The sequence below is a fragment of the Dendrobates tinctorius genome, unplaced genomic scaffold (assembly GCF_039654945.1).
Source record: "Dendrobates tinctorius isolate UK_male_01 unplaced genomic scaffold, ASM3965494v1 ptg000094l, whole genome shotgun sequence".
NCBI classification, from domain to species: domain Eukaryota; kingdom Metazoa; phylum Chordata; class Amphibia; order Anura; family Dendrobatidae; genus Dendrobates; species Dendrobates tinctorius.
The window spans coordinates 5,193,078-5,315,205 of NW_027361762.1; the positions used below are offsets into that span (position 1 = coordinate 5,193,078).

Consider the following 122,128-nt stretch of genomic DNA (forward strand, 5'->3'; position numbering starts at 1 on the left):
CATCGCAAGAACATGAGAGGCGCCGGACCTGTGACACCCATCCGACCGGACCGCCCCCCCCCGGTGAGTATAATGAAACTTATTTTTCTTATCTTGCAGGTCAGAGGGGGGCTTATCTACAGCATTATGGAATGCGGTAGATAAGTCCTGAAAGGCAGTGGCTGCATCTTATAGCAGCCGAAACTGCTGAAAGGTTCCCTTTAAGATCCGACAACCCCTTTAAGGATGGGCCGCTACTCATGGGCCACTGCTGTGTGCTTGCCCCCCAGGCTGGAATTTGCCAGCCAGCCCCTGGGGGAGCCATACATCAACTGCCCACTGCCAGGATTCACCTGAACTGGGGAGTCGGGGATGGCTTTGTTGAGGTCGGCCTCATGGAGGATTTGCCTGCAGACGTCTTGCTGGGAAATGACTTGGGGCCCATGTTGTCTGCATTCTCGGTCGCCCCTCTGGCTGAGACCTATCCTGTGACCACCCGGAGACAAGCTCGAGCTGCGGAGGCGGAATCACACTCAGAGGAGGCCCAGGTAAGACACCCCAGCCCTCCACGTATCCCCATAGCCAGACATATTTCTTGGGCCACCCCAGTTGAGTTTAAAAGGGAGGTACTTGAGGACCCTTCATTACAGGGGTATCGTGGGAGGGGAGAAGAGTACTGGAAGGGGAACAGTTTGTATGGTATCAGGGACTCCTCTACTGGGTTACAGAGCAGTGCCACACAGGGACGAGCCCCACTATAAAATGACAGCTGGTAGTTCCCAAGAAGTAAAGGCAAGAGCTACTGTAAATCTCTCATGATATACCCTTGGCCAGGCACCTCGGTGTCAGTCGCACCAGGCATCGTCTGACACAAAACTTCTTTTGGCCGGGGGTAACCTATGATGTTCGTCAGTACTACCAGACCTTTGACAGTTGCTAGCGCATTGGCAAGAGGGGAGATCACTGCAAGGCCAAACTACACCCCCTCCCCATTGTGGAGGAGCCATTTAGCTGAGTAGCGGTCGATCTGATAGGGCCGTTATCCAAACCCAGTCCATCTGGGAAAAAGTATATATTGACAGTGGTAGATTATGCCACATGGTATCCAGAGGCGGTTGCATTACCTAACATACTGGCAGAGACAGTGGCGGCTGCCCTGCTCCAGGTTTTCTCACGGGCTGGATTTCCCCGGGAGGTTATCTCGGACCAGGGTACCCAGTTTACAGCAGAGGTGACCAAAAAACTGTGGAAGCTGTGCGGCGTAAAGTCCATTAGTACCACCCGCAAACCAATGGGTTGTGTGAATGTTTTAACGGAACATTAAAACAACTCATTGGGATTTTTACCAAGGACCTACAGGGACTGGGAGAAATTCTTGCCACCTCTGTTTGCCTATCGGGAGGTGTCCCAAGAATCCACGGGGTTCTCCCCGTTTTAACTGTTATATGAGAGGCGGGTAAGGGGACCCCTAAACTTAGTGCGAGAACACTGGGAAGGGGAGGGAACCATAGAAGGGGTACCTATTGTGCCCTATGTGCTGGAATTCCGGGACCACATACAGGAGCTGACTCAGGCTGTACGTGGGAACATGCAGGCGGCCCAACGGCGCCAGCGCGTATGGTACGATCGGAGGGCCAGAGAACAGACTTTTGAGGTAGGACAGAAAGTCCTGGTGTTAGAACCAACTAGGCAGAACAAGTTCAAAGCTGCATGGCAGGGGCCCTACCAGGTAGTGGGGAAAATAGCCGACACCACCTACAATGTCGCCGATTGTGACGACCCCAGGGATATCCGCATGTTCCACGTGAATATGCGGAAACTACCGGGAGTGCCCTGAAGAGGTAGTGGCCATCGGTGCACCTGAAGCAGAGGATTTAGCAGGACTCCCCTTGCCTGATGTCTTAGGGGAGAGGACTCAGTCTAAAACATGGGACCAGGTACACTTGGGAGAAAACCTAGGGCCCCGGGAGAGACAGCAGGCGGAGGCGTTGTTGAGGCAGCGACAGAGGATGTTTTCAGAGAGACCGGGGTACACCCGACTGGCACAACACAAGGTTGAGACCCAGGATCAGACCCCCCTGAGACAATCCCCCCTTCCGCGTCCCTGAGTCTGTACGAGAAGGGATGCGACAAGAGATACAAGAGATATTGCATTTAGGGATCATTGAAGAGTCAGTCCCTGGGCATCCCCCGTAGTGTTAGTTCCCAAGAAGGATGGGACTACCCAGTTTTGTGTAGACTATCGCAAGCTAAATGAGAAAACAGTGACAGATGCGTATCCCATGCCGCCTGTGGATGAGTTGTTAGACCGGCTGGCGGGGGCAAGCTATTTGACCACCATCGATCTATGCAAAGGCTATTGGCAGATCCCCCTAAGTCCTGACGCTATTCCCAAGTCTGCATTTGTCACCCCATTCGGCTTATTCCAGTCTCGAGTTATGCCATTCAGGATGAAGAATGCACCTGCGACCTTCCAGAGTCTGGCTGACCGGCTTCTGGATGGTCTCCAGGACTATGATTGTGCCTACCTGGATGACATCGCCATCTACAGCGCGACATGGGATGAGCATCTAAATCACCTAGAGTCAGTATTGGACAGGATCCACAAAGCCGGAATCACCTTGAACCCCAACAAGTGTCACGTGGGCAAAGCAGAGGTTCAGTATTTAGGACATTAGGTGGGAAGTGGGAAACAGCGACCAGAATCAGCCAAGATTGAGGCCATAGCCAAATGACCCACCCCACGCACTAAAACCCAGGTCATGGCGTTTCTAGGGACAGCAGGGTATTATAGGAAATTTGTCCCCCAATTACAGCAGCGTAGCCAAGCCCCTCACTGATCTGGCACATAAGAACCTCCCCCGCCAGGTAACCTGGACCCCCGAGTGTGAGGAAGCCTTCCGCCAGCTAAAGGACGCCCTCACAAATACCCCGGTATTAGCCGCACCCGATCCAACTAAACGTTTGCTTGTTCACACAGACGCTTCTATGTTTGGATTGGGGGCAGTGCTCAGCCAAGTCGGGACGGACAGTCAAGACCACCGGGTAGCTTACCTGAGTCGGAAACTATCGCCCCGCGAAGTAAGTTATGCGGCCATCGAGAAGGAATGCCTGGCAGTAATATGGGCACTCAAGAAGTTACAACCATGTTTGTATGGACGACAGTTTCCCCTCCTAACGGACCATAATCCCCTAGTGTGGCTTAATCGGGTCTCTGGAGACAGCGCCAGATTACTGCAGTGGAGTTTAGCCCTACAACCTCTAGACTTCACTATCCACTACAGACCCGGCAAACAAAATGGTAATGCCGATGGACTAAGTCGACAAACGGAACTTGTACCAACCCCATAGACTTCAGTCATCCCCAAGCCGATCCGTTAAGGATCAGACTGTGTATGCCGATCGCGTCGCTGAAAAGGGGGAGCCGTGTTACAGAACCCCCCCCAGCACACCGAATAGGAGATGTATGCCCTTAATGCAGCAACCGACCCTGGGCAGAGATAAACAAGATATCCCACTTCTGACCTCCCCCCACCTTTGTAAATCCCACGGCTATTGTAATGTACATCTGGCGTCTTAATTGGAGCCTGTTATCTACTGGCATGACACACATTGATTGTCCTGCCATCTGTATGTATATATATTCTGAGACCGATGAGTAAAATGTTGTCACACTGGAAATACATGGAGTAGCAGTGATCTTTTATATGTTCCCATGTTACAAAGCCTTTCAAACCAGCGTCCATTATTCAGAAGTGAGGAAAAGCAGAGTGAACCTCCTGAGAAACGGGGTGGTAATGTAAGAGGTATTACAGCACAGAAGACCCCGTTACAGGTCCATTTCAATAGCAGACGGGGACAAAATGAATCCCAAAAATGAAATCCTCTGTACACCAAAGAGACATTTCGATCCCTTAACCTACAGAGAATTTTCCCTCAAAATCCGGAACACAGTCCGGACATGTTCCACATGAGAATCCCAATCACTGGAAAAGATCAAAATATCATCCAGATAAATGATCAAAAACTTATCCACAAAGTCCCAGAAAATATCGTTCATAAACGATTGGAAGACAGAAGGGGCATTAGTGAGCCCAAAAGACATCACCAGGTACTCAAAATGTCCCTCCGGAGTATTAAACGCCGTCTTCCATTCATCCCCGTGCTTGATGCGAATAAGATTATACGCCCCCCTGAGGTCAAGCTTGGTAACAGGCACTTTTAACTCTGGAAAATAAATCAGAAATCAGGAGTAACAGGTACTGATATTTAACAGTGATTTTGTTAAGGGAACAATAGTCAATACTCAATACATGGCCTTAATGAACCATCTTTCTCGGCCACAAAAAAAAAACAGCACCTAAAGGTGAAGAGGATGGTCTAATATGACCCTTCTCCAACGACTCCTTGATATAAGATAGCATAGCATCATGTTCGGGTACAGATTTACTCTCACTAAATACATCAGAAAAATCAGCCAAATAGTCAGGAATATCATGAGACTGGGGAGAGGTGGAGAAAACAGGAGTGTCACTAAGAACACATTGGCAACCCCAACTCACCACAGACACAGATTTCCAATCCAAAACAGGATTATGAGTCTGCAACCAGGGAAAACCCAGAACAATAGTATCATGCAAATTGTGCAACACCAAAAATTTACAATTTTCTTGGTGGTCCGGGGCGACCCGCATTATCACCTGGGTCCAAAACTGGGGTTTATTCTCTGCCAAAGGAGTAGCATCACTACCCCTCAAAGGCATAGGAGTCTGCAGGGGTATCATGGGAAAATCACAAAGTTTAGCAAAGTCCAAATCCATCATTCAAAGCTGCTCCTGAATCTACAAAAGCCTCAGCAGAAAATGTAGTCAAGGAGCAGATCGGGTTAATTGCCAAAATAAACTTAGGCTGTACACTGCCCACAGCAAATGTGTGAGCAAAACGCTTTTCTCGTTTAGGGCAGACAGAAATAGTATGAGAGGCATCTCCACAGAAAAAACACAACATATTACGCCTTCTAAACTCCTGACGTTGCGCCCTAGACAAAACCCTATCACATTGCATGGGTTCAGACGTTCATTCAAAAGGCGGCAACGCCTCTCGTGTAGTTTTATGTTCACGTAAACGCCAATCAACTTGAATGGCCAATGACATAGAATCGTCTAGACCAGAGGGAACAGGAAATCCCACCATAACATCTTTTACGGTTTCTGCCAAACCCTTCCGAAAGAGAGCTGCTAGGGCATAATCATTCCATTTAGTAAGGACCGCCCACTTTCGGAATTTTTGACAATATAACTCTGCAGAATCCTGACCCTGGTTCAATGCCAATAAGGTTTTCTCAGCTTGATCAATAGCATTAGGTTCATCATACAACAACCCCAAGGCTTGAAAAAATGCGTCCACATTAGTGAGAATAGGATCTCCAGGTGTCAAAGAAAAGGCCCAATCCTGGGGACCGACGCACAGCAGGGAGATGACAATTTAAACCTGCTGCACAGAGCTCCCCGATGAGTTAGGTTTCAAGGCAAGTAATAGTTTACAATTATTCTTAAAATTCAAAAATTTAGACCGATCCCCAGAAAACACATCAGGAGTAGGAATTTTTGGTTCAACAGCAGATGATTGAGCGAGATAGGCAGAAATTCCCTGCACTTCAGCAGCATGCTGCTCCACACGATCAGACAATTGCTTAGTTTCCATTTAGAAAAAGAAAAAAAAATCTCCTCCTGCAGCCCCAGAAAAACAAGAGGGAAAAAATATACAAGAAGAAAAAAATTCTGACTCTTCATTTTTTTTTCCTATTTTTTTTTTTTTAAATTCTTTCCTACTTCCTAGAGTCTACAGTTAGGCTGATAATTCTGTTATTATTGGGTCACTGAGGAGGAGAGCAAGCCCATGGAAGCAACAGAGAACCAGAGAGGTTGGTAACTAAGCGGATTGCAGACCCCTGATCCTATCCACACAGCTTGCAGTAGCCAAGGAGCGTACCTACGATGATCCTAGACGCCTCGGCACAGCCGGAGAGCTAACTAAGCCTAAAGCAAGAAAGGGGAAATCTAAACTGCCCCAGAGCAGACCCCAAAAGAATAGATAGCCCCTAAACATATATTGTCGGTGAGACAAGATGAAAACACAAATGCAGGCAGGAAAATAGACTGAGCAAATGATGGGGCCCACACTGACTAGACAGGACAGGAAAGGAAAGACGCTGTCTGCAATCACGCAAAAAAACTGCAAAAGTCCAACACGTCTGATGCAAAAAACACTGAAGTTGCACGACTTCGCCCACTATATCAGCACTCTGGTATATTCTGAAAGCAGAGCAAAAAGAGGCCAATCTAATAAGGGACAAAAGCAAACTGGCACAAGCAGTAACATATGGACGGTGGTTCAGCACAGCCCCAGCCGGTGCTGGCTGACCAGCACAAAACTGATATAGACAAAACCAGATCAAAATGCAAACAGAATAGCAAATGAACACTTAGCTGAACATGCAGGGACAGAGCTGGAAACATCAGACCTCAGGAGGAAAGAAGAAAATCACCAGCAGGGATAGAGGGAGTCGGCTGTCTTAAATCCCAATCTGAAACCCCAGATCTCCAATCGTCGTCCTCATTATCAGGTGGCAAGCCTCTGTTAATCAGATCAGCTCCATTACCTCCAGAGGGAGCCCAGAAAGAGAACTCGCAAGAGAACTTCACAACAGTGGGGGATAGGAGGCCATGCAGTGATGCTGGCAGGGTTGTTACACACTCACACACTCAAATTCATACACTCACATTCTGTTAGGCGTCGGGTTTCTGCAGCGGCTCAACAGGAATCCAGAGCCTCACGTTCTGCAGTCTCCCATTATCTATCGACCGCAGAGGCGTTTGCTCAGCAGTCCCGGCGTCCCAGATGCTCTGCCCAGACCTGATCTGTGGGTCTGGCTGTTGCTGCCACCTTTGGGTCAGCAATAGCAATGCAGGCAACTCAGCAGCAAATCGCTCCAGAGGCTAAGTCCTTCTGTCGCTCCACTGAGCATGCTCATGAGACGATCTCCTGTTGGAGATCGGGAGTCACATGTCCAGGTCCTTCCGGAAGGTCCTGGCAATAAAAGGATCGCATGGCCGCTCGGCCATGCGCTAGTATAGACTCTAGTTGCTAACTGTGTGAATAATGACGGATGCATGAACCTGCGAATGACTCATTAAGACTCCCCTCCCTCTGATATTACGTGTGTGGTTAGGGACTTAGTCTTAGAGTCAGCGCCAGTCAGTGGCACGCTACAGGCCACAGTGCATATCATCACCTAACTAGCATCCGATAGTGCGCCCCTCCTGGGCACTGTCGTATAGCGGCTGTGTCAGTCGTCACGCTGCAGTCTGCAGCACTTGTGGGAGTCTGCAGTAGCGATGCCGCACGCACGGTAGGTCTAGACGGACTCTGACCCTCTGCCTTGGATCCAGCTCCTGTGACCATATACAGTGCGTGTACTTCTCTCTGAGACCTGTGAGTCCAACAGGCTCAGCATTTATGGTAATGCCTCAGGCATCTCTGTGAAGCTAGCAGAGTACGCCCAGTGCACACTGGGTGACGTTTAACCCGTGTGCGATACACCGCCATATTGTGCGTCTGCCATTATTTAGCAGCAGTTTAACACCTCGGCACGGTGGATCCCGGGCGGCGAATGCACTTTCTATTATTTATATTTAGTGCATTCCGCCATCACTAACACATTCACACAATCACACAGTCACACACACACACACTCAGACTCACACACTCAGACTCACACACATTCTGTTACACTCACACACACTCACATACAGTCACACACTCAGACACACACTAACACACTCATACATTCACACAAGCACACACAGTCACCCACTCAGACTCACTCTCACACTCATACACTCACACTCACCCAGACACACGCACTCACTTTTACACTCATACACTCACACTCATACACTCTCACACACACACACACTCACACTCATGCAGCCGCTTGCGTAGTACCACCAGCGGAACACCGTCGCACTGCGCCTGCGCCAATTCCGCACAGGTGCAGTGAATCATTCGTCTGATCCTGGTGGCAGATGCGCAATGGTGTCTACAGGCAGAGGAAGCCGGTCACATTAAAGGGATTTTCCCACGAACGAAAAGTTCATTTTAAAAATTGTCTGTGTCTGACCGTGTACGGAGCATACCACATCTCCTGGGCAGGAAAGGAAGCAAAAGATAATACTGACATTACAGCAGTGGATCACAGCGATCTCCTGCTGTAATGTCAGTATTGTCTTTTGCTTCCTCCCCTGCCCAGGAGCTGTGGTATGTTCTGTTCACGGTCAGACACAGATGTGAGAGACAGAGCACAGGGAGAGAGACAGCTTAAACAGGACAGCAAATGAGGGGAGAACACAGCACAGGAAGTAGAGAGACAGCAGACAAGGGGGATAGCACATGGGGTAGACAGGTCAAAGAAGAGAGCACAGACGGGAGAAGTCAGCACATGGGGAGAGAGTGGATAGGTGGGTGAGCACATGGGGGGAGAGATTCTCAGTGCTGCAAAGCCTGACCCTATCGTGACATTACCGCCCTCCAGATGCGATAACATCTGGCCTCCATCTAGTTCAGGGGTCCCCAACCCGTAGCTCGCGAGCCACATGTGGCTGACATGTGGCTCTCCAACGGTCACAAAAAAGAAGTCCTCAGGGAGCCACCCCGCTGCCTGTAATACCCTCCCCACCGCCTGTAATACCCACCCCGCCGCCAGCTCCTGACGTGTGGCTCACCGACGGTCACAGGAAAGGGAGCCACCCCGCCGCCTTTAATACCTGCCCCACCGCCTGTAATATGCCGCCCCTCCTGTATGTCAATCAGTGACTGCATTCACTCCTGCGCAGTGGCACGGGTCACTGTGCTCTATTGAAGTCGCACAAAGTCTTGCGAGACTTCACAAATCTCGCAAGACTTTTGTTACTGCGGCTTCTATAGAGCACAGTGACCCACACCACTGCACAGGCGTGAATGCAGTCACTGATTGCCATCGCTGAAACTGAAGGACAGGATAATTGAAGTAAATTACTGGCATCAGTTTATTTAAGTGTCCGCACAAGCATTTTAAAGGGAATATGTCCCCCCCCCCCAGGGCCTATTAAGGTAAAAGAACCACCTTCTGCAACACTAAGGCTGCATTCTGTGAAGGTGGCTCTTATGTTCTTTATCTCTATTACCCCAGAAATATTGACTTTTATAAATTGCTCGCCATACCTGTATTGAGTCAGGGAGGTACATTTTCTCCCGACTCAAGCGCCTCGCATCCATCCATCATGACCCTCTGGACACTGGGCGCCGCTTCCTATATGTCTCCTCACGTCGCCAGCGCTGTGCAATCATTTTTCGGACATGCACCGTGCGCACTGCCTTGGAACTTGCATCCACTGATGTACAGAGATCGCGCCTGCATGTAGCGGAGGCCCCAGATCCCGCTCCGCAGTGTGTTATGATGTATTCACACTGCGGGGCTGGGAATCTGGCGCATGCGCAGCGAGTCTCTCTGCGGCTGTCCCCATCTCCCTTGTTGTGAGTTCATTTTTCCCTTCACCAGTGAGGTCTGATGAACTCCCTCTTCTGGCGAAGGAAAGTAGTGAGGCTGATTACCAAACAGCTGAGCAGGCAGATGATGACTGGGTCACAGGAACTGATGACTGGATATAAGGCAGCCGACGCCCTGCTGCCTCGCTGGTGATTTTCCTGCTGGATTCTTGGAGACCAGTCCGATTTCTGCTTCTCAAAGCGAAGTTTTGCTCTGCTTTTTGTACACTTTAGTTCTGGTTTTGTTTTCCTTGTTTTTTGGAGTTCAGCCATCCCCGGCCGGGGGTGAGCTGAATTCCATTTTTGTCTCTGATCTGTTGATCTCTGGCTCTGTCTTCAGAATATACCGGAGTGCTGATATAGTCTTTTTGAAGCCTAGCGACTTCAGGGCCTGTTTTTCCTATCAGTCTGTTGGTTCATTTTTGGATAGGGTTTTTGCGGATTGCAGACAGCAGCTTTTCTATCCTGTCCTATTTAGTTAGCTTGGGCCCCATCATTTGCTCAACCTATCTTTCTATCTGTGTTAGTGTTTTTCATGTTGCCTCATAGTCATATGTTGGGGGCTGCCTATTGCTTTGGAGTCTGCTCTGGGGCAGTTTAGATTTCCCCTTTCTGTCTTTAGGCTAATTTAGTTCTCCGGCTGTGATCGAGGGGTCTAGGGCACCGTAGGAACCCCCCACGGCTACTGCTAGTTGTGGATAGGTTCAGGGGTCTGCAATCCGATAGCTGCCAACTTCTCTGGTTTTCTGGACTTAGCTATTATTTTTGTTTTTTCCTCCTTCGGTGACTCATCCATAACAGAATCACCAGCCTTACCGCAGATCCTAGGGTACTCAATAGCAGGAAAGAATTGTAAAAAAAAAAAAAAAAAAAAAAAAAAGGTGTCAGAATTTCTTTGTGTATATTTTTTCCTCTATATCTCTGAGGCCGTAGGGGGAATTTTTTCTCTCAATGGAGATGAAGCAATTGTCTGATCGTGTAGAGCAGCTCGCTGCGGAAGTGCGGGGAATTTCCGCCTATCTTACTCATTCACATGCTGCAGAACCAAAGATCCCTACTCCTGATGTGTTGTTTGGGAATCGGTCTAAATTTTTGAATTTCAAGAATAATTGTAAATTATTTTTTGCCTTGAAGCCTAACTCGTCGGGGAGCTCCGCGGAGCGGGTTAAAATTGTCATCTCTTTGCTGCGCGGCGATCAACAGGATTGGGCGTTTTCTTTGAAACCTGATGATCCTATTCTAAATAATGTGGATGCATTTTTTCAAGCCTTGGGGTTGTTGTATGATGAACCTAATGCTATTGATCAGGCTGAAACAGGGCCTGTTTTTCCTATCAGTCTGTTGGTTCATTTTTGGATAGGGTTTTTGCGGATTGCAGACAGCAGCTTTTCTATCCTGTCGTATTTAGTTAGCTTGGGCCCCATCATTTGCTCAACCTATCTTTCTATCTGTGTTAGTGTTTTTCATCTTGCCTCACAGTCATTATATGTTGGGGGCTGCCTATTGCTTTGGGGTCTGCTCTGGGGCAGTTTAGATCTCCCCTTTCTGTCTTTAGGCTAATTTAGTTCTCTGGCTGTGATCGAGGGGTCTAGGGCACCATAGGAACCTCCCCACGGCTACTGCTAGTTGTTGTGGATAGGTTCAGGGGTCTGCAATCCGATAGCTGCCAACTTCTCTGGTTTTCTGGACTTAGCTATTATTTTTGTTTTTTCCTCCTTCGGTGACTCATCCATAACACTCCCTCCTGCGGGGCTGAATCTGTTGCCTTTCTAGTGCGAATCTCTGCAATACGTCGGAAAGAGGTGGAGGGAGATGGGAACAGGCGCAGAGAGACTCGCTGCGCAGGCGCCATATTCCCAGCCCTGCAGTGTGAATACATCATAACGAACTGCGAGGCGGGATCTGGGGCCCCCGCTACATGCAGGCGCGATCTCTGTACATCAGTGGATGTAAGTTTCAGGGCAGCGCGGACGGCGCATGCCAGAATAATGATTGTACAGCACAGGGTCGGTGACGTGAGGAGACACAGAGGAGGCGGTGCCCGGTGGCCAGAGGGCATGATGGATGGATGGATGCGAGGCGCGAGAAAACATACCTCCCTGACTCAATACAGGTATGGCGCGAAATTTATAAGTCATTATTTCTGGGGAAATAGGGATAAAAAAATAACAGCCACCTTCACAGAATGCAGCCTTAGTGCTGCTGAAGGTGGCTCTTTTACCCTAATAGGCTGTGGGGGGGGGGGGTGACAGGTTCCCTTTAAATGAGTGACTAATTATCCTGGGGTATGTGCACACATTGCGGATTTGGCTGCGGATCCGCAGCAGTTTTCCATGCGGTGTACAGTACCATGTAAAGTTGTAAACCTATGGAAAACAAAATCCGCTGTGCACATGCTGCGGAAAATTCCACGCGGAAACACAGCGGTTTATTTTCTACAGCATGTTAATTCTTTGAACGGATTCTGCAACCTTTTCAACTAGTAAATTGGCTTTGACTATGTCTTTATCTGCAATGTGGCTCTCGACCAATTTTCATAGTGGAATGTGGTTTTGAAGGTAAGAAAAGTTGGGGACCCCTGATCTAGTTAATTAGATCAGGTTATCTAAACGTATGTACATATTTTACATGCACAGTATAACGTCGGCTTCTAAAGATGGCCATCGGAGCACTGTTGTCCTGTTATATACTAATTCACAGAATTATTATGTAGTTTCTTTATTAAATACAGTGGGGAAAAAAAGTATTTAGTCAGTCAGCAATAGTGCAAGTTCCACCACTTAAAAAGATGAGAGGCGTCTGTAATTTACATCATAGGTAGACCTCAACTATGGGAGACAAACTGAGAAAAAAAAATCCAGAAAATCACATTGTCTGTTTTTTTTTCATTTTATTTGCATATTATGGTGGAAAATAAGTATTTGGTCAGAAACAAGCAATCAAGATTTCTGGCTCTCACAGACCTGTAACTTCTTCTTTAAGAGTCTCCTCTTTCCTCCACTCATTACCTGGAGTAATGGCACCTGTTTAAACTTGTTATCAGTATAAAAAGACACCTGTGCACACCCTCAAACAGTCTGACTCCAAACTCCACTATGGTGAAGACCAAAGAGCTGTCAAAGGACACCAGAAACAAAATTGTAGCCCTGCACCAGGCTGGGAAGACTGAATCTGCAATAGCCAACCAGCTTGGAGTGAAGAAATCAACTGTGGGAGCAATAATTAGAAAATGGAAGACATACAAGACCACTGATAATCTCCCTCGATCTGGTGCTCCACGCAAAATCCCACCCCGTGGGGTCAGAATGATCACAAGAACGGTGAGCAAAAATCCCAGAACCACGCGGGGGGACCTAGTGAATGAACTGCAGAGAGCTGGGACCAATGTAACAAGGCCTACCATAAGTAACACACTACACCACCATGGACTCAGATCCTGCAGTGCCAGACGTGTCCCACTGCTTAAGCCTGTACATGTCCGGGCCCGTCTGAAGTTTGCTAGAGAGCATTTGGATGATCCAGAGGAGTTTTGGGAGAATGTCCTATGGTCTGATGAAACCAAACTGGAACTGTTTGGTAGAAACACAACTTGTCGTGTTTGGAGGAAAAAGAATACTGAGTTGCATCCATCAAACACCATACCTACTGTAAAGCATGGTGGTGGAAACATCATGCTTTGGGGCTGTTTCTCTGCAAAGGGGCCAGGACGACTGATCCGGGTACATGAAAGAATGAATGGGGCCATGTATCGTGAGATTTTGAGTGCAAACCTCCTTCCATCAGCAAGGGCATTGAAGATGAAACGTGGCTGGGTCTTTCAACATGACAATGATCCAAAGCACACCGCCAGGGCAACGAAGGAGTGGCTTCGTAAGAAGCATTTCAAGGTCCTGGAGTGGCGTAGCCAGTCTCCAGATCTCAACCCTATAGAAAACCTTTGGAGGGAGTTGAAAGTCCGTGTTGCCAAGCGAAAAGCCAAAAACATCACTGCTCTAGAGGAGATCTGCATGGAGGAATGGGCCAACATACCAACAACAGTGTGTGGCAACTTTGTGAAGACTTACAGAAAACTTTTGACCTCTGTCATTGCCAACAAAGGATATATCACAAAGTATTGAGATGAAATTTTGTTTCTGACCAAATACTTATTTTCCACCATAATATGCAAATAAAATGAAAAAAAAACAGACAATGTGATTTTCTGGATTTTTTTTTCTCAGTTTGTCTCCCATAGTTGAGGTCTACCTATGATGTAAATTACAGACGCCTCTCATCTTTTTAAGTGGTGGAACTTGCACTATTGCTGACTGACTAAATACTTTTTTTCCCCACTGTACGTCATAAGAAGAAAATATCTCAGTAACACGTCCTGGTGATTCCTGTACAGAAAAAGCCAGTACTAGTGAGATCCGTGGTCCGTATGTACATGTGTCCCATCCATTTATCTGTTTGCTGTCCGTATTCCATGTGTCCGTGTTTCACATCCGAGTGCAATCCGTGTGACACGTACCGGAGTCTGGGAAGAGCAGTTCAGTTCGCACTGATGCCAGGCGCCAACGGCTGAAGGCAGCACTCGTCATTGCCGCCAGGTCTCCTTGTGATCAGTGTGACCAGGCGACAATAATGGGAGTTGTATTCAGCAGCAGCTGTGTAACTCCTGTGTAAAATAAAGAATTGAATTAAAAAATGATGTGGGCTCCCACACAGTTTTCATAACCAGCAGAGGGAAAGGACATGGCTGGGGATTGATGTTAATAATCTGAAAGAAGGGACAATATCCCCAACAGGTTCCCAAGCTATTAATAACAGCTGACAAGCTGTTTACTTAGCCTTTACTGATGAATTTATGAGGGACCCTATAATTCAAACCAGCAAAGGCTAAACAGAGAGCTGTGGGTTGATATTAATAGCCTGGGAAGGGGTTAGAGATATTGCTCACCCCCAGGCAACTAACAACAGCTCTCAACTGCCCCAGAAATGACACATCCATAAGATGCTCCAAATCTGGCGCTTAGCATTGCTCTTCCCACTTGCCCTGGTGCAGTGGCAAGTGGGGTAATAGAGTTGGGAGGATTGATGCCACCTTTGTATTATCAGGGGTTAGTAATGGGGAAGCGTCTATAAGATGCCCCCATTACTAATCCCATAGTAAGTTTGGAAATAAACACACAGCAAGAATAAAATCTTTTGTTTGAAATAAAAATCCACACCGTTTTACACATTTATTTAAAAACAAAGTTATTCTCAGCTTACACCTATTCCATGGAAGCCCTTGCCCCTTGTAAAAGACAGAAAATAAGAAATAACCAGTATACTCACTTTATGCCTAATCCATTAAAGCCCTTGTAAAAAAAAAAAAAAAAGACAACCCAACCATATCCTATCTGTTTAGCCTTTGCAGGTTTGAATTTATTGGGGGACCCCATAAATTCACCAGGAAAGGCTAAGCCAACAGCTGTGAGCTGTTATTAATAATATGGGAACCTTATGCGGTATTGTCACCCACACTTTTTGTTAAATTTAATTCTTTATTTCACACAGGAATTAAACAGCTGTTGCTGAATACAACTCCCATCATTGTCACCTGGTCGCACTGATCACAGGGAGACCAGGCGACAACGATGATAGCTGCAGCTGACGGGGCCTGGGAACAGCTTGTTCCCAAGCGCGGGTATATGTCACACATGGATGTCATCCGTGTCATCAGTGTGCATGTGTGTTGCACGCATTTTGTCCATTCTGCGAAAAAAACCTGACATGTCTGTGGGTTTTTCCACACACACTGTCCGTGTGAAAAACCTGACATGTGTGCACCACCACTGAATACAATAGATGTACAGATGTCGATGTTTGTGGTCCTTAAAAGATGGACCGCATGCTGGTGCAAAAAAAATGAACATGTGAAGAAGGCCTGATGTGGAGTGTGACTCTCGTCTGAGGCCACCAACAGCAATATGGCTCCCGTCTAAGGCCACAAACCGCAATGGGCCTCCCGTCTGAGGCCACAAGCCGCAATGAAGCTCCCGCTTGAGGCCACCAACCACAATGTGGCTCCTGTCTGAGTCTACCAACCGCAATGTGACTCCTGTCTAAGGCTACGAACCACAATGTGGCTCTCGTCTGAGGCCACCAACTGAAATGTGACTCCCATCTGAGTCTATCAACCACAATGTAGCTCCCGTCTGAGGCCACCAACCACAATGTGGCTCCTGTCTGAGTCTACCAACCGCAATGTGACTCCTGTCTAAGGCTACGAACCACAATGTGGCTCTCGTCTGAGGCCACCAACTGAAATGTGACTCCCATCTGAGTCTATGAACGACAATGTGGCTCCCGTCTGAGGCCACCAACCGCAATGTGGCTACCGTTTAAGGCTACCAACCGCAATGTGACTCCTGTCTAATGCTACGAACGACAATGTGGCTACCGTCTGAAGCTACCAATCGCAATGTAACTCCTGTCTGAGTCCATCAACCGCACTGTGATTCCCATCTGAATCTATCAACCACAATGTGGCTCCCATCTGAGGCCACCAATCACAAGGTGGCTCCCATCTGAGGCTACCAACCGCAATGTGACTCCTGTCTAAGGCTACGATCCACATTGTGGCTCCCGTCTGAGGCCACCAACCACATTGTGGCTCCCGTCTGAGGCTACCAACCGCAATGTGACTCCTACCTGGGGCCACCAACTGCAATGTGACTCCTAAGGCTACGAACCACAATGTAACTCCTGTCTGAGGCCAGCATCCGCACTGTGACTCCCATCTGAGTCTATCAACCACAATGTGGCTCCCGTCTGAGGCCACCAACCACATTGTGGCTCCCGTCTGAGGCCACCAACCACAATGTGACTCCTACCTGGGGCCACCAACTGCAATGTGACTCCTAAGGCTACGAACCACAATGTAACTCCTGTCTGAGGCCAGCATCCGCACTGTGACTCCCATCTGAGTCTATCAACCACAATGTGGCTCCCGTCTGAGGCCACCAACCACAATGTGGCTCCCGTCTGAGGCCACCAACCACAATGTGGCTCCCGTCTGAGGCCACCAACCGCAATGTGGCTCCCATCTAAGGATGGGACTACACACTGAGGCAGCGGGCCCCGAGCTACATGTTGTAGTGCTGACTGGTAATACCGTACTCTTACGAATTCTTGCCGCCATAGGTTAGAGCTACATGGTGACATTTCCAGTGACATTGAGATAACTGTGTTAAAAGATTTCCTCCAACCCCAAATGTGTCCGATCTCCCTTCACGGCTCGCACGCCGCTCGCTCGCCACAGACCTCAGTGCAGCCGCGTGCGACCCGTCTGCGATCTGGGCGATTTGTTTACAGCAAAGTCACAGAAGTGAGATAAATGGATGGCAGGTGACTCGTCACTCACTCCCAGCATAGCTCTGTGCTCATGATCAGTAGCAGCGGTCTGGACTCGGTAATCCACGTGTGCTTGGTGAACAATGCGGATGTAACGCACCCAATGACTGGCAAAGGGGGAAACTAGGCAGCAACTACAGAAACTGACGAGCTGTGGGCCTGAGGCTCGAAACCCCGCACCGTGGAGGAGTAAGCACCGAGGGATTAATGTAAATCCTATCCACTATGCTTGTAATGTAGAACGCTGCAGTTCCTGATAGTGGGCACGCAGCCTAGTGATGTACAGAAAACCGCACCCAATCCGGGAGTGCGCGTCCACAAGCCAGACATGCAAAAAAAACCGGACGAAATACACGGACATTATTATTAGCTGTTCCCTCGTCGACCATAAGGTGGCAGCACAGGCCCATAGTGAGCGGTGTGTGCAAGACAAGGCACCCGGAAGGAAAGCGTTAGTCGACGTATTGGCCAACCACAACATGGAGTTCCTGTGGCGCACAGATACCGGAAGTCAGCTGGCTGTCACCGGGCAATGATGGCGGCGGATGGAGACTTTCTGCTGCGATACAAAGCCGTGTCTAATAAGCTCAAAAAGTGAGAGACGTTATATGTATATGCCTAGCTGTGACCGCGCCCTCTGCACACAGCAGTCCTGTACCGCGGGTGTTCTGTGCTCCTTACAGTCACTGCATGGTGCTGGGGGCATTATATGGGATATTGGGGTGATGTTATCTCAGATGTGTGTGATACGGGGGTGATGTTATATCAGATGTGTGTGATACGGGGGTGATGATACATCAGATGTGTGTGATACAGGGGGTGATGATACATCAGATGTGTGTGATACAGGGAGTGATGATACATCAGATGTGTGTGATACGGGGAGTGATGTTATATAAGATGTGTGTGATACGGGGAGTGATACATCAGATAAGTGTGATACTGGGGTGATACATCAGATGTGTGTAATACAGGGAGTGATGATATATCAGATGTGTGTGATACGGGGAGTGATACATCAGATGTGTGTGATACGGGGGTGATGATACATCAGATGTGTGTGATACGGGGAGTGATACATCAGATGTGTGTGATACGGGGGTGATGATACATCAGATGTGTGTGATACGGGGGTGATGATACATCAGATGTGTGTGATATGGGGGTGATGATACATCAGATGTGTGTGATACAGGGGGTGATGATACATCAGATGTGTGTGATACAGGGAGTGATGATACATCAGATGTGTGTGATACGGGGAGTGATGTTATATAAGATGTGTGTGATACGGGGAGTGATACATCAGATAAGTGTGATACTGGGGTGATACATCAGATGTGTGTAATACAGGGAGTGATGATATATCAGATGTGTGTGATACGGGGAGTGATACATCAGATGTGTGTGATACAGGGAGTGATGATACATCAGATGTGTGTGATACGGGGAGTGATGTTATATAAGATGTGTGTGATACGGGGAGTGATACATCAGATAAGTGTGATACTGGGGTGATACATCAGATGTGTGTAATACAGGGAGTGATGATATATCAGATGTGTGTGATACGGGGAGTGATACATCAGATGTGTGTGATACAGGGAGTGATGATACATCAGATGTGTGTGATACGGGGAGTGATGTTATATAAGATGTGTGTGATACGGGGAGTGATACATCAGATAAGTGTGATACTGGGGTGATACATCAGATGTGTGTGATACAGGGAGTGATGATACATCAGATGTGTGTGATACGGGGGTGATGATACATCAGATGTGTGTGATACGGGGAGTGATGTTATATAAGATGTGTGTGATACATCAGATAAGTGTGATACTGGGGTGATACATCAGATGTGTGTGATACGGGGGTGATGATACATCAGATGTGTGTGATACGGGGGTGATGATATATCAGATGTGTGTGATACGGGGGTGATGATATATCAGATGTGTGTGATACGGGGAGTGATGTTATATCAGATGTAGAATCATAGAATCATAGAATCGTAGAGTTGGAAGGGACCTCCTGGGCCATCTGGTCCAACCCCCTGCTCAAAGCAGGATTCGCTAAATCATCCCAGTCAGATGTCTGTCCAGCCTCTGTTTGAAGACTTCTATTGAAGGAGAACTCACCACTTCTCGTGGCAGCCTGTTCCACTCATTGATAGAATCATAGAATCGTAGAGTTGGAAGGGACCTTGTGTGTGATACTGGGGTGATACATCAGATGTGTGTGATACAGGGAGTGATGATACATCAGATGTGTGTGATACGGGGGTGATGATATATCAGATGTGTGTGATACTGGGGTGATGATATATCAGATGTGTGTGATACGGGGAGTGATATATCAGATGTGTGTGATACGGAGAGTGATGTTATATCAGATGTGTGTGATACGGAGAGTGATGTTATATCAGATGTGTGTGATACGGAGAGTGATGTTATATCAGATGTGTATAATATGGGGAGTGATGATATATCAGAAGTGTGTGATACTGGGGTGATGATATATCAGATACGTGATACGGGGAGTGATATATCAGATGTGTGTGATACGGAGAGTGATGTTATATCAGATGTGTATGATACGGGGAGTGATGATATATCAGATGTGTGTGTGTGAGATATTGGGGGTGATATATCAGATGTGTGTGATACGGGGGATGATGATATATCGGATGTGTGTGATATTGAGGGTAATGATGTGTGTGATACAGGGGTGATGATATATCGGATGGGTGTGACATTGGGGGTGATATATCGGATGTGTATGATACTGGTGGTGATGATATATCGGATGCGTGTGATATTGGGGGTGATGATATATCGGATGCGTGTGATATTGGGGGTGATGATATATCGGATGCGTGTGATACGAGGGTGATGATATATCAGATGTGTGTGATATCGGGTGTGATGATATATTGGATGTGTGTGATATCAGAGGTGATGATATAACAGTACTAGTAGGCAGCCTTTCTCCGCACAGTGACTTAAAGTGAACCTGTCAGCAGGATTTTGATAAGTAAATTACAGACATTGTCAGGTTGCTGCTGTTACACTGATTAAAACGATACCTATCTTTAACATTGGGTATGTCCCAGCATACCCAATGTTAAAGATAGGTATGCAGGACGCATGTGGAAGTAGGAGGAGCTTAAGGGAAGAAGTACACAGACCAGACAAACGCTAATGTGAACCCGGCCTAAGCCAGAGAAACCAAGGAAAGACCTGTCCACAGGCCTCCCTGAAGTACAAAAAGTAGGTCTCTATGATGAGGAACCTGTTTGTGCTTCGGTATAGCCTGTGGGCAGGTCTTTCCTTGGTTTCTCTGGCTTAGAGCAGAAAGATAAGACTCTGTCTACAGTCCCACCCTGGAGCACGGGCATCTCATTAACTGAAAACCTCTAAGGCCATGTGCACACGATGCATTTTTCCTGCGGATCCGCAGCGGATTTTACAGCGCAGAAACGCTGCGGATCCGTAAAGTGATTTGCAGTACAATGTAAATCAATTAAAAAAAATCGCTGTGCAGACGCTGCGTTTTTTTCCGTGTGGTTTTTGTGCGGTACAAAAAATGCAGCATGGCACTTCTTTTGTTCGGTTTTCCACCTGCTCCATTCTCCAAATTTGCAGGGGCAAAACCGCACAAAAACTGCAAGAAAACCGCACAAAAACAGGAAGAAATCCGCAGGAAAAATGCAGGTCATTTGACCTGCGGATTTCTTCAAATCTGCGCGGAAAAATCCGCACGAGGAAAATCCACGTGTGCACTTAGCCTAACACTGATTACACAAGAACCACAAGACGGATTTCTTCATCCCAGGTATCATTTAAATCAGTGTAACATCGGCAACCTGACAGTGTCTGTAGTTTATAGAGCACAATCCTGCAGACACGTTCACTTTAAATAGAAAATGTATCCACCTAAGGCTACTTTCACACTAGCGTCGGCCGACGGACGTCGCACTGCGTCGTGCCGACGTACCGTCGCACGCTGTGAAAGTTTTGCACAACGGGGGCAGCGATGCAGTTTTTCAACGCATCCGCTGCCCCATTGTAATGTTCAGGGAGGAGGGGGCGGAGTTTTGCCGCGCATGCGCGGTCGAAAATGGCGGACACGATGCACAAAAAACCGTTACATGTAACGTTTTTGTGTGCATCGTGGCCGTCAAAACACGACGCATCCGCCGCACGACGGATGCGACGTGTGGCCATACGTCGCAATTCGACGCTAATGCAAGTTCTATGGAGAAAAAACGCATCCTGCGGGCAACTTTGCAGGATGCGTTTTTTTTCGCCAAAACAACGCATTGCGACGTCCGTCGGCCAACGCTGGTGTGAAAGTAGCCTAAATGTGTTGTTTCCTTTCAATCACATTTCTCCCCTGACTGCACTTTGCTAAAAACTAAACAAAACAAACCCACTGTTCTCCTGTTCCCCGGGTCTACCAGTGAGTCTCCACCGCTGGTCCCGGTATTTGGCATTGGCAGTGGTGTTGCTGTCACGTCGACAGGGCAGCCGCCAGTGATTGAGCTCAGCGGCTGTGAACGGGGCACTCTGGCTCCACGGGAATTCCCCGCTAGAGCCGGTAAGCTCACATATTGCCTGTCCCCATGTCCGCACTACAGCCAGTACTAGACACTGGGAGCAGCCGCGGAGACTCCCACGTGGACCCGAGGAAGGGGGGAGTACAGCGTGTGTTTTTTTTTTTCTTAAACAGCAAACTGCAGCCATGGGAGAAATGTAGTTGAAAGGAAAGAACCTCTCTAAGGCCGGGGTCACACTTGCGAGTGCAGTGCGAAAACTCGCCTCAATACCCGGCACTCGGACTGGAGCACTCAGCTGCATAGAAATACATGTAGCCGTACACTCCGTACACACACACAGCTGTAGCAAAAATTAAGAGACCACTGCACAGTTTTATAAAAATCAGCTTCTCTACATGTCTGACGGCCATTCCATTCCAGTGTCAGTTGAATTCCAACCAGAGGACACCTCATTCTCCTTAATGTGCTTCTGATTAGGCGATCACCTGAACCAAATCTTATTTAACAATAAAAAACCCTGCTGTGGTGTTCACAATCCTCTTGCAATAGGACAAGCTGGATGGCAAAACAAGTGCTAGTAATATCCCAAAAGTAATAGGAATGAAAAAATTACTTTTAACCATGCCAAAGGTGGTGAAAAGAAAAGTCGTGAGTGAGGAAAAGAAGGGCTCAATTCTGGCTTTACTAGCAGAGGAATACAGTGAGCTGTGAGAAAACAAGCAGTTCTGTCATGCTCTGGGACAGGGCTAAATATGCAGATCAGAGGGTATAACAGTGCCTCCAGCCCCTGGCCACGACAGGTGTGCACCAAAGCACCCTCATTTGCATATGGATTAAGCTTGTATGTTCCAGCATGTCATCAGTCTCCGGTGAGGAGAGCAGACATTTGTCACTGCTATTTTGGAGGCATGATCTTCTTTTCCTAGTGTGTTGCTGCTTACTCACGATTGATCAATATCAGATAGATGAAGAAGTATACACCCCCAGTGAAATCTCGCTGGTAACGCCCACTCGGACTTTAAAAAGTTAACTGTTTATGTACCAAGTGCTTTGATAGCTAATATCTCCAAAACAGTCAACATAAAAAAACCAAAACATTTTTTCTTCTCTGCAGCACTGATTACATCCTGTGTCCGGTTCAACATGGCACATTTGGTGAAAAGTCCTCTTTAATAGTGTTCTAGCCCTTTTGATAACTAATGAAATAATTAATGAAAAGGCAGCCACAGACAGATGATGTGTGCTGTTTAATGGTTTATTAATACATTTGAAGACAGGAATTTTCTTATTAGTGTATTTTACGTTAAAGGGGTTTTCCGCTACTAGGACAAACCCTTGATCTAAGTGTTCGGCACTGATAAAATTAAAGAGCCTTTTCTCACCTCCTGCGCCATACCAGCAGTATCAGCGCTCGAAGTGCCAGGGCTGTCGTGTGGTTGTGACATGTGACCCTGGTGCCCACTCAGCATCGGCGTCACTGTCTCCTCCTTCGGACAAATTGAACATAACAAGGAAGTGAGAGATCAGCCACAGCCCGGACTACTTCTTGTTCAATTCTCAGTACATGACAACACAATTTCAGTCCTTTCTGATCTTTACATTTCTCTTTGTAGACGATTTCTGCGGAAGCCTAATGTTGCAGAAGCCAGTGAACAGTTTGGTAAGTGCCTTCTGGATGTTGCTTGTGCTCATATCTTGTACTGGTAACCTGTTATTCCACCATGGTATGGAGGGCTGTGTGGCCATTTTCTAGGACATTAAAGGGATTGTCCAGTGAAAACAACTATCTACCGGAAAGGTGATGACTTGTTGATTGGTGGAGGTCTGACCTCACGGACCCACACCGATCAGCAGAACAGGGGAATATTATACCTGTTAAGGGCCTGTCACACTAAGCAATATCGCTAGCAGTATCGCTATAACGTCACTGGCTTTTGTGACGTTATAGCGATATTGCTAGCAATATCGCTATGTCTGATACTTACCTCCGACCGCTCCCCCGCTGGTTATCGCTGATCACACGAGAACGTCCTGGACCGTTTCTCGTCGTCAGCTTCCTGCTGTGATGACGAGCGACGTGTGGACGCGGGCGGGAGGACGTCAGGATCGCCTCATGACAGGTAAGTAGCGACCCCTGCGATGTCGCTTGTGAGATCTGCCTGTGTGGCAGCTCACTAGCGACCACTTAGCGATGTACCAGCGATCCTGACTGCGTCATATCGCTGGTCGGGATCGCTGGTACATCGCTAAGTGTGACAGTACCTTTAGATGTCCCAAACAGATCTAAAGGGGCTTCACCAGAGAAGATAAATTTACCCCAGTCCTCTGCAGTCTCATCACTGTACTTCCTAAAAAGTTATCTTCTCTGATGAAGCCCCATCAGACTTTTTCGGGCATCTGGAAGAATGAATTTTCAGAGAAGCAATGGTGAGGGCTACTCCAAACCCTGCGTCATTCCAATAGTAAAGCATTATCAGAGCATTCATGTGTGGGTTACTTTTCATCCATAGACGGGTCTCACTCACAATTTTGCCTAAGAACACTGCCATGAATAAAGAATAGAATCTAAACCGCCTCCGAGAGCGACTTCTCCCACCCATCTAGGAGCAATTTAGTGATGAACAATGCTTATTCCAGAATGCTGGAGGCCATATCACAAGGCAAAAGTAACTAGCATATTTTTTGGACCATAGGATGCACCCCTAAGTTTAGAGGAGGAACATAAGAAAAAAATAATTTTTAACCTGTCATCAGGATCAGACATGCCAGGGGTCACAGGTGTGTCTTACAGTCTGGATATAGCTTACCGGGGGGCGATGGTGGAGCAGGGTCACAGGAGGCAGGAACAGGGTTACATTTCCGTTATTTGACAGCAGGAGTGGGGTGTGGCAGTGGACCCTGGGCTCGGAGAAGGGGGTATCCTGGAGGTGCAAGGCAGGAGCGGAGTCCCCACTCTGCACATGGATCTTCAGTAAAATGGTCCTGTGACCCTGCTCCAAAGCAGCATCCTTCCCCGGTAAGCTACATATGGACTATAAGACACAACCCCATTTTCCTCTCGAATTTGGGGAAAAAAAGTGCATCTTATAGTCCGAAAAATATGGTAAATGGCTCAGTGAGCAAAACCGAGAAATTTTGAGTCCATGGTCAGAAAACTCCTCAAATCTCAATCCCATTGAGACCTTGTGGTCAATCCTCAAAAAGCAGGCAGGCAAAGAGAAATACAGAAATTGTGATGAATTCCAAGCACTGTTTTGACAATAATGTGTTCCAGTTAGTGGTGAGGGAACATGCTCGGGTGCTAACTGAGTGATTTCAGCGTGCTTGAAAACTATGTTTGAGTTCCTGCACCTGTATGTCTCGTGGCTGTTCGACAGCCGCATCTCATGGAGGGATTACCCAACAAAGAGGAAATCCCTGCAAGTGTTGCGGCTATTGAACAGCTGCGAGACATACAGGTGCGGGAACTCGAACATAGTTTTCAAGCACGTCGAAGTCACTCGGTTTGCACACAAGCATGTCCTGTTGGACATTATTTCTGCAGGGTGACATGGATAATGATGACAGCGACCTATGTGGTATTATAATGCAATTGTCTACAGTCCATAAACAAGGCAGCTGGAAACGTCACGTTTCGCAGGGCGTTGTCACAGTCTGGTATTTTGGTTCATTGTGGTTATTCGTCTCTTAGGTCAACTGGCAAAAGAGCTGAAGCAGCAGGACTGTCTCCAGTATGCCGGGTTCTGTAACCTGGCCATGGCTAGGTAAGTACATCTCTGCCTATAAAACGTACAAGAAGCAAAATGATCATATACCCTGCTGTAACTAAATAAGTAAAAAGCAAAAGTGCATTTAAATAACATCGGGTTCCTAGTAACACTGTTTGATCAAAAATATCATAACAGCCATCCCACCGTCAGCAAGGAGACCCTGATCGGGACGGTCCTACACTGTCTAATATTAAAAACTATACTATAGTAATCCAGGTTGTTGGACTACGTTTCACTTGTGGTTTGTTTTGCAGGTGTGAGCAGACACTGTTCAATGCCCCTGGAGAAGCCATGGCCCTGACTGAGGCCGCCCGCCTCTTTTTGCAGGAGGAGAAGGAGACACAACGATTGAAATGTCCAGGGTTTGAGGAACACTTGCAGGCTGCTATTAACTGCTACAGCTTTGCAATCAAGGTTAGCTATAGGCTACTTTTGGCTGACATGGTGCACAGTAGCGGGCTTACTTGCATATACAGTATAGGGGGGTGAGTTACAGAACCTTGGCGCCAGCTCCTTAGACAGTATGTAGTTTCTGTGTTCCTTGGGTAATCATACCGCTGCCTACATTAACGGGGTTGTCCACTATTAGGACAACCCCTTCTTAAACTAAATGTTTGGTCCCGATAAAATAATAAAGCCTATACTCACCTCCCGCGCCGGCTTCATTTCTGTGGTGTAGGCACTCACGGTCTCGGGGCTGTGATGCAGTGGAAAGACACATGATACCCAGCACCCAATCAGTGATGGCGTCACTGTCTCCGCCTTTGGACAAACTGAACATGAAGAGGAAAGCCAGGGAAGCTGTGGACTGGACTTCATCTTCAGTCAGACAGTGACGCTTGCGCTGATTGGGCGTCAGTCATCACATGTTCCAACACCGCATTAGATCCCTGGGAACATGAGTGCAGACACCGCTGGAATGGAGCCGCCACAGAACAGGTTGTCCTAGTAGTGGACAGGCCCTTTAAGCTGCACAACCTTATCATGTCTGCTCAGATTCACCGGCAGCTCCTACACTGGGAGAGTCACTTTCCAGCCACGAGCTCCACTAACACTCACACTCCTGTAGGATGCCTTTTATTCCATTTTTTATCATGCGTGAGACAGATTTAGAATTTGCAATATTTTTCTTTAAAGGAAACCTGTCAGGCGATTCATGGTGCTCAAACCGTGGGCAGCAAGGATCGCAGCCTGACTGCACGAGTGTAGCCAGGTATAGTATTCTCAGAATGGCTGCGGACAGCAACTGTAAACCTCTAACTCCACCTCTGGCCGGTCCTTCCCAGCACTGCTAGAGGTGATGGACATGTCTCTCTGGTGTGTACATTGGGAGAGACCTATCATTTCCCAAGAGCAGCGAAGGGGATGGAGGCCGACTAGTCTGGTCCCCAGCTATGGTCCCCGGCTGGATCTTCACAGTATGTTTATATGTTCTCTATAAAGCCTTTTCAGAGAATAATACACCTTTCGGCATGTGTGCACCCAGGCTGCCATTCATGTTCCCTGCGGTCTGAGCAGGATGAATCACCAGACAGATTCCCTTTAGAGGGCGATTCCTATCAACAGAGATGGGTATCAATAGATATTGCTTGTTAAAACAAGTGGCTTTCATTGTAAAGTTTATTAAAATGTAACAACGTAGTCCTGATATCACTCATTTTTATCTGTATATAGCTCACCGCTTAGGGTGATGGTGACCGCTGCAGGCTATCGGTGGTGGCCGAACAAGCCGCGCTTAGAAGCTTCATTTGATTGTTTGTAAGCACTTCACTGAAGCTGGCTGGGAATGCTGGAGAGCTCTAATGGCTCCTGATCTCGGCTAACCTCATTTTCTTTTCCATTTTCTTTCTATATTTATTACATAGTCTTCTTTTTCTTTTGGAATGAGCTGATGTGTAGCCTGCAACCTATTCTCAGGGCGTTGCATGTTCTCTACCCTCGCCTGAGTATTCCTTCACATCGCACACAATAGTGATCTTTCTATTAGATCAATGTCACCAGTGATCTACTTTATGGCAAGGATTACTTTGGGACAGTAACTGAACGTGGACGTTCCAATGCTGACCGTGCAGGTTACTTCTATCACAGATACATCTGATCCATCGGCTCCTGTTGCCCCGGAAGTATTGACTGACAACGTGTTTAATGGGCTGTGAGACTCCGGAAATGTGGCTACTTCTGTCACTTCTTCAGGTGTAAGTGTCTGAGCTGTGATACTGAGCACGGCCCCGGGACAACTCTGATGCCTCTTCGTAGTGGCATGCCATGCTGTATACTGCAGAGTCATGTTACATACTCTGTAGTCTGTTGTGGAGAGATAAGCCCCCTCCATAAGCCACGTGGTCACACAATCGCCCCCAGCATGAAGATGTGCCAAGATGGCCCTACTGGAGCGAATTATACCCCCAGTTGTCACGTCTTCATGTCTTGGCACTAGGACGTATTGTGTAAGTTGTGAAGCTGGAGACCACGGCCGCACACATCTCACACAGTTAGTCACCATCGCTCTTCTTCCATTATTAAACATTTGCTCAGCACTTTCCACATTATAGGAAGCTTCTTTTCTCTTGAACCCAACTTGATGTTTATTTAACGTTTTCTTCTTCTGAAATCTCGATTGACCGCCTTTGATTAAGGTACTTTGTAAAGTCACACGAGAGTCCTCGAGTATCTCAATGATGGAAGTGTTTGCACAATCCTAATGTGAGCTGTGAGTAACAGATCTCCGGTATTCATGCTAAGACATCATCCCCCTGCCATAAGAGGGGCACCCGGGAAGACGAAATCTTACTGTGTGTTAGTTCTCTTAGGCCGGACACTCGTGTCTTTGGTAAATTAATCCCTTGATTTCTTCTGTTCCAGGTTTACATTGAGCTGAACCAGCCCGTCATGGCAGCCAGTTTGTGTCTGGAGCTGGGAAATTCTCTTAAGGTATTTTCTAGATTGTTGTAACTTTTTGAACTTTGTCATTCATGAACTTTGTTTCCCTTTTTGTCATCATTTAGGGCTAAATTCTCATCTGTGTTGGGTTTCTGAAGGGTTTGTGTTACTTCTAAGACAGGAATATTACACACAGTTACATAGTTTTGAAGGCTGAAGGAAGACCTTATGTCCTTCTAGTTCAGCCTCTTTTTAGTGCAGCTGTTCTGCATTGTTGATCCTGGGGAAGGCAAAAAACCCACAGAGTAGAAGCCAATTTTCTCCATAGGGAAAAAAGATCCTTCCCCTAAGCTGGGTCAACCATCTACCTATAATATTCTGTTATTCGTAACCTTCTATACTGTTACTCACAAGAAAAGCATCCATTCCTTTCTTAAATTCATTCAGTGAGTTGGCCATCACCACTTCCTCAGGAAGAGAATTCCAGAGTCTCACTGCTCTTACCGTGAAGAACCCTCTTCTATGCTGGTGCAGAAATTGTCTTTCCTCCAAACGAAGAGAATGCCCCCTTGTTCTTGTCACAGTCCTTGGTACAAACAGTTCATTGAAGAGATCTCTGTATTGCCCTCTGATATACTTGTACATATATATTAGGTCTCCCCTAAGTCTTCTCTTTTCTAGAGTAAATAGACCTAGTTTTAATAACCTTTCTGGGTATTGTAGTGAACCAACTCCATTTATCATTTTAGTAGCCCGCCTTTGAACCCTTTCAAGTTCAGTAATGTCTTTCTTGAGCACCGGCGTCCAAAATTGCACACAATACTCCAAGTGTGGTCTGACGAGTAATTTGTACAGAGGGAGAATTATATTTTCATCTCGTGTCCCCAGACCTCTTCTAATGCATCGCATGAACCTATTTGCTTTGGTGGCAGCTGCCTGACACTGGGCACTCCAATTTAGCTTCTTATTGACTAAGATGCCTAAGTCTTTTTCCATGTCTGATTTCCCCAGCAGTTTCCAATTTAGTAAGTAATTGTAGCATCTGCTTCTCCTTCCCATGTGCATAACCTTACACTTATCTGTGTTAAACCTCATTTGCCATTTTTCAGCCCAATTCTCCAATTTACTCAAATCTGTCTGTAGTTGCAAACTGTCCTCCTTTGTGTTAACTACCTGACATAGTTTTGTATCATCTGCAAATACTGATATTTTTTTGTGTAAGCCATCCACTAGATGGAGCTCTGTTTCTTCTGTTAAGATTCCGTAAACCTTAATACAATCTGGTTCGGGTCATAATTGGCACAGATTCGATCCATCCGGTGGATCTGATACAGTGTCGTGGCTTCTATGGTAAATGGTAGCCATGGCTCATTGTAACTATTTTGAAGATAATGTATAATTTCCTAAATTACAATTCCACAATGTGCTTATTGTTGCCTCCGAACCTTCAGGAGATGCTATAGGAAGGGGGCTGGCGAGTTCCCATTGACTTATCTGCCCGCCTGTATATAAGCTGTTGACTGATCTCAACTTTCTGTAGGCTGTTCAGATTATCAGAAACTGAACTGGTGGGATGCATCAGAAAAGGCAGGGGGTCTTTTGTAATGTCACACAAAAGCCAAGAAATCAGTTTGAACACCTCCAGAGTTAAAGGGGTTGTCCAGGCTTGTAACAAAGTCTGCAATCGAAAAAAAGGGGAAAAAGCTTGCTTATTTGGAGACCATCGCATGGATACCAGTAGTGTCACATGGAAATATGTTCAGAAAGAAGGAGCAACCCAGCTAGTGGTCTTCAGTAAAATGTAAACTTTTATTAATAGAAAAGCATAAAATGGATAATCCAAAGTCACAACCCCACCAGGGAGTTATGGGCAAACACGTTTCGGATGGAGATTCACTGCCATTCATTGCTTGCTGTAAGTGCATATACTATGGCATTTTATATCCTATCCTGTTAGGCACATAATCTAGATTCTCCAATCGTATACATATATTTAATTGGATCTAATTACGTATACAATTTGAGAATACAGATCATGTGCCTAACAGGATGTGACATAAAACGCCATAGTACAGTATATGCATTTTCGGCAAGCAATGAATAAGGATCTCTCTCCGAAACACGTGTGCCCATAACTCCCTGGTGCGGTTGTGACTTTGGATTATCCATTTTATGATTTGCTATGAATAAAAGCTTACATTTTACTGAAGACCACTAGGCTGGATTGCTCCTTTCTAAAGTTTGCAGTCACTCTGTGACTGCAGATTAGAGAATGGTAAGCGCCTGCTGTGCACCCGCCTTAATGATTCCCCGGTATCCCAGGTAGACGTGTGACTGCTTGTAGTCATGTGCTGATAAGGCTCCTGCGCATCTCTCAATAGAAGTAAATAGAGAGAACCGGGATGAGACGAGCCGGTGTATGACCAAGTATTCCTATCGTATATGTGCAGTCACATGACCTCTCGCTCGCACCGGAAACACGGGAATGGTGGCCGCATGTACACTGCAGTCACATATACTGACTGCAGACTTTTATCCCAAGCCTGAACAACCCTTTTAAAATGTGTTATTTTAGATCTGTTCCAAGAAGAAAAAGAACGTCCAGCTCCAAGAGTAAAATTCAAACATTTATTTGGTACAATTTAAAATTGTACCAAACATCTGAGTCTAAGAGCAATGTTTGCTCGAAACGCGTTCAGAGGGTTTTGGATCATCCCCATGCAGTAAATTTTTCCGTTTAGCAGCTCCTGATCACTAGCAGCCATGTATTCAATTTTAAATTGTACCAAATACATCTTGGAATTTTACTCTTGGAGCTGGAGGTTCTTTTTCTTCTTGGAATTATACTAAGGACGTTTTGGCAGAGACGTGTCCGTGCTCCGAGACATTGCTAAAGTTCTCATGAACTAATGAAAGGTGAGCTGAATCTCTCTTCTAACCTTACATTTTAGATCTGTTGTCATGTAATTGTTTATACTGGTTGCAAAATTGTCTCCAATCTGTGTACATTTCCACCATGGGGCTCGGTGATTTCTCCAGTGTGGGTATAAACATGGTGGAGTTGTAGGTTTGGCCCTTCACAGAGCCGTATACTGTCTATGGAAAGTGGCCGTGCAGATGTCACCATCACCCTCATTCATACATTTGGGATAGTATTTGTATTTCTACTGTAGCAGATAACATAACCTTGTTTTGTGCTTCCCACGTTCCAGCAGCGTAACCGCCTCGCACATTGGAACTATGGAGATAAAACGCCATCACCGTATTGAGTCCTGACTGTTGTGTTTGTTGGGAATCATTCAGACTTCAGTTTTTTTTCACGTACGAGAAAAAAGGACGGAGTTTCATCAGCATCTTTGGTCCGAGATTCATCATTTTTTCTTAGATGAGAAAAAATAGTGTTTTCCATCTTCTTTCAACCAGTCTATGAGAAACGGGCAGTAAACAGATGACTTCTGAATGCTTTCTGATTTTTTTTTTTTTTTTCATGGACCTGTAGACTTGCATTATTAGGGTGTTTTCACCCTGCGTTCAGGCACCCATTCAGTGGCCCCCTTTGGACATATAGGCCTACTGGATGCAGACACTCAGACGCGGTCTACTATGTCCGGGTGTACACCTCCAGTAGACGTACACACACAAAAATAATGCATGGCTGAGCGCACGTTCGCTCTGTCAACACCAGGGCTGTGAAGTCAGTGTCTCCATTTTGGTGGAGACGGTTTTATGGAAATTGAGGCGTTGGAGTCAGAGGTTTGGCTTACCGACTCCACAGCCCTGGTCAGCACCATTATAGTCTGTGGCCCTGTCGGCACATACGTCCAAATCCTGTTTTTCGGTGAGTTTGGGTATTAGCTCCGACGGGGCCACTGAATGGGTGCTAGAATGCAATGTGATAGCACCCTCAGCGACATTGATCTGACACTCAGATCATTATCAGACATGTCTCTGCGGCATGGTGTTGACCACTTGGACAGATTGGATATGTGAAGAATCCCACAGACTGTCATAGACACGAGTGCGGTCTGAATGATCCCTCACTGTGAGCAGCATTACTCTTCTGATGACTTCTGAATGTCCTTGCCATTATCTTATAGAAATAAAAATGTTTAGAAGGAAAATGTGGAATAACAGAAATGTAGTTGTGCTGAGCCCGAAGCAAGTTGTGTTGTTTTCTCTGATCAGGACATGAACAAGCTCGGGGAGGCTGTGGTTTATTTCCAGCGAGCAGCAGAGTTACAAACACAAGTCCCCATCGAATGCCTTCTGTCTCTTGGATACGTAGCGTCTTGTAAGATCATGACACGTGAGTCACTGCACTGCCCAATTACTACATGTGCGTCATTGCTTACTGTCACCGACCTGTTAAATAGTGAGGGGGAGGAGAAGATGGGGAATCCACCTGCAGGCATAATCCCTAAGGGGTTTAATTTCCAAAATGGGGTCACATGTGGGGAGTTTCTGTTGTTCTGGCTCCTCAGGAACTCTGCACATGGCGCACCTTCTCTCCCAAGCCCTAATGTTTGCCCATGTAGAAGTTCCCAACCTTGTACAGAGTATTGCTGAACATCCGGAGAAGTTGCTTCCCAAATTGTGGGCTCAATTTTCTTCTGTTACTTCTTCTGGGGCTTAAACAACACATGAGTGGTCTAGCCTCCTACATAAGGTCACTTATTGGGAGTTTCTGCTATTTTGTCACCTTAGGGGCTTTCCAAATCCAATATGGCGTCCACAGTCTATTCTGCCAAATTTTCACTTCCAATGTCAAACAGCGCTCCTTCCCCTCTGAGCCCTCTCGTGTGCACAGATGATAGTTTTTGACCACACGTGGGGTATATAGTCTATTATTACCCAATGTGAAAATGAAGCAATATTTTACTGTAAAAATGATTCCGGCACCTTAAAGGGGTATTCCCATCTCAAAGATCCTATTCAAAAATGTAGTAGGTGTAGTAATAAAATTATTATTTATTATTAATAATAACAATATTAGAAAATACCTCCACTTAGAAATGTGGTAGCGTTCTCTTGATAACCTATATCAGGTACACCATGTGCAGGCCATTGCAGTAGCTTAATTATTACAACTACTCATATACTCACAGTTAGTTGCTAGTGGTCATAACCAAGGATACCTAATCTTTGCAATGCCCTGCATGTTTAGTAAGCGTTTAGCTTATCAGGAGAACTATACTACATTTCTTATTAGAAGTATTTCCTAACATTATTACACCTACTACATATTGGGATAGGATTTTAGAGATGAGAATACCCCTGTAAGTCTAACAAACTTCTTTACAGCAGTTTTGAGTATGTTGAGCAGTGCGTTCTTAAAATTTTTTTCAACATAGGACTTATTAATGCATCACATGTCGCCTCCCTGACTTTGATGTGGGCCAGCAAATGATGCCTGTAACATTCAGCCATCATCTGCTTATAACAATCGCACGTAAAGCGGAGCTTCTTCCACAGCTGTTTTAATTGCCGGTCGGTCCTCCTGCAACATGATTGCTGGACACCGATGGGTCACCATGTGTCTGCTGAAGACCCCTGTGCCAGTCATGAGGGTACTTCTGTGACAGCCAGCTTGTGGTTGACCTTCAAATATTACCATGCTCTTTACTATATTGTGGTATTATTGTATAAAGCACCAGCAATCAGATAATCGCAAGTTCAAGTCCGCAAAGAGGACTACAAAACAACTACAAAAGTACAAAAAAAAAAAAAAAAAATCATAAATAAATCTACAAGCAAAACTACATTAACTATTGCTGCCCAACTCTTCACTGACGGAAGCCAGCGCTGGGCGACAAGGAGGCCTCTCATCCAACAGCAGGGACCATAATGATGGAAATGTGAATCTGACCTTCAGCAATGACTTTTCTAAAGCACTATTTGGTGCCATTTAATGCTTACTTTTTTTGCTCTTAACAAGCAGGTTAATAATAATTATTATAATCGTTAATTTGATATATATCGTAATTTATGATTGTATGTTCTGCTCTCTAGTGACTTGTATACTCAGCCGTTCTCTCCATAGATAACTCTGCGTATGTTCCTCCTGAATTCTGCTGTATCCATCTCGTCTTTCGTGCAGGAGATTATGACGGCGCTCTCGCGGTGTTCACAGAGATGCAACTTTTGGCTCAGGAGAAGGGTCTTCATACACCAGGAAACAATGTGCCAGTAGGTAAGAGAGGAGAATGTGGAGACCTGTCAGATCAGGCTGGGAATGGAAGCTTACTCCATTTGTGAAGTGATCTAAACCCTGATGATCATATGATTGGCTTTTATTACCACCACATAAAACCCAAATACTGTGCAGCAATGTATTTTATTTCTCTTCCTGCCTATTTTATTATTAGGAAATTATTACAGATTTGTTAAATAAGTAACAAGTCCTGAAATTCTTATAATTCTCTGAGATGTGCACATTTTTCACTTTCCTCTTCCACATATCATGCAATCTCTGGCCATGGTAATATACCAGCATCTATTCTTCATTCATTCCTAGAAGGTCACTATTGTAGTCATGCAGTCTCTGACCATGGTAATATTCCAGCATCAAGTCTTCATTCATTCCTAGAAGGTCACTATCGCAGACATGCAGTCTCTGGCAATGGTAATATACCAACATCAAGCCTTCATTCATGTCTTGAAGGTCACTATCACAGACATGCAGTCTCTGGCCATGGTAATATACCAACATCAAGTCTTCATTCATGCCTAGAAGGTCACTATCGCAGACATGCAGTCTCTGGCAATGGTAATATACCAACATCAAGCCTTCATTCATGTCTAGAAGGTCACTATCACAGACATGCAGTCTCTGGCCATGGTAATATACCAACATCAAGTCTTCATTCATGCCTAGAAGGTCACTATCGCAGACATGCAGTCTCTGGCAATGGTAATATACCAACATCAAGCCTTCATTCATGCCTAGAAGGTCACTATCACAGACATTCAGTCTCTGGCAATGGTAATATACCAGCATCAAGTCTTCATTCATGCCTAGAAGGTCACTATCACAGACATGCAGTCTCTGGCCATGGTAATATACCAACATCAAGCCTTCATTCATGCCTAGAAGGTCACTATCACAGACATTCAGTCTCTGGCAATGGTAATATACCAGCATCAAGTCTTCATTCATGCCTAGAAGGTCACTATCACAGACATGCAGTCTCTGGCCATGGTAATATACCAACATCAAGCCTTCATTCATGCCTAGAAGGTCACTATCGTAGTTATGCAGTCTATGGTCATGGTAATATACCAACATCAAGCCTTCATTCATGCCTAGAAGGTCACTATTGCAGATATGCAGTCTCTGGCCATGGTAATATACCAACATCAAGCCTTCATTCATGCCTAGAAGGTCACTATCGTAGTTATGCAGTCTCTGGTCATGGTAATATACCAACATCAAGCCTTCATTCATGCCTAGAAGGTCACTATCGCAGACATGCAGTCTCTGGCCATGGTAATATTCAGAAAGTTGTGGGAAACAGGGTGTATTGCAGTCCGCGCTAGCCGAGATTCACAAATCACCTGTATAGACAGGCCTCAATACAAATGCACCACAACTTTCTGAAGGTTTTTTCCACGTGTGAGTGGTTGGTGGAGGTCCTGCAGCAGCTGATTCTGTGATATGCTCTCAAGCCAGTTGTGGGTTACACAACTGGAATAGGTGAGTGGAACTGTATTATACTGCTCATACTTTTAAGTGTCACTAGTGATAGGGCACTATTGCGCCTCTTGTTCCCCCCACCATTTTTTGTCATGGTAATATACCAACATCAAGCCTTCATTCATGCCTAGAAGGTCACTATCGTAGTTATGCAGTCTCTGGTCATGGTAATATATCAACATCAAGGCTTCATTCATGCCTAGAAGGTTACTATCGCAGACATGCAGTCTCTGGCCATGGTAATATACCAGCATCAAGTCTTCATTCATGCCTAGAAGTTCTCTATCGTAGTCATGCAGTCTCTGGCCATGGTAATATTCCAGCATCAAGTCTTCATTCATGCCTGGAAGGTCACTATCGCAGACATGCAGTTTCTGGTCATCTGTTTGGACTGTACTATTATTCCCATATCTGGATACTTGGCATACAGCAGAATAAGGAATGATCCATCACTGATAGTTTCCAATGTGGAATGAGCAGTGACACACACTGGTTTGAAGGCTACTTTCCCTTATCCTGGGTTAATACCATCAAAGTTGCATTGAACAATTGATCAGTGATTACATGATATGTGAAAAAGTAAGGTGAAAAATGCTCTCAATTCAGATCGTATGGAGACTTAATGACTAAGGTAAGTCAGCAATAATGACCTTCCATTAAAGGGGAGACTTCTGTTCTTGTTGCATAAGGGGCTAAGGACTAACAGGCAGGTGGTTGGTAACTATTTGCCTCTTCTGGCAGCTCAGAGCAGGTACTGACTGGTGGTGGTGAGGAGGCAGTAGTGTCATTGCTGACTGTAAGCTTTCCTGAAGAGATGGGTTTTCAAGTTCCGTCTGAACATTCTGAATGTGGCTGATAGTTGGGCATGTTGGGACTCAGAATTCCAGAGGATGGGGATATTCAGGAGAAGTCTTGGAGGCAATTGGATGAGGAACGTATAAACGTGGAGGAGAGAAGAAGGTCCTATGAGGACCAGAGATTACATATGGGAAGGTGTCAAGAGATTTGTTTGGATATATATGGAGGAAACAGGATATGGAACGCTTTGTAGGTCAGGGTTAGCTATTCGAACTGGATACGTTGGGGAATTGGGAGCTGAAGAAGGGAATACTGTGGCGAGAGGTGAATAAGTCAGGTAGCAGAGTTAATGATGAGCTAAAGCGTTGCGAGAGTGTTAGCTGGGAGGCCACAGAGCAGAATATTTCAGTAGCAGAGACAGGAGATAATGGGGGCATGCACTAACATTTTAATAAAGTGAGGGTTGAGGAATGGACGGATTCTGGAAATATTTATGAGTTGGAGGTTGCAGGAGGTGGAGAGCGCTTGGAAGTGCGATGTGAAGGACAGGGCAGAGAATAGGGTAAGGGTCCCGTTTCACTTAGCGAAGCACCAGTGATCTCGACAACGATACAACCTGGTCAGGATCGCTGGTGCGTCGCTAAATGGTCGCTAGTAACCTGGCAAACAGGCAGATCTCTTCAGCACCGCATTAACGATCTGGCGATCCGTATAACGACCTCGGTGGTCGTTGGTACCTTGCCACGCAGCTTTTCTGAAGATTCACGCCTGCGTCCCTGAGTTCTGCGTCGCCAACGAGGTCGCTCATCGGGTCAAACACAGCGATGCGTGCTGGCCAGCGAGACACCGACAATGGAAAAATGGCCCAGGACATTCGAGCACGATCAGTGATATCCAGCGGGGGGGGGCGGTCGCCGCTGCGTGTCACATGTGGCGAGGTCGCTGTTGCGTCACAAAACTGGTGACGCTTCAGCGATCTCGCTATGCGAGACGGGGGGGCCTTACTCTCAGTTAGTGGACTTCTGGTACTGCGGAAAGGGTGGTGCGTTAATTGTGATAGGTGAGATGGAGGAAAGATGATGAGTTCAGATTTATCCACATTGAGCTTTAGGATGTGTGATGAGAAAGAGGATATGGCTGATAGACACTCCAGGATCCTGGGCAGCAGAGAGGTGACATCTGGGCCTGAGAGGTAGATCTGAGGGTCATAAGTGTATAGAGGGGTACTGGAAGCCATGGGACTTTATGAGCTTTCCTAGGCCAAAAGTATATATAAGAGTAAGTGTCACGCTCGCACCTTGGCTGAATGGCGCGAGCCGGGGGGTTGTGGCCCCACTGTGCCACAAACCAGACTACCCTGGAAGGGGCGTAACTACGGCAGCTACCTCGGTCTTCACTGGAGCATCTGATGGTGAGGTCAGGCTTGTGCGGCAGGTAGCTGCCGTGTGCCACTCCAGGGTGGTGTCTGGCTGTGGCTGCTGATCCCACTCGGGAACAGGACACCTGGACAAGTGCGAGTGACAAGCAGGCTGAGACACAGGGCAAGCAGGCACGGCTTGGTACACTGGCAAGCAGGCACTGCTTGGAGACACAGGGCAAGCAGGCACGGCTTGGAGACACAGGGCAAGCAGGCACAGCTTGGAGACACAGGGCAAGCAGGCACGGCTTGGAGACACAGGGCAAGCAGGCACGGCTTGGAGACACAGGGCAAGCAGGCACGGCTTGGAGACACAGGGCAAGCAGGCACGGCTTGGAGACACAGGGCAAGCAGGCACGGCTTGGAGACACAGGGCAAGCAGGCACGGCTTGGAGACACAGGGCAAGCAGGCACGGCTTGGAGACACAGGGCAAGCAGGCACGGCTTGGAGACACAGGGCAAGCAGGCACGGCTTGGAGACACAGGACAGACTGGCGTGGTATGAGAAAGAACAGGTAGGGACCTGTTCACACAGCAGGTGTAGGCAGGAGGGAGTGGTGTATGTTGGAACAGGATTTGGAGCTGAGCCGCAGGAGTGCGGCATAGGCGGAGCCGCAGGAGTGCTGCGTAGGCGGAGCCGCCGGAGTTCTGCGTAGGCGGGGCTGCAAGGGAGGAGAGCAAGCAGAGCGGCAAGGGAGCCGAGCAGGCAGAGCGGCAAGGGAGCCTAGCTGCAAGAGAGCATAGCAGGCAGAGCTGCAAGGGTGCAGAGCCTCAGACAGGGAGGACACAAGGAAAGACACAGCAGAGAAGGAAGCCAAAGACAAGGAGACTGACAGACAGAGGTAAGACTGAGTTCAGACAGAGACACAGGGACAAAGACACAAGGACCAGGATATTCTGCCTCCTGGCAGGCGGAAGGACAAGTAAACACTAGGCTAGGATCAAGACACAGAGACCAGGATATGCAGCCTCCTGGAGGGCAGCCAAAGAACACAAAGCAAGGCTAAGTGTTGTGAACTCATTTTCTGCTCCACCAGTTGAGAGTTCTCCTTCCGTTCTCTGTTGTGAGTTCATTTTCCCCTTCATTACTGAGGCCCGAGGAACTCCCTCTTCTGGTAAAGAAAGGTAGTGAGCCTGATTCTCAAACACCTGAGGCTGATGATTGTGACTGGCTGAGTGGAGTTACAGACTGGATATAATGCTGCCGATGCCCTTCTGCCCTGCGGGTGATTTCTCTGTGGGATCCTTGGAGACCAGTCTGAATTTCTGCTCCTCCAAAGCTAAGTTTGCTGCTCGGTCTTTTGCTTTTGTGCTTTGACTTTGTTTTTGCTTTGTTTTTCTGGATTTCTGCCATTCCCTGCTGGGGTGTGCTGAATTCATTTAGCTCTGTCTTCTGAAAATACCTGAGTGCTGATTCAGTTTTTGAAGCCTAGCTGCTTCAGGGCCTTTTTCATATCAGCTGGTTGGCTTATGTTTTTGATAGGGTTTTGGCAGATTGCAGACAGCAGCCTTCCTGTCCTTTCCTATCTAGGTAGTTTTGGGGCCCCGTCTTTGCTCAGTCTATCTTTCTGTCTGTGTTGGTATTTTCATCTTGCTTCACCGTCATTATATGTTTGGGGCTGCCTATTGCTTTGGGGTCTTCTCTGGGGCAGTTTAGATTTCCCCTTTCTTTCTTTAGGCCTATGTATTTCTCCGGCTGTGATCGAGGGGTCTAGGGCATCGTAGGAACCCCCCACGGCTACTGCTAGTTGTGTTGATAGGTTCAGGGGTCTGCAATCTGATAGTTGCCAACTTCTCTGGTTTTCTGGACTTAGCGTGTATTTTTGCTTTTGCCTCCTACGGTGACTCATTCATAACAGTTCTCCCTCTGGTAGTGACAGGAGGTAGTGAGGTTGGTTTAATTGGTAGTGATCTGCCACCTGATGATGAGGATAACGATTGGATCTCTGGAGTGTCAGACTGGATATAAGACAGCCGACGCCCTATCCTGGTGCTGGTGATTCAGTCTGCTTCTCAGGTCTTGGACTTCAGCTCTGTTCCAGTCTTCTCAAGCTAAGTTTTTTTGCTAATGTTCACACTTGCTTTTGTTGGTCTATTCAGCTTTTTTGTGTGGTCAGCCAGCCCCAGCTGGGGCTGTGCTGAACTTCCACTCTTATTTATCTGTATTTGCCAATTTGCCTTTTTTGTCCTTTATTATATTGGCCTCTTTTTGCTCTGTCTCAGAATATTTCAGAGTGCTGATATAGAGGGAGAAGTCTAGTGACTTCAGGGTTAATTTTGCTATCAGAAGTGTTGGACATTATTTTTGTAGGGTTTTTGGCAGATTGCAGACAGTGTCTTTCCTTTCCTGTCCTTTCTAGTTAGTTTGGCCCCATCGTTTGCTCAGCCTATTTTCCTGCCTGTGTTTGTGTTTTCATCTTGTTTCACCGTCAATACATGTGTGGGGGCTGTCTTTCCTTTGGGGTCTGCTCTGGGGCAGTTAGTTTTCCCCTTTTCTTGTTTTAGGCTTATGTAGTCCTCCGGTTGTGACGAGGCGTCTAGAATCATCGTAGGTACGCTCCACGACTGCTGCTAGTTGTGTGGTTAGGATCAGGGATCTGCAATCTGCATAGTTACCAACCTCTCTGGTTTTCTGAGACTTAGCTTGTGTTGTTTTTTCTCCTCGGTGACCCATTCATAACAGCTAAGAGTATTCCTCCAGAGAAGGAGATACACAGAACAGGGCCTGGCTTCCTCAGCAGCAAGATACTAACTGAGTATAGACATTACACAGGCAATGTTCCAGTGGGTGTGGCGGAACTAAATAGTCAAGGGCTCTAGGTAATTGGTCAGGGACAGATAAGACAGGTGCCCCCTGACTGCATAAGAAACAGAGAGTTCTGGCGCCGCCCCCCCTATACACGCACAGCCAGGAGCCATGCAGGAGAGCAGAGGCACAGAGCACAGGACTGGCAGCAAACAGAATTCACAGCATGACCCGGAGCAGTGAGTAAGTTGATGTGCGGGGGATGGGAGGCCATGCAGTGATGCCAGCAGGGTTGTTACAGTAAGAGTCTCAGGACAGAGCCTTGAGGGACACCAACAGAGAGAGGGTGTGATGAGGAGGTAGTGTGGTAGTGGGAGACACTGATGAATGTCCCTTTAGAGAGGTGGGAAGAGATCTTTTAGAGGGCAAGGTCTTTTCCACCAAGAGAAGAGAGGTTTTGTTATAGGAGGGAGTGGTTGACTGTGTGGAAGGCGGAGGACAGGTCTAGAAGATGTATTGAGAATTGTCAGCAGCTACCTGCCTGATAGTTCTTAGCCCCATGCACACATGTAATAAATGTCCGCTGTAGTAAATGGAGGCTGGAATCCAAGATCAGTATCGCGACAACACAACATCACAGAAATACAGACAAACTGGATGGGAAAACACCTGCTCCAAAGTGTACACACTGCAGGCTCAATGTCCACCACAAGTGGCGGTGTGTAAACTCAAGTACAAAATAAAAATTAACTATTTGCCTGCTTTGGGCAACAAAGCTGTCATAGCAATATGTGCGGTGGGTCTCTATTCTGTATTACTGTGCCTACTCTTGCTTATATGCCTGTTTCCAATGGAATACACTACATTTTTACCAGTGTTATCAGCCTTCTTGGGAGGCTTATATTTCGGTACTCTGTTATTGTCTTATGTTCCTTGGATTTACTTTATTTGCTGCATAACTTTTTTAGTTTTGCATTTGTAGTTATACACTGCCATCTAATGGCTAGACATTGAAATTGTGCGTTGTACATTCTTGTCCTGGTGTTTTCCCATCTTACTCACTTGTATTCTTGTGATTTTGAGTTGTCTGTGTACTAATATCCTCTGTGGATTTAATTTTAAATGTATTAATAAAAATGCTATAGTCTTTCTAACTAATGAGTTCAAAGATAACAAAATCGTCCTTAGAACACTCCAAACATGTAGTCTAGAGTTAAGTATTCCAGGTGTAGGATGTTCCTCAATTCCAAGCGAAATCCAGCCGATATTGTTTTTAACATACAAGTGTGTCCACATTAGTGGCATCATCATGGGAGCGGACAGGTTTGGCCCACATGTACCCTTTAATCACACCTTCATTGTTTAAGAGAGAAATGGGAATGACATAGAATGGAATTATAGGTCTCCTCCTTCTTGTTGGATCCACTTTTTACTGCTGTCCAAAAAATGCATAAAAAACTAACCTTTAAAGATAAAGAGCAGCACTGCCAGCCACTGATATCTACGACTACAGGAAGGAATTCTGGCTCATTGAAAAATGCAAACTTTTAGAGACTTTAAAGTGATTAGTTCCACAAAGTTTTGGAAAACCTTGACATTACTATATCCATGTTTCATAAAGGCCCCGATTCAACCTTTGCTTTTTTATCTTGTGATATTAGTTACGTTTTTTGCCAGATTCCTCAAACGTACGCACACGATTCTTGAATTTGGCTCAAAGTCAAAAATTGTATTTTTTTTCGTCTTAAACTGTTTTTGTGACTTATTGGTACCAAAAGTTGCAAGTTTTGCAAAATGGTGCAAAAATTGTGCCAAAATACTGGCAAGCTCAAAAATTCAGTGGAGGGAGGACTGGAGAGGAGTTCCTCCAAATTTTACGCTTTTGATCAATCAGGCTGAAACATCTGGCATCACTAAACTTCGGCCGCAAAGCAAGCAAAAATAAAAACCGACATGCACATATAAAATAAACTACAAAACAGGCGCAGATAGAAGAATTAATTGGTTCCAAGCAAAATAAGATGGAAAACACACAGACAAAAACCAGACACAAAGGTAATGATGAATCAGGGCCATCATGGAGCAGAGTGAGTATTACTGTCAGCATTAAAAAATACAAAAAATGCTCTTCATCACGTGCAAAACGTTTTCAGAAGACATGTAATGAACGCTGTCTTTCCCATTACAAACTGCGTAGTAGCTGGACCCATGAGGACCACCGGCACAGCTTGCTTTCTCGGGTTTTCTCTGGTATCTCAGATTAGAGACGTGTATGTGATCTCCTGATAGAAGTGGTCTCTGTCTTTGTTCCAGGAGCGTTCCTGGACATTATTGTGAAATGTGAAGTGTCCCGGGTTCTCCTCCTTATGCTGCTGCAGGTAAGCTCCACTACCATCAAATAATAGACCTCTGTCCAAAATAAAGAGCATGATTTTTTTTATTTATTTATTTATTTTTTTTTGGGGGGGGGGGGAGGTTTCTGGGGGCATTTTACTTACCAGTGTTTTCTCTGCAAAATCCTTTATACCTGAGATCTAATAATTCAGAAAATCCTATACTTGTCTGCATGATGATCTCGAACATCACAAGAACAAATCTGGAGACTTTACAAAGGAAATCAATTAGAAGACTCCTCTGAGGGTAGAAAGCAACAAACAAAACAATAAATCAGTTTTTTATTATCATTGTACTTGAAATTTCTTAATGAGTAAATGGCGTATTGCTGCTGCGGGGGATGGGGTCTGAGTGAATTATGATCCTGCCCGTGTGACCGCTTAGATGCTGTATTCAACAGTGAGAAAAAAAGAAGCACAAAACAACTTCAGAAACTGTCTGCTGCCTTTACATCACTGCAGAATAGACTGGGCTGATCAGATTATTTGGTCGTGTGTGCATTGCTAAAATTTTCATGTCTAGGGTATTAGGACATACCGTAATTAAAAAAAAAAAATAGTAATTTGAGTCCTTAGAAGATTGGTAGGTCTTTAAAGTTAGATAAATACAACCTTAGTTGAACAACAACCCAAGACATTAACAAAAACTAGGCCAGTGTGTAGACGCTGTGTGTGAAAAATATAAGTATACCTTTATAGTTTCCAGGAATAAAGAACCGCTAAGTGCTGCTAATCAAGCGCCCTTGATTTAATTGTTCATCCGCAAGTATGACGGCGTCTATAAAAGCAGAAGTTTGTGCAGTGTGCTGGTTTGGAGCATCCACGCGGGTGTTAGCACAGTGTCATAAAGGAAAGAGATAAGCAATGTAATTAGAGAAGAAATTATTTCTGCCCATCAATCTGGGAAGGGTTAGAAGGCCATTTCCAAACACTTTGGAGTCTATCATTCTACAGCTAGAAAGATTATTGACGAGTGGAAATCAAGAAAGTTGACAATCTTCCCATGAGTGTAAAGGCCCCGTCTCACATAGCGAGATCGCTAATGCGTCACCGATTTTGTGACGCAACAGCCATCTTGCCGCAAACTCACTACATGTGACACGCAGCAGCGACCGGCCTCCCTGCTGGATATCGCTGATCGAGCAGGAATGTCCTGGGCCATTTTTTCGTCGTCGGCGTCCCGCTGGCCAGCATGCATCACTGTGTTTGATCCCTGGATCGTTGCTGTGTCGATGAAGAGATCTGCCTGTTTGGCAGCTTACTAGCGATCATTTAGCAAAGCACCAGCGATCCCTACCAGGTCGTATCGTTGTCGGGATCACTGGTGCGTCTCTAAGTGAAACGGGACCCTAAGTCCCATCAAAATCACCCCAAGGTCAGACCGTAAAATGTGCAGGAAATTACAGAATACCGAAGAGCTACAGCTCAGACTCCAAAGGCATTAGCGTGATGTACGGTCATAATCTTGAACATATAATTAGAAGAAGATTGAACAAGTGTTGCTAGTTTGAAGGGTTGCTAGAAGAAAGCTACCTCTTTCTGAAACGAACATGTCAGCACAGCTAAAGTTTGCAAACTAACATCTGGACAAAATTTCTCAACAAAGTCCTTTGGACAGTTGAGACCAAAGTTGAGATGTTTGGCTATAATGCCCTGTGTGAAACACGATATATCAGCACAAACACATCATAACAACTGTCATACACGGTGGTGGAGAGGTGATAATCTGGACTGTTTTGTAGCTTCAGGACCTTGAGTTGACCATGAGTTCCTCCAAAGTATTCTAGAGTCAAATGTAACAAAAAAACTAATTCTTGGCTGAGTCATGCAATGGGGCAATGATCGCAAGCACAACAGGAAATCTACATCAGAATGGTTGAAAAAAAAAAAGAAACTCAATGCCCAAAAATCTCAGTGAACTTAAGATGACTTTTCACTGGATTTTTTACATTTAGACTAAGTACACCCTCCAATTGTCGCTGCGCCACTGATTCACGAACAGTTTTTTTCCTCTGTGCCCCTGTGTTCCAAATTTACGCCCCCCAGTAATAAATATTAAAATTTTCCCTTCACCTGCCGTGTTTTGATTGACCAGCATCAGAGAAGAAAACCGTGACCGCTCACAGACGTTCTGTGGTACAGACCCAGTTGGTTGAAGGGATGATTTGCATCTTTATTTACAGGGAACATAACTTTTAAACAGAGGGGCACAGACAAGGGCACTCCCCCAGGAGTCCCCAGCCAGTGGCATGCCGCTAATAACAGTAGACCTCGCCCCTACCCTGCATCTCACATTCAGCTGTATTGACATACAGGATGCTGATACAGTTGAAAGCAGTGATGGAGGAGGGAAGCTGTCCACTCTCTCACCCATCATCCTCCCTCGGCTTCTGTCGTCTCAGTCATAGACGTCCATGCAAGCACCATGTGATGCACGTTACACAAGTCTGCAGTGGTGGCTCGAAAATAGTTGAAGAAAACTCAACTTTAATATCATCATAAGAGGTATTTAAAGCATAATCAATCATGGAAGGTGCCATAAGAGATAAAGAAGTGAGGTGAAACCAAGTACATTTTTTTTATTAATTACAAAGTTAAAACAATGAATACAAAAAGGAAAAAGAAAGGGCAAAGGAGCCTCCAAACGAAAGGGGGAAGAGGAATGACCAGCAATGAACCAATGATTGTACCAAGCGGTATAAATAAAGTGCACAGTGCGTGGAGAAATAAGCCTCAAAGGTAAATCCGCTACTGTTAAGCTTGTGCACAAGGAGGAGGGTGCTGGTGATGCTTCCGCCCCGCTTAACAGTGCGTGCCTCCATCTCGGCTACAACAACAGGTAATATTCATTTATACCACAAAAATTTCTTTCTTGGACAGATTTATCTATTGAGCACTGATATCTCTTGGCAGCATTTATTTCATATGAGCACAAGTGGTACTTTACCATATTTTACCTCTATTCTTTACCTTGTGTTCTCTGTTATATTGGGCCCTTTTCTGCCTTCAAGTTATAAATAGCCTGCATTTAATGGTGCCTTTTTCACTTTCTCAGCAGAACAAGCAATTATTATTGCATTTGCTGTGTTTCCATTATGCTGACCAATTCTTAAAGGGTTGTTAGGAATTGGGGATTTCAAGAGCGGATTTACCTTTTGAGGCTTATTTCTCCACGCACTGTGCACAATCATTGGTTCATTGCTGATCATTCCTTCCCCCTTTTGTTTGGAGGCCCCTTTTGCCCTGTCTTTTTACTTTTTGTATTCATTGTTTTAACTTGGTAATTAATAAAAAATACTTTTTAATTTACTCGGTTTCACCGCACTTCTTAATCCCTAATGGCATCTTCCATGATTGATTATGCTTTAACTATGTCTATCGAAGTGACTTCAGCCTCTTGAAAATAGGATTATGGGAATAATGATCATAAGAGGTGTTGGTTCCAGTTTGCAAAAAAGTATGATAAGTGAACAGTAGAAGATTGGAAACAAGTGATTTGGAGCGATGAGACGAAAGTCAATTGACTAGGCTCTGAAGGGTGCAAATGGGTGTGGAAGAAACAAGTGACAAAGGGGATAATGGATCGAGAAGTTGAAGGAACTGTCAAGTTCGGTGAAGGAAGCCTGATGATATGGGGTTGTTTCCCAGCCAAAGGCGTTGGATACTTGACCAGGATCAATGGTGGTCTCAATGCTGAGCTATATGTGATTATCCTACAAGATGAGTTACTTTGTACACTCGAGTACTATGGGTATGAAAAGGACGACATAGTGTTCTAGCAGGACAATGGCCCAAAGCATACATCGAGTTTGGGGAAGAAATGGTTCAATGACAATGAAGTAGAGATGCTGGATTGGCCCTCACAGTCCCCAGACCTCAACCTAATCGAACAGTTGTGGGCAGACTTGAAGAAAAAACCTTATACATATTCAAGCGAGTCGAGCAATATGCACCTACCTTGGGAAAGTGTAGTAGAGACCTGAGATCAGATTTCGATCGAAAGCATGCCGAGAAGGATTCAGGCAGTGTTGAAAGCCAAAGGTGGATTTATAAAATACTATCAAAATAATGAAAAATTAAAACTTAGATTTTTTTTTTTTTTTGTTGCAAAACTAGAAATACAGCACTGAGTGGATTAGATACCCACACATTCTCACGATATAGAATAGCAAATCAGCAATAGAGAAAAATCATAAAACATAACCTTTAATAAATGTAATAAAAGCTACCAAAGATAAAGTGCAGATAAAAACACACTGAATCAGATGCCACAGACTATAACAGAGAGTGTCTGTATAAATAAACACAACGGATCACCCCCAGTATATATATGTGTCTATTTCAAGTCCAAAAATTTGAAAAAAGTTTGGACTAAAAGATACTCGGTCTGAAAAATGTGAATTAAGACCAAGTATAAACAGATTCCTTAACAGAGGAATAAACCTGTACCCTGTTCAGATCAAGGAATATGCCTGTTCATGCATATAGAGAAGACATCAAATATAAGAAATCCATATACATTATGTGAAAAGGAAAGATCTCACCACATGCAGATGGAGGATGTCCAAGGTCAGATGTCCCATCTGAGTCATGTCAGGTCAGGAAAAAGGCATTCGCCCTATTCAAGCCCGAAAGGAGCTAATGTTTCTAACACCCATGACTCCCGCCCTAACAAGGGCAGTCCACATCTAACCCTCACAATGCTAGCCCTACACAATCCCTGTGCATCCCAACGCGTTTCGTCACTTGCTGACTCCTCAGGGGACCTAATAGCAGATATTGGGCATCATAACAAGGTATACAGGCTGCCTCCTAGCCACATGTATAAACTGTGTTCCAAATTATTATGCAAAAAGAGTTTAGGAGTGATAAGGTTAGAATTTTTTTGTTTGTCATTTAAACTCCTTGATGGTGATGTGTGTCAGGGCTCTTTATATCACTGAAAGCAATTGCAGATACCTGTGCAAATTAGTTTGGCAGGTGTGTCCAAATAAAGGCAAGACTACTTAAGAAGGCTGTTCCACATTATTAAGCAGCCTACATTTTTTGCCAAAATGGGAAAGAAAAAGGATGTGACAGCTGCTGAGAAGCAACAAATTGTGGAGTATTTAGGTCAAGGCATGACTACAATCAACATTGCCAAGACACTTCATCGTGATTATCGCACAATCAAGAAGTATGTAGCTGATTCCCAGCACACACGTGTGCGTGCTGATAAGGAAAAATTGAGGACTCTTTCCAACAGGCAATTGCGTCAGGTTAAAAGAGCAGCTGCAAAAATGCCTTGTCATAGCAGCAGACATGTTTTTGAAGCTGCTGGTGCCTCCAACGTCCCCCCGAATAACAAGATGCAGGTTTGCAGCTGTGCGTCAGCCATCCTGTCGACCACCTCTATCCACTGCACACAAGCAGAAACGGCTCCAGTGGACCAAACGATACATGAAGACTGACTTCCAAACTTTTGTTCACCGATGAGTGCCGTGCAACGCTCGATGGTCCAGATGGATGGAGTGGAGGATGGCTGGTTGATGAAAACACAGCTAAGGTGCCAACAAGGAGGAGGTGGAGTAATGTTTTGGGCTGGAATCATGGGGAGAGAGATTGTTGTCCCCTTTAGGATCCCTGAAGGGGTAAAGATGAACTCCCTAATCTATGTGGAGTTTCTAAAACAGAGCTTCCTGCCATGGTTCAAGAGGAAGAACCGTGCTTTCCGCAGCAAGATCATTTTCATGCATGATAATGCACCGTTTCATGCTGCAAATAACACATCTGCATCTCTGGCTGCTATGGGCATAAAAGAGGACAAACTTATGGTGTGGCCACCATCTTCCCCTGACCTCAACCCCATTGAGAACCTCTGGAGCATCATCAAAAGGAGTGTCTATGATGGCGGGAGGCAGTTCACATCTAAGCAACAGCTCTGGGAGGGTATTCTGTCCACATGCAAAACAATTGAAGCACAAACCATCCAAAAACTGACAAATTCAATGGGCGAGAGAGTTCAGAAGCTTCTTTCCAACAAGGGGTCCTATGTGCAAATGTAACATCACCTAGAATAAAGTTTTGACTTGAAAACTGTTTGATTTCATTTTGTAATAAGCTGATAATGCTTATAATTTCACAATTGACCATTTTTTTGTTCAAAATAAAAATAAAAAGGTTGAAAACTCTGCTGTGCATAATAATTTGGAACATGCATTCTGAGTGTTTCTTATTTTTAAAAATATACTGTTTTCATAGGCAGTTTGTTCAAAACATTGCAGTTATACTAGAATATTAGATGACTGGAAAATAACAATGACTGCAATTCATATAGGTAATTTAGAGAAAATATGAGGAAATATTTTTTGCATAATAATTTGGAACACAGTGTATACTGGGAGTGATCCGTTGTGTTTATTTATACAGACACTCTGTTATAGTCTGTGGCATCTGATTCAGTGTGTTTTTATCTGCACTTTATCTTTGGTAGCTTTTATTACATTTGTAGCAAAACTGTAAAAATGCAGTGATATGGAAAGAATCTGCATAACTAATCACATGCTAAATAGTTGCAAGTTAAATTTATGGATGAGATAGCCAAGATGATTGTCTGTAAAATGATGTAGTCTCTCGTTGGAAGCAGTAGTGGATGGAGAGATATGGAGCCTGAAAGTTAAAGGGAACCTGTCATGTCCCCCATCCCCTCCAACCCAGGAGCATTCACTTATGTATGAGTGAATTGCCTGCCTAACTATAACTGTATGAAATTTTTTTGTAAAAATGAGGTTTAAAAAAGCTTTTACATTGTCGCAGTTTCGTATGCTAGTGAGGGATTTGACTAGTCAATGGGCCGTTAGTTGCCCAGACTAGTCAACCCTCCTTTTATGTTACCACAGCCGTGCAGACGTGATAATATAGTTTGTAGAAGCTGTCGTAATCGTCAGTTCCTGCTAATCTTGCACAAGCTAGCTGCACATTTCAACCGCGTTACTGCACCTCTGCAGCCGGGTGTACGCACTGCGCTTGACCGGGAGCCATCTTCTGACCTCCTGATCAGGCACACGGTGATTTGAAGCCAGGAACTGTACACCCAGCTTCTGAGGCGCGCTGCACATGACCGGAAGTTCATAAGATGGCTCCCGATCATGCGCAGTGTTCGCCTCTGAAGCTGGGTAGCGCACACCCAGCTGCAGAGGTGCAGTGACTCTGCCGAAATGTGTGCGTGCACGAGGGCATGATGATATGGAAAGAGGGCTGACTAGTCTGGGGAACTAACGCCCCATCGACTAGTCATAACCCTAATTAGCATGTGAAACCAGGGCTGGTTAGGCAGGGAATTTACTCATAAATAAGCGAATACTGCTGGGTTTGAGAGCATGGCGGACGTGACAGGTGCCCTTTAAAAGGTGTTCATAGGGGTAAACATCAGCAATCACCCAAAGAACGAGCAAAATGCTGCCTATTCGTCGGGTGATTGGATTCTTTATGCTGAAACAAAAATCATTGTTCTTAGCAGCACATTGCTCGGTGACAACTGCAGATATGCTGCTGATAACATGATATATGATCTAGATTGATTGATCTATTAGTGATTGTTCTATCCCCCTCATTCTTCCTCAGCTAGTCAAAAGCAACCAGGAAGCAAGCACTGAATGATTTCAGTATGTTGATGTGGACTCCAGCGCTGAGCCCACATCTTTTCCGACACATGACAGCTGATCTGATCAACTGTGATGTCATGTGTTAATAACAGCCACCGGTGAAATCGTGATCCACCCGCGGCTGTCAGCATGTTAAATACCGCTTCAGTCTCCTGACGCCGCCATTTAACATGCTTGGGCCAGAAGCACATCACTAACCCCGCCGATTGGCGCCCCGTCACATGATTACAGGGCGCCGATGGGTTGGCATGACAACCGGGGTTCTGCAGGTGACCCCAGTGGTTGTCATTGCTTGTGGCCGGCGTTCATAGCTGGTGATCAATTCTGCTACTGCTCTGTGTAGCACAAGCAATCAGAAGATCGCAGCTTCAAGTCTCCTATAGAGACTATTGAAGCAAGTGAAAAGTAAAAAAAAAAAGGTTAAAACCTTAAAAAAATGTAAAAAATACTAAGTTCAAATCGCCTCCCTTTTGCCTCATTCAAAATAAAAAAATACACATTTGGTATTGCTGCAATCAGAAACGCCCGATCTATCAAGATTTCAAAAAATTAATCCGATCAGTAAACGGTGCAACAAGAAAAAAGTTAAAAATACCAGAATTACTCCTTTTATAATTACCTCAACATTGCAATAAAGTGCAATAATAGTATCTACCTCAAAATGGTATAAATAAAAAGGTCTGCTTGTCACGCAAAAAGTAAGCCTTCACCCATACCCAGATCTCGAAAAATGGAGACGCTATGTGTCTCGGAAAATGGTGTAATTTTTTTTTTTTTTTAACAAACTTTGGATTTTTTTTTTTTGCCACTTAGAAAAGAATCCTTACATGTTTGATATATGCAAACTCGTAATGACCTGGAGAATCATAATAGAAGGTCAGTTTTAGCATTCAGTGAACATGGTAAAAAAAACCTAATTATGGAATTGCAATTTCCCCACACTTGAAATTTTTTTCCTGTGTTTTTCAGTACATTATATGGTAAAAGGAATGGTGTTGGTCATACACCTTGTCCGAAAACAAACAAACCCTTAAACGACCATATTGAAGGAAAAATAAAAAAGTTGTGACTCTGAAAAGAAAGGGAGCGAAGAAATGGAAAATGGCCCCGGGGGTGAATGGGTTAGCAGACTGAACTCAGCCCATGTAAATGCAACGATGTGATGGTACAATATGTTAGAATTTGGATCCCCACTTTAAACTTTAGCCCTGGGCCCCACTTTGTCTAACACCGGCCCTGGGCACAGGAGAAAAAGAACAGTTCCAGAATCGGTAGATCAGCACCAATTGGAGGAGGTACTAGAGTTTAGATTTAAAAAAATCCAGTGAAGGGTCTAAAATTCCTGCAGAAGATGTGAGAGACGGACAAGGAAAGTTATTGCTTCTAAAGGTAGCTCTATAAGCTATTGATTTATGGGGTGTAATTAATTTTTCAAACATTTGTTTCTGCATTTTTTTAATTTATTTTTGAACTGCTGAAAAGATGGGGATTTTAGTATTTTTTTAAATTTTTATTTATCTGTATTTTTAGTCCCCTTTGGGCACTTGATCATTTGATTGCTTTTCTGTATACTGCAGTACAGCTGTGTAGCCAGTGAAATTGACAATCTCCTATAAAGCCTTACCGTTGGCAGTGATAGCGGTCTTCATGAGACCCAGCCATGTAAATGACACTGCCAGTGATTGACAACAGCATCTAAATGATTAAAGAGCAACTTTAGGAGCTTAGCTATATAGGTTATATAGGTATATAAAAGGAGCTTAGCTATATAGCTGACAAGTTCATAGGCCCCCTACACCCATATATTGTATAATGATGTAATGTGGTCATGAAGGGGTGTTTAGACAAATGTTTGGTTACTCTTACTGCAAGACTCTGTTTAATAGGAATCTGTTGTTAGGTTTTTGCTATGTAATCTGAGGGCAGCATGAAGTAGGGGCAGAGATACAGATTTCAGTGATGTGTCACTTATTAGACTGTTTGCTGGTGTTTAAATACAATGAAGGTTTTGTCACCAGGAGATTATCACTGCCTGGACTAGCATCCCTATGAATTATGTCCCATTTCTGTCCCCAGCACTGCCTAGCAGCTCAATGTCAAGAGACAATGTTTGTGGAGAGCCTGGTCTGGGCGGGGGCAGCTTTCTGAGCTCTGCTACTTGTTAAAACTCATGATTGTGTCATAACTGCTGTACCTAGTGAACTGAGTGATACATCGCTGGAATCAGGGTGTCTTTTCTTACAATGTACTGCACTCAAATGAGGTAGCAAAAACCTGGTGACAGATTCCCTTTAACCCCTTAACTACCTCCAATACGCCTTTTACCAGAGGCAGTTAAGGGTACTTATTCCTCATCGACGCATTTTAACGGCTCTAAGAAATAAGGTTATTGTGCCTCCCAGCGTCGGGAATTCTCCAGGGTCTCGGCTACCGGGGGTAGTTGAGACCCTGGAGAAAATGATTCGGGTCGTTTTTTACCAACCCTAATGTTGCGATCACCGTTATTCAAAGAATAACGGAGACCGCAAAAAAACAGTCAGACTTCCCATTTAATTTCTCTCTCCGCTGATATGATCTAGCATATCAGAGGAGAGAGAAGTAAGGTCTCCCAAGCCCCCCCCAGTACCTCCGTTGTCCCTGGACCCTCCTGCATCCCCCAGTCCTGGCCCCCGGCCGTCGTCGTCATCTTCTGGGATGAAAATGGCGGGCGCATGCGCAGTGCTCCCGCCGAGATCTGCCGGCTGGCACCCGGCAACAATAGGAAATTTTGCCTATTGGATCATTTTGATCACTGTGACAGACTTTTTTGACAGTGATCAAAATAAAAAAAATAGTAAATCAAACTCTCTTTATCACCCCCTTTGCTAGGGAAAAATAATAAAATAAGAAAAAATATTTATTTCCATTTTTCCGTTAGGGTTGGAGTTAGGGTTATGGTTGTGGTTATGATTGGGATTAGGGTTAGGGGTGTGTTATGGTTAAGGTTGTGGTTAGGGTTATGGTCAGGGTTGGGATTAGGGTTAAGGGTGTGTTGGGGTTAGAATTGGGGGGGGGTCCACTGTTTAGGTACATCAGGGGGTCGCCAAACGTGACATGGCACCCGCCATTGATTCCAGCCAATTTTATGTTAAAAAAATCAAACTGTGCTCTCTCCCTTCTGAGCCCTGCCATGCGCTCAAACAGTGGCTTTCCCCCATATACGGGATGTCTGCGTACTCTGTAGAAATTGGACAGCAAATTTTGTGGTCCACTTCTGATACACTTGTGAAAATAAAAAAAATCGGTTCCAAAATAAAAGTTTGAAAATTGCAAAATTGTCAATTTTTGCAATATTTCCTTTTTTTCCATAAATAAATGCAAGTTATATCAAATAAATTTTACCACTAGCATGAATTACTATATGTCACGAAAAAACAGTCTCAGAATCAGTGGGATCCGTTGAAGTGTTAGAGTTATAACCTCATAAAGTGACAGTGGTCAGAATTGTAAAGGTTGGCCTGGTCATTAAGTATTAAATTGGCTCTGTCACTAAAGAGTTAAGCTGTTGACCTAAAACTACAATGGTAATAATCAGATGGCTCAAGAAATCGAAGAAAGGCACTGACTGACGTAACAAGAGCAGAAAATCTCACATCATTAAAAGGGATGAGGAGCTTGGCAAAGCTTTGAGAATAATTTAGCGCACTCCTCTAAACTGCCTCTTGGATAAAGCGATCTACCCGAAGCGCGAGTGAGCGATCACTCATGTGGGGCAGTTGTGTCTACCTTTATTACATAATTATCCAATATGTAATGTTCTGGGTGTTCCCTCAGTATGTTGTGTGCTGATATAACATCCTGTCTCGCCTCAGCCGCCCCCTCAGAAGCTGTTACCTGAACACGCACAGACGCTGGAGAAATACGACTGGGAAGCCTTTGACAGTCACAGCCACGGTATGAACGATTACCTGTCACTAACACCTGCTAATATGATCCTTCGCATATGCGGACCCTCCGAGACCATGAGTCAGAGATATAATGAATTGTAACCCGCCTCACGTGTCTTATTGGAAGGGTCCAGCAACCCATTGTACTGTGAGAGCTGTCCATCCACTCATTAGGGGTCATTGTAATAGGTGTATCTCATCCTAGAGAATAAGCCAAGCTGAGCTCCGGTCATTTACTGCGGGTGACCTGGCCTAGTGTTATCAGCGCTAAGCATGTGTAACCATCAGGTGGAAATGGCGCAGCACTAAGAGGGTAACACCGTAGTGGGGGGCACGCTCACACACCATCAGGTGGAAATGGCGCAGCACTAAGAGGGTCACAGTGTAGTAGGGGGGCCTGCTCACACACCATCAGGTGGAAATGGTGTAGCACTAAGAGGGTCACACTGTAGTAGGGGGTGCCCGCTCACACACCATCAGGTGGAAATGGCGCATCACTAAGAGGGTAACACCGTAGTAGGGGGCACGCTCACACACCATCAGGTGGAAGTGGCGCAGCACTAAGAGGGTAACACCGTAGTAGGGGTCCCGCTCACACACCATCAGGTGGAAATGGCGCAGCACTAAGAGGGTAACACCGTTGTAGGGGGGCACGCTCACACACCATCAGGTGGAAATGGCGCAGCACTAAGAGGATAACACGTAGTAGGGGGGCCCGCTCACACACCATCAGGTGGAAATGGCGCAGCACTAAGAGGGTAACACGTAGTAGGGGGGCCCGCTCACACACCATCAGGTGGAAATGGTGCAGCACTAAGAGGGTAACACCGTAGTAGGGGGGCACGCTCACACACCATCAGGTGGAAATGGCGTAGCACTAAGAGGGTCACAGTGTAGTAGGGGGGCCTGCTCACATACCATCAGGTGGAAATGGCGCAGCACTAAGGGTAACACCGTAGTAGGGGGCACGCTCACACCATCGGGTGGAAATGGCGCAGCACTAAGAGGGTAACACCTTAGTAGGGGGGCACAATCACACACCATCAGGTGGAAATGGTGCAGCACTAAGAGGGTAACACCGTAGTAGGGGGGGCACGCTCACACACCATCAGGTGGAAATGGCGCAGCACTAAGAGGGTTACACCCTTAGTAGGGGACATGCTCACACTTTAAAAAGTTATCTGTCACTCCAAAAACTCTATTTAGACTGCTTATACAGTCCCATAGGAGACTTAGTCCTTACACATATACCTGCAGTATTGATTTTCCTCCTTTAGTTGTACAGAAAATATTTTATTTCATATATAATTAAGTGGTCGTTGTTGCAAAGGATCCAGTGCGTATTCACCATGTTGCTCTTCTCCCCTTAGCTTGATTGACAGCTCTTTTTTACCCAGAGCGAGCCCTGCGTGAATGGAATCACTGAGGACCTGAAGCGGCGCACACACGGTGACAGTGCAGGTGCGCTCTCATCCCTTTCTGCAGCGCCCACTGTAGCCAAACAGCAGGGAGAGATGATTATGCGCCCGCACTGACACTTTTTGTGCCTTTTCGGCTTCTGCAATGTCAGGGCAGATGTGCAGGACCAAGGGTTTAATTCAGGCAACTGTTGCTCTGGGCAAGAAATTGCTGTCAATGACACTATGAAGAGGCGGAACGGTGAGCTAAGCCTGGCCAGGCCAAGAGAGGACTCCTCATTTACATGGACTAAAAAAATGTTTTATTCAATAACTAAAGTAGGGAAATCTATACCGCTGGTGTGATTTGTATAGGTGCTACGTCCCCAATGGGAGTGTATAAGTAGATCTAAGGGTGACAGACCCCCATAATGGTGTCCTTACACGACCCAGCATTCATGCTTATGAGGTTGCTGGGAAAGATAGTTGTTTACCAGACCGACCACTATCTAATGTTTATGGACCTTTTTTAGAGGTCTTTGGTGTAATATTGTGTATCCAGAGACAGGACTAGACCCCAGTAAAGCACTTCAAAATGATCCCTACTCCATTACCATAAATCGCTATGGCATACATTCAGGCTGAGAAAGCACTGTGAACCAGCAGAAATACTCAGAGTTGTATTAAGGATGACCTGTCACTTGGGATAAATATGTCATTTTTTTCCATGGTGTAAATGCTGCTGTTCTAAACTGACATCACTTTTTTAGTCTTCCTATTAAGGCTCGCACTCATCAGTGTAAATAAAATCTGTCCGATGTCGTTCCTGAAAAGTAGGACAAGTGTCATGCGAGTACAATGCGGTTTTTCTCACCTAGCACTCGTATGTAATCCGTATTCAATGCATTTTTAACATCAGCTTAATTAGTGCAGTGTGTGTAGAACTTGCTGAACATATATTTAGCTAATAAGTAAAGGGAACCTGTCACCAGTTTTGGCCAATGTGAAGCAAGGCCACCACCTTTCGGGGCTGATATACTGTACCGCATTCTATAATGCTGTATATCTGCCCCCAATATGACCTGTAATAGAAAAAAAATATAATTACCTGCGGGGCGGTCCGGTCCGAGGGGTGTCGCAGGTCTTGGTCAGGCGCCTCCCAACTTCTTATGATCGTTGTCCTCCTGCTTGCTCTATGTGAATGACGCATCCCTTCATCATCCACACAATCTCCTCGGCATCGCGCTTCTGCACAGGCGTACTTCAGTACTGCAGTGCGCAGGTGTCGGGAAAGGTCAAAGAGCCCCGGCGCACGCGCACTGCACTACCTTGCTCTGCCCTCAACAGGTCAGAGAAGTACACCTGTGCAGGAACGCAATGCCGAGGAGATTGTTTGGATGACGAAGGGACGCGTCATCCACATGAAGCAAGCAGGAGAATGGTGATCAGAAGAAGATGGGAGGCGCCTGACCAAGATCTGAGACACCCTTCTGACCGGACCGCCCCGCAGGTGACTATAATAAAAGTTATTTTTCTTCTCTTCCAGGTTGGGTTGGGGCAGATATACAGCATTATAGAACGCTGTATATCAGCCCTGAAAGGTGGTGGCCATACTTCACATCAGCAAAACTGGTGACAGGTTCCCTTTAAATAACTTCAAGTAAACAATGGTTTGGGGTCCCCCTACCCCTACTTTTTCTTAACCAGCTGAGGGCTGATATTTGTAGTCTGGGAATGGGGTAATAAACATGGCTCTTGCCAGAGTATCAATATGAGCTCACAGCTAAATACATGTGTATTAAAGTACACACACTGCTCCAATTATATATGTCATTGACATCCTTCTATCAATTCTATGTATTTATTCTATCCTATTCTGATGGGTCACGCTGTGAATTTGCTGTACTGGGCTGATGAAATGTTGGGTTTCCTATGAGATAGGTGCGTAAAAATTGGACGGGCACACACATAGTCCATGTGCCGTGCAATTTTTTTTTCTCGCACCTATTGACTTGCAGTGGCAAGTCTTGACCAATGTATGTTGCCACTTCCTGCATGCTGCAGTTTTTTTCCCACTCCGATTTGAGCTGAGATATGGCCCTTGTTCTCGGTGCATAAATCTAGTCTTGTGAATCAATTGGCCATGGTCATCATCTCTTTTCTGTGGGATTGTTGATGACCACGCCCAGTTGTCTAACAAGACTACATTTATATAAAGAAAAGAAAGGTTCATGTCTCAGGAGCAGGAACAAAAGAAAAACATCTCCAGACCACAGAAAACAGTGACATTAACACCAAGTTAAAAATGACCTATTTATGGGAAGTGAGAGGACCTCTTTAAGGCTTCTTTTACACTTACCAGGTTATTTGCGGCCCGTTTTTACAGGCCATATTGCTGTGATTTTTGCGGTCTCCTGCAAAAACGAGCCACAAAAAACCTTCTCGGATCGCCGTTTTCTCTGTTTTAACAAATTGGTGGGAAAAATACGGCGATCCGCAAATACAGTGTAAAGCAAAAACAAGCTACCGTTGTTTTTGCGGTCCCATTGAAATGTATTGCGGCCGTGTCCGTGAGCAAGCTCGATATTTTTTCACGGCCATACGGCGCTCCGATAAATTTTTGCTGGCCGTTTTTGCGGCCCCATAGAAATCTATTGGGGTCGCAAAAATGGCCTGCAAAAACACAGCAAGTGTAAAAGAACCCTAAGCTGCATCTTTTTACCAGGACAGGGTCTTTTCTCCACATCTAAGAAAAATGGTCTGATTATCCTGATCAGGCTTTGATCAGAGATGCATCAGTTTTCCTCGGATGTGGAGAAAAAAGTTTTCATGGACCCCTAGACTTGAATTGCAAATTTTGATTCGACCTTTGGATCAATATCAGACATGTCTCCCAATTTTTTTTTCTGTGGTCCTTTTGATCTAAGGAAAAATTTGGACATGTGGACAGCCTCCTAGAATATTATAGGTAAGACTGCTATCCATGAAAACCACAGATAGCACTCATCTGAGAAAATTGGTCGTGCGTGCGAGCCCTCAGTCTGGGTCTGAATTTACCACTCCCGTTAAAGGTAATCTGTCAGTAGGTTTTTGCTATTTAATCTGAGAACAGCATGGTGTAGAGACAGAGACCCTGATTTCAGTGATGTGTCACTTACTGAGCTGCTTGTTGTAGTTCAATAAAGTCAGGGTTTTATAAGCAGGAGATTATTGCTAAAGGATTAGTTGTCTTATGTCATCTAGTCCTCCTGCTCTATGTAACCCAGCCCCCACCACTGATTGGCATCTTTCTGTCTATGCACAGTACACAGCTTCCAATCAGTGGTGTGGGTGGGGTTATACAGAGCTCAACCTTTAGGCTGTGTGCACACGCTGCGGATTCTGCTGCGGTTCTGCAGCGGATTTGGCCGCTGCGGACCCGCAACAGTTTTAGCTGCGGTGTACAGTACCATTCAAATGAATGGAAAAAAAAAAACGCTGTGTAGACGGTGTGGATTTTTCCGCGCGGTTTTCCTGCGCTTTTGAAACTGCAGAAAGAATTGACATGTCAATTCTTTCTGCGGAATCCGCAGCGGTTTCCTGTCTCCACCATTGTGGAGATGGTGAAACCGCAGGGCAAAGCCGCAGGCTAATCCGCAGATAAACCGCAGGTCTTTTGACCTGCGTATTTTGCAAAATCCTCGCCGATGACTCCGCAGCGGATTCCGCAGCGTGTGCACACAGCCTTAGAGCACTGCTAGATCTGCAGCAGGAAAAGCTGATTGTATCAAAACCTCACCCAGTAAGGGATATATTGCTGTAATCGGGGTCTTTGCCCCTACACAATGCTGCTCTCAACTTACGTAGCCAAAACCTGCAGACACCTTCCCCTTATTGTAGGCGACTTTAGCTAACAATGAGATGACTAGCTCCATGCTGGTGGAAACATTGCTCTTAGATTAGTGGTTCCATTCTTAGCTGGTAATATCCTTGTAATTATGGGGTTGAAACGTCCGGCTTGCTGTGTCATCACTGAGGTATGGAGTGACAGAACAATGAGATACAGACGTTCTTGTGGCTCTTTGGGGTGTAGTTTGCTTTTTAGTTTCTGGATCCATAAACACACGGCAGTTACGGCTGCGAATCCCCAGTAGTCTCATACTGGAGTAATGTCTGACTGACTGCTCGCTGACAGAACACGATCAGCTTTATTTCATTTTTGTTTTGTTTCCCGCAGTGAATTATCTGACGGAGGAGGTGTTCTTATTGTTACAGTCGGTTGTGGTAAATATGACAAATGGCTTCTGAATTATGTGATATAAAGTGTCTGTGATGGTGTTATTGGAAGGGTTAGTCTGGGAATGTATCTGCTACAGAAATGTCTGCCCGATCTCCCCTACTTAACCTGCAGGAGTCCATTCACACTGTGCAGAGAGAAGCCCATTCACATAGATAAAAGAATAGCGCCTCTCCCAGAAATGTCTGCCCTATCTCCCCTGCCTAACCTGCAGGAGTCCATTCGCACTGTGCAGAGAGAAGCCCATTCACATGGATAAAAGGATAGCCTCTCCCAGAAATGTCTGCCCGATCTCCCCTGCTTAACTTGCAAGAGTCCATTCACACTGTGCAGAGAGAAGCCCATTCACATGGATAAAAGGATAGCTCCTCTCCCAGAAATGTCTGCCCTATCTCTCCTGCCTAACCTGCAGGAGTCCATTCACACTGTGCAGAGAGAAGCCCATTCACATGGATAAAAGGATAGCGCCTCTCCCAGAAATGTCTGCCCGATCTCCCCTACCTAACCTGCAGGAGTCCATTCACACTGCAGAGAGAAGCCCATTCACATGGATAAAAGGATAGCCTCTCCCAGAAATGTCTGCCCGATCTCCCCTGCCTAGCCTGCAGGAGTCCATTCACACTGTGCAGAGAGAAGCCAATTCACATGGATAAAAGGATAGCCTCTCCCAGAAATGTCTGCCCTATCTCCCCTGCCTAACCTGCAGGAGTCCATTCACACTGTGCAGAGAGAAGCCCATTCACATAGATAAAAGAATAGCGCCTCTCCCAGAAATGTCTGCCCGATCTCCCCTACCTAACCTGCAGGAGTCCATTCACACTGTGCAGAGAGAAGCCCATTCACATGGATAAAAGGATAGCCTCTCCCAGAAATGTCTGCCCGATCTCCCCTGCCAAGCCTGCAGGAGTCCATTCACACTGTGCAGAGAGAAGCCAATTCACATGGATAAAAGGATAGCCTCTCCCAGAAATGTCTGCCCGATCTCCCCTGCCTAACCTGCAGGAGTCCATTCACACTGTGCAGAGAGAAGCCCATTCACATGGATAAAAGGATAGCGCCTCTTCCAGAAATGTCAGCCCTATCTCCCCTACCTAACCTGCAGGAGTCCATTCACACTGTGCAGAGAGAAGCCCATTCACATGGATAAAAGGATAGCCTCTCCCAGAAATGTCTGCCCGATCTCCCCTGCTTAACTTGCAGGAGTCCATTCACACTGTGCAGAGAGAAGCCCATTCACATGGATAAAAGGATAGCTCCTCTACCAGAAATGTCTGCCCGATCTCTCCAGCCTAACCTGCAGGAGTCCATTCACACTGTGCAGAGAGAAGCCCATTCTCATGGATAAAAGGATAGCGCCTCTCCCAGAAATGTCTGCCCGATCTCCCCTACCTAACCTGCAGGAGTCCATTCACACTGTGTGCAGAGAGAAGCCCATTCACATGGATAAAAGGATAGCGCCTCTCCCAGAAATGTCTGCCTTATCTCCCCTGCCTAACCTGCAGGAGTCCATTCACACTGTGCAGAGAGAAGCCCATTCACATGGATAAAAGGATAGCCTCTCCCAGAAATGTCTGCCCGATCTCCCCTGCTTAACTTGCAGGAGTCCATTCACACTGTGCAGAGAGAAGCCCATTCACATGGATAAAAGGATAGCTCCTCTCCCAGAAATGTCTGCCCGATCTCTCCTGCCTAACCTGCAGGAGTCCATTCACACTGTGCAGAGAGAAGCCCATTCACATGGATAAAAGGATAGCCTCTCCCAGAAATGTCTGCCCGATCTCCCCTGCTTAACTTGCAGGAGTCCATTCACACTGTGCAGAGAGAAGCCCATTCACATGGATAAAAGGATAGCTCCTCTCCCAGAAATGTCTGCCCGATCTCCCCTACCTAACCTGCAGGAGTCCATTCACACTGTGCAGAGAGAAGCCCATTCACATGGATAAAAGGATAGCCTCTCCCAGAAATGTCTGCCCGATCTCCCCTGCTTAACTTGCAGGAGTCCATTCACACTGTGCAGAGAGAAGCCCATCCACATGGATAAAAGGATAGCTCCTCTCCCAGAAATGTCTGCCCGATCTCTCCTGCCTAACCTGCAGGAGTCCATTCACACTGTGCAGAGAGAAGCCCATTCACATGGATAAAAGGATAGCTCCTCTCCCAGAAATGTCTGCCCGATCTCTCCTGCCTAACCTGCAGGAGTCCATTCACACTGTGCAGTGAGAAGCCCATTCACATGGATAAAAGGATAGCGCCTCTCCCAGAAATGTCTGCCTTATCTCCCCTGCCTAACCTGCAGGAGTCCATTCACACTGTGCAGAGAGAAGCCCATTCACATGGATAAAAGGATAGCGCCTCTCCCAGAAATGTCTGCCCTATCTCCCCTGCCTAGCCTGTAGGAGTCCATTCACACTGTGCAGAGAGAAGCCCATTCACATGGATAAAAGGATAGCCTCTCCCAGAAATGTCTGCCCGATCTCCCCTGCCTAGCCTGCAGGAGTCCATTCACACTGTGCAGAGAGAAGCCCATTCACATGGATAAAAGGATAGCGCCTCTTCCAGAAATGTCTGCCCGATCTCTCCTACCTAACCTGCAGGAGTCCATTCACACTGTGCAGAGAGAAGCCCATTCACATGGATAAAAGGATAGCCTCTCCCAGAAATGTCTGCCCGATCTCCCCTGCCTAACCTGCAGGAGTCCATTCACACTGTGCAGAGAGAAGCCCATTCACATGGATAAAAGGATAGCGCCTCTCCCAGAAATGTCTGCCCTATCTCCCCTGCCTAGCCTGTAGGAGTCCATTCACACTGTGCAGAGAGAAGCCCATTCACATGGATAAAAGGATAGCCTCTCCCAGAAATGTCTGCCCGATCTCCCCTGCCTAGCCTGCAGGAGTCCATTCACACTGTGCAGAGAGAAGCCCATTCACATGGATAAAAGGATAGCGCCTCACCCAGAAATGTCTGCCCGATCTCCCCTGCTTAACTTGCAGGAGTCCATTCACACTGTGCAGAGAGAAGCCCATTCACATGGATAAAAGGATAGCTCCTCTCCCAGAAATGTCTGCCCGATCTCTCCTGCCTAACCTGCAGGAGTCCATTCACACTGTGCAGAGAGAAGCCCATTCACATGGATAAAAGGATAGCCTCTCCCAGAAATGTCTGCCCGATCTAACCTGCAGGAGTCCATTCACACTGTGCAGAGAGAAGCCCATTCACATGGATAAAAGGATAGCCTCTCCCAGAAATGTCTGCCCGATCTCCCCTGCCTAACCTGCAGGAGTCCATTCGCACTGTGCAGAGAGAAGCCCATTCACATGGATAAAAGGATAGCTCCTCTCCCAGAAATGTCTGCCCGATCTCTCCTGCCTAACCTGCAGGAGTCCATTCACACTGTGCAGAGAGAAGCCAATTCACATGGATAAAAGGATAGCGCCTCTCCCAGAAATGTCTGCCCGATCTCCCCTACCTAACCTGCAGGAGTCCATTCACACTGTGCAGAGAGAAGCCCATTCACATGGATAAAAGGATAGCGCCTCTCCCAGAAATGTCTGCTCGATCTCCCCTACCTAACCTGCAGGAGTCCATTCACACTGTGCAGAGAGAAGCCCATTCACATGGATAAAAGGATAGCCTCTCCCAGAAATGTCTGCCCTATCTCCCCTGCCTAACCTGCAGGAGTCCATTCGCACTGTGCAGAGAGAAGCCCATTCACATGGATAAAAGGATAGCCTCTCCCAGAAATGTCTGCCCGATCTCCCCTGCTTAACTTGCAGGAGTCCATTCACACTGTGCAGAGAGAAGCCCATTCACATGGATAAAAGGATAGCTCCTCTCCCAGAAATGTCTGCCCGATCTCTCCTGCCTAACCTGCAGGAGTCCATTCACACTGTGCAGAGAGAAGCCAATTCACATGGATAAAAGGATAGCTCCTCTCCCAGAAATGTCTGCCCGATCTCTCCTGCCTAACCTGCAGGAGTCCATTCACACTGTGCAGTGAGAAGCCCATTCACATGGATAAAAGGATAGCGCCTCTCCCAGAAATGTCTGCCTTATCTCCCCTGCCTAACCTGCAGGAGTCCATTCACACTGTGCAGAGAGAAGCCCATTCACATGGATAAAAGGATAGCCTCTCCCAGAAATGTCTGCCCGATCTCCCCTGCCTAGCCTGCAGGGGTCCATTCACACTGTGCAGAGAGAAGCCCATTCAATGGATAAAAGGATAGCGCCTCTCCCAGAAATGTCTGCCCTTTCTCCCCTACCTAACCTGCAGGAGTCCATTCACACTGTGCAGAGAGAAGCCCATTCACATGGATAAAAGGATAGCGCCTCTCCCAGAAATGTCTGCCCTATCTCCCCTGCCTAGCCTGTAGGAGTCCATTCACACTGTGCAGAGAGAAGCCCATTCACATGGATAAAAGGATAGCCTCTCCCAGAAATGTCTGCCCGATCTCCCCTGCCTAGCCTGCAGGAGTCCATTCACACTGTGCAGAGAGAAGCCCATTCACATGGATAAAAGGATAGCGCCTCTTCCAGAAATGTCTGCCCGATCTCCCCTGCTTAACCTGCAGGAGTCCATTCACACTGTGCAGAGAGAAGCCCATTCACATGGATAAAAGGATAGCCTCTCCCAGAAATGTCTGCCCGATCTCCCCTGCCTAGCCTGCAGGAGTCCATTCACACTGTGCAGAGAGAAGCCCATTCACATGGATAAAAGGATAGCCTCTCCCAGAAATGTCTGCCCGATCTCTCCTGCCTAACCTGCAGGAGTCCATTCACACTGTGCAGTGAGAAGCCCATTCACATGGATAAAAGGATAGCGCCTCTCCCAGAAATGTCTGCCTTATCTCCCCTGCCTAACCTGCAGGAGTCCATTCACACTGTGCAGAGAGAAGCCCATTCACATGGATAAAAGGATAGCCTCTCCCAGAAATGTCTGCCCGATCTCCCCTGCCTAGCCTGCAGGGGTCCATTCACACTGTGCAGAGAGAAGCCCATTCAATGGATAAAAGGATAGCGCCTCTCCCAGAAATGTCTGCCCTTTCTCCCCTACCTAACCTGCAGGAGTCCATTCACACTGTGCAGAGAGAAGCCCATTCACATGGATAAAAGGATAGCGCCTCTCCCAGAAATGTCTGCCCTATCTCCCCTGCCTAGCCTGTAGGAGTCCATTCACACTGTGCAGAGAGAAGCCCATTCACATGGATAAAAGGATAGCCTCTCCCAGAAATGTCTGCCCGATCTCCCCTGCCTAGCCTGCAGGAGTCCATTCACACTGTGCAGAGAGAAGCCCATTCACATGGATAAAAGGATAGCGCCTCTTCCAGAAATGTCAGCCCTATCTCCCCTACCTAACCTGCAGGAGTCCATTCACACTGTGCAGAGAGAAGCCCATTCACATGGATAAAAGGATAGCCTCTCCCAGAAATGTCTGCCCGATCTCCCCTGCCTAGCCTGCAGGAGTCCATTCACACTGTGCAGAGAGAAGCCCATTCACATGGATAAAAGGATAGCGCCTCTCCCAGAAATGTTTGCCCTATCTAACCTGCAGGAGTCCATTCACACTGTGCAGAGAGAAGCCCATTCACATATATAAAAGGATAGCCTCCCTCCGAAATGTCTGCAATAGGTCTGGGGCGTGTAAACGCCTGTCACTAATCATCTGCACTTTGGATTCTGTGATTCCAGGCTGCTTTTATTTCAAGGATTGTGCCAGAGTTATTTGCAGCTGCCTTAAGGTACTGTCACACTTAGCGATGCACCAGCGATCCCGACCAGTGATGTGAAGCGGTCAGGATCGCTGGTGCATCGCTAAGTGGTCGCCAGTGAGCTGCCACACAGGCAGATCTCACCAGCGACATCGCAGGGGTCGGCAGTCGCTACTTACCTGTCAGACGCGGCGATCCTGACGTCCTCCCGCCCGCCTCCACGCATCGCTTGTCGGCGCCACAGGAAGCCCAGCAAGAAGTGCGCGACAAGAAACGGTCCAGGACGTTTTCGCGCGATCAGCGACAGACAGCGGGGAAGCCGGTCGGAGGTAAGTATCAGACATAGCGATATCGCTAGCAATATCGCTGCTACGTCACAAAACCAGTGACGTTATAGCGATATTGCTAGTGATATCGCTTAGTGTGACAGGCCCTTTACTTTGGTAGGGGAGAGTTCACACCTCTCAGTCATATCGCGTTTTTTGTTACAGTTTATGTAACGCTGCATACTTTATCTTCACTTCTGTGCAAAGTACATCAAAAAGTGCAAGGAAGCAACAAAAAGATCATGTGTGAATGCACCCTTACTGACGGCCACTTACTGGGTGCGCTGACGACCGCTTACTGGGTGCGCTGACGGCCGCTTACTGGGTGCGCTGACGGCCGCTTACTGGGTGCGCTGACGGCCGCTTACTGGGTGCGCTGACGGCCGCTTACTGGGTGTGCTGACGGCCGCTTACTGGGTGCGCTGACGGCCGCTTTCTGGGGTCTATTGAGGTTTGCTTACGGGGTACATTGGGGTTTGCTTACAAGGCATGTTGGGGTTTGCTTAGGGGGGTACGCTGAGGGTCGCTTACGTGGTACACTGAGGGTCGCTTACGGGGTACGCTGAGGGTTGCCTATGGGACACGCTGGTGGTTGCATTTGCTGGGGTTGCTTTTAGAGTATGCTTTCAGAGTCTCACAGAACTCCTTCCTCAGGAAAAACCACCATGAGGAAGGAGTTCTGTGAGACTGAAACGTGTAGAATAAAGACCACTGTATTAATAATCCGAGTTTTTAGTGATTCGCAGCGCGGATTGTCTGACCACTTTCCTATCCTGAATCTTCTGTGTTGGTCCCTCGTGGATCTGTGGTTCTGCAGCAGCGAATCCTCCATTGCCTGTTACAAAACTCCATTTGGTGAGTGTATTACTTGCAATTGTTATCTGCACACCGGATAATGCACTATTGCGCTATTTCTCTTTTATAGCAATCTTAGTCAATTAAACCTGGCAGAACTTCTATACTGCATGAAATATTTGCCGATACTCCCCTTACCCACTCATCATATAATCGTAGAGTTGGAAGGGACCTCCTGGGCCATCTATTCCAACCCCCTGCTCAAAACAGGATTCGCTAAATCATCCCAGACAGATGTCTGTGCAGCCTCTGTTTGAAGACTTCTATTGAAGGAGAACTCACCACCTCTCGTGGCAGCCTGTTCCACTCATTGATCACTCTAACTGTCAAAAAGTTTTTTCTAATATCTAATCTGTGTCTCCTCCCATTCAGTTTCATCCCATTGCTTCTAGTCTTTCCTTGTGCAAATGAGAATAAAGATGATCCTTCTACAATGTGACAGCCCTTGAGATATTTGTAGACAGCTATTAAGTCTCTTCTCAGTCTTCTCTTTTGCAAGCTAAACATTCCTAAATCCTGCAACCTTTCCTCATAAGACAGGGTTTGCAGACCATTCTGGTCGCTCTTTTCTGAACTTGCTCCAGTTTGTTGATGTCTTTTTTTAAAATGTGGCGCCCAAAACTGGACACAGTATTCCAGATGAGGAGTAGAGGGCAATAATGACTTCACGTGATCTAGACTGTATGCATCTGTTAATACATCCTAGAATTGCATTTGCCTTTTTTGCTGCTGCATCACACTGTTGACTCATTCAGTCTGTGATCTATTAGTATACCCAAGTCTTTTTCACATGAGCTGTTGCTTAGCCCTATTCCTCCCATTCTGTATATGCTTTTTTCATTTTTATTGCCCAGATGTAGTACTTTGCATTTTTCCCTGTTAAAAACCATTCTGTTAGTTGCTGCCCACTGCTCCAATTTATTTATATCTTTTTGAATCCTCTCTCTCTCTTCTCTAGTATTAGCTACCCCTCCTAGCTTTGTGTCATCAGCAAATTTAATCAGTTTACCCTCAATTCCTTCATCTAAATCGTTGATAAAGATGTTGAACAATACAGGGCCCAGGACAGAGCCCTGTGGTTCCCTACTTGAGACATTCTTCCAACTCGATGTGCAGCCATTTACGACCACTCTTTGGGTCTAATCACTAAGCCAGTTATGAATCCACCTAACAGTTGCCTTGTCCATTCCATACTTAGCCATTTTTTCAATACGGATTGTGTGAGATACTTTGTCAAATGCTTTGCTGAAGTCAAGATATACTATACAGCAATTTCCCTGATCCACCCAATCAGTGATTCTGTCATAGAAGGAAATTAAGTTAGTCTGACATGACTTATTAGTTACAAACCCATGCTGACTCTGTTTAATCACTTCATTATTATCCAGGTACTTACATACATGTTGTTTAATAATTTGTTCAAAGATCTTTCCTGGTATAGAAGTCAGACCCACGGGCCTATAGTTGCTTGGGTCCACCTTCTTCCCCTTTTTGAAGATAGGAACAACATTTGCTCTTCTCCAGTCTTCTGGGACTTCTCCTGTTCTCCAAGAATTTTCAAAGATTATGGAGAGGGGTTCAAAAATTTCTGCTGCTATCTCCTTCAGTACTCTGGGGTGTAATTCATCTGGACCTGGAGACTTGAATTCATTTAGTTTAGATAAGTGTTTCCTCACTATCTTTCTGTCTATAGATATCCTGGATTCTTCTATTCCCTTAATAGGACAGTGAAGAACAGTTGATGTTACATTTCTGAGAGAAAACAGATGCAAGATAGGAATTTAAAAGTTCGGCCTTCTTAACATCCTGTCTTACCATTTCATCATTTTCATCCTGTAAAAATCTTATAGCATCTTTGACTTTTCTTTTACTTTTGACATATCCCCAAAATCCTTTATTATTGCTTTTGACGTCTCTTGCAAGCCTCAATTCATTGTCAGCTTTAATAATCTGATTCGTTCCCTGCAGGTTCTGCAGACAGCATTACACTCTTCTTTAGATATGTCTCCCTCTTTCCATTTTATAAACATTTATTTCTTCCTTTTTAGCATGTGCTTAAGTTCTGTGTTCATCCATCCTGGTTTCCTTAAATGCTTCCTATTCTTCCCTCTTTTCGGAATTGTTAACAATTGTGTTTTGAGAAGTTCATTTTTCAAGATTTCCCATTCTTCCTGGACATTTTTGTCTTTAAGGATATCCAGCCATTGGATCCCTCCAATTCTCTTTCTGAATCCCTTAAAATCTGCCTTTCTGAAATCTAACCTTGACGTCTGAGTGTTCACAGGTCCTCCTCCTCTAGTTATCCAAAATTCTAAAATCGCATGGTCGCTACCTCCTAGGGTCCCAGCCACTTTTACCTCCTCAACCATTTCCTCCATGTTTATGAGTATTAGATCCAAGGTAGCAGATCCTCTTGTTTTCTCTCCTACCTTTTGGAAGATAAAGTTGTCAGCAAGAGAGGATAATAACTTCCTTGACCTGATAGTTTTGCCTGAGAGAGATTCCCAACAAATGTCTAGATAGTTGAAGAATATTTAGAATTGAGAGTCCTCAATGGTTGATACCTTTTAATGGCTAACTGAAAAGATGGTAACAAGTTGCAAGCTTTCGAATAGTTGAAGTCTCCCATGACAACTATGTCATATTTTTTGGAGAACTCGGCCATTTGATGCATAAAGAGTTCATCCCTATGTTCAGCTTGCACTGGCGGCCTGTAGTAAATGCCTACAATGGTGTCCTTTCCATTGTTCTGTCCTTGTATTCTTACCCAAACAGTTTCCACAGAACTCCCAGTCTCTGAAGCTTCAATCTCTGTGCAGACATACGCGTTTCTAACATACACTGCGACACCTCCTCCTCGTTTATCAAGTCTGTTTCTAGCAAATAAGTTGTATGCTTCTAGTCTTGTATTCCAATCATGCGTATTGTCCCACCAAGTTTCAGTGATTCCAATGACATCATATTTCTTTTCCTGCGTTAGTAGTTCCAGTTCTCCTTGTTTGTTGCCCATGCTTTGTGCATTAGTATAGAAACATTTTAGTTTGTTATTGGTTTCTCTTTCTCCAATATTTTTATTATTTAGATTGTTTTGTCTTTGTTCTTCCTTTTCACTTCTAATAGCAGAGTTCTCAGTAGTATTTGTCAGGTGTTTGGCTTTTTCAGGCCTTTTGCTTCCCTTCCAACATTGTTCTAGTTTAAAGCTCTCCTGATGAGTGTAGCAAGGAGACTTCCAAATACATGTTTTCCAGTCTTCGTAAGGTGCACCCCATCTCTAGCAAGTAGTCCATCGTATACAGTAGGTAATTCACTCCGTGATCCAGAAATCCAAATCCTTGCTGACGGCACCATCGACGTAGCTAGTTGTTCACCTGCAGAATCTTATTCCACGTCCTTGTTCCATGGCCATCCACTGGGAGGATGGAAGAGAAGACCACCTGCGCTCCCAGTTCTTTCACTTTTTTACCTAAGTTTTCAAAGTCACTGCAGATGGTTTCCAGGTCGTTTCTTGCGGTGTCATTTGTCCCCACATGTATTAGCAGGAATGGGTAGTCATCTGTAGGTCTGAAGAGTCCTGATATCCTGTCAGACACGTCTTTAATTTTTGCACCTGGAAGACAGCACATTTCTCTTGAGGTTATATCCGGTCTGCAGATAGTGACCTCTGTTCCTCTCAACAGAGAATCCCCCACGAACACAACTCTCCGTTTCTTCTTCACACCATTTTTCTTTCTCCATTCAGGAGGATTCTGAAGGTTGCTGTTTGTGGGCAAAGTGTTATCCTGATTTATTTCTTCATCGTTCTCCTGTGTAAGAGCCTGGTACTGGTTCCTGAGCAGTATGGGTGCTGACTGCCTCCTGATCCTCCTGCTTCTCTGGGTCACGTTTCCATTCCTCTGTTTCTTCAGGTGCACTTCAAATTTCTTCTCTTTCTGTAACATGAAGAGATAATTCTGCTCTGTCCAAGAACTCTTCACCTTCCTTAATGATCTTCAATGTAGCTAACCTCTCTTCGAGATTTTGCAACTTTTCCTCCAACAGGGACACAAGCTTGCATTTGTGGCATGTGAAGTTTGGCTTTTCCACTGGTAAGTCTGTGAACATGTAGCAAGAAATGCAGCTCACCAAATGGCTCCTGGCCTCTTCCATATTGTCAAAGAGATTTCAATGCAATGAAAAATGAGCCAAAATTCGGCGCGCAGTTTACCGATGTCCTCTTTTCAGCTGCAACGGCCAAAATCCAGTGCTCGTTGAGCTTGCGGACACTTCACTTATCCCAGAAGGCAATGGGAATATGCAAATGATCTCCTCAGCACTCTTCCCCTGGTTTACATGTGCAGACCACATGTAAAAAAGCTGACCCCGTTAATGAATGCTGCATGTAAAACACGTATTCAGAATATCAGATGCCCCAATGCAGTAAATTACCTGAACCATATATTACAGTTACCATTTCAGAACATTCACTGTATGGATTTGGTGTTGTGTGTAGGAATATGGCAATTTCTCTTTAACCAATCTTTTTACTTACAGATGGCATGCCAGGAAAACGATGTGGAGTCGCTAAAAATTTTGCAGGTTGAACTTTGGTATGTGCATCAGATGAATATTCATTTTAAACTGTTAAGTCTCTGACTCTGTTGCTCCGGTTCAGAACCGGAGAAGACAATAGTACCAAAGCGAGAGACTGAGTACAGAGTGAGGGAACAGGCCGGGTCATACACGGGAAGCAAACAAGCAACGCAGAATACACGCACACCAGGGGTCAGACACACCAGAGCAACAGTATAGCTGACAGAGAACCCTGGTAAAGAGTGAGTATAAATACCCCTCCCAGATCCAGAAAGAGGCCACGAACACTTAACCCTGTGAGTGCAGGGCAAGAACCCTGTTCAAACCATGACAATAAGGCTCTTTTGACATAGAATTGCTACTTCCAGTAGATGGTACTAATTTGCATATTTCACAGATAGAACTCGTACCTGTGATAGTTTATGCGGCTATTCATATATTTTTTTGCAGACTGAGACATGTCTGATCGTGATTCAATTTTCGGATGAAATTTAGCAATCAAGTCTATAGGTCAGTGAAAAAATTGGTCAGCACTCGAATCTTGTCTGTTTTTCACAGCCCATTTGATATGAGAAGATTGAGAACCTTTCATCATTTTTTTTCATCCGAGACAAACTTGAATCTGACCAAATTCTGATGGTAAAAACTGACACTCACCAAACTCTGGGAATTCTGATCAGAAACGATGATGAAACTCAGACTATTTTTTGTATACGAGAGAAACCAGTTGTATGTGAATTAGGTCTTGTGCTCTTTCTCCCTGACACATCGTACCCGGCTCTGCACCAAACTTACCGCACCATACGGCTCCATGATCTGTCTGATTAGTAGATACACACCGCCTATGTGACATTCATTTCATAGGCTCATTTATCTTTTTTTTGCAAAAACTTTCTTGAATATGGCAATTGTCATAATAAATATTCAGTATTCACCCCGAGTGCACAAATCCATTCCAACTGCCCAAATTAGTGCAAGTCCTTACCCATAAGCAGACCCCACTTGGAGCAAGGTGAGCGTGCACGCTGGCACACAGCTGGACGTTTTGGGGGACATCCCTTTATCCAGGCCGCCTTCAGGTGCTCGGAGAAGAGAAGGGGCGAGTCCCTGAAACATCCCATTGTGTGCGAGTGTATGCCCGGGAATTGCTCCATGTGTGGTCTGCTTATAGGTATGGACTTGCGCTAATTTGTGCATTCAGAATGGATTGTCACATTTGAGGTGAATACTTTTTATGACTGTTATGTCAGTTGCCGCGTTGAAGAAATTTTTTGAAAAAAAACCAATGAATTTTTGTAAAGAAGTTATGAAATGATTTCCACAAAGTGTGATTTGTCTGTAGGTGTAGACCCCCGTACACACATTGTGCTTTCCTAGGTGCAATACGTGCGCTTGAGATTACTTTTCAGTAGAGCCATTGGCAATCCATGGGTTACATGTAAAATCCGGCCTGTTATTACCGGTACAGTACGACTGTGTGAATGATGACTTGCACTACTTTCCATAGCAGCAGCTCTGTGAACATTTGACTTCCGTGTTGACAGTCAGTTATGGCACATCCTCTTCCACTGACTGTGTTTTCGGCAGTTTTGCTTGTGTTGGTGGTGCTATGCCACTAAATGCAAGTGTGAGCAATGCTTCAAAGTCGTGTCTATAGACATGAAGCATTTTGTTCCTCTATTATTTGCTGACATGTTTTACACTATGTGTCCTTATTTATTACGTAATAAACAAAGAACTGTTCTTCTAGACAGTGTCTAATCTTGCTTTAATCTCTCATTAATCCTTGAAGGAATCCTAAAGCAGCATGTTTTCCATTATTGATGTTCTGCAATTCCCGGTCTCATCCGCAGCCTGCCGGACATATGTTTCCATTTATGTGTGTAACTGTCACACTGCTGTAATATTTCTTGATGGATCGGGCTATGAACTCCTCATTTACAGATGTCAGCATTTTTTTAGCCTCTTGTGTACAGATAACAGCTGCACCTTATTACAACCTGTAATGAAAGGGGTTGTGCGGCCTTAGGATACAAGTCTGCAGTCACCATACAGTGGGGCAAAAAAGTATTTAGTCAGTCAGCAATAGTGCAAGTTCCACCACTTAAAAAGATGAGAGGCGTCTGTAATTTACATCATAGGTAGACCTCAACTATGGGAGACAAACTGAGAAAAAAAAATCCAGAAAATCACATTGTCTGTTTTTTTTTCATTTTATTTGCATATTATGGTGGAAAATAAGTATTTGGTCAGAAACAAAATTTCATCTCAATACTTTGTGATATATCCTTTGTTGGCAATGACAGAGGTCAAACGTTTTCTGTAAGTCTTCACAAGGTTGCCACACACTGTTGTTGGTATGTTGGCCCATTCCTCCATGCAGATCTCCTCTAGAACAGTGATGTTTTTGGCTTTTCGCTTGGCAACACGGACTTTCAACTCCCTCCAAAGGTTTTCTATAGGGTTGAGATCTGGAGACTGGCTAGGCCACTCCAGGACCTTGAAATGCTTCTTACGAAGCCACTCCTTCGTTGCCCTGGCGGTGTGCTTTGGATCATTGTCATGTTGAAAGACCCAGCCACGTTTCATCTTCAATGCCCTTGCTGATTGAAGGAGGTTTGCACTCAAAATCTCATGATACATGGCCCCATTCATTCTTTCATGTACCCAGATCAGTCGTCCTGGCCCCTTTGCAGAGAAACAGCCCCAAAGCATGATGTTTCCACCACCATGCTTTACAGTAGGTATGGTGTTTGATGGATGCAACTCAGTATTCTTTTTCCTCCAAACACGACAAGTTGTGTTTCTACCAAACAGTTCCAGTTTGGTTTCATCAGACCATAGGACATTCTCCCAAAACTCCTCTGGATCATCCAAATGCTCTCTAGCAAACTTCAGACGGGCCCGGACATGTACAGGCTTAAGCAGTGGGACACGTCTGGCACTGCAGGATCTGAGTCCATGGTGGCGTAGTGTGTTACTTATGGTAGGCCTTGTTACATTGGTCCTAGCTCTCTGCAGTTCATTCACTAGGTCCCCCCGCGTGGTTCTGGGATTTTTGCTCACCGTTCTTGTGATCATTCTGATCCCACGGGGTGGGATTTTGCGTGGAGCACCAGATCGAGGGAGATTATCAGTGGTCTTGTATGTCTTCCATTTTCTAATTATTGCTCCCACAGTTGATTTCTTCACTCCAAGCTGGTTGGCTATTGCAGACTCAGTCTTCCCAGCCTGGTGCAGGGCTACAATTTTGTTTCTGGTGTCCTTTGACAGCTCTTTGGTCTTCACCATAGTGGAGTTTGGAGTCAGACTGTTTGAGGGTGTGCACAGGTGTCTTTTTATACTGATAAGTTTAAACAGGTGCCATTACTACAGGTAATGAGTGGAGGAAAGAGGAGACTCTTAAAGAAGAAGTTACAGGTCTGTGAGAGCCAGAAATCTTGATTGCTTGTTTCTGACCAAATACTTATTTTCCACCATAATATGCAAATAAAATGAAAAAAAAACAGACAATGTGATTTTCTGGATTTTTTTTTCTCAGTTTGTCTCCCATAGTTGAGGTCTACCTATGATGTAAATTACAGACGCCTCTCATCTTTTTAAGTGGTGGAACTTGCACTATTGCTGACTGACTAAATACTTTTTTGCCCCACTGTATCTGACTGCATACTTGTGAATCCTCACATCGCACACACTTTGCATTGTGGAGATTTACCGGGAGCTTCTGACTGCAAGTATGTGATTTGCATACATGCGGTCACATGCAAACTAGATGGGTGCGGCATTGCTTATTACAAGTTTGTTGAGCAAGGCTGAGCACAGTCTAGTTGGATTGTGGCCTGAAGTAGGCAAGTCACATACAGTCATATGTTAAAGTTTGGGCACCCCTATTAATGTTAACCTTTTTTCTTTATAACAATTTTGGTTTTTGCAACAGCTATTTCAGTTTCATATATCTAATAGCTGATGGACTCAGTTATATTTCTGGATTCAAATGAGGTATATTGTACTAACAGAAAATGTGCAATCTGCATTTAAACAAAATTTGACCGGTGCAAAAGTATGGGCACCCTTATCATTTTCTTGATTTGAACACTCCTAACTACTTTTTGCTGACTTCCTGAAGCACTAAATTGGTTTTGTAACCTCATTGAGCTTTGAACTTCATAGCCAGGTGTATCAAATCATGAGAAAAGGTATTTAAGGTGGCCACTTGCAAGTAGTTCTCCTATTTGATTCTCCTATGAAGAGTGGCATCATGGGCTCCTCAAAACAACTCTCAAATGATCTGAAAACAAAGGTTATTCAACATAGCTTTTCAGGGGAAGGATACAAAAAGTTGTCTCAGAGATTTAACCTGTCAGTTTCTACTGTGAGGAACATAGTAAGGAAATGGAAGAACACAGGTACAGTTCTTGTTAAGCCCAGAAGTGGCAGGCCAAGAAAAATATCAGAAAGGCAGAGAAGAAGAATGGTGAGAACACTCAAGGACAATCCACAGACCACCTCCAAAGACCTGTAGCATCATCTTGCTGCAGATGGTGTCACTGTGCATCGGTCAACAATACAGCACACTTTGCACAAGGAGAAGCTGTATGGGAGAGTGATGCGAAAGAAGCCGTTTCTGCAAGCACCCCACAAACAGAGCCGCCTGAGGTATGCAAAAGAACATTTGGACAAGCCAGTTACATTCTGGAAGAAGGTCTTGTGGACTGATGAAACAAAGATTGAGTTGTTTGGTCATACAAAAAGGCGTTATGCATGGAGGCTAAAAAACACAGCATTCCAAGAAAAACACTTGCTACCCACAGTAAAATTTGGTGGAGGTTCCATCATGCTTTGGGGCTGTGTGGCCAATGCCGGCACCTGGAATCTGGTTAAAGTTGAGGGTCGCATGGATTCAACTCAGTATCAGCAGATTCTTGACAATAATGTGCAAGAATCAGTGACGAAGTTGAAATTACGCAGGGGATGGATATTCCAGCAAGACAATGATCCAAAACACCGCTCCAAATCTACTCAGGCATTCATGCAGAGGAACAATTACAATGTTCTGGAATGGCCATCCCAGTCCCCAGACCTGAATATCAGTGAACATCTGTGGGATGATTTGAAGCGGGCTGTCCATGCTCGGCGACCATCAAACTTAACTGAACTGGAATTGTTTTGTAAACAGGAATGGTCACAAATGCCTTCATCCAGGATCCTAGGAACTCATTAATAGCTACAGGAAGCCACTAGAAGCTGTTATTTTTACATAAGGAGGATCTACGAAATATTGATGTCACTTTTATGTTGAGGTGCCCATACTTTTGCACCGGTAAAATTTCGTTTAAATGCAGATTGCACATTTTCTGTTAGTACAAAAACCTCATTTGAATCCAGAAATATAACTGAGTCCATCAGTTATTAGATATATGAAACTGAAATAGCTGTTGCAAAAACCAAAATTGTTATAAAGAAAAAAGGTTAACATTAATAGGGGTGCCCAAACTTTAACATATGACTGTAGTAACGGTCACATGACCACCGTTCCCGGTGAGCCCTCACAGTGTGCAGAGCGCGCAATGTGAGGTTCACAAGTCTGCATCACTCCATGCGGCTGCACAACACTTTTAAGAGTTTTCATGGAGATAAATATTCCATGAACTGTAAAACGTGTTTGTCAAAGATGAATTTTAGACATTTTTGCTTAAATAAACAAATGTAGTGTAGAGTAATGAGAATAAGCTAATCTATGATGTATTTGTCATTATATTAGTACATTTAGTATCCTCTGCACTTTTCCCTTAAAAGTTCAGTATCTTGAGCTTCTGACATGGGAGCATAGATTTTATTTTTCCATATATGACACAGGTTGATGACTTCCACCAACTAACACAGTATTCTTCACATTTCCAGGCCTCTTCTGACAGCAGAGCAGAACCACTTATTACATCTGGTTCTTCAAGAAATGATTTCCCCTTCAGGTCAAGGCATATAGACCATGTCATGCATGAGGCTTATCATAAGCTGTAGAACCATGGTTAGCCAGAAGTCATGTAAAGAAGAATCTGCCATGCTGGTACCTGCAGATGTGTATTTCTCAATGTCTATTGATGCACACTTTTAAAGGAAGCCTGTCACCTGATTCATGCTGTTCAAACCATGGGTATCATAAATCACAGCCCGAGTGCACCATTGCAACCGGGTATATTAGTCTCTGAAATGCTCCTATGTTTTCGAGAAAATGTGCTTTGAAGATATAGCCGGAAATGAGACTATTCGGGCTATTCTCAGCGCTTCTAGAGGTGATTGACAGGTATCTGTCACACAAGGGAGAAACCTTACCTGCAGCGGCGCTGGTAAAATCCGGCCATGGCCAGAGCTGGACTAGTCTCATTTCCAGCTATGGACTAGTGCCAGATCTTCAAAGTACATTATGTCTGAAATGCCGAAGCGATACCTGGCTGCAATTTATACGTCCAGTGGTTTGGGCAGGGCTCCCTTTAATGATTTTATTTTATGTGATTTCTATGATTTGTACGCCATTAATGTGTTGCAAGTCTGAACCAACATTTATAGACCAAGGGCCCAATTCATCAGTTGTATTTTTTCTTTTTGTCTTGCTGGTGTTTTTTGCATTAAATCCTTTACAAATTGCACATATAGTTCCTGACTTTTACAATCAAAAATTCACTCCAGAATGAGACCAAAAAGACATGAACAAACATTTTCTGAAACTTTAAAAAGTCACAATTAATAGATCAGTTAAAACTTCTAGAAATATGAAACCCCACTCACAATTATGGACATAAATAAAAAAAAAAATAGGACAACACAAAAAGGGGCAAATTGAAAGAAGAATGAGACCCGGGTTAAAAAAACAAACAAAAAAAAAACTGGTAAAAATAACAAAAACTAGACTAGAAAAACAAATATAATAATGAATCAGGCCCTCGGTGTTTTCTGGAGGCCTGTCCTGGTGACATGTTCCTTTTAAAATTATCTTTTTACATTTTTTGAATCCTAATTATTTTTGTTTCTCAGAGCTTTCCATAGTTATAACGTCCTATAATGAATTAGTAATTTATTTCTGACAACAGTAGGTGCTAAGACCAAAACAAAATGTCAATGAATTGTTTGTTTTTTCAGTAGTAATTAATTCGTTTGTTAAATAAATTGTGATTTGTCCACATTTCTGCAATGTTCATTTATAAGAAATTCTACAATATTTTATACATTCTTAGTGAAAGACATTTTTCAAATTTTGGTTCTAGACATTACCACAATGAATTTTAAACAAAACAATTCAGATGCAGTTGAAGTTCAGACTTTCAGCTTTCATTTGAGGGTATCCACATTAAAATTGGATGAAGGGTTTACGAGTTTCAGCTCCTTAACATGTGCCACCCTGTTTTTAAAGGGACCAAAAGTAATTGGACAATTGACTCCAAGGTTATTTCATGGATAGGTGTGGGCAGTCCCTTCGTTATGTCATTCTCAAGCAGATAAAAGGCTTGGAGTTGATTTGAGGTGTGGTGCTTGCATTTGGAAGGCTTTGCTGTGAAGGAAACAAGCGGTCAAAGGAGCTCTCCATGCAGGTGAAACAAGCCATCCTTAAGCTGCAAAAACAGAAAAAACCCATCCGAGAAATTGCTACAACATTAGGAATGGTAAAATCTACAGTTTGGTACATCCTGAGAAAGAAAGCAAGCACTGGTGAACTCATCAATGCAAAAAGACCTGGGCGCCCACAGAAGACAACAGTGATGGATGATCGCAGAATAATCTCCAAGGTGAAGAGAAACCCCTTCACAACAGCCAACCAAGTGAACAACACTCTCCAGGGGTAGGCGTATCAATATCCAAATCTACCATAAAGAGAAGACTGCATGAAAGTAAATACAGAGGGTTCACTGCACGGTGCAAGCCACTCATAAGCATCAAGAATCAAAAGGCTAGACTGGACTTTGCTAAAAAAAACATCTAAAAAAGCCAGCACAGTTCTGGAAGAACGTTCTTTGGACAGATGAAACCAAGATCAACCTCTACCAAAATGATGGAAAGAGAAAAGTAAGGCGTGGTACAGCTCATGATCCAAAGCATACCACATCATCTGTAAAACACGGCGGAGGCAGTGTGATGGCTTGGGCATGCATGGCTGCCAGTGGCACTGGGTCACTAGTGTTTATTGATGATGTGACACAGGACAGAAGCAGCCGAATGAATTCTGAGGTATTCAGAGCCATACTGTGTGCTCAGATCCAGCCAAATGCAGTCAAACTGATCGGTCGTCATTTCATACTACTGATGGACAATGACCCAAAACATAAAGCCAAAGCAACCCAGGAGTTTATTAAAGCAAAGAAGTGGAATATTCTTGAATGGCCAAGTCAGTCACCTGATCTCAACCTAATTGAGCATGCATTTCACTTGTTAAAGACTAAACTTCAGACAGAAAGGCCCACAAACAAACAGCAACTGAAAACCACCGTAGTGAAGGCCTGGCAGAGCATCAAAAAGAAGGAAACACAGCGTCTGGTGATGTCCATGAGTTCAAGACTTCAGGCAGTCATTGCCAACAAAGGGTTTTCAACCAGGTACTAGAAATGAACATTTTATTTACAATTATTTAATCTGTCCAATTACTTTTGGTCCCTTTAAAAACAGGGTGGCACATGTTAAGGAGCTGAAACTCCTAAACCCTTCATCCAATTTTAATGTGGATACCCTCAAATGAAAGCTGAAAGTCTGAACTTCAACTGCATCTGAATTGTTATGTTTAAAATTCATTGTGGTAATGTCTAGAACCAAAATAAGAAAAATGTTGTCTCTGTCCAAATATATATGGACCTAACTGTATTAGGCGAATATTTCCTGGTAGAAATCACTATTCAGTAGTGACCTTGTTATCTATCATCAGAGGTAGGATTACAATGAGATACATTTATATATATATATATATATATATATATATATATATTTATATATATATTTATATATACACTAGATGGAGGCCCGATGCTATCGCATCGGGAAGGCGGTAGTGTCACGATGGGGGCAGGCTTTGCAGTGTTGAGAATCTCTCCCCCCATGTGCTCACCCACCTATCCACTCTCTCTTTCCCCATGTGCTGACTTCTCCCGTCTCTGGTCTCTTCTTTGACCTGTCTACCCCATGTGCTAGCCCCCTTGTCTGCTGTCTCTCTCCTTTCTGTGCTGTGTTCTCCCTTCATGTGCTTTCCCGTTTGAGCTGTCTCCCCCCTGTGCTCTGTCTCTCTCACCCCTGTGTCTGACCGTGTACAAAACATACCACAGCTCCTGGACAGGGGTAGAAGCAAAAGACAATACTGACTTTACAGCAGGAGATCGCAGAGGATACATTTTGTGAGGTAAAATATTGTTTAAAAACAGTCCGTGAAATATTTTACCTCACAAAATGAATCCTCTGTGATCCCCTGCTGTAATTTCAGTATTGTCTTTTGCTTCCTCCCCTGCCCAGGAGATATAGTATGCTCCGTACATGGTCAGACACGGACAATTTTTTAAATGAACTTTCGTTCGTGGGAAAACCCCTCTAATGTGACAGGCTTCCTCTGCCTGTAGACACGTCGCGCATTTGACGCTGGGATCAGCCGAATGATTCATTGCGCCTGCGTGGAATTCGCGCAGGCGCAGTACGACGGTGTTCCGCTGGTACCGCACAATAGGTTGGTACCAGCAGCAGTTTCCATATCGAGACACCCATCACTTGGGTGTCCCAATATGGCGGTCGGTGAACTTCCTCCACTTGGAATTCTCGGATACAGTGACATCTGGACAGAACAGGAAATGAAAACATTACAAGGCAATTTTATAACTAGATATATGTATACACACAGTGGTGAGAATAAGTTTTTGATACACTGCCAAATTTGCAAGTTTTCCCACCTACAAAGAATGGAGAGGTCTGTAATTTTTATTGTAGGTACACTTCAACTGTGAGAGACAGAATCTAAACATAAAAAAAAAACAGAAAATCACATTGTATGATTTTTACATAATTAATTTGCATTTTATGGCATGAGACAAGTATTTGATGCAATAGAAAACAGAACTTAATATTTGGTACAGAAACCTTTGTTTGCAATTACAAAGGTAAGACGTTTCATGTAATTTTTGACCAAGTTTGCACACTGCAGGCTGAATTTTGGCCCACTCCTTCATACAGATCTTTCAGGTTTCGGGGCTGTTGCTGGGCAACATTGAGTTTCAGCTCCCTCCAAAGATTTTCTATTGAGTTCAGGTCTGAAAATTCACTAGGTCACTTCCAGGACCTTGAAATGCTTCTTATGGAGCCACTGTAGGGGTTTCGTGAGCCAGTGCTCTATCCAGCTCGAGTTACTGGCCGCGCGATTCCCTACAGAGCGGGCTAAGGTGGGGTTTATCGTCTCCCTCCTGTCAGGCAGGACGTTGGAATGCTCTACGCCACTATGGGAGCGTGATGACCCTGTGGTACTGAGCGCTGCTCAGTTTCTGAAATCACTAACACAGGTCTTTTTGGGGCCCCGGGTCACTCACGACACCTCTCTCCAGTTACTTGCGTTAACACAGGGATCCCTGTCGGTCAGTCTGTACGCCGTCCGTTTCCGGACACTGGCTTCCGAGCTGGAGTGGCCTGATAAAACACTCATCCCTATGTTCTGGAGAGGATTGGCAGAGCATGTCAAAGATGCTTTGTCTACCAGGGAGGTTCCTTTAAGCCTAGAGGAGTTGATTGCGATTTCCACCCGTATTGACCTCCGTTTTACGGAGCGCGGGCTGGAGCGTACTCAATCCAGACAGAAGCTTGGGTTGGCTCCCGACTTCTCTGAATTTCTTAAACCCTCTGATCTGGAAGTTTTACCTCCTGTGCCCAAGGATGTGTCTCGTACCCAGGGCTGTGGAGTCGGTAAGCCACAGTTGCGACTCCGACTCCTGGATTTTATCAGGCTCCGACTCCGGCTCCGACTCCGACTCCTTCATAAATGGCCAATTCATAACAACAAATTTACTGTTGTAAAATATTAAACATTGTGCTTATTCAGTTTCTCACCATCATATAAGTAATCAGACCACTTAGAGCAAAAACTACATTTATTAGAATATAGCAAATAACTTTTATAAACTTTTCTAAACTGTAAGTAAATATGCAATAAACACTTTTATGCAGTTAATAAGAAGAAATCTATAAATTTGTCCTCAGAAAAAGTATTGCCTCTGTCAGATCCTCCTTCATGGATGCCCTCAAATCTGATCTAATTATTTTGAGAGCAGAGAACAACCTCTCTACACTAACTTGTGTTGGTGGCAAAGCAGTAACCACTCGGGCAACATCTCTGACAATGTCAGGATACAGAGGAACCGCTTGTTGCACTATTTTTGATGAACGGTCAAATTTCTCAATTTCTTTTAGTGCACATGAAAAATTCTGCTGAAATCTACTGGCTGTGTTCCTTGATGGGGATGACTCTTCTTCTATGCGGGAACGCTTTGCACGGTCCTTGTGATCCAAATATTTTTCGAAATTAAATTCTTCATCAGTTGATGATGAGGGTGAAGATGTGGCAGGACGACCAAATTCTTCTTGTTCCTCCTGACTGTTCTGCAACCCTTTCATCCTTACTGCTATTTCAAACAGAGCTTCTTTTCCTTTACTTAGCTGTTGATCATCTAGAAGAATCCGATGCATTGGGTCTACATAAACAGCTGCCAAAAGAATGTTATTTTGTAATAGTAGCTCCTCTCTCCGTTTCATTGATGTAGCAATGCCACTTGCAATTAACCCTCCTCTTTGGGACAGGCGAAACATCAGGTTCTTCCACTCCTTTAAGAAAATACCTGGAGTTTAGTCCTCTGCTTGTAAATTTTTAGTCACTGTAAATGGGTGCTCTAGCAATTTTTCCAGCTCAGTCACCTGATTCCACTGACTTTCATTTAGCGTCAGTTGAGGGTTAGCCATGTCTACAAGAAAGGTTTTCAGTTCAACGAAGCGCTGAATCATTAAGTAAGTACTGCCTCATCGTGTGGCTTGATCAATAATTGCCCCTTTTCCAGCACGTCTCTTCAAAATTGAGTCAACTTTAGGGGTTCTGGCAACAGTAGCCAATTTTCTCACCTTGCCAATCAGTGCAGCAGCATGTCCTTCTTGCAGACTGTCTCTTATAGCCAGCTGTAGCGTATGCACAACACAGCGCATGTGATGAATGAAAGAACATATTGACACAGTTTCAACAAGATCATCTAAACTATCATGTTGCTGTTCATCTGAAGCAACTTCAGTTTGCTCCTCAGTTACAATACTGTGTTCCTCTATTTCAAACATTTCTGTGTCTGTGGACCCAGAATGTTCTTCTAGCTGCTGGTCACCATCATTACTCTCATTCATTGAAATAGGCACACTATCCTTTACAACAAGCTCTATGATCTGTTTTTTAAATGTATCTACTGTCATTGTCACAGTAACTTTGTCACTGACAAAATATCTTGCAACTGATGGCTGCAAAGTTCTCTGCTCCTTTGTTTGGCTGGAAGAGCTGGGCACTGGTTCATTGGTTTGGATGCAGTCTTTCTCATCCACTGCTTTCAGTACTTCTGGATGAAAGCGCTGTAAATGTCTCTTTAGATTAGAAGCTCTGGTAGGAGCATTTTTATCTTTGCCTGAATATGCACTCATCTTGGCTTCACAGCATTTGTTTTCGTCTGGATCATTTGTCATACACTGACAGACATAATGTTTTCTATTTTGAGTGATGGTGAAATGTTCAAATACAGCTGATTTAATGTGATGCTTTGACATTCTCAGGTTTTTAATTCTGCATTCACAATCCAAATGACAATTGTTTTTCCTAAAAACAATTGTACAAAATTATTGCCAGGTCGTACAATATAGTGGTCAGTAATACTGTTATTATTCCTCATGTACTCACAGTTAACTGATGCAAAGTTTGTTGAAAGGATAATACTTCTTACAGTCTTCCTCTTCTGAGTACCAGGCAGCTGTGAGATGCTTGGAAGACGCACACCTAGTATGATCTAGTCTAGAGGAGGAGCTTTACTACTAAGAATTTGCAACACATTTTCACTTTCAGTTTCATACATTGTAAGTAGGGGGGTTGGAGCAGCATGAGGTTAACCAAGTATAAGATTAGATAAGGGCAGTGGAGAACAGTGACACACAAGAAGTAAGAAATGTCTCTATCTCCAGCAGAACTGCTTATCACTGTTGTTCATAGTTTGATAGAACATATATATTTGAGTAACATTTATAAAATTCATATGAAAGTTCAATTATGAAATATTAATACATTTTTTTTTTTTAAAGCTGGAGTCGGAGTCGGTACATTTCTACCGACTCCGACCAAAACTAACTTCGACTCCGACTCCACAGCCCTGCTCGTACCGGTCCCAAACCGCGTACGGCACAGGGCTCCACATGCTGTTACCTGTGTCGACAATCTGGCCACCTTGCTAACAGGTGTCCGCAGCGATCGAAAAAATGTTCACCTCCCATAGTAGTAGGTGGGGATCAACCTAATATGAAAACTTTCTCCTCCAAACTGGTATTCCGAGGGACGTTAGACAGTGGAGCTTCCACCTAGGAGGTAGAGGTCACGGTGGACTCTGGGCCAGAAGGAAATTTTGTCTTCGGCCTTCGCCCAAAAGCAAGCTATTCCACTGGTGCCACTTCCTCAACCTGTGACCATCAGGGTGGTCAACGGATCTACCTTACCATCTCAGATTACCCACCAGACAGCACCTCTGGGGTTTTCAATCTCCCCGTCTCATCACGAGATGTTTTCCCTGCTCATTATGCCAAAGGGCATCGACCAGGTGCTTCTCGGACTTCCCTGGCTCCGTTGCCATTCCCCTCATATAGAGTGGTCCTCGGGGAGTATACTGGGCTGGAGCAAGGACTGTGTGAGCACACGTGTCCAGGATGGGTTGTCACATTGGTTACAAGCGGACCACAAAACTCCTGGCAAGGTCTTATTGGTGGCCGCACAGGGCTCGGGACACTAAAAAATACATTCAGGCATGCGCCTCTTGTGCTCGGAGCAGCTCCTCTAAACAGAGGCCGGCTGGGTTACTGTATCCCTTGCCGGTGGCAGATCGGGCAATGGAGGTTCACGACTATTTGGGTCGCACCCCGCATGTCACTCAAGCCTCTAAAGAGTGAATGAAGACGCCCGCCGACACATATCGGCGCCCCGCTCCAACTTTTGCTCCTGGCGACTTTGCCATCCCTGACGCCTTCCACGTGTCCATTCTCAAACCTGTTCACATGTCCTGGTTTTCCGAGTCATCTGCCGGGACATCAGACTTGTCTTCGGACGAGTCTGAGGCCTATGCCTCTATAGAACACAAGGTGGTACGTGGCAAAAATTTTTTTTTGATTGGAAGGCTCATGGGGGAGGGGACCCTAGGAGGGGGGGCAATGTTAGGCGTCGGGTTCCTGCAGTGGCTCAGCAGGAATCCAGAGCCTCACATTCTGCGATCTCTCATTGTCTATCGACCGCAGAGGACATTGCTCAGCAGTCTCAGCATCCCAGACGCTCTGCCCAGACCTGCTCTGTGGGTCTGGCTGTTGCTGCCATCTTTGGGTCAGCAATAGCAATGCAGGCTGCTTTGCAGCAAAACGTTCCAGAGGCTAAGTCCTCTCGTCACGCTACTGGGCATGCTCACGAGACGATCTCCCATTGGAGATCGGGAGTCACATGCTCAGGTCCTTCTCCTGATCTCATTGGTCCATCTCAGAGCTCTGGAGGGTCCCGGAAGCGCATGGCTATAAAAGAATCTAGTGGCTAACTGTGTGAATGATGATGGATGCATGTACCTGCGAATGACTCATTAAGATCCCCTCCCTCTGATATTACGAGTGTGTATAGGGACTTAGGTTTAGAGTCAGCGCCAGCCAGTGGCAAGCTACAGCCACAATAGCATCCTTAACAGTGCTAGCGTCCGACAGTGCGCCTGCTACTGGGCATTGTCGATTAGCAGCAGTGTCTGACACCGCACTGCAGTCTGCAGCTCCTCTTGGCGTCCCCAGTAGCGACGCCGCACGCACGGTAGGTCTAGACGGACGCTGACCCTCTGCCTAGGGCCCAGCTCCTGTGACCATATACCATACGTGCACTTCTCTGAGACCTGTGACGTTAACAGGCTCAGCCTTTTGTGTTTAGCACTTAGACGTCTCTGTGAATAAACAGATCACTCAGCGCACCCGGGTGACGTTCAACCCGCGTGCGTTATACCGCCATATTGTACGTCCGCCATTATCTAGCAGCAGTGTTAACACCTTCTGCACGGTGGACCCCGGGCGACGAACGCACTTTACGTTATTTAATATTTAGTGCGTTCCACCATCCCTAACACCTTAGTTGCCCTGGCTTTGTGTTTCAGGTCATTGTCATGCTGGAAGACCAAGTCACGACCCATATTCAATGCTCTTACTGAACGAAGTAAGTTGTTGGCTAAAATCTTGCGATATATGACCCCATCCATCCTCCTTTCAATACGGTGCCGCCGTCATAGATAAGAATAAGATGTAAGTAGAACAAGGCTACGTATCCAATGGCCCAGACAGAAACAAGCCATGGTCAGGGACAATAGAAGAATTAGAAATACTAGGCAAGATAGCCAAAAAACATAAACATGTTCAGGAATAAATCACCATGATCAATAACTCCATCTATACCTTCGGCTTGGGACAGCTCATAGAATCCCACGGTTTGCAGTATCACCTCTATGCCGATGACATGCAGATCTACCTATCTGGACCCGACCTCGCCACCTTACTGACTGAAATCCCACAATGTCTGGCTGCTATCTCAGCCTTCTTCTCTGCTCGCTTTCTCAAACTGAACATGGACAAAACAGAATTCATCATCTTTCCCCCATCTCATTCTACCCCTCCACCAGACCTATCCATCAATGTCAACGGCTGCTCTCTTTCCCCAGTCCCGTACGCTCGGTGCCTTGGGGTGATCCTCGACTCTGCGCTCTCTTTCAAACCACATATCCAAGCCCTCGCCTCCTGCCGCCTCAAACTCAAAAATATTTCCCGGATCCGCTCATTCCTCAACCATGAAACCACAAAAACACTAGTGCATGCTCTTATCTCCCGCCTCGACTACTGCAACCTCCTACTCTCTGACCTCCCCTCTAGCACTCTGGCTCCACTCCAGTCCATCCTACACTCTGCTGCCCGACTTATCCACCTGTCTCCCCCCTATGCCATGCCCTTCATTGGCTTCCTATCGCCCAGAGGCTCCAATTCAAAACCCTAACCATGACATACAAAGCCATCAACAACCTGTCTCCTCCATACATCTCTGACATGGTCTCTAGGTACCTACCCACACGCAACCTTCGATCATCTCAGGATCTCCTTCTCTACTCCCCCCTTATCTCTTCTTCCCACAACCAAGACTTCTCCCATGCTTCCCCCATACTCTGGAACTCCCTGCCGCAACACATCAGACTCTCACCATCAACGGAAACCTTCAAGAAGAACCTGAAGACCCACCTGTTCTGACAAGCCTACAGCCTGTAATGATCCTCAGTCTACTGAACCACAGCATGACCTGCTCTGCCCTCTCCTACTATATCCTCACCCATCCCTGTAGACTGTGAGCCCTCGTGGGCAGGGTCCCCTCTCCTTATGTACTTGTGTTTCCCTTGTCTTACACATGTTTATTATACTTGTCTATATTTCCCCTTTTCACATGTAAAGCGCCATGGAATAAATGGCGCTATATAAATGCATAATAATAATAATAACTCAAAAAGAGCCGCAAAGGAAATGTCTCGATCACCAGGTAAAAGTTCTGACTTGGTTTGAAATTTAGGCCTGATGGGCTCCGCAGACACCTCAATAGAGCTTTATTTTTAATTATTTTGTTGTAAGCGGTTTTTAAACATTTGCTGTTGTAATAAACCTTAAACCATTGTTCTGCCGAAGCAGCAGAGAATGAAGAGCAAGAGGAACAGATCTACAAAGGAAACGAAGTGTATGAAACGAGCTCTGCTAATGACCGAAACAATTATATGGCATTGTGAGCATCTGTAAAAGTCGTGCGCACTCTTAGGTGTCTAAGGCAGTTATCGCATGGGCGAAACACCTTACAACAGGGTATGCTTTCCGGTTCTCCTAGGGTGTAATTAGCAGATGTATCAGATTGTTCAGGTAGGCAAGTATCTGTGTTCAACATCATAAGATGCGGCCGAATGGTTGGCTCAGGCAGCAAGCAATATTATGACTATCTGCCATATCCTGTGACTCAAATCCTGGAGGGCAGATCTTGCTTCTAAGAAGTCTCTTACAGGTGTGCCTTTTCAGGGTTTTTGTATGTTTGGAACTACATTGTACAAGTTTATTGCCACTGGTGGTAGAAGCACCCTTCTTCCTCAGTCCAGGACTAACATCCATTTTGTAGATGCAGGTCTCTTCAATTCCCTTCTTTTTGTCAGTTTTCATCAGGAATTGGTCCCAACTGTCTCGTCGGACCTAGAGTCCCCCAGGAAAGGAGACCATAATTCAAGCCTACTCCATCAGGGTGTCCACATGGTCCGGGAAGCAATACTGCTACGTTCAGAGGCAACGGAGGGGCCAATTCGTGATGGGTTACCCTCACTCGGAGACTTCTGTGTGGGTGACTGCTGTCTTCCCTTGCATGATGAGGATGATTGGCGACGTCTGGGCCAGACTGGACAGCTCCGATTATGGAATTTACCATGCTCCCACAGGATCGTTTTTTCAGATGCCAGGCCTGTGGCATTAAGATCCAGTTTCAGATGGGCCATATCATCTCTTCAGGCAGTGGTCATTATACTTGTTCCACCTCTACTGCATTTCAGGGGCCCCACAGCCTTGCACTCAGAGTGTGAGCTCCCACCACTCAGTATAATGGCCCACACATCCCCCCCACTCAGTATGATGTCCTCCACAGCCTATCACTCATTATAAGGGCCCCCACTGCCCCTTATACAGTATGAGGGCCACCAGTCTCCTTAACAGAATGAGGACCCACACCACTCAGTATGAGGGCACCCACAATCCTAAACTCATTTTGGGGGCCATCACAGTCCCCCATAGCTCTTCATTCAGTGTAACACCACACTCGGTATGAGAACTCCCAGTTGGTATAGGAGCCCTCAAAGTCCTCCATAGCCCCCATTGAGTATAATGGCCCCAACTCTGTATATTGGCCAACTCAGTATGAGGACTCCCACAAACACCATTATTAAAACAAAAGCCCACTAACCCACATCCCCCTGGCACATTGCTCCGGTCTGTGCATTGTGAGTACTGAGGCTCCACACTGTAGTAACATTGTGCCTGCAGTTCATTGAAATGATCATGTAGTAGAGCACAGCACTCCCAAATACTGGTGCCCAACTAGGATCCCAATCTAGTAAATATAATCTGGAAGAACTTAGCACTTAAATTGTGATTAAAGATTTATTCATTGGTGTAATGAGCTCCAATGGGAAACTGCATCCTGATATTACGTCCGGCTTTTTCTCACCACCATACTCACTTTGGTTTTTCACAATACCAGAACTATGGTTCCCATTTGAGCCCCGTATTTATATTTTTCCTGAGGAAAGTGTGTGAATTGACCGAAACATTGCTTTTCACTGTGAATTGCACTGGGCCCCTCAACTCACAAGTTTAAATCACTTCCCTTTTCCCACTTTTAAAATTATAATAATAAACATCATTGGTTTTGCTGCATCAATAAGTCCTGGTTTTCAAAATATAAAATTTAAAAGATATACGTTGAACACCAAAAAGAAAAAATTCAAAGCGGCACATTTGTGTTTTTCAGTCACCGCAGTTCAGTGATCAGTATGTTGTATATCCCCCAATATGGTATCAATGAAAATGTGAGCTCAGAACAAAGAATAAGACCTCACGCTTCTCTATCAATGGAAAAATCCAAAAGTTACAGCTCTCAGAAAATGGCAACACAAACACTATTTTTATTACAAATTTCCGAATTTTTTCACCACTGAAATGTGAAAAACCCTATACTAGAGAAATATGTAAAAATGATTGTACTGCACAATGGACTCCATAAAAAACCCCTCAACAATGGTAGAATTGCCGGTATTTCAATTTTACCAACTTGGATTTTTTTGTTTGTTTTTTTTTCCGTACATGAAATAGTAAAATGAATGGTGTCATTCAGAATTATAACTCATCCTGCAAAAACAAACCCTCATTTAGCTATGTCAGCTTAAAAATAAATAAAAATGATGGCCTTTGCAAGAATAACCAAAAAGTAAAAAATCATCCATCCCGGAGGGGGTTACTACACTTAAATTACTTAGGTATTTATTTACAAAATGTCTGCAGAAGTAATTGCATGTTATATGGGGACCCAACCCCTTTAAAGCTTTTAAGTCACTCTTTGAGCTGAAGTGTAAGGCCACGTTCACACATTCAGTATCTGGTCAGTATTTTACCTCAGTGTTTGTAAGCCAAAACCAGGTACAATCAGAGGAAAAGTATAATCGAATGCGTGAATTTACCTACTGTACATGTCAGATTTGATCAGGAAATTATTTCCAAGGTGCAGCACAGGAGAGATTTTCATGAGGGAGGATAATATACAGTTACACAGGTTGAAATAAGAAATCAGTTCACTGGTCAACACATGGCGAATAAGCCTCCTTAACTTGACAAGTCAGAGCTGGCATGTCACTCTCCACAAACCTTACCCCTTAGGCCTCAGTCCAGAGCCTCTCACCTTGCCAAATCAGTTCTCATACTTTGCACTGACGAGGGCCAACAGCCCGAAACACTGTGTCTGCAAATTGAGATTCTGATTTGGCTTTTATCCTAAGTCATATTACAAGACTCATTAAAGGGTTGATTGTGACTTGTGGGATCGCTGCTAGCAACAGGTGGCGCTATAGTGGTCAAGTCCTCTTCCTTCTGAAGAGGCATTTTGCATATTATGGGAAGGAGTATTGACAGCGCAGTCAACCAGTGACTGCTTCTCGGAAAGTCACGCGTTATGGGGCAGTAAGATTTGAGTCGGTCAGAAAAGGATGGTGATGGCAGCAAGGACTGGTATGTGAGACTCTGACAGGAGACCGGCCTCTATAGGGATCTGAGCTCTGCCACAGGGAGATAGAAGGGAAGGCAGCGGACAGCCGCCATTGTGAGAGGATTTTCACTGCATTTCTGGGAGGGCAAGTTGCCTCAGAGGGAAGAAAACAGCTCAGCCACTGACGTGCAACTGAGTGAGGGTCTTCACAGAGAGAGAACCTGAAAGTAGCCAGTATCACACTGAGAAACTGCCTGTCTGCAAATATTCATCTATAAGGAATAGGCTGACCTGTTTACCTCACAACTGTATATAGTTATCTGCCAGATTACCTCCAGTAAAATCAGTTCTAAATACAAGCTGCCTCTGTTCTCGCTGGGGAAAAATCTACATATAATCAGTCGGCTCATCACATTTTTTTTAATGGAGAAAAATGCCCGACAGTGTATCAATCATCCGAACAGATTTTGCTATGTGTGTGGTTCTTTTATGCCAAAAGACCAAATACGTTCAATCACTCATGATTTTAAAAAGATGCACTTTAAAGGGAAGGTGCCATCCCAAAAATTTTTTTTCAGCAATTGAAAAAATGTAAAGAATTAATGTTTACATTTTCTTAAAATATTGTCATTTGTTTTTAATTTTGTAAAATATGAAAAATAATTTTAAAAAGTTTGGCATTTCCACTTGTTAACACTAGGGGGAGCAGATACTGAAATTTGGCACAAAAACCTAGTGTACAACTAGCTCACATTACTGTCCTGCAGTAATTATGGGCATACAGTGTCCATGATGTTTGATTTTGATATATGATCATGCCCTAAAATGGACACTGTATGGGCGGAGTCTGCTGACATGGGTGTGATGTCACTCCTCTCCTCCCCTACTGGGTGCTTGCTAAGGGAAAAGAGAGGATGACATCTAGGAACACAATGAGCAGCCATTTTGATGTGGCCTGCAAAGTTATACTGACTGTCTTTTCATGTAAAGTCTGGATCAGAACAGGTCACCAATCAACAGACATGTTTCCTGGATTTCTGTGGAGCAGACAAAGAAGACGGTCCATCCATGTGTATAAAACACAGCGCTCTATGTACAATCCCTGGCACCAAACAGGGTGCCCCCCACAGACCAGCACACTGCTCTCCTGAAATACTCTGTGCTGCTGTCACCCTGCTCCTTCCACCATATATCAGGCCCCTGTCGCCTCGCTTTCACACATCGCCAGGACAGGATCTGAGGAGAGGACTGGGGTCTTCGGTCACCGAGGATGGCAGGCAGCAAGGATTCTGGGAGTAGGGTGACAGCAGCACAGAGTATTTCATGAGAGCAGTGTGCTGGTCTATGGGGGGCACAGAGAGAGATATATTGTGGAGGGAGCAGGGTGACAGCAGCACAGAGTATTTCAGGAGAGCAGTGTGCTGGTCTATGGGGGGCACACAGAGAGATATATGGTGGAGGGAGCAGAGTGACAGCAGCACACAGTATTTCAGGAGAGCAGTGCGCTGGTCTATGGGGGGCACAGAGGGAGATATATGGGGGAGGAGCAGGGAGACAGCAGCACAGAAATCCAGGAAACATTTCTGCTGATTGATGGCCTGTTCTGATCCAGACTTTGCATGCAAAGACCCCATTCCCCTCCTCAGATTCTGTCCTGGCGATGTGTGAAAGCGAGGTGACAGGCGCAGTCCGGGGTGACGCAGGGAAGCAGGCTGGGGGGGAATGGAGCCATACAGTAACGATAAAAATGAGACCCCTCTCTTCAGCTGCCTCCCCAGCCCTCCCCTGACTGCACCTATTACCCCTGACCCGTGTGCCAGGTGCTCAGCCAGAACCACCCTAGAATGGGTCCCCTTTTAGCAGATCACAAATAATACCGCCATATACTTCACACACAATGCCGCCATATAGATCATACACAATACCACCATGTAGATCACACATAAAACCAGCAGGGTGACAGCAGCACAGAGTATTTCAGGAGAGCAGTATCACACGGCAGAGAATTAGATACACGGCTCAGCAGTCAGTATCACACAAGACAGGATTAGATACACGGTTCAGCAGTCAGTATCACACAGGAGAGGATTAGATACACGGCTCAGCAGACTGTATCACACAGGATAGGAATAGATACACGGCTCAGCAGACTGTATCACACAGGATAGGAATAGATACACGGCTCAGCAGACAGTATCACACAGGAGAGGATTAGATACACGGCTCAGCAGACAGTATCACACAGGAGAGGATTAGATACACGGTTCAGCAGTCAGTATCACACAGGAGAGGATTAGATACACGGCTCAGCAGTCAGTATCACACAGGAGAGGATTAGATACACGGCTCAGCAGTCAGTATCACACAGGAGAGGATTAGCTACATGGTTCAGCAGTCAGTATCACACAAGAGAGGATTAGATACACGGTTCAGCAGGCAGTATCACACAGGAGAGGATTAGATATACGGCTCAGCAGGCAGTATCACAGGAGACAGTATTACCGATATGCCCACACTGGTGAAACTTCCAGCCCCCCCCCCCCCCCCAATTATACACTAGACTATGGGCTGTATATGTCACTGTCCTCCTCAGACAGCCATAAAAGCTCTCATAAAAACAAACGTGTCAGATTACCGGAGATCACTGGGGCTGTGTGTGAGTGAGGAGGCGGAGACAGAGCAGGAGGACAGGGGAGCTGGAGCAGGAAGCACAGTGCAGAAGGTGGAGCTCAGCAGATAGCACTGGGCTACAGTAAAATGGCACCCAGCCACACCTACAGCAGTGAATGGTGCAGCCCACAGGGGCGTGCCCAGTTCACTGCTAATGAGGCTGCATGGTGGGGTCGGGAACCGACCGCAGTCTCCTATGTCCTGGGACAGCCATATTTGCAAACTGCAAATCAAGATGGCAGCGCCCAGTGGCTACATTAAAACGTTATTACAAACAAACCATAAATCCTGGTATACTGTAACAGTGTGAATGGCCTCTTTGAAGAACTGAATCGAGAGTATTTTGTTGCATATTGGCGTTGGTTTATTGACTCATCCCAGAGAAGTGTGAAAGCAGTGTTGCTTCACAATGAAAATATGAAACCATCAATCTCTATTGCTCACTCAAGTCATCTAAAGGAAAGTTATGAAAATCTGTCTGTTTTGGATGCTATACAATATAAGCATAATCAGTGGAGTATCTGTGGAGATTTGAAAGTGATTGGTCTGCTAATAGGAAGGCAAGGAGGTTTCGCAAAATATTGTTGCTTCTTGTGTTTATGGGACAGTAGAAATACAGTAGAGCATTATGTTCATCGTGATTGGGGACAGAGAAACATCTATGCTCCAGGTAGAGACAATGTTCAGCATAATTCTTTAGTTGCTCTAGCAAAAATCTTTCTTCCTCCACTTCATATAAAGTTGGGATTGATTGAAAACTTTGTGAAAGCCATGGCAAAGACAAATTCACAAGGGTTCCAGTATATTTCACAGAAATTATCCAGAATTTCACCAGCAAAACAAGGAAGGGGTATTTGTTGGTCCTCAGATCAGAGAGCTTATGAGAGATGATGTGTTTGAAGGAACTCTAAATGATAAGGAATTGAGATCTTGGAAAAGCTTCAAGTGGATCTGTGAAAACTTCTTAGGAAAACAAAAATCTCCAGAATATGTTGAAGGTGTTGAGGAACTTCTAAATGCATACCATGTCTTGGATGTCGCATGTCTCTGAAAATGCACTTTTAGCGTTCACATTTGGATTTCTTCCCTCGAAATCTTGGGGATGTAAGCGATGAACAAGGCGAGCGGTTTCACCAGGACATTAAAGTATTGGAACACCGCTACCAGGGTTTTTGGAATGGCTCAATTATGGCAGATTACCAGGGCTGCCACTAAGAATTACAGGGCTCCATACTGGCAAAATTTTCAGGGCCCCCTTGAGACTCCACCCCTCGAACTGTCCACAGTCTCCCCGCTCTCTCTTGGAAAAACTCCACTTCTCACCAATCACACATTAACAGTTCCCAAAAGACTTTAATCCGCCACCACGACAAGGTAGACTCTTTTGGCCGAGCTCTACTCTAACCTATTAATCATTTGTTAAAATATCCAATACAATTTTGGTATATTTTTTATTTATTTTCAATTTTTCAAATGACCAAAATATCACATACAAGGGACAAATACCACCGCACCATGACCAGACACCATATTACCACCACATAGTGACCAATAATACCACATACAAGGACCAAATACCACCACACCATGTCCAAACCACATGTTACCACCTCATAGTGACCAAATAATAGCATATACAAAGAACAAATACCACCACACCATGACCAGACCACATATTACCACCACATAGTGACCATATAACAGCACATGCATGGAACAAGTACTGCCACACCATGGCCGGACAATATATTACCACCACATAGTGACTGAATACTACAATGCTGATCATTAATAAAAAAAAATACTAATATCACCATAAGTGCCATTATACACAGGAGATCTAAACTCTGTAAATAGTGCCAGTGTACAGGTAATATAGCGATCAACAGTGACATACACACGAGCACTGTATATATTATACAGGTTATACAGTGATCAATGGCATTATACACAGGAGCTCTATATATAGAGTCAGTGTAAAGGTAATGCAGTGATCACTGGTGACATTGTTCACAGGACCGCTATATATACAGTTGTGGCAAAAAGTATTGACACCCCTGCAATTCTGTCAGATAATACTCAGTTTCTTCCTGAAAATGATTGCAAACACAAATTCTTTGGTATTATCTTCATTTAATTTATCTTAAATGAAAAAACACAAAAGAGAATGAAGCAAAAAGCAAAACATTGATCATTTCACACAAAACTCCAAAAATGGGCCAGACAAAAGTATTGGCACCATCAGCCTAATACTTGGTTGCACAACCTTTAGCCAAAATAACTGCGACCAACCGCTTCCGGTAACCATCAATGAGTTTCTTACAATGCTCTGCTGGAATTTTAGACCATTCTTCTTTGGCAAACTGCTCCAGGTCCCTGATATTTGAAGGGTGCCTTCTCCAAACTGCCATTTTTAGATCTCTCCACAGGTGTTCTTTGGGATTCAGGTCTGGACTCATTGCTGGCCACCTTAGAAGTCTCCAGTGCTTTCTCTCAAACCATTTTCTAGTGCTTTTTGAAGTGTGTTTTGGGTCATTGAAGACCCATGACCTCTGAGGTAGACCCAGCTTTCTCACACTGGGCCCTACATTATGCTGTAAAATTTGTTGGTAGTCTTCTGACTTCATAATGCCATGCACACGGTCAAGCAGTTCAGTCCAGTTCCAGAGGCAGCAAAGCAACCCCAAAACATCAGGGAACCTCCGCCATGTTTGACTGTAGGAACCGTGTTCTTTGCTTTGAATGCCTCTTTTTTTTCTCCTGTAAACTCTATGTTGATGCCTTTGCCCAAAAAGCTCTACTTTTGTCTCATCTGACAAGAGAACATTCTTCCAAAATGTTTTAGGCTTTTTCAGGTAAGTTTTGGCAAACTCCAGCCTGGCTTTTTTATGTGTCGGGGTAAGAAGTGCGTCTTCCTGGGTCTCCTACCATACAGTCCCTTTTCATTCAGACGCCGACGGATAGTACGGGTTGACACTGTTGTACCCTCGGACTGCAGGGCAGCTTGAACTTGTTTGGATGTTAGTCGAGGTTCTTTATCCAACATCCGCACAATCTTGCGTTGAAATCTCTCGTCAATTTCCTTTCCATCCACATCTAGGGAGGTTAGCCACAGTGCCATGGGCTTTAAACTTCTTGATGCCACTCCGCACGGTAGAAACAGGAACATTCAGATCTTTGGAGATGGACTTGCAGCCTTGAGATTGCTCATGCTTCCTCACAATTTGGTTTCTCAAGTCCTCAGACAGTTCTTTGGTCTTCTTTCTTTTCTCCATGCTCAATGTGGTACACACAAGGGCATAGGACAGAGGTTGAGTCAACTTTAATCCATGTCAACTGGCTGCAAGTGTGATTTAGTTATTGCCAACACCTGTTAGGTGCCACAGGTAAGTTACAGGTGCTGTTAATTACACAAATTAGAGAAGCATCACATGATTTTTCGAACAGTGCCAATACTTTTGTCCACCCTCTTTTTTATGTTTGGTGTGGAATTATATCCAATTTGGCTTTAGGACAATTCTTTTTGTGTTTTTTCATTTAAGACAAATTAAATGAAGATAATAATACTAAAGAATTTGTGTTTGCAATCATTTTCAGGAAGAAACTATTATCTGACAGAATTGCAGGTGTGTCAATACTTTTGGCCACATCTGTAGTATACAGTGTATAGTGTCAGTGTAAAGGTAACACACTGACTCACCAGTGATGTCTCTAGGTGAAGTCCTTCATCTTTACATTTCATCTTCATCCAGCACAGACCCCACCAACACTTCTTCCAGCCAGGGCTCGTCTCTACAGGAAATAAGTTATCTAGAGCACCCCTTGCAGAACACATTACTTAATTTTTTCCCAACTTCTACACTACACCAGATGAGGAAAAAAAGTGACATAGTGTCGCTCTGCACAGTAACATAACCACCCCCCATTTAAAACAGTATCCTCAAAAATAAAATAAATACATGACTGCTGTAATAATATCCCTTAATTAGCCCCTATGGTAATAATATCCCCCATCCTGGCCCTTGTGTGTCTCATTCCTGGCTCCAGCCATATGTTCTCCCATCCTGGCCCCATATGTTCTCCGATCCTGCCCTCATGAGTGTCCATTCTGCCTTCATGTGATGTCCTGTGATCCTGCCCCATCTGTCCCATGATCCTGCCCCATCTGCCCTGTGATCCTGCTCCATCTGTCTACATTGTATCCATCCTGCCCCATATGTCTCCATACTGCCCCATGATACTGCCCCCTGTGTCTCCATTCTTCCCCCCCATGTTTCCATTCCCCCTGTGTCTCCCATCCTGCCTCCGTGTCACTTTCAATAAAAATAAACAAAACATTTCTCCTTACCTGGCTGCGTTCCTGCGGCAATCTCTCCAAGCATTTTAAGCGCGCACTGACTGACGAATGACAGTGACGTCATGCACCGACGATGTGCGCGCTGATGTCAGCTACCAGCCTCCGATTGGCTGGCGGCTTTTAATTATTGCTGTGCGGGCTTGGGCAATAGAGTTTAACTGAACTTGCATCTCGGAATCCTGCCGCTGGGGCCAATGCGGGCCCCCTCTGGTCATTGGGCCCCATACGCCAGTCAGGGCAGTAATGGCCCTACAGGCATACATTAGCATGCACAGTCGGGTCTGTCCCCTTCCAAGAAATCTTCAAATTGGTATGTGAAACAAAACTTCACTACTTCACTACTCACCATCCTCAGGTCCAGCACTGATACTGGTGCTGCTCCTAGTGTCCTGCACAGGCTGCCGCGCTGATGATACGTGGACAGCCAATGAGCTCAGCAGCTCTGCCATAGTTGGAATGCCCCTGTCAGAGCTCCGAGCTCACTGATTGTATGCCAGGGTTTCAAGTGACGTCATCACTGCTGTCATAGCTCGCTGCTGGAGACCCAGAACAGAGCGAGAGACTCAGTGATGGACCCAGGGATGGAGGGGAAAGAGCAGGCTGCCTGTCACACAGAACTGCAGCCGGGGACAAACACTGAGAAAGAGCAGCCCCTTTATCACACGGCTTATCCAGAGTAAACACGTGCAATATACCACACATAGACATAACATACAGGGTGCTGCCACCAGGGGCCCGCAGGCATGGCATGCTTCATAAAAGCTGTCTTGTGATGTAAATAGTCCCTCCCTTGCTGGCACATGAGTCAGCAACAGCGTACATTCCTCATTATGCAGCCCAGGCACTGGGCCAGAGCAGGCAGTAATGAGGCTGCTGCCGGCACTGAGGCCCAAATCTCTGCTCTACTCACCTACCATGAATATAATGCTACGTCATGAGCATATGATCAGTCGCTGGGAGCCGATCGGCTAGCGGCTTTTAACTATTGCTGTGCGGGCCGGGGCCCGCACGGCAATAGAGCTTCGGTTTCTCCACCGGCAGAATCCTGCTGCTGGGGCCCGATGACAGGAAGAGACGGGGCCCGATGCGGGCCCCCGCTGGTCATCGGGCCCCATACGCCAGTCGGCAGTAATGCCCTGATGGCAGCCCTGCAGATTACTGTTGGATGTTATATAGAGACAAAAATGAAAAATCGTATCAAAGACAGTCTAATGTCAAGCACTTAGAATTTCTAATGGAGATTCAGTGGCGCTTGTGTATGAGTGTAATTCCAGCAGCAAACACTAAGACACCTGTCACAAGGGTGTCAAAGAAATAAGGTAAAATAACTAATATTGGTGTGCGCTTGGAACACTCAAAGAAAAGGGAAATCTAAATTGGGTGGTTATAGGAAAAAAAAAAAAAAAAAAAAAACCTTTTATAAGTGCTCTTTATGTAGCTGGATAATAGCGAGAAAATAGCAATTAGTAATAGTCAATTGTAAGACCTCAGAAGAAGTGCTTAAGGGAAAAAGAATATATACAGTGGGGCAAAAAAGTATTTAGTCAGTCAGCAATAGTGCAGGTTCCACCACTTAAAAAGATGAGAGGCGTCTGTAATTTACATCACAGGAAGACCTCAACTATGGGAGACAAACTGAGAAAAAAAAATCCAGAAAATCACATTGTCTGTTTTTTTTTCATTTTATTTGCATATTATGGTGGAAAATAAGTATTTGGTCAGAAGCAAGTAATCAAGATTTCTGGCTCTCACAGACCTGTAACTTCTTCTTCAAGAGTCTCCTCTTTCCTCCACTCATTACCTGTAGTAATGGCACCTGTTTAAACTTGTTATCAGTATAAAAAGACACCTGTGCACACTCTCAAACAGTCTGACTCCAAACTCCACTATGGTGAAGACCAAAGAGCTGTCAAAGGACACCAGAAACAAAATTGTAGCCCTGCACCAGGCTGGGAAGACTGAATCTGAAATAGCCAACCAGCTTGGAGTGAAGAAATCAACTGTGGGAGCAATAGTTAGAAAATGGAAGACATACAAGACCACTGATAATCTCCCTCGATCTGGTGCTCCACGCAAAATCCCACCCCGTGGGGTCAGAATGATCACAAGAACGGTGAGCAAAAATCCCAGAACCACGCGGGGGGACCTAGTGAATGAACTGCAGAGAGCTGGGACCAATGTAACAAGGCCTACCATAAGTAACACACTACGCCACCATGGACTCAGATCCTGCAGTGCCAGACGTGTCCCACTGCTTAAGCCTGTACATGTCCGGGCCCATCTGAAGTTTGCTAGAGAGCATTTGGATGATCCAGAGGTGTTTTGGGAGAATGTCCTATGGTCTGATGAAACCAAACTGGAACTGTTTGGTAGAAACACAACTTGTCGTGTTTGGAGGAAAAAGCATACTGAGTTGCATCCATCAAACACCATACCTACTGTAAAGCATGGTGGTGGAAACATCATGCTTTGGGGCTGTTTCTCTGCAAAGGGGCCAGGACGACTGATCCGGGTACATGAAAGAATGAATGGGGCCATGTATCGTGAGATTTTGAGTGCAAACCTCCTTCCATCAGCAAGGGCATTGAAGATGAAACGTGACTGGGTCTTTCAACATGACAATGATCCAAAGCACACCGCCAGGGCAACGAAGGAGTGGCTTCGTAAGAAGCATTTCAAGGTCCTGGAGTGGCCTAGCCAGTCTCCAGATCTCAACCCTATAGAAAACTTTTGGAGAGAGTTGAAAGTCCGTGTTGCCAAGCGAAAAGCCAAAAACATCACTGCTCTAGAGGAGATCTGCATGGAGGAATGGGCCAACATACCAACAACAGTGTGTGGCAACCTTGTGAAGACTTACAGAAAACGTTTGACCTCTGTCATTGCCAACAAAGGATATATCACAAAGTATTGAGATTAAATTTTGTTTCTGACCAAATACTTATTTTCCACCATAATATGCAAATAAAATGAAAAAAAAACAGACAATGTGATTTTCTGGATTTTTTTTTCTCAGTTTGTCTCCCATAGTTGAGGTCTACCTATGATGTAAATTACAGACGCCTCTCATCTTTTTAAGTGGTGGAACTTGCACTATTGCTGACTGACTAAATACTTTTTTGCCCCACTGTATATGCTGGATGCTGGTGGCAATCTTAGTTCCAACCTGAACAATCACAAACTAAAAAGGCATGAGTGAGGGTAAAAACCTGAAATCACTGAACAGGTTATATACTGCAGGGTAATTCTCCCTGATAGTGCTAAAAAAAAAAAAAAAAAGTCAAAGTCAAATTGCAGCCTGTGAACGGCTGTGCAGAGTAGCCGCAATAGTAAATGCACAAGTCAGAGAGCGGTACCTGTAAAGATAATGCGATGCGAAGTCCTCACTCCAGTAAGCGGTGCAAGTTAAAATAGCGCTTTTTGCTCCAGCGCTTGGAAAAGGAGGGGGGGGTTTGTACACTGGGGTATAGACGAGTTACAGGGCCTGCCCCGGCCGGTGGCAGCCTCCTGTCAGTGTACCTCCAGCTGTGGAGCAGACGTGAGCGGCCTCTCGTGCTCCCGGCGTCTGTGAGCTGCTCCAGGTATACAGGACCTTCGTGATGTGAGTCAACACATGACCACGTCAGTTTCACTTGCTGGTGGTTGCGACGGGGACCAATGGACTTTCCAACATGTTTCAAAGACTAACTGTCTTCTTCCTCAGGGATGGTCCCCCCCACCACAGGAGGATTATTTAAGCAGTCCCGCCGCTTAGGCAAGTTTAACCCAATTAACTTAATAGAAGCCAAAAAGTTCGATTTCACTATTTAACCCCTTCGGTATTAGGGTGTCCAATGCAAATATCCAGCGGCTCTCAGCGCGCGACATTAGCTTTATATGGTTGCCTTTACGCACTTGTGGCTTAACATGTTCAATTCCTGTGAAGATAAGGTTATTCACAGAGCCTCCATGACATTATGAAAAATGTTTAGAGAGGGGATGACCCAGAAATTTTTTCTTTATATTTCTTATATGTTCCTTAATCCTTATCTGCAGGGATCTTTTCGTGCGTCCTACATATACCTTCTGGCATGGACATTTGATGGTATATATGACACTCTCCGTTTTACAAGTAATAAAATCTGATATTTCCAATTTATTAGAATTATTGCTCCCCATAGCCCATTGTTGTTTAGGGCTCATAGTTTGTTGGCAAGCCCTGCATTTTTTGCAGGGAAAAAAACCTTTCAAATTGCCTATAAAAGATGGAGTAGGTGCATTAATATGGTTATTTAATACAGTGGGGGCAATCATACTACCAATATTACGGGCTTTTCTGTAAACGAACTTTGGACCTGGTGCAATTGAGCATCCTATAATTTTATCCTCTTTCAAAATGTCCCAATGTTTTTTGACAATTCTAGTCAAAATATGACAGTTTGAGTTGTATTCGGTTATAATAGGGATAAAATCATCAAAGGGAGTATTTTTCTCATTAATATTGTTTATCCTTCTCAGAGTAGCACTAGGTTTATTTCTAGCTGATATATTTGCTTCCTCCAGAAGTGAGTTGTTGTAGCCTTTCTCCAGAAATTGATGAGTTAGCGCAGATGCTTCGGAATCATAATCCTGAATTTTAGAGCAATTCCTGCGAATTCTGATGTACTGACTCTTAGGTACATTTAATAGCCAATTAGGTAAATGGCAGCTGTCTATTGGGATGTAGCTGTTTGCATCTGTAGGCTTATGGAAGACACGGGTTTGAATGGAGTTATCCTCAATAAAAATACTTAGATCTAAAAAATTAATACTGCTGGTACTGGTGGTAGAGGTAAAGTTTAAAAAATATTCATTTTTATTAATATCCGCTAAAAACAAATCTAATGATTCTCGGCCACCAGACCAAATAAAAACAACGTCGTCAATGAAACGTTTCCAAAGTACCAGGCCCGCACGTAGCTCCCCAGAAGGGTAAATTGTGTCCTCCTCCCATTTTCCCACATACAAATTGGCATAACTTGGCGCGAACCTGGTACCCATCGCGGTCCCCCATTGCTGGGTGTAGTAGTCCGCCAAATATTTAAAATAGTTGTGGGTAGAGTTGAGTGAAACGGGTCGAAAAATTTCAAAAGTCGCCGACTTTTGGCAAAGTCGGGTTTCATGAAACGAAACCCGACCCTAGGATGAGGTCGGCCACGAGGTCGGCGACTTACGCGCCAAAGTCGCGTTTCAAAAGTTTGTTTAGCGCTCTTTTTCAGCCAATCAGGATCCACGGACACTGTGGGCAACGTGATGACATAGGCAGGGGTCGCCACCATCTTTCAGAAGGGCATGCAAGTGATTGGCTTGCTTTGGTGGGCGTCACAGGGGTTATAAAAGGGCGTGCACGCCGACCGCCATCTTACTTCTGCCGATCTTAGCATAGGGAGAGGTTGCTGATTCTGTAGGGAGAGCGTTAGGCAGGGAAGAAGACAAAAAAACTGCTTCTGCTGCTAGCGATTTTGTCTGTGCAACACACCAGTCACTGTGTGTGCAGTGCAAGGGGAGGCTATATTGTGGTGGATCAGCGGTGTTGGTTGTTAGGCTGCCTTCTAAGGCTTCCTGACAGCTGCATTGCTGTTTCCCCACTGCTCTGCAAACTGCTTTTTTAAAAGCAATCCCAATTTTTTTTTTTGTCCTGCTAAGGTACTGAGCGTGCATTTATTCACACCATACAGCGGTGTACGCTCCTCACACAGTACCGTGTAACGGCTGTTATCACAGCCACAGTGAAGCTATCTGTGTGTCACTGTGGAAGGATAAGTGGAGGACTTGTTCCGTTCATACAGACCTACACTCTAGGGAGATTCCTATTCTGCCCAATTCTACAATTCACTTTTTTCACACCTGTGCCATCGAGCCTGTGACATAGCGCTCTGATATTCAGTGGGCCTCACACAATCCAAAAGTGTCCAGTGTCCACTAGTGTCTGCAGAATTTCAAAATCTCCCTTATCCTGTAGTCACGCCATCGAGCCTGTGACATAGCGCTCTGATATTCAGTGGGCCTCACACAATCCAAAAGTGTCCAGTGTCCACAAGTGTCTGCAGAAATTCAAAATCTCCCTTATCCTGTAGTCACTTTTTTCACACCTGTGCCATCGAGCCTGTGACATAGCGCTCTGATATTCAGTGGGCCTCACACAATCCAAAAGTGTCCAGTGTCCACTAGTGTCTGCAGAAATTCAAAATCTCCCCTGTCCTATAGACACCTTGTACCTTGTTTTACATTACTATATAGTTTGTTGGGTTTTGTCTACATTTCTACAAAAAATGAGGAAGGCTGGTGGAAGAGGCCGTGGAATTGGGCGGGGGTTGGCAGTTGGTAATGATGGTGTTGGTGGTGGATCTGATGGTAGTGGCAAGAGCAAAATAGGACCGAATGCAGGAGGTGTTGAGCCTGCATCATCGTCTGGCTCCATAAGGCTTCGAAGGCTTAGTTTTCTAGGAGTTGGCAAACCGCTTTTAAAGCCAGAGCATCAGGAAAAAGTTTTGTCTTACATTGCTGACTCAGCCTCCAGCTCTATCGCCTCCTCTTCTGAAGTTGTAAAAAGTAAAAGCACTGAGTCGTCATTGGAGGCTCATGTTCATGAACCACACCTTTCCTTGTGTCCTTCACCCCAATCAAGATTGAAGGATGACGCAGGCCATACTACTGATTACTCCATGGAGCTGTTTTCACATACCATGCCTGGATTATCAAGTGAAATGTTGAATTACCCAGGCCAAGATGAATCTGACATGGAGTGCACTGATGCACAGCCGCTGATAGATGATTCTGCTGGTACATTCACTCAGAGCACTACATTGTCCTCGCAGTGTACAGAGCCAGATTCTGACCCTGATGAGACTCAGGTGCCCCTTCCCGCACACTATACCACCATACACGGTGACGCAGAGGAAGGTGCACATGACATTGAAGAGGAGGTGATGGATGACCCAGTTGTTGACCCAGATTGGCATCCATTGGGGGAAGAGGGTGCTGCTTCCAATAGCTCAGATGAGGAGGAGCATCCACAGCAGATATCAACATCGCAACAGCTGTTATCTGGCAGGCCCGGAGCACTCCAAAGACAGGTTCCAAAAATCAAAAGAGTTGCTGGACAGCTTGTCCAGACGGTCAAAAGATCACGGCATGCTAGGCCGCAAAATGTCTGCCAAAGTAGGAAGAGTGCAGTGTGGCACTTTTTTGAGCAAAATCCTCATGATCAGGCCAAGGTTATCTGTAAGAAGTGCGCAAAGACCTTTAGCCGAGGGAAAAATCTGAAAAATTGAATACCAGTTGCATGCTTAGACATTTAACCACCATGCACTTGCAAGCGTGGACACAACACCAAACCTCAAGTGCCACATGTGCAACTGATCATAAAGAAGGTAGTCAACAACGCTGTAAGCCCACCGGTTAGCACAGCAGCAAATGTTGAGGTGTCGTTGCAAGGCCACAGCAGTCAGGGAATCCCACTGTTATATCAACGAAATACTGAATCTAGGCCATCAGAAAGAACACCAACTTCATCACCATCATCAACCCTCTCTCAGTCCGCCCTGTCCACCGCTACTTCCACCATATGCAGCTCTCAAGTCCAGCTCACCCTCCCAGACACTATGAGTAGGTCAAGAAAGTACTCAGTCTCTCATCCGCGTACACTGGGTTTGAACGCCCACATTGCCAAACTAATCTCGTTTGAGATGATGCCCTATCGGTTGGTGGAAAGCGCAGCTTTCCGCGAACTCATGGCCTATGCAGTACCACGCTATGACCTACCCAGTCGCCACTTCTTCTCTCACAAAGCCATCCCAGCCCTCCACCATCATGTAAAAGACCGCATTGTCCATGCACTCAAGCAGTCAGTGAGTGGAAAGGTGCACCTCACAACTGATGCATGGTCCAGTCGGCATGGCCAGGGCCGTTACGTGTCCATCACTGCGCACTGGGTTAATGTGGTGGATGCAGGGTCCACAGGGGACAGCGGTGGTGGGACAGTGCTGCCTAGCCCACGGTATAGGAAACAGTTGGCTGTAGGCGTTCGACCCTCCTCCTCCTCCAGAAGCGAAAGCTCGTCCACAGAGCGCAGTCGTACGAGCACTCCATCTGCAGCTGCAACTGTTGCACACGAGGTGTCCCCCTATCGAGCAGCTAGTGGAAAGCGTCAGCAGGCTGTGTTGCAGATGATGTGTTTGGGCGACAGACACACCGCCGAGGTGCTGGCCGAGTACTTGAAGCGACAAACTGAGTCATGGCTGGGCAGTGTACATCTTGAGGCAGGCAAGGTAGTTAGTGATAACAGCCGTAATTTTGTGGCAGCCATAGCCCTTTCAAAACTCAGCCACATACCTTGCTTGGCTCACACCTTGAACCTGGTGGTGCAGTGCTTCCTCAAAAATTATCCGGAGTTAACAGCCCTGCTCCAGAAGGTGCGAAGACTGTGCGCGCACATCCGCCGGTCGCCTGTACACTCCGTTCGTATGCAGAAGCTGCAGCGATTGCTCCACCTTCCCAACCACCGCCTCATTATCGACATTGCAACAAGGTGGAACTCCACCCTGCACATGGTGAAGTGGCTGTGCGAGCAGAGGCAGGCCATAATGCATTTGTGGGAGGATACACGGCCAGGCACTTTGAGAGCAGACATGGAGTTGACAGGTGTGCAGTGGTCGAAGCTGAAAGACCTCTGTAAAGTCCTTCAGTGTTTTGAGGAATGCACACGGCTGGTAAGCGCAGACGACGCCATCCTAAGCATGAGCATCCCACTTATGCGTCTGCTCATGCAAACTTTGACGCACCTTAAGGAGCAGGCTTCTGCAGCCAATGTTGATGAGGAGGGAATCCTTGATGACATTCAGCCATTGTCTGCTCAGGGACCTCTCCTGGACGAGGTGGAGGAAGAAGAGGAGGAGGATGATGATGGGTATGATTACTTAGGGGAGGAGGATGCATCTCGTGGGGCAAGTGAAAATGTTGGCGTGGCAAGGTCTGGTACAGGGTTTGTGCGTGACTGGAGGGATGTGGATTTGCCAGAAAGTGCTCCTCCACCCAGCACTCGCAGTGCATCATTGACACCGGGAACATTGGCCCACATGTCAGATTATGCCTTGCAGATCCTAAAAAGGGACCCCCGCATTGCCAAAATGATGAACGATGACGACTACTGGTTGGCTAGCATCCTGGATCCACGCAATAAAGGCAAATTACAAAACATCATGCCACAGGAGAACCTTGACCTAATATTGGCTAATAAACAAGCAACTCTGGTAAATCGGTTGCTTGAGGCATTCCCAGCACACAGCAGCGGTGATGGTTCTCACACGAGCCGTACGGGCCGGGGGCAGCTTGGCAGAGGTGTTCATGGTGCACACAGCAGAAGTGGCGTTGGAGACAGGGGTTTCATGACAATGTTGTGGACTGATTTTTCAAGTACCGCTCACACAACTGGTAATACTGCATCGATGGAAAGTGACAGGAGACAGCAGTTGTCAACTATGGTTACAAACTACTTTTCCTCCCATATCGATGTTCTCCCACACAGGTCATTCCCCTTTGACTATTGGGCCGCTAAACTGGACACCTGGCCTGAATTGGCACAATATGCCTTACAGGAGCTCGCTTGCCCAGCTGCAAGTGTGCTATCGGAAAGAGTCATCAGTGCAGCTAGATCAATCCTGACAGAAAAAAGGACCCGTCTGTCAACCCAAAATGTGGATGATCTAACCTTCATTAAAATGAACCATGCATGGGTTTCCAAGGATTTTGTCCCACCTTCCCCTGATGACACATAGGGTGACAGAAAAATGGCTTGCTTTGGTCCACCTCTTCCTGGGACTTGACCTATTTCGCCTTTTGCATCAGCTGAATGTCCAACATCAACATATGCCACTTTCTAAAACTCCCTAACTGTGCTGCCTCCCCCCCCATGGCCGGGGTCACCACCTAGCGCACGACACCGTGCGAGTGCCGTTGCCCTGGACAGGTGGGTAGGCCGACTCTTGGGTGCGGGCACTGGCACAGGGTCCCTCATAGTGCAATCAAGTGTCTCTGATGGTGGTGGTGCACACCCGCCATCAGACACACCGCCGTACTATGAGGGGCCCAGTGCCAGTACCGACGCCCACGAGTGGGCCCCCCTTGCTTGGGCAGGGCCCCAGCATTTGCAATCTTTACCTCTCCCTGCTCCTCCGCTGTGTAGTCTGGGCTGTCAAATCCATACTGTGCCTGACACCGCCTGAGCCTGCCTCCTGATGTATAGACATATATTTTGAATGTGTACGCTATCCATACATGTTATCCGGGGATACGGTACCCTTTCTCACCTTTGTGCAATCACGTGCAAGCCATACTGGGCCTAATACCGTCTGAGCCTGCCTCCTGATGTATAGACATATATTTTGAAAGTGTACGCTGTCCATACATGTTATCCGGGGATACGGTACCCTTTCTCACCTTTGTGCAATCACGTGCAAGCCATACTGGGCCTAACACCGTCTGAGCCTGCCTCCTGATGTATAGACATATATTTTGAATGTGTACGCTATCCATACATGTTATCTGGGGATACGGTACCCTTTCTCACCTTTGTGCAATCACGTGTAATCCATACTGGGCGTGAGAACGGCTGGCGAGCTGTTAAGCAAGCTACAGCACCTGTGGTTTGCACACGTAAGTTTTTCATTTTTTCAGGAATGACGGTTAGGCCTAATTCCGGAACTGCGGTTGACCTGCACTTACTGGGAAATCATCGTTCGCGGGTAATAATTGTAATCAGTGATCCCCATCACTAACGTTGTTCAACGGGTTATCTGCACCTGTAAGCGACAAACGCTGGCCTTTTCAGTGTAGCGCACATGCAGCCACGGACATGTAAGGGCATGACACACCAGTTATTGGCCAATCTCATGTGCCAGAGCCTCACGTGTCCTTCTAGTAAGCCGGACTCGGACCGCGGGGCATGACGGAGTCTCGTTCGTTAACGGAATTAAGCTTGCAATGTGTGCATCTGTTCTGTAGCTGGCATGGTTGAGGTTTCCCAGGTGGAGTCGAATTTAACCGTAGGCTCCACTCCTGGTGGTGCCCTTCTGGACATTCCTTTAAGGTTCAGCTTTGCAACCATACTGCCCACGTAAAACAAACACTTTGCCTTCATGAACACTGTTTGGAGGGTCATGACTCGTGGGAATAACGCCGCCCAATCAGTTAACCTGCTAGAGAGATCCTTCGTTGCTCCCAAGCATGACATCACACTCCCTAGGAGGAAGGTAATGCCACTGTGGCGACCGTACTCCTGGGGGCGACACAAGTGCACTGATGCCCAGCCACTGCTCGATGAATCTGCTGGTACATTGACCCAGACCACTACATTCCCCTCGCACGCTACACGGCCTGAATCTGACACTGATGAAACTCAGGTTACCCTTCCCATATACAGTTCCAACTTACACGGTGACAAAGAGGAAGCTGCAGATGAAAGTGCAGGTTCGGCCCACCCGCCATCAGACACACCACCATACTATCAGGGGCCCTGTGCCAGTGCCGTCGCCAACGAGTGGGCCCCCCCTGCTTGCTCAGGATCACAGCACTTGCAAGGTTGAAATACTGTGCAGTGAGATGGAAGATGGGGACGACGAGGAGTCTAGACTAGTACAGGGATTCCCTAGCGAGGAGACTTATTTGATTGTTTTGAATGTTGGGACAGCAATTTTTGGGGAGCACTATACTCTGGAGAATGATAGATGGGGCCCACCATACACTGGAACATTCCAAAGGTGGACATCAGACACTGGAGCAGCATTTACAGGGCCCATTATACACTAGAGCATTAGAAATGGGGCCCATTATGTTTGGAGCATTATTTGGGCCCATAAGACAGTGGAGCTTCATCCATGGGGACCAACATATACTGTAGCATTATGTGGAGCTCATCATATACTGTTTCAAACATTATATGGGACCAATGATTCTGTATGGAGAAATGGATGGGCCTCGTCATGAGATGTAAAAAGTGAAGTATTTTTCATTGTACTATACCGCTATTTCTCTGCCGTATCGGAGCATGATGAGTTGTGGTATGTGTTAAAGGGGCGCTCTTTCGCCCAGGGCACATGAAAACCTGGAGCCAGCCCTACCCCCCACAACTTTAGCCAAATAACCCCCATTTTTCAGTGCGTAACTTGTATTATGAAGTTAATTAAGGTTGACAAGCTTAAGTAAGAAGAATTGCTGCTTTTGGCATTCAAATGGGCACTGTAGGTGTGTTTCCTGTCCTCTCACTGCCGACTTTTATTCCCCATTGACTTACATTGGGTTTCGTGTTTCGGGACGACCCCGACTTTTCCCTATAATCGGCCGATCTTGCTCGACCCGACTTTTGGAAAAGTCGGGTTTCACGAAACGAAACTCGACCCTAAAAAACCAAAAGTTGCTCAACTCTAGTTGTGGGTTAAAATAAATTGCATACATTCATGTAAAAATTCAGCCTGTATGTCCGGAACTATTCCATGTTTCTTTAAAAAATAGGTGGCGGCATAACAGCCTTTTTCATGTTGGATCACCGTATACAGAGAAGTGATGTCTAGTGAACCTAAAATATAATGATCCTGCCATCCTACCTCCCCCAGCAGTTGCAATACATGGGTGCTATCCCTAAAATAGGCTGGCAGTAGGGGAACTAATTTCTGGAGTTGGCAGTCAACATACTTTGATAGGTTAGCCGTTAGGCACTGTATACCCGAGATAATAGGGCGGCCGGGGGGATTAATCAAACTTTTATGAACTTTCGGTAAGTAATAAAACATAGTGATCCTAGGAAAAGGGGTGTTAATAAAATCAAATTCTTTTTTGTTTAAAATACCCAGCTGAAATGCCCCCATTGTAAGGAGTTTTAGTTCTCCTATGAATTTATCAGTAGGATCTCTCTCTAATTTCTTATATGTCTGTGTATCACTCAATAATCTCATAGTCTCTCTATGATAATTCTCTTGATCCAATAAAACAATACCACCCCCCTTATCAGCTGGACGTATTACAATTTTATTGCTATTTTGTAAAGATTCAATGGCTTTTCTTTCAGCAAAAGAGAGGTTGTATTTAAAATTCAGACACCTTTTCTCACTTATTTTCCGTATGTCAGATATGACATTTTTCTGAAATGTTTCCATCGATTCAGAATACTCATTCAAGGGGTGAAAGTATGACTTGTTCCTTAATTCCGTATGTACAAAATTGTTTGTTGGAGTAGAATCCTGAACAGTAGGATTTTTAATGAAATGCTTTTTAATAGCCAATTTGCGCATGAATAGTTTTATTCCTATAAAGGCTTGGAATTTGTTGAATTTACATGCAGGATCATATTTCAAGCCTTTTGCTAATAATAGAGTTTCGTTCTGACTGAGAGTATGGGAGCTTAGATTAAAAATCAATTGAGTACTCGGATTCGAGGAGATTAAGTTCTTTTTCTTTTTGGAGAGTTTCCCCCCCCGGCATATAACCACCCAATTTAGATTTCCCTCTTCTTTGAGTGTTCCAAGCGCACACTAATGTTAGTTATTTTAACTTATAATTTCTACTCATATTTTGGTTTGTATATTGCATGTGAAATTATTTTGGTTCAATAAAAACTGTTTTTAAGGTGAAGTATTTTTTTCTGATATGTAGATTTCTGTTTTCTTAATGTCTCCAGTATATTTCCTATACCTTACAATTAGAGATGAGCGACTTTGCCTCCGGGAGGGTCGAGACGGGTATCGGACCACCCGACTTTACCAAAAGTCGAGTCGAACGAAATCGGCCGACTATCGGCAAAAATCGGAGTTCCGACTGAAACCCCACCCCAATGCAAGTCAATGGGGAATAAAAGTCGGCAGTCAGTGGAGGACAGTAAACACACCTACAGTGCTCATTTCAATGTCAACAACATCAATTCTTATTACTTAAGCTTGTCAACCTTAATTTACTTTATAATAATAGTAACGCATTGAAAACTGGGGGTTATGTGGCTTAAGTTGTGGGGGGGGGGGGTACAGCCCAGTTAGAGAGGTGGAAAAACTGGCATATGTTGAGGTGTAGGCTGGACGTTCAGCAGCTGCAAATGGAGGAATTGGAGAAGTCGGAGGAAGAGGAGGACAAAGCGAGCCATTTTGCTGGCAACCTATGTGTCATCAGAGGAAGGTGGTACAAAATCTTTTGAAACCCAGGCATGGTTCATTTTAATGAAGGTGAGATCACCTACATTTTGGGTTGACAGCCAGGTCCTTCTTTCTGTCAGGATTGATCCAGAAGCACTGAAGACTTTCTGATCGCACACTACCAGCAGGGCAAGTGAGCTCCTGTAAGGCATATTGTGCCAATTCAGGCCAGGTGTCCAGTTTACAGGCCCAGTAGTCAAAGGGGAATGAACTGTGAGGGAGAACATCGATAGGGGAGAAGAGGTGATTTTGAACCATAGTTGACAACTGCTGTCTCCTGTCTGTTGCAATCGATTCAGTATTACCAGTCGTGTGAGTGGTACCGAGAAATCAGTCCACAACATGGTCATGAAACCCCTGTCTCCAACGAAACTTCGGCTGTGTGCACCACAAACACCTCTTCCATGTTGCCCAGTACGGCTCGTGGCAGAACCTGCACCGCTGCTGTGTGCTGGGAATGCCTCTTACAAACGGTTTACCAGAGTTGCTTGTTTGTTCGCCAATATTAGCTCTAGGTTCTCCTGTAGCATGATGTTCTGTAATTTGCCTTTATAGCGTGGATCGAGGATGCTGGTCAACCAGTAGTTGTCATCCTTCATAATTTTGGCAATGCGGGGGTCCCTTTTTAGGATCCGCAAGAGATAATCACACATGTGGGCCATTGTTCCAGCTGTCAATGATGCACTGCATCATGGAGGAGCACTTTCTGCCAAATCCACATCCCTCCAGTCACGCACAAACCCTGTACCTGACCTTGGCAAGCCAACATTTTCTCTTGCCCCCTGAGAAGCATCCTCCTCCCCTAAATAATCATCCCCCTCATCCTCCTCCACCTCGTCCAGGACAGTTCCCTGAGCAGACAATGCCTGACTGTCATCAAGGCTTCCCTCTTCCTCCGCTGCAGACGCTTGATCCTTAATGTGCGTCAAAGTTTGCATGGGCAGACGCATAAGTGGGATGCTCATGCTTATGATGGTTTCGTCAGTTGTGTGCATTCCTCAAAACACTGAAGGACTTTACAGAAGTCTTTCAGCTTTGACCACTGCTCACCTGACAACTCGATGTCTGCCCTCAAACTGCCTGCCCGTGTATCCTCCCACAAATGCATTACAGCCTGCCTCTGTTCGCACAGCTTCTCAACCATGTGCATGGTGGAGTTCCACCTTGTTGCAACGTCTATGATTCGGCAGTGCTTGGGGAGGTGGAGCGATCGCTGCAGCCTCTGCAAACGACTGGAGTCTACGGTCAAACAACGGATGTGCGAGCACAGTCGTCGCACCTTATGGAGCAGGGCTGGTAACTCCGGATAATTATTTATGAAGCACTGCAACACCAGGTTCAAGATGAGAGTCAGGCAAGGTATGTGTCTGAGTTTTGCCAGGGTTATGGCTGCCACAAAATTACGTCCGTTGTCACTGACTACCTTGCCTGGCTCAAGATGTAGACTGCCCAGCCATGACTCAGTTTCTCGCTGCAGGTAGTCAGCCAGTACCTCCTTGGTGTGTCTGTTGTCGCCCAAAGACATCTTTAAAACAGCCTGCTGATGCTTTCCGCTAGCTGTTCAACAGTGGAACACCTCGTGTGCAACACTGGCAGCTGCGGATGGAGTGCTCGAGCCACTGCGCTCTGTCGACGAGCTTTTGCTTTTGGAGGAGGAGGGTCGAACGCCTACAGCCAACTGTTGCCTATACCGTGTGCTAAACAGCACTGTCCCACCGTCGCTGTCCCCTTTGGATCCTGCATCCACCACATTCACCCAGTGCGCAGTGATGGACATGTAATGGCCCTGGCCATGCCTACTGGCCCATGCATTTGTTGTGAGGTGCACCTTTCCACTCACTGATTGTTTGAGTGCATGGACAATGCGGTCTTTCACATGCAGATGGAGGGCAGGGATGGCTTTTCTAGAAAAGAAGTGCCGACTGGGTAGGTCATAGCCTGGGACAGCGTAGGCCATGAGCTCTCGGAACGCTGTACTTTCAACCAAATGGAAGGGCATCATGTCTAATGAGATCAGTTTGGTAATGTAGGCGTTCAAAGCCTGTGTACGCGGATGAGAGGATGAGTACTTTCTTGTCCTTCTCAGAGTCTCAGCTAGGGTGAGCTGGACTTGAGAGCTGCATATGGTGGAACTAGCGGTGGACATGGCGGACTGAGAGGGGGTTGGTGATGGTGGAGGTGGTGGTGATGGCCTAAATGCAGTCTTTCGTTGGCAAAACATTGTGATTCCCTGACTGCTTTGGCCTTGCGACAACACCTCAACATTTCTTGCTGGTGGTGTTCTAACCGGTGGGCTTACAGTGGGGTAAGTGATGTAGCGTTGTTGGCTACCTTCAGTCGGAGCAGGTGCATGTGTGCTACCTGAGGTTTTGTAGTCCGTCCACGCTTGCAAGTGCATGGTGTTTACATGTCTAAGCATGCAACTGATATTCAAATTTCGTAAATTTTTCCCTCGGCTAAAGGTCCTTCTGCTCTTCTTACAGATAACCTTTGCCTCCTCAATAGGATTTTGCTCAAAAAAGTGCCACACTGCACTCTTCCTACTATGGGAAAAATTTTCAGGGCTTGCACGCTGTGCTAATTTAACCGTCTGGCCAAGCTGTCTTGCAACTCTTTTTGTTTTTTTAACACATTTTTGGACTGCTACGGGCCTGCCAGATAACCGCAGCTGCGATGTCGATGCCTGCTGTGGATCCTCCTCTTCTGAGTTATTGCCAGCGGCACCCTCTTCCCCCAGTGGATGCCAATCTGGGTCAACAACTGGGTCATCCATCACCTCCTCTTCAATTTCATCTGCACCTTCCTATGTGTGACCGTGTAAGGTGGTATAGTATGCGGGAAGGGGCACCCGAGTTTCATCAGAGTCAGAATCTGGCTCAGTAGACTGCGAGGACCTTGCAGTGTTCTGGGTGAATGTACCAGCAGAATCATATAGCACTGGCTGTGCATCAGTGCACTCCATGTCATATTCATCTTGGACTGGGGAATTCAGGATTTCACTTGACAACTTAGGCATGGTATGTGAAAAGAGCTCCAGGGAGTAATCTGAAGTGTGGCCTGCCGCATCCTTCACTTTTGGTGTGGGTGAAGGACACAAGCAAATGTGTTGTTCCTGACCAGGAGCCTGCACTGACTCAGTGCTTTCAGTTTTTGAAACTTCAGAAGAGGAGGCGATAGAGCTGGAGGCTGTTTTGGCAATGTAAGCCAAAACCTGTTCCTGATGCTCCTGCTTTAAAAGCGGTTTACCTACTCCCAGAAAAGGGAGCCTTCCATGCCTTCTGGGGCCAGACGACACAGGCTCAACACCTCCTGCCTTAGGTGCTTTTGTGCTTTTGGAACTACCAGCAGATGCACCACCACTACCATCAGTACCAGCTGGCCCCCCCACCCACGTCCACGGCCTCTTCCACCATACTTCCTCATGTTTGGGAAAATGTACCAAAAAGACCAGCAGATATATGATACTGTATGAGGAGCGTACAGCTGTATACGGTGTAGGGAAAAATTAAAATCTCCGTATTTATTTCCTGAGTCACACACAGACGCTCACTCAGTATGGATTTGATCGTAATACAAACAGCAGATATAAGGTACTGTATGAGGAGCATACAGCTGTATACAGTGTAGGGGAAAATTTAAATCTCCGTATTTATTTATGGAGTCTCACACAGACGCTCCCTCCGTATGGATTTCACCGTAATACAAACTGCATATACACGGTACTGTATCAGAAGCGTACAGCTGTATACGGTGTAGGTAAAAATTTAAATCTCCGTATATATTTCCGAAGTCACACACAGACGCTCTCTCAGTATGGATTTGACCGCTATCAAACAGCAGATATACGGTACTGTATCAGAAGCGTACAGCTGTATATGGTGTAGGGAAAAATTTAAATCTCCATATATAATTCCAGGGTCACACACAGACACTCACTCAGTATGTATTTGACCGTAATACAAACAGCAGATATATGGTACTGTATGAGGAGCGTATAGCTGTATACGGAGTAAGGAAAAATTTAACTCTCCGTATTTATTTCCATAGTCACACACAGATAGTCAGCATGTATTTGTCCGTGATACCAGCCGGTACACGGTAGTGTGTGAGGAGCATACAGCTCTATACGGTGTGGGTAAAAATGAACGGCCAGTGACTGTGCAGAAAAAAAGATTAAAAGTATTAGTGCTGTGTAAAAGCAGTCAGCACAGCAGTGTACACACAGCAATATAGCTATCAGGTAACCTAATAACCAGTGCTGCTGCACACAAGAAAATTCTCCCCTGTCACTGCACACTAACTGTACAGCACAATTGCTATCAGCACAAGCACGTAAGAACTTCTTATATCTTTACAGCCCTAACTCTCTCCCTACTGATAAACAGCAACCTCTCCCTACTGTTAAGATCGGTAGAAGTAAAATGGAGGTTGGCGGTTAGGGCTTTTATAGACACTATGACCCCCCCAAAGCAAGACAATCACTGCAATGCTCTTCTCTACGATGGTGGTGGACGCTGCACATGTCATCTCGTTGCCCACAGTGTATGTCCTTGCTCATTGGCTGAAAAGGCACCTGCAAGCATTCTTAGAAATCCGACTTTGGCGCTCGTTTTGCCGACCGCATGGCCAACTTCACGCTATGGTCGGGTTTCGGTCGGCGAAACCCGACTTTGGCATAAGTCGGCGACTTATGAATCTGGCCGACCTGTTTCGCTCAACTCTACTTACAATAATGATGCTGCTCCATGGAAACTATATGTGCTACAAAAAAACTATATACATTTTTGAAATCAAGATAAAAAGATGATTCAGAAAAGTACAAAGTCACCAGCGATGATTACAAAAATATTTTTTTGTAGACCTGTGTTATTGACCCGTTTTCAATCCAGTTAATTATTATTCAGTACTTGATCAATTATAATTATTAAAGCAGCCTGTCAGGTGATTCATGTTGCCCAAATCGCGGGTAGCATAAAGGGCCTGTCACACTAAGCGATATCTCTAGCAATATCGCTATAACTTGTGACGTTATAGCGATATTGCTAGCGATATCGTCTGATACTTGCCTACGACCCGCTCCCCCGCTGATTATCGCTGATCGCGTGAGAACAGGCTAGACCGTTTCTCGTCGTCAGCTTCCTGCGGCGCTTCCTGTGGAGTGATGAGCGACAAGCGTGAAGCCGGGCGGGAGGACGTCAGGATCGCCTAGTGAGACAGGTAAGTAGCGACCCCCGTCCCCAGCGATGTCGCTGGTGAGATCTGCCTGTGTGGCAGCTCACTAGCGACCACTTAGCGATGCACCAGCGACCCTGACAGCGTCATATCGCTGGTCGGGATCGCTGGTGCATCGCTAAGTGTGACAGTACCTTAAGTCACAGTCCGATTGCAGCCAGGTATTCTACTCTCTGAAACGCTCTGGTGTTTCAGAGCAAATATACTTTGAAGATTTGGCCATAGGCAAGTCTAGTCAGACTTCGTCCTGGACTGGCTCTTCACAGCACCGCTGATGGTGATGGACAGGTCTCTCCCTGTGAACACACTAGAAAGAGGACTGTCAATTACCAGCTCTGGAACTAGACGCTGGAGACTAGTCAAGTCCAACTTTTGGCCTAGGGCCGTCTCTTCCCTGCGCCACTGCAGGTGATTGACAGGTTTCTCCCTCATGTGAACAAAGTGAGATGCTGGGAAGAGCCGGCCAAGGCAGAACTAGAGTATCCTAGTCCCTGGCTATTGTCTATGGCCACATTTTTAAAGTTTATTTTCGCTGATACAACCTTCAATTTCAGTAGCATGAATCTACTGAAAAGTTCCTTTTTGTAACACTTGTTTTTAATGAATCAACTAGCTACTGTATTTGCTGGCATTATATCTGCCGTTACTGCTTCTGGGGCTGGGGCATTCCATACTTTATCGATTGATTGAGTGACAGAGCATAGAAGCATTGTGTAACTAGTAGACTTAAGGTGAAGCTAAATCCTATATTCAGAAAGGATTGAAGTTTAGCCAGTTTGGTTAGCAAAATACTTTTGTGTGCTGTTGATGGGTCTTGCACATCTGCCTAATTAGGTGGAAATACAGGATCACAGATGGGATTTATTGTTGTATAACTTGACAGATTGTCAGGTCTGGACTTAAAGGGGTTTTCCAGGCATTAGTAAATAAAAGTATAGAAGACAGCAATCCTCCAGATTAACAATGTACTTACGATATGCACATTGCGGAATATTTAGCGATACTTTCCCCCTCTATTATCTATGCACTATATTAATCAGCATAGCATGTGTCATGTTACTAAATCCTGTAGAGCTATTGAGCTACATTATTTTTTCAACCTTCCAAACCTCCATGAGGTAACCAGCATTATACATTACTAATATATTATGACTGTTTTGATTCAGTCTGAATTGCCTTTCTCCATGGGAGGCATACTCCCTCTGCAATCGCTCTTCAACTCATGATATGGGATTAAATTTTGGGGCTGCTGCTGAAGTTGTTCTTATGCTTCTCATCTCTCCTCTAACTTGTTTCATCTCTTGCCATAAGTTACCCCAGGGTATGGGATTGGACTCCAAGGTCGCAGCAAGGGCTTCCTTCAGGCTCTTGATTTCTGCCCTCATTTTCCACATTCCCTGCCGTAATTTTCCGAACCACTCCGTCTCTTCCTTGTTCGGGGTAGGTACTTCGCGGTTCCGTACCATCCCTGCCAAGGCTGCGGTCCCCTGCTCCTGCTCATTTTTGCGTGCTTCTGCCCCCATTTCTGAAAAAGTCATGCTCTGTTAGCTCACAGGCGCTCACGCAAAGCTGTTTAAGCAGCGCATCTCTAAAGCTTGCCACCAACTGAACTTTCAGAATTTTATTGGGAGGCCCTACGTCACCTCACTTAGTAATTGCAGCGTGAATCTCCTGCAGTGCGTTCATGTATTGGGCCATGGACTCCCCCTCCCTTTGGACACGCCTACACAAGCGCATGCACAATTCTCCGACATCCATGGGGTCTCCATGCATTTCCTCTAAAATACTGTCATCCCCCTTACACAAATAATAGGGCATAATGGTGCAACAAGTGGAGTGTCGCGGTGTTAACACCGTGCAGTGATGAGGCAGTGACCCAGGAAAGTTCACAGCAAACGTATTTAATGTCCACACAACTCATAAAATGGACAGCACACGGTATCCTCTGGATCGCAGCTGGGTCATCACAACAGTCCGTATCTGAGACCGGTTGCCGAGGGCGACTGCACCACTTTATCACGCTACGGGGTGTCAGGCGTTTGCTGCTCTTGGCTCTGTATTACCTCCCACAAGCTGGATGCTACAGAATCACCTGCTCTGCCACTTTCAAATAAATACTGACACAACCAACCCTTTTCTGAAGGGTTTTTAAAATGGAATCTGTGGCCATAGGCCACTTTTAATACCCGGCCTGGAGGGAGCGAAATGCCCCACTACCATCTTGTAGTTTGCTCCAAATATAAAAGACATGCCGGATTTCCTTAAATCTGCCTTGGGCAAATAGCTTGCCAAATTTACTTTTATTTTGCACTGCAATCACAGCTATAGCTGTGACGGCAATGCACTTCAGTAGTCTTAATACGTTTCTATGCTCATCCTGGGGGACACATAGCAACCCTCGCATATAACACCTGTCATTTCCTCACACAAGGCATAGGCCATGCCACGGGTACACGCATCCTTAGGCTGTGTGCACATGCTGCGGATTTTGCTGCGTTTCCGCAGCGGTTTTCGCCGCTGCAGACCCGCAGCAGTTTTTGCTGCGGTGTACAGTACCATGATTCCCTATGGGAATCAAAAACTGCAATGCAGACGGTGCGGAATTTTCCGCACGGATTATCTGCGGTTTTCAGTCCGCAGAAAGAATTGACATGTCAATTCTTTCTGCGGATTCTGCTGCGGTTTGCCATCTCCTCCATTGTACAGAACGTCAATTAATTAATTGACGTATTAATTGACGTGCTATGCACCCGACTTCATGTGCTATATTGCAAGTTTTATTGAATTGAAAAAAAAAGTTATATTTTAGCTGCCTTCTGCTCTGCTGGATCCTTCCTTTCTGCAGTTCAATATGTTTGCTCCAAACTGGAACCATGCTGGGCATTAGCTGACTGTGAGGATTCTTTGCAGTGGTGAGCTGATCTTTTGCTTATTTGTGACGTTTTTACTTGTACCATTTTTGGGCACATGACGTTTTTTGATCGCTTTTTATTCTGATTATTGGGAGGCAGAATGAACAACCCCCCGCAATTTATGAATTTCTTTTTTGGGGGGGGCGATTATACCGTTGCGCGTGTGGTAAAATTGATAAAGCAGTTTTATTCTTCGGGTCAGTACGATTACAGTGATACCTCATAAATATCTTTTTTTATGTTTTTGCTTTTATTCAGTAAAAACTATTTTATATAAATATTTATTATTTTTGCATCACTTTATTCTGAGAGCTATAACTTTTTTATTATTCCGGTGATGGAGCTGTATGGGGGCTTGTTTTTTGCGGGACAAGATGACGTTTTCAGCAGTACCATGCTTATTTATATTTGTCTTTTTGATCGCTTGTTATTCAACTTTTTGTTCAGCGGTATGATGATAAAGCATTGTTTTTTTTCCTTGTTTTTTTATGAACACTAAAGGGGTTTAGTGGGACAGTTTTAGAGGTCGGGTCATTACGGACGCGGCGATACTAAATATGTGTACTTTTATTGTTTAGATTTTTTTTTCATTCAAAGATTTTTTTAGTGATAGAATAAATATGGATTTTTTATTACTTTTATTTTTTTTATATTTTTACAATTATTTAAACATTTTTTTACTTTATTTTAATTTTTACGCTGTGTCCCACTATGGGACAATAATTTTTTGCAGGCCGATTGCTTCTGTAGCAAGCAGGTGAAGCTGCATCTGCATGCTATAGATGCTGTCAGCGCTGCAGTTACTGCACA

At 45.3% G+C, this 122,128-nt stretch overlaps 1 protein-coding gene and 1 long non-coding RNA gene across 4 annotated transcripts; one reads left to right on the forward strand and one right to left on the reverse strand.

Moving 5' to 3' along the window:
• The first annotated feature begins 17,053 nt into the window (after window positions 1–17,053).
• LOC141098692 (40-kDa huntingtin-associated protein-like) lies at window positions 17,054–79,076 on the forward strand. 3 transcript variants are annotated; one of them, XR_012234314.1, is made up of 13 exons: window positions 17,054–17,538; window positions 23,119–23,165; window positions 25,197–25,269; window positions 25,530–25,689; window positions 28,138–28,206; window positions 32,341–32,461; window positions 34,196–34,345; window positions 43,123–43,187; window positions 54,697–54,778; window positions 60,385–60,431; window positions 71,861–71,916; window positions 72,350–72,409; window positions 77,801–79,076. XR_012234314.1 is itself a non-coding variant. In XM_073586661.1 (12 exons), the coding sequence occupies exons 1-12, from the start codon at window positions 17,477–17,479 to the stop codon at window positions 77,880–77,882; spliced, it is 1,014 nt and encodes a 337-aa protein (XP_073442762.1). In that variant the 5' UTR covers window positions 17,057–17,476; the 3' UTR covers window positions 77,883–79,076. The 3 variants fall into 3 exon arrangements, 2 of the variants coding, with proteins under 2 accessions (XP_073442762.1, XP_073442763.1); XM_073586661.1 differs by lacking the exon at window positions 72,350–72,409 and having other exon boundaries at window positions 17,057–17,538; XM_073586662.1 differs by lacking the exon at window positions 72,350–72,409 and having other exon boundaries at window positions 17,342–17,538; window positions 34,253–34,345.
• Window positions 43,194–94,932, reverse strand: LOC141098693 (uncharacterized). Its single transcript, XR_012234315.1, has 3 exons — window positions 94,594–94,932; window positions 47,160–47,259; window positions 43,194–43,412 (listed from the first exon to the last, which is right to left on the reverse strand). It is a non-coding gene; the product is annotated as an uncharacterized lncRNA (long non-coding RNA).
• Window positions 94,933–122,128: the final 27,196 nt, after the last annotated feature.

What these genes read in the sequence shown, in the direction of transcription:
- LOC141098692 (XM_073586661.1), top strand. Translation starts at nt 17,477, where the DNA reads ATGATGGCGGCGGATGGAGACTTTCTGCTGCGATACAAAGCCGTGTCT. An exon ending in GTGTCTAATAAGCTCAAAAA is followed by an intron (nt 17,539 to 23,118) that starts GTGAGAGACGTT and finishes TTCTCTTTGTAG; the next exon opens with ACGATTTCTGCGGAAGCCTA. An exon ending in AGAAGCCAGTGAACAGTTTG is followed by an intron (nt 23,166 to 25,196) that starts GTAAGTGCCTTC and finishes TTCGTCTCTTAG; the next exon opens with GTCAACTGGCAAAAGAGCTG.